Source organism: Stegastes partitus, unplaced genomic scaffold (assembly GCF_000690725.1).
Source record: "Stegastes partitus isolate 25-593 unplaced genomic scaffold, Stegastes_partitus-1.0.2 Scaffold1556, whole genome shotgun sequence".
Lineage (NCBI taxonomy): Eukaryota > Metazoa > Chordata > Actinopteri > Pomacentridae > Stegastes > Stegastes partitus.
Genome location: NW_007579287.1, coordinates 49,086 through 159,663, shown reverse-complemented (window position 1 = coordinate 159,663; position 110,578 = coordinate 49,086). Strand labels below are relative to the sequence as shown.

Sequence of the window (110,578 nt, the reverse complement as noted above, 5' to 3'; positions counted from 1 at the left end):
AAAAACACAGGAAGTTTGCCAAACATTATTGTAATCCCACAGTAAATCAAATTATGTTTGACCAGTTGTGTTAAAGGAATATGCGGCCCTGCAGAGTTTAAGCATACCATCAGGGGTCGACAGGGCCACACACACACACACACACACGTAATGCCGTTAATTTGCATTCTGTTGGTGGTGGCAGCAAAAATAAGCAGCGCAAAAAAAATATCTGCACGTTGGGATTGTGGTGTGGCAGACTGAGACAGGCAGCTTGAATGAAAGCTCAAGGTGTAAAGGTTCAGATGACAGCCTTTTAATGTGTCATGCTAAAATACAGCGAGTCCTTCAACAGTAGACACACAAGTCAAACAAACATGAAGCTTCCAGACTTCTTCCACCCAAACACAGCCGAAGCACTTGTGCATTTCTTTAAACAAGGCAAGAACGTCACAAAGAGGATCATTCTAAAAAAAAAACTACAATGCATGATGGGTGAACAAGATGCTGCAGATCTGATGCAAACATGTAATTCATGTGTGTGTGTGAATGTGCAGCATGTGAGAGAAATATCAGTCTGTTGTGTTTCAGGCGGCGCTCTCTCCAGTCACCGTGTCTGTTTTGTGTCCGCAGCACTGTGTGTTCGTTTCATAACCAAACGCTTTATTGGCGAATACGACCATAAAAAGGGTTGGTAAATATTTTTTTTCCCCCCCTCGCTGACATGGAAAAATAATTACACAATGCATTACTCCCCCTGCGTGGTTCACTGGCAGGATGAAATGATGAAGGTGTGTGTGTTTCTGCAGAGGTGACCTACAGATGCAGCCGGGTGGTCGACCAAGAAACTGTTGATCTGGAGATTCTGGACACAGCTTGTAAAGTAAATGTTGGCTTCTATTTATTGATTTATTTGATAATGACATTTGAAATACCCCCCGTGACCCCAGTGAGGATTAAGCGGTGTATAGATAATGGATGGATGGGGGGAAAAATGAAGCCGTGACACTGAAAATTACTTTTTCTGTTTTAAATATTTTATATAGAATAATTCACAACTGAAAATTAAGAATTAAAAAGGAATGTAAATTAATCTTTATTAAAGTTTTGCCACATGTCAGACATTTATTAATGTACTGATGACAAGTTTAAAACAGTCATCCCATCCCAAAAGGTTTGATATTTTGGAAAATTATAGCTTTTTATCAGCTGTGTTATGTCTGTGTGCTCACTGTGAAGCTACATAAAGCTAATTAAGCTAACAATTAGCCTAGAGTAGGGCCTTCAAGGTTCAAGAATATGCCTGTTTCTGCTTTTAAATATCACAAACAAACCACAAACAAACACAGAACTAAAATATTTATCAAATTTAGAGAATAATTGTGTTTTTTTATGTTAAAAAAAAAACTTTACACAGAGACAGACTAGTTGCTCCTCCTTAGCTTAGTCTTTAGCTAATTGCTAATGGCTGGCTTAACATTTAGTATAAAAACATAAGAGTGGCATAAATTATCTCATGTAAACTCTCAGGAAATGAAAAGATAAGCATATTTCCCCACTATTATTTTTCATGCCAATAAATATAACAATGTTTTGATGCAAAAACAGGTATTTCTTATTTGATTTATCTTCCTAAATTACATATTTAACAATTTAATTATGCATTCAAGGGATTAGGCATTAGTCAAACTGGTGTTGGGGTGTTTCAGTGAGATGTCTCCATTTAAAAATAAATAAAAATCTTAATAGAATTGTTCTTATTTTGCAGTCCAGTGAATCAAATTGGTGTTGGTTTATTCATTTAAGGAATGCCTGCAGGGCCTTTTACTTAATTTTTTATATTACTCTTTATATAATACATGTTTATTGTTGGGTCTTAACTGTAATATTTAAACTACTGAGGTAACTTCACAACTTTTATCTGCGTTTACAAATGAACTCCTCCTGCTCGCATGTTTGACTTTACGATACGATCTCTTCCAGGAGAGCTCTGTGGCTTCTCTGGAGTCTTCCATCCGCTGGGCCGATGGATTCCTGCTGCTCTACTCCATCACGCAGCGCCGCAGCTTCCTGGAGGTCCCACGACTCAAGACGCTCATCGACAAAACCAAACACAGTCTGAGTATGGAGATGCCTTTGTCATAAAACACCTCATTTCTATAAGTAGCTTTACACATCCTACACACAGGGGGCTTTAATGAAATTCATTTCACAGTGAAGTAGAGGCTGCAAAACATGATCCGTGACATTATTTAATCATTAAAGTCTTCACACAAAAAATCTAACGTTTGCATCACCGGTAGCTCCTGCTGACTGAACTCTCCAAACGACTGAACCAGCCACAGGAACAGTGTGTTCACTCTGTTTGCCTGTTCTGACTCTGTCATGACATCTGTCTATTGTCACTTTTATGCACATACATACGGATGGAGCGACATACATTCCTTGTTTGGTAGCTGCTCCTGTGCCCTGTAGGTAGGCTGAATAAACTGCATCGTGCTGCTGCTTTATCGTCGTCTCACTCTGTGTCAGTTGCTCCTGCAGTGCTGGTCGCCAATAAAGCAGATTTGGAAATCGGCAGGGAGGTGACAACAGAGGAAGGACAGAGGCTTGCGAAGGATTTAAGGTTTGTATTTAAAATTGTACTTTCTTGTTTATTTTTATTACTGCTTATTTATATTATGGGTATTTATGTTGCTGCCAAATATCTTCGTAAAGCTAAAGTCTTGTGAGGAATCAGAATCACTACAAATCAAACTTTATAATTACTGGATGAAAACGATATCAGCGTCCATTTGTCTCCTGCTCTGCCTTGTGTGCATGTTTTATAATTAACTGAAATATGTAATTTGTGTGTGTGTGTGTAGGTGTGGTTTTAGGGAGTTGTCTGTGGCCGAAGCAGTTTTAGCAGTGGAAGCAGCAGTTCTTCAGCTCATTAGGTTCGTTTCTTCTATTTTCTGTCTGACTGAAATCACTCATAGGAAAGTCAGTCCTGTGCTGCACCTATTTGTGGGCATGTTTTCAGTGTTTCTGCTGGAAATGCAACCGTTACGTGGACTTAAAACAGTGCTGGTGGTGAGGACGGTCCAGAGAGAGCTTGTAGAAAGAAAAAGCGTTCTATTTTCCTTTTGAGAAGTTTAATCTGCAAACCTAAAATCTCAAAATATGTTGATGCCAAACAAGTGAGGAATTTCCAGATGTCCTCTCAGAAGGATGTCACCACGCTTTCTCTTTCTCCCTCTGATCTCCTACCTGCGAATCCATTGCATGTGTTCTTTGGCTGACGGTTTGTTTCTTGTGTCTGACAGGCAGGTGTTGGATCAGCAGCGCCCTCTGCCTGACCGTCGCTCCTACATGCTGACAGTTCGCCACGCTCTGACCAGGAAACTGACCCGATCTAAGACCATGCAGTGGTGACACACAGCCCGCGCTTCACTGAAACATGAAGCTACGTCAACAGGAAGTGTGATGAGAAAGAAAACCTCCAAAGAGTTCTGTAAATGTTCAAGACGTGCCGTGTATATGTGGACCGGTTTCAGATCTTTTATGGAACACAGATGATTTCCTGCAGCTTTTGGCTTTCTGGATTCATGCTTGTTAAGGCCTTGGTTTCAAAATATAACACAGAGAACGTGTACGACATGACAGCTGTTTTTGCGAAGTAAATCCCTGCAGATAAAAAGTCAACTTTTGACTGCGAGTTTGCCTGCTGAACCGGTCGAGCGTACAAACTTGGGGAGTAAAGCGCGCTGCCAATTGAACTTTGCTGTTTTTATTGCGCATTCCAGCTCAGCCAGAAGTCATTTGGAAAAGAGGTTGAAGCAGGTACTAGAAGGAGTAAAAAAAGGGGGTCAAGCAGGTAAAGATAACGAGGAAATCGCATCAGCTCCTCTCGTCGCCTTTAAAAGCAGCAGACAGTTTAACGGGCCTGTGTGAGAGTCAGAGGAGAAGCTGGTGCTGTTTAGGTTGGGTTTGCCAAAAGTTTTATAGAAAGATAATACCATTGAAGCATTTTATTACAATCTGATGCATGTATTCATTAGCAGTTTGAAACCATGAATGCATTTATTTATTGTGCATTTGCAGGTGTGTGTTGTATGACCCATTTTCCAGTAGAGGGCAGCACAGTCCTTCTATCTGATCAGAGGTATACACTTCCACCACACATGAACTGCTCAACCTTTTTGTAGTATTTGGAGATCTTTCCACAGAATCTCGTGGAAAAACCTCCTCAGAAGAGACAAAAGCAGACTAGTAGCAGAGTAACGGAATGACAAAAATGACATTTAGGTCCAATGTTCTGGTGTTCACATACTGCCAGCTTCATTATCGCCACTCAGATTAATTTTTATCATTTGATATTTTCACAAACCGGAGTCGAGCGGTGAACCCAGTCACCAAAGTTCATCGGTCTGCGAGTAAAGCGGTTAAAGTCGTTGTTGGAGTGCGTAGATGATGTAAGAGCGTGTAAAGAATGAGGCTGGCTTTTATTTCAGTCTTGGCGTTACTCGACTGTGTCTCCGCGTTTCTCCCCGAGCATCTTGCTTTTTTCCTGAACTTGTGAACTTTATGATCAACGAGAGACATCTGTAAAAAGAAAGACAGTGACAGACAGAAAATAAACCAGGGAAGGAAAACTCTGGGCTTTTTTTTTGGCATCTTTATCATCTATAGACAGCAAAGAAGAAGAATATGAGCCGCTCTGTTGTCGCCACACTGAGTCTGATTCTAAATTCACACCTCTATCTCCAGCTGTTTGTGAAGCCATTATAGGAAATTGGATGTGTGCCTACTCTCCATCCCCTCCATCTCTGTCCACCCCCATGACCGTTTACCATATTATACATCAGCTACTCCACCCAGCTACCACCAACCAACCAACCACACAACCCCGTGGACTTATATATAAACACGGGCTGTAGATTTTCTTCATATCAAACCGCATTTTACTGCTTTTTGTAGCAGCAGCCGCTCTGTTATTCATCATTGTGTGATTACCTTTTTTTTGCGAGGTGGAGCAGAGTAAAGAAAAGCTATTGTTGTGCATTTGGTTGAGAAAAGTGAAATTGTTGTTTTAAAAATGGAGCGTAATGAGTCCTCTGGGCCTACAATTTGCTCTGTAAACTGACGCAAGTTCCTCTATTTCTGTTTCTGACAGGGTAGCTATTCGAGGCATGTTTGATAATGATACAGGCATTCATTCATAAGATAATGGGTCAAAACATATCCTCATACGCTGGTTTATTTTGGTTTTCTTCCCACCAGTTGGTTCACTAACATGCGGCGATTACTTCTCTCTTGTTTCAGCCCTCGACTACTGTTAAATATTTAAAGGCTGCTTTGACATAAAAGTCATTATTATCAAAGTATGAATTGATATGCGCTGACATGAGTGGATGCTACAGCGAATGAGCTCCAGCTTGTTAACGGGAAGAGCGATGATGTGAGGACTAATAGTGATTGTCTGGTAGTGACAGAGCGAAGCCATCACTGACTCACCCAGACACACACAAACCACATGAACTGCCTCGGAAAGCTTTGACGATCCTGCTCCCCTCTCGCCTGTGATGCCGACGAACCTGAGTGGATTAGGGAGGCAGACGGAGGGGAGGCTCGAAGAGGATGATGGCAACGGGGAGAGGGGATGACATCACAGCGGTCACCAAGGAGATGAAAGGTCAGGACCCTGTGTCAACTCTCCGGCTCAGAATAGAAGATGAGTCATGCCTGCATCACCGGCGCCGGCAGCCAATCGGACGCCGCCTGTCACAGCCTGCATCAACGGATGGAAAAGCCAATCGTGGAGCTGCGAGGACAAAGCTCATACGTTTGTGCAAATTAGGTTTATTTTAAATACATGTACAACGAAATAATTTGTCATTTGATTCATACAATGCTTGCGTCTTCAGCATCCTGCAGGAGGAGGTGAACGCTTACTTTCCATGAAGGCTGACAGCTGTTTACATGTTCTGATCAAAGCCAGTCGTAAACCGACCGTCTTCCCCCTGCTTTACTGACAGACGTTTGCTTACATCAGCAGGCCGCAGTTTAACAATGAAGTTGATTTAATGAACACGAACTAACCAAAAAAATTCAACTCACTCATCAAAAAGGGATTTAGCGGTGACTGCGTGATGTGGAGACAGTCAGAGGTATCATCATTACAGCTGGACTCATCAATATTTTTACAATAACAATCAGAATACTGTGTTTGTGTGTGTGGTGCTCATGGCAATTTACAGAAATGTTTCCGTCTATTGTGGCTCCTCATAGTTCTGCGGGCTGTTTTAGTGTCTTTAAGCTTGTTGTTTTGGTTTCTTCAACCTCACTTTTAGCAGCAGCAGACAGTTCGGTTTTGTGAAAAAGCTCTACATACATCCTACACTGGCAGCAGACAAAGTTAGCAACATGCGGACGGGCATAATGGAGTGTTTAACAGCTAAAAAGGATTCTCGCAGGGGGTGGTGGAGACCAAAACAGAGCATATTTGACTCACATTTGCAGACTGTCCAAGCAGCGCTGTCACTTTATGTGTGCTGAACTGACAACTGGTTGCATTTTTCTCTGAATAATAGGAATATTATGTCAAAAATGTAAATATTATGGTCAAAAAATGTGTTAACGCAGCTTTAAGATCTGGGTTTTAGTTGATTTAGCAACACAAGGGTTTGACATGATTAAAACAGAACAACATATAGCACTATGTTAGCATCAGGTTCCATAATAAAAATGCAAAGTAGCTTTTGTATTTTAAGCTAAATAGGTTTTTGTTTAAATTCAACACTGTGCTTCAGGTGCAATTAAAAAACTAATGCACCAGTCGTGATCAAAACCCCACACAGTGCCTTTAAATTCGAACGAGAACCTGCCAGGTTTAGGAGGAAGTGACTGTAGTAAATGAAAGGTCACCACAGTTACACAACACCAATGTGTGTATGAGAAAGAAAAAAAAAAAAAACAGAGACATCTTGTCCCCTGGGATGGGACACCTCCGTAAACCGATATGCGGTAGGAGATAGGGGAAAAAATAGAAAAGAAGCAGAGAAGGGAGAAATGATGGATAAGGAGAGGGCAGAGAAAAGAGAAAGAAAAAAAAAAAACAGGAAGGGAATAAGAAGTCAGGTGGAAAAATCCCGAAGAGTAAGAGGAGATCATTACATAACAAACTATTGTGAGAATTGGAACATTGCACATACACACAAAAAAACCCTGATGATAATCACTGTAGCCCATTATGACGAGGAGGAGTTGTCTCTCTTGACCTCCACCACACCCTCTGCAGCGGCCTTAATATGAACAATACGGTCAGGGGCAGACAGTTTGGACGCTGTCCTGAATGTGTGCTCATGAGAATCGAATCCAAATCAAGTCCTGGTGCTCGACTGAGTCATCAGGTTTGGGATGGAATAGCAAATCCTGAACTTGCAAACTTCTGCCTTAAATTCATCCATGTTATTTGCATTATATAAGAGAAGGGAAACCTGACAGCTGAATGGTGACTAGGGCACAAATCATATAATGCTGTTAGCAGTGAGTCCCCAGTTTGATTCCTGGTTGCCTGAATCGTCATTAGCCTCAATAAAGTTAATGCATTATCAGTGTTTTTTAGAATCTGAGCAGCACCAGTGTCTTTCTCACATGCAGAATTACCCTGTGCAACGTCTTATTTTCCACATTCAAGGGAATCTATAGAAGAATTTGTACAATATCAACAGTGCTTATGTATATTTCTGGTTAAAATTTGTACTGATTTCTGCAACATCCACTTTGCTGCTGTAGCGATGCAAATTCCCCCACTGTGGGATTAATTAAGGCTGATTTTTACTGCGTGTCGGTCCTGTGCTCTTTCCCCACATTTGGTCGAATTCATTTACTGAACAAAATTTGCAAAAAAAAAAAATTTGTAAGCAGCTTAACAACAAAATTAGCAGCTCTATAAGGCCTTTTAGAGACCTGTTTTGAGCCATATGCTAACGTTAGCACACGGTGACAGCTGCTGACACTTACCTGGTATAATGATTATCATATTTGCTAACATGCTAACATTTGCTAATTAGCACGAAAGACAAAGGGAATCCCATTTATTTTGCATAAATTAACATACTTTGTCATAAACCAAAAAAAAAAAAAAAAAAGCGAAAGATTTTAAAATTCAGTCCAATTACAATTCATCCAGAGAAGACATGAGCGTATGTGCCAAATTCTGTCACCACCACAAATTTCAACCTCATGTTAATGCTCGGGATCATCAGTGTCATAAACTTCATCCTCAGGGGACCACGAATGACTGCGGATAATGTTTTGGCGCGTAGTCGTTGCGATATTTCAGTCAGAATGGAATTCATGGACCTCAGAAACCTGTCGCTGGAGAGGCAAACAACTAAATAAACACATAAAACACTTGTCCTTTTTTTTTAACGTACTCGGCTCACTTAACTCTACCCACGTTATGTAACAGGTCAGAGATGCAACACACACACATGTGCACCTGCGATACTTGGAACACGATGAGCAGGGTTTCTGTCGCCTTGTTGTATTTCAATCTCTGTCTCTCTGAGGAGAAACAATCTGGGACAGAATGAGAGGGAGGAATGAGATGGGCGAGCCTGAGCAATCATGGAAGAGAAAGAAATATCTGTTTCATTCCCACTTTCCTGCGAGTGTGTGTGTGTGTGTGTGTGTGTGTCATGGCTGCAGGCAGTGTCTCGGGTTGTCAAAGTAGTCTCGATTGTGTTTCTTTTTGTGCGCATTCTTCAACGCAGATCACGACGTGTTTAAACCTAAAGGTGAGTGGATCATGGATGGCACTAAGTAATCTAAATGTGATCTCTGTTGACGCAGATGGTTTACAAAATCTAAAAAACTGTTGTAGTCGTGAGGGATCTTATGACGTCCATTGCCTGATTTTGACTCACAGCAAGATAAGCCCACTGGAACTAATAAGCTTAACAAGGGTTCAGTTTCATTTAAGTCCCAGAACGCCACACGAGTGAGCAACCAGACACAAACCCATGAAAAAGGTCTGACAAGCAAATGAACCGATCACGTGTGTTTTCACTTATTCTGACTGATTAAACCTCTGCTCAGGTTCAGGTTCTGCAGGGCCACAAGGTCATCAGCATCTTAGATACAACTGAACTTACAGGAGAGTGGTTTACAATTAAAGTGAAAGCAGATTTCTATAATCTAATGTCAAATAATTAGAAATATAAAACATAAAATTAAGTGTTTTCATCAGTATTTAACGTGACTCATGTAATTCAACACATGTGCAGCCAGCTGGGGGTCGAAGTCACACAAATAGGGAAATGGAGATTATCTGAGCCAGTCAGTGTGTCTTAAGTGATTGTAGTGTAAAGACAGCTGTATGTTGAAGGTCTAGTCACCGGTGAATCACTACACCATGAAGGAAAACAAAAAGAACACTTCAAGCAACTCCGTGAAAAGGGGATTGAAAGGCATAAGTCAGAGGATGAATGCAAGAAATTTTCCAAGTCGCTGAAGATCTTTAGAGTGCAGTTAAACCCGTCGTTACGAAAGGGAAGGGATATGGCACGTGTAAATCTGCCTGAGTGTCTTTATGCTACAAACACAGACACATTCAGTGCACTCAGATGATCTCCGTTTCACTAATAGTGTGACTTTTAGCACCAACTGGCTGCACCTGTGTTCAATTAGGTGAGTCACTTTAAAGTGGTTTGGATAATGCACACTCCATATATATGTGTGTATATATATATATATATATATGCAGTATGCATTATCCACAGCCACTTTCAAGAGGCTAAATACTTGTGCAGAGATAAAAAAAGAGAGAGTCCAGATCTGTCCAAACCTTTTACTATATTTCACACACAAAAAAAACAGGTAAAAGGTTGTTTCTGTATCATGTTTGCAGACTAAAAACGATTCCATTTAAAACAAACAAACAAACAAAAAAACAGGGAAAATCTTGTTGCAAGATTGCTTGAATAAATATTTTTTAAAATGTCTGTAATGTTCAAAAACTCTAAATAAAAAAGACCAAAAATAACCATAAATAAATATTTACATATTATCAAATATTTTCAGTTTTTAAATTCTAAATATATTTTTTTCTTTCAAATCACAACAAATATGTGTAAAATGACAACATTTTTGCCTGATTTAAGTACAGCAAAAAAATAAAATAAAATAAAATAAAATCTGTCATTTTATGGTCTAGTGTTAAAAGAACAAGTTACCATTTGTAAAACAGAGAATTTTAATGATGGTATTTACAATTTTATTTGTTTTTAAATGTTAACATGAAAATTAATATTTTTTGATGAATTTGTGAGACAATATCTTTGATTTAACAGAGTGGGGAAAATTTGCAAAATAACAGATTAAAAAATGATTAACAATTTTCCTATCCTTATTATACATAATATTTATATTGATGTGTGATTATTTTCAGTTTTGACCTGAACTTTTTTCTTTAATTTTACTAGATATTATCTATAATTTATCAAATTAGTAACATATATAAAATAATGCAAAACTTTTCAATATGACAGTTCATGGGGTATATTCTACGTGAAATTTTGAGGTGTGCTATTCAGATGATTTGTGTTGATTAGATGCTAAAACTTCCTGCTTGGGGGCGTGGCCGTCACTTGAAGCGGTGGGCGGGGCTCATGTTAATATTCATGAGCGCGTGGCTGAGGCAGCGCACTCGAGGTGAGCGCTGGTTGAATATATCATCGTCCTCGCTACAGGGAGCAGCAGGAGGATGTGAAATTTCTACATTTTCAAGTTTGACACTGAAGGAAAGCAGCAGCAGCAGCAGCAGCAGCAGGCGGCCGGACGGACTCAGCAGCGGCTTCACTCACAGGTGCTGCAGCCGTGTGACAACAAAACTGCCTCATTTTAATGAGTTGGTTTTAAGAGCTGCTGTCCATCCGTCCAGCCAGCTGTAGACAGACACCCACAGTCATGATGGAGTCTATCTTAGACAGTTTAACAGCAGAGAAACTCTATCCGTCCGGAGGATCCAACCTGTTGGACCTGGAGGAACTCAGCGACGGAGATTTCCTCACTAACGTGGTGAGTCCTGCCTCTGATCACAGCCCTCAGCTGCTCATCATTTCCACAATTTCTTTATTTCTGCTGGAGGTCCGCTTGAATCCATCGCACCTCCGCTGCCTGTTCCGCCCGGAGCCGGACCTCAGCAGGGCGGTGCAGTTATTAGATCCTGACAGACATCCGGGGCTCAAACCCAGCGTGCGTGTGTTTGATTGTGTAAACTAACAAGTGTTGGCGAGTTACTGGTTAACTTGTGTGTGTGTGTTCAGCTGGCAGGTGTTGGAATATTCAGCAGCAGCACACCTGACTGGTAACAAGGTGTGTGGTTGCATCAGAACTTCCAATTAGGTTCTCAAGTGTTTCTCTTAATTAGATCCTTAATTGAGCCACATTTCCTCATTAGTTCCCAGCAATGTCTTTAACTTGTATTAATGTGCTGCAGTTGCCTCCTCAGTCCTGCTGCAACATCATCTTTTTTTTAAAGAGAGGACAGTTTGATCTTCGCCACCACCTGTTTCCTCCACTGCTTCCTCCTCATCCTCTAACAGCACCTGAGAAATCTAGTCTTTAAGCTCCACACTTGAAGAACTGTGACTATAATGAGCAATCAGATGTGCAAAATTAAATTAGAACCAGTAAAGCAAACTACTTTCTGCACAGCTTTTGTGTTGCATGTAAACACAATCAGGTCTAATTGTGACATCCTTCCTCATGCCATTCCAAGTGTGCTGAAGGTGTGCCGTGCACCTCCGGCTACACAAAATGCCAAAAAGTGTGCTGCCATGCCTCACTGAGCCGTGCACCTTTAATCCATAACAACACTGCTGCACTCTAAGAGGTTAATATCACAACACCATTAACTGTGTCAGCTTATTTCTGTCCTGTGCCTCTTTTTTCCACTTTGTGTCATCCCCTCTTTTTTTTTTCTAAACGCCGCAGGTTTTTTAGGCAGACCTCTATTCTAGTCAGTGAGTCAGCCGAGCAGTCTGCTTGTGGTTTGAACCCCCCCGTTTCTGTTCTAAATAAAGTAGTCCACTCTGCTGTGAAGCCACTAGGCTGGGCTGTACCACTGAGGACATGGGAAACGATGGCTGATTAGCTGCTCTGCAGGATATCATGATTATACATACTTTAGTGCGCATTTCAGTCTCCTGTTGACAGCTTCTAAAACCTCTGCATGTCAGTAATGAATATAATTATAATCAGAGGAGCTGGGGAAGCTGTATGCTGGAGGTTACCTGTAAAGTCTTTATTTTGTGTCTTTAACTTTTTGTTGATCTCTGGTGTGAAGCTCTCAAAGAAGTAGCAGTGAACACTTTGCTCATAGATTACTTTGATTGAATGGCATGTCACCATCTGTCTTTAGTGCTATCAAGGCAAAGCTCCTGTTAGAGTGATTATTTTTACTCACATATTTTGGGTTTCTGTTTTTCCTGAATGGCTTTGTCCATATTACTGCATGTATGTTGCATGTTTAAACTAACTAGGTGGTAGGAGAAGCAGTTAGTCACTCAGTTTTTGTTCTTTTTAGCTCAATTTTGGTCTCCTCCAACTTAGCTCGAATGGTTCACGTTACATGTAGCTGATTTATAAAAATAATAATTATGATATTCTCGAATCAATATAAAATTCAGCGTCAAATCATTGTAAAAAAGACAGTTGTATCCACTCAAACAGCTTCTTTTTCCCTCTAAAATATGATGTTTAAACTACATTTTAGAACGTCTGAGACAGTTTAAAACAGGAGCACCCTCAGGACAACAAGAGCATTCAGCCCATTTCTTTTATTAAGGTGTGCTCCGTGGTGCAGAGATTCTCTGTGTCCCTGCTCTGCGTTGTGTTTACCTCCTCCACTGCCCTGTTGATAACCAGGGGGAATACATGTGGGCAGCAGAGAGCTGATGGAGATTCCTTAAGCAAGTAATGAAGTGATTAGCTGCAGTCGCTGGAAATGATCTCCTGTTAAGAGACGCTTCAGTGATTTATCATTTTCAGTTCAGATGATAATATAGTTAACAATCAGCACTGCAGAGTTTCCAAGCATCTATCTGGCCACTGACACACCTCCTCACCAGACAAACAAAAGCAGGATTAACTTAAACTAGAGCTGCACATACACTGTCATCATGGACTTCTTATTTGAGAGTGAATTACCGACGCTGGACCGAGAATCATTCACGGATTGTACCACCAGCTGGGAGCTCGTAACAGGTTCCTTAAATCTTGAGGGAAACGGGAGCAGAGCTGCCACCGCTGGTTCCCTCATAATGGAATAATGTGCCATTCATTCTGTTATTTTAATCATTTGATCTATAGCGCAGTGCTCGGCTGCTCGCGGTGATGTATGCTGAGGCGTAACCATGGCAACAACAAATGCACCCTTTTAACTTTTTAATAACTGTTGGCCGGAGATGCACAGGAGACGGCCAGTTTTAGAATATGGGGAGTATGGATGGAAAAATCATGAGCAGCAAATGCTCATATTTAGGAAGCTGCAACTGGAGAATATTTAACTTTTTTTGCTTGAAATTGACTTCATAGCTCATTTTATTATGAAAATAGTTTGACAAATAGATTAACTGACACATTCCTGCAGCTCTTATTCATTATAAATGCATGTTTTCAATCACACACATGCACGAAATGAGGTCAAACGAGGACAGTGCCGGATATTGGAGCTGCAAAGTTTTCATTCTATTCGACTGCATTCTAGTCAACAAGCATCTATGCACACTTTCCGTCCTATTTTCACCGTCTCATCCTTTTTTTTTTTTAATACTCCGCTCTCTCCATCCGCCCTCCATCAGATTCTACTTTATTCTATTCTACTCTCCATTCAGACCCTGTACTCCAGCTTTAAAGAGACACACCCATCTCATTTGCATGCCCGCCTCCGATTGGCTGCTCGGCTGCCAGAAGGAATGTGTGCAGGCATGCAGCACTGTGTGTGTGTGTGTGTGAGCAGGAAAAATACTTTTCTACTGTTTTATTGGGAACTATAGCTCACTTCTGTCTCGGCGCACACATACTAACCGCTGCTGCTCTCTCGCTCTGAAATGTAGTTCAACTGAGGCCAAATCCAGCCAAGCCACTGCAGCCGCTGAGCACCACATGAAGCCAAATACAGTAGAGAACATTGCCATTTTCTTATCTATGGCAGGCAGGATTACAGGATAATTACCTGATGTTTTCAGGTCTGTCACATTTGCAATTTATTTCAACACGACAAAAAAAATGTCAACCGGTCATGCTCCATTTTTTGCTGCCTTTCGGTGTTAAATTGTCCGCCAGTGCAGAGATTAATCTGTTTCTAAAGGTTACAGTCGTGTTAATATATAGAGGGTTTTCTCAACTAATCATTTTGTCCATAAATTGTGAAAAATGCCAAAATCCAAAGATGTTTAGCTTACAATCGTATCTGGCAAAGAAAAGCAACAAGCAAATGATAAATGATCTTTAAAGATGAATCACTAATGAAAATATTAGCAGATGAATTCTCTTCTCGAAGCTTCTACTCTGATGATTTCCCAGCTTTTACTGAAACCTCCTCAGAAGTCTCCCCTCAAACGATCGCTTTTAATTTGTTTTTTCATTTATGGTGGGAAAATGAAATCGCTGCATCGTAAATTTGTGCTAACTGAAAACAGTCGGTGAGATTAAGTTGAGTGCAAGTTAACAGACGGCTAAACATAAAACATGTGGCACGCTTGCTTGTGTAGTCTTTTAGCTGATATTGATCATTTACAGAAAAGCCTTTCAAACAAGGGTTAAGGCTTCAGTGGCGAATACGTCTCTTTGCACAGGCAGGATTTGTGTTTGGTGGGAAAAATAAATCTTGACTAGGGCTGCAACAGTTGTTCTCTGACTTAATTGTCACTGAATATTTGCTAGTTTCTTTTGTAAAGTAAATATCTTTAGGTTGTGAACAGAACAAGACATGAGGGGACGCCATCTTGGTCATTTTTGGACCTTTTATTGACCAAAAAACAAATCGATTAAGCAAGAAAATTGTCCACAGACTCATCAGAAATGAAAATAATCGCTCTGAACTTTCATAAATTTGTGCGTCAGATTCATATGCATTGAGGATACATTAAACTGAACCTAATTCTTGCAGAGTTTTGGATGTACACCTTCTTGTGCATTGCCATTAGGTATGTGTGTTTATGACATGGCAAAAAAGACAGCAGTGACTCAGCAGAATGTAATCACCAAGTTTGTCTAACATGACGCTGCATTTCCTGCAGTCTGGTGTAAAAATGCAGCAGCTTTGCCGCCTTAAAGTTCAAATTTTGCATGCAAGCATCCTCATGTAAGGATTTCATTCCTTTATTTAACTGTTCTTTTATCTCGTATTTGTTTATGACAACATAAAACCCGCCGTCAACGTTTTATTTGCCTGCAGTTTGCGACTGATAAATGATCGGCTGTTACAATCTTGAAGGCTGAATGTGAGACGACATGACTGCAGGAATATATTTTTTTCGCTTTATTTTCCTTTGGCCTTTACATGATGTTCTGGAGATTTTTACGATACTTTCCACTGCAAATGTTCATTCCGCAATGACATACGCTCCTTGGCCCGGGTCTCGGTAATCCACTTTGTCCCCGAGCTCTCCAAACTTCGCCGAACTTCACATGCGGACCAGTTGCTGGTTATTCTGCCTGTTTCACCTGAACCGGCGAGGCAGCCAAATGAAAGGAAAGGAGAGAGATGTGTTGAGACTCAGCACCGTTAATTACAGGCATCACCGAGTCACTCTCTGCATTTCTAATTACTCCTTGCATGTGTCTTTCCCAGCTCTCTTTGTGTGGTTTACATCTCAGCTCCGTCCCTCCTAATGACACACCAGCACCGAAATAAGCCATAAAACCTGTCAACTGCTTTTTAACACTCTTTCTCTCCCTATTGTGGTTCTTTTCCCAGCAGAGAGGGCAGTGTTTCAGGTAATGACAGGTCCAGACTTCAGTTCCTCTGTTCACACTGACTGCAGCTGTTCCAGCATCAGGCATCTGAAGCCACTCTGGGCTCATTAAGCTTCCTGTCCTAATACTGATAATCCCGGCTTCTGCTGCGTGCACGCCTCTTTGTTTAGCTCTGTGTTTTAAAGTCGTGCTATAAATCGACAGATAATTAAACAGCTACAAAGATGAGAAAACGCTGTGTTGCTGTTGCATTTGCTGCTGAATGTCAGTGTAGATGCAGATCAGCATCAGCTCTGGATTCAGGAAAACAGTCCAGTGAATGTCGACCTTTTGTCTGAACAATGGATCAGTGCAACACAATATTATGTTATCTGCATATATAATTAGGTGAAATTCTCCACCCCACCCCCTGACAAGTTAACCCTCTGCACCCCAAGCAGTTTCCAAGTCTTTTATTTGCTCCTGTCACATTTTTACATTCCTATTTTTCTCATTTTTTTATTAATTTTTGCTGCACTTCTATGCAAACAGCAATGGCTAGAAGTAGAATTAGTTTGATTATTCACTTTACAAAAGTGAACAAAGCTGCAATCGACATTTACAACATTTTTTTCCACAAGTCTTACTAATTCTAGAAAAAATAGTGCCTTTACGTTCTATAGATGAATAAATCTCCCTTCGTCTCTGTGTAAACACAGTCTGCAGTTCAGCTGAAAAGTCCCTGAATTTTTGTCGTGTTACTTTTGGCCACAGTTGAGTGAGTCTTGGCTTCTTGGTTGCACTGAGGCGCGCAGAATTTTTTGTTTTTACTAGAATCCGACTGGAGCAAAAGGTTTGTTTTAGACAAAATCTCAAATGAGACATGTAGAAGTAAAAGGTTTGGGTGAAATATCTCAATTTTAAGCTTGGGTTTGATTGTTTTTCCTGAAAACAAAATGAACAGAAGTCACACATGATTAGTTTGAGGGTCGTCAGAACGTTTAAATCCTGATAATTTCTCCAGTTTTTACAATATCCTGATAAACTCTTTTTTGTGATAACGTAATATTCTTTTATTGTGATAGTCTTAATAGGTTTGTATAACAATTAGTGATAATTTGACACTTCATATCTGAACTGATTTGCCAGCTGCATCAAATCTGAAGGTGATGTCGTATTTTATTTTTTAAAGACTTTTTGTGTGGAACAAAATCTGCTAGATGAGCTCAGGAGTGGTTAGAGTTCAGCTAATTTAAATTTTGCCCATTGCACACCAACACCAGTAGAAACAAGGCATCCAGATGGAGGATTATTCATGTTTGAGGCCACATTATTGCACAGGTTGCACATAATGTCATGACAGACAAATGGCTGCAGAAAAGGACTTTGCTGCTGCCGTGTTAATTATAAGATACCAGGAATGTCGTGATGATTGGCTGCAGTGTGACAGTGCACGGTTTGGTTTCCCACAACACAAACTGTATGAACGTTTATTAGTGTTAAAATGGGAGCCTTTTTCATCAGGGCCTCCTGTCTAATGTGACATTGACATCCAGGTTTTGCGCCACAGGGATTGTAGCACAGTCAGAGTGATCTCAATGAAGCCGTCTGCACATGTTGAGCCCTGAGAGGAGGCTTTTCTCACCAGGAAGAATACCTGAACATGTTGGATAAACATCAACGTGGATACTTCACCGCTGTGCCAGGTGATGGATAAGGAAAAGATTAGCCTCGACCAGGGCAGGAGGTGTGTCACAGGCTACAGGTGTGTTGGACTGAATATTGCAAAATTGGGTCACTGCTGAGGCCCAGTGCTGCAAATGAGACATTACAGGATCACTGCTGTAATAGAGTTAAGAGCCATAAACTACATATGGGCTGACACTTTTGGATGAATGAGAGCTAATTTTAGACCGTATATAATATACATTTGTGGACCTTTCTCTGCTTTTTCTCCCTCTCTCGCTGCATGGCTCCATCATTACGCCAATTAGGAAACTTTTCCCTGTTTACACACGAGCAGGCCGGTTTAGATGTGACCTATATTCCTCATCGGAGCCGTAATAAAGGGGCCGTGTCGAGGTTATTTAAACGGATATTGTTTTGACATTTAGTGCAGCGGGAGAACAAGGCCGCTCTGTCAGGATACCTGGACTGTTCCCGTGTCTGGCTGTTTATGAATGAGTGGGTATTCACTTGTGTGTGAAGGAGCAGGATCGCCGAGTGTGTGCACACATCCTTCTGGAGCAGCGGCTGTCAGTTTCTTTATCCTGTTGTGAGCCGTGAGGTAAGGAATCGACTGACTCATTTCCATTCCTATTCAGGGTAGAAGTGGAGCCAGTTAAGTCTCTGAACCTCAGAAGGTATGTTATCGTAAAATAAAAAAATTGCCTTAATTACACCGTTTATCAGAGCCAGGAGCAGTAAAAACAGAAAATTATCAGATTTTAACTTTCCAGTGATCCATGAGTTACCGTATGTGAGCTTAAAATTGTGAGATTTCATCCAAATTATTTAATTCTACATGTCTAATTTTAAAAAATATAGCGTTTGCACTGAGCAGATTCTGTAAAAATCAAAAAATTCATCTCTTCTTGGTGCAACAGAGAAGCCATGACTGACTCAGCTGCGATCAATAGTCACGCAACAAAAATTCACCGACCATCTGACTCAACTGCAGGCTGGATACAAGTTTCAAAGCAAATTGAAACTGTACGTAGTGAAATATCTTTAATATTCACCTTTTTTTCTCGTATTAGAACATCTCTAGACACTTAGACTTTATTTTGTACATGTTAATTGCAAGTTTTTTGAACTTTTGCAATGTAAATATTCAAATAAATCAACTTTTATGCCTTGTAATCCTGCAGAAAATACATTTTTTCAAGTCCTCTGTACTTCTAGTCATAGTTTTGCTGCTTTTGTAAAGGAACTTTATATTGCATTGAGTAAAAACAGGCTTTAAAGGTTGAATGTGTCCATATAGGTTAGAAATACAGATTAGTACAAGTCGCAGTTGCGTGCTGGACTATTTCCTGACAAGTACAAGCTGGCTCATTGCCATGGGCTACTGCAGCACCTACATTTAACAGAGAGGTCTTTAACGTCATTAGTTACACCTGCACTTTGTCCTGCTACGACTAATCGAAATGTCATGTGTGAAAAATGTCTGTTAAGCTTCCAAATCCCCAAAACCGTCCCCTTTTGTTATTTACAGAACTGGACACGGTTCCCAGTTGACTCTCAAAACATCACTTCATGTGTCCTGCTTCTGTGCTTTTTTTTTTTTTTTCTTCTGCTTGGCATCTGCTCTTATTCCCCCAGTGTGTGTGTGTGTGTGTGTATGTGTATGCGTGTGTGTGCTCGCTCCACATGTTTTCATTTGGCAGCTGCTGTGTGTCCCAGACTTTCACTCCAGACCCATTTGACCTCTCGAGCAAAGTCACAAATATAGACACACACACACACTTTGACTTAATGCATGTGCGAAGCTGTGAATGTTGCTGTTAAATTTGATTGTCTGGACTGTATTTAAAGGGTTAGGCGGAGATCTGGGAGGCAAAAAAAAAAAGAACAAAACAACCACCAGAATTAGAAAATATCCTTCTGCAGCTTTCCTTAGCTCCTACCATCAGAGGAGCACATTTCATTTGCACAAACGCGATGGTAAATAAGAGCATAAACATCAAATTGAATGAGCCGTAGCAATTAACAGAGGGCCAACGTGCTAGATATTACAGACAAATGGAGTTACCTGTCCAGGAGACGAACTGCAAGATCAGAATCTAGTGGTTAGCGGATGTAACTCCACTTCTACGAGTTTGCCAGTACTGACATGTGTTTCATTGTGTTTATTGTCAGACTCTCTTTTTGATAAGACCGACTTCCTGTTCTGGATAGCCGTCTAGTTGAGGCAGTTGTTGCTGTTGAGCTTTTTTTAAAAAAATAAATTCTTGAGCACACAGTTGAGTGTTTTTATACGAGACATGTGGACTAAAGTGTTTTGATGAAATACCATGATTTTAAGCTGAAATGTGGTCGACTGTCACGCAGCAGATGAGTAAAGGACTGTTAGAAAGTTCAAACTAGAAATATTCTCTCTGTTTTTACGGTTTCTGCCTCTGATAAGTGAATTTAACTGTAGGGATTTTTTTATTTTTAAAGACAAAAAGCTTTTAAACTCAGCTGTGGTTTTGAGGTTCAGAGGGTTAAGGTAAGGGTAGGTTGGTTCAGGCAGCGGCGATAAACCAACCCTCCACCACCTGAGGGGACACACAGCAGCATTTGGACAACAGCCAATGGGAACGCCCACTCTCTGCAAAGATGTGATTGGTTAAAGCTACCATCATGGGCTAGATTTTTAGGAGGTATGGAACTATTTACAAATACAACATGCTCAAAGGTTCTATTTTTTCTTTGCTCAGTGGTGCCAAAAAAGTGACTACTCCAGCAAGAACATTACAGAGTCGTGCACATTAAAAACAGCAATCTGGCTGATTTATTCTCTTTCGCTTCCAAGTATGCATACATTAAAGACGCCTAATGAGGCCAAGCAAGTCCAAATCATAAGCTGTATGTACATTCTTGGCTGTAACCTGAGAGTCTGAATTCAGGGGGAAAAAGTCCCATAAATATTCAACATGCTGGCTATGTGCAGGTAACTGGAGTGCTCAGAAAGTCTTTATGTGCACCTATCAGAGTATAAAACTTTTTTTTACAAATGGTATAAATATGGTGTTTTATGTAAGCTCTGTTGTTAGTAGATGGGTCTATCACAGCTGCCTGCTGCCACTTGCTCAAAGAGAGCAGAGGATCTGGGATGGAAATCCAAAGCAATGAGCTCAAACAGACAAGTGAGCTGCAGAGCTGGTTGAAAGCGAGCGAGGCCTTTCACTCTACACATTTGATCCATTGTTTGTATTAGAAAAATATTGAAGCTAGAGCTGTATTTATTATCCCAGTCATGTCTTTAGTGTTGCTACTGGACCGATTTTATCTTCTTTGACACTTCTGGCAGTTTTCACAGAGGAGGTTAAACTAATTTCCAGGAATAAACCGCGTAAATCATCGTTTTGTGATTGTTGCTAATTAAATCAAGTTATTTCTGTCACTGTGTCTGTCTGAGGAGCCTCCAAGCAGAGTGTATTAATGGGCTCCAACCAGTCCATGAGTGTGTGTCTGCTTTTGTTCTGGTTTCTGCATGTTTGCTGAAGACCAGGGTGACTCATATTGTGTGTGTATGTATTTATGTGTGTGTGTGTAAACCAGTGAAATCAGAGCACCATGCTGTCCTAGGTTTCCAGAACACGGCTCTCCGCTCAGTGACTCATTCATCCAGACTGAGGATTATCTATCAATGCTGTTTCCCATTGACTGACTCCTCAAGACATCAGCACGGTCTAATTTCTGACACTGAGAGATGGTCTGTCGTAGAACTGAAACTACAGGTCGAATATTTGTCATTTGAGTCATTTTCCAACAATTTTCTCGGTCCGGCTTTTGCAGGATTTGCTGCTTTTCTTTGTGTGAGACTCTTGTGAGTTGAATATTTTCAGATTTTGGTTGGATAAAGTAACACTTTTGAAGCTGTAATTGGCCTTTTTCTTACATTTTTCTAACAATATAACCCATTGTTTAATCAGGGAAATGATCAGCTGATTAATCCAAAATGAATATCGAGGCTATTTGCAGTCTGTCATCTCTCGAGTATGTTTTTCAAGGTTGGATCGATTAATACCAAGTCCTAAACTGTTGCACCGACACATTATTAGAACCACAGATCCTGTTAGCATCGTGTGGCGGATGCAAATACATTCATAAGCTGTAGCCTCCCGACATGCCAAGCTAATAAAACTACCAACAAGGCATGCCTGATCAAGCGCGCAGCCACGTCTTTCCAAAAACTTCTCCAAAACTTGAACTTTTCTTTGGCAGCCCCGTTGGGTGGTTTTCCCCTGAATTGTGCAAAGTTTGCTCGACGAGACGGCTAATAACCCTTTCTGTCTCCTTGTTTGTGCGTTCCAGCCTTTCTCAGGTGACCAGATGGACGACTTCAGCAGCGAATTGTTCAACAGTTTCTTCGACGACCACGTATTAGAAAGACCCCTGTTGGCAGACAGACCTTCACTTTTACACATCGACATGGACAGCAGCCCAGGTGAGAGCCTCTTTTTGTTAAGATACATGATCACAATAAGAGTACGCTTCCCACAGATGCTCACAAAATGAATATAAGTACCAATCCAGTGGGATACAGATTCACTCGGGTTGAATCAGAGGTTGTTCCTTCCACTAACATCCTGCTTTGAAATGATTTCAGGCCCAAGAGTTTCCCTTCTCGGCTCAGCGGCCAGTTGCTCCTCTCTTTAGCCAGCTTTTTTATCGAAAAGACTCGGTTTGAAACCCTGGAGACCAACTGTATCAACTTTTTATTTCTCGCTGACATCAACGCTGGCTTCTCCACAGAGGTCAAGTTTCACGATATGAGCGAAAGTTCCAAAAACCTTTTTTTTAAAACCAGAGGAAAACACACACACACACACTACTCTTTAGGCTCACTTCAGACAAATTAGCATCCCTGTCGTCATCGCGGTCACTAGGACAACGATTTGAGGAACGCACAACAAAAACAGCATGTTATTTTATCATTGTCATGTCTCAATAAGCGAGTGAGTCATTTTTACGTAAAAGCCTCGACGGCAGGGCAAGGTCAAATATGCACAGACAGAATTTAAATGTGCATATTTATAACCATGCCTGGAGCTCTGTGATGCATTTATCCAATAATCATAATCATGGCGGCTGCATGGATGAGAGTCTGAATATCCAGGGAAACATTTTGTGCATTATATTTGGAATAATAGTCGGAAATAATTAAAAAGAAAAAACTTTAAACCTAAAATAACCAATGCAAGTGCAACATCAAGACAGCCGACAGCAAAAGCAGACCAAAAAATGAAAAAGAAAAATTTATACGACAGCCTTCTGATACAAATAAATCTGATTTAAAGTGACGGCGAGAGTCTTAATTTTCATTCTGTGCTTGTTGGACATCATAAAATATGCAGCAAATTCTGCTCATAAATAATGAATATTGAGGAGAACATTTATGAGGAGGCCTCACTCTCCTGATTGTCATTGTTTAAGGCATTGGTGGCCAAATATCCCAAAATGTCTGTTCCTTTCTTTTTTGCTATGTTGGTTATATCATTATGATGTTGTCCAGCTGTGACACAAACATGGCTCTTTCTGTAAACCTCAGACACATGTTCCAATCACCAGTTATGTCAAAAAGTTGGTGTAGAAGACTCAGCTGTTTGAGGAAACTTGAATCTTCCCAATAAACATGAACATCGCTTAGATTAATCGCTGATATGAAATACCCGATAACATGGAAGTTGAGGGATGTTTGTGCACCTGCGTTGGCTGCTACGACAACAACCGCCTGAGCTAAATCTCCATTACCATAAACAGACCGGTTACATTTTTCCGTCCCTCTAATCTCGCAGATATCCAAGCGGAGCACAGCTACTCTCTGAGCGAAGACTCCGCCCCCCAGAGCCCTGCCCTGTCAATCAAAATGGACCAAGAGTCTGGTAGGTCACTTTGCTCTTCTTTGGAAGCCAACCAACGCTGTGCTGATGTTTAGTCTGGTTCCTGTCATGCTAGCTGCTGGTTATCTGGTTGGCTCAGTTTTAGCGTGCGGTCTGATTGGCTGCACCCACCGTGTGATATTTGTGATGATTGGCGTAATCAGTTGAGCTTTGCCTGCAGGAGCACGCCTCAGCTGCAGCGCACCATAAAGATAGTGTATGTTTCAGGCCGTCTTTCTCTCCCCCTCACTGACTCATCCTCCTCAATATCTCCTCCTTGTCATCCTCCCTGTCTGTCTCTGCCCATCTGTCTGTACCTGTCTCCCTCTCCGTCTGTCCGTCTGTCTGCGTGCTGTCTGTTCTCCGTTTGTCCCGGGGATCCTGCTGTTTGAGCAGCAGGATCCCAGTCTGAGCAGTTTTCCTCCAGCTAAGCCCTGCCCACCTAACACACACACACACAGACCCACACAACACTATGACAAGCATATGGTTTTAAGTCTGCAGCTTTAGCCGAAGCCAGCGGAAACTCTCTTTCTCTCTTCTGTCAGGTTATCTATCTCTCTCTCTCTCTCTCCTTCTCTGACTCCTGTTTTCTATCTTTCTGCTTCTCTGTCTCCCTTAATCCAATTAAACCCAATTTAATAATATAAATATCACATTACCTGCATAGAAAATACCAGATTTACAAAAAAAACTAGGTAGCTCACATCAGAAAAACAACTTTCTGGCTTGTGTGTGCCTTTTTTTTTTGTCAGGACAACACTGTGAGCTGGATATTTTTAAAAGTTTCCTCTTTGGAGGCAATAAAAAATGTCATAAATCAGTGTGAGGTCACTCCAAACCCGACTTGTATAGTTTGATTTCAATGTATGTCCCCTGATGCCAAAGCAAACTGGATATTTAAACACTAAAATGAGTTTTTAAAGCACTAAACATAATCTAATAAATCATCAGACAGCCTTTTTTTTTCAGGTGTTATTTCTATACTTTTTTTCTTGTCCCATGTTCTTCCGTAGTTGCATAACTGTCACATATGGTACACAAACACACATAAAATGTATTTGAATCTTTTCCAGCCTGTGTTATTTTGGACGTTTGCATTTTATAACCTGCATCTGCTCCATAAAGCCGAGCATAAACACGGATATTTACTTAAACTTTTACCCGTTTTCATCCATGCACACGTTGGCTCTGATGGAAATCTTTGCACAAACATGACATTTTATGGGCTACTTTTATTTCACTTTTGAGGTGGCTGAGTTATAGGAACTTTTTTGCGTAATATCACTCGACTGATTCAGGTTCTAGTAACGTTCCTTGACTACTTCTACCCTCCCACACAAACCAAGTGATGAGATAAAACTGTTGTGCTTGTTAGTCTTCTTTGCTGTACAAGTCTCCACTGGGGTTGAATGTTTTATTACTTCCTGAGATTATACAGCATCACTTCTTCCCCCCCCAGGAGACAGAAAATGAAATTGGATTTTAATTCCAAAACTGTAGCAATCATTAAATTGCATTTGCGACATGGTTCCATTGGAGGAAATGACCAGAACAGGGTGCAACAGCATGCAGCCGTTTCTGCTGTTGGTGGTTTAAGGAGTGTCATTCCTGAGTGTTAGTTATAAGATTAGGAGGATGTTCCGCCTGTTGAATGCAACTTTACGCTCTGATTTGGGGCTGAACTGCGTGTCTGATTGAGCCACTTGTTGAACAGTTGCTAGATGGTTTTTATTCTCTGATTTTTTTTTTGCAGGAGTACTTTATGGCGCTTCTTGAGGATTAGCTGCCATCTTGGCATCAGCAGTATTTTTATTTTGATAAGACAGCTGCATCTGAAATGTTATACGATATCTCTGTAATCATAACATTTTAGGATTTGATTTTAGAGTGCAGTTGTGTGGTTTAGTTTCTGCAATTCGGGGAACTTTCTTTCAGTACATATATATATATATATACAATGCACGTGAACAAAAAAAGCACAAAAAGTCCTGGAATCTCGTCGGCATTTTTCCGAAAACGGCAGCAGGATCTGGAAAGATTTGGCCCTAAATGCTCATATCTCTGTTCACGGTATTGAGCTCTAATCTGAGGCGAAGCTCAGCGCAGACTTCAGAAGAGCACTCTTGCCAAGGATCCTTGTGCCTGCTGCCTTTCGCAGACCTTCTCAGCATCCAGAGTGACAGGAGGAGCAGCTGCTCGTTTGTCATGATGACTCTGGTTAATTAGGCTCCGAGGGATGTTGGAAGTTCTTGACCTTTCAAATACCGCGTCTGTTCTGAATGAAAGAAGTCACTGATCTTGGTTGTTTGACAAGAACGCTGACAGCACCTTAAGGCCCTGTCGAGGGAGAAGATATGTACAAGATGCTGTGATCATGTAATAGTCACAGTTAAAGTTTGGCTCATGTGACACTGAGAGGATCTTGTAGCTCTGTTGGGGGCATTTTTGCTTCCAGGGTTTTGGGTCCATTTGTCCCTTTTTAGAGGGAAGAGTCACTGCAAATCATTTGTTCTGGGGGATGACCTTTATCATGGTCTCTTCCTGGATGACAGTCCCCCATATATAGGACACGAACAATCTGAATGGTTTGAAAGATATGCGATTCATATTCACCATATTTCAATCCAGTTGAATTTGGACCAACGTGTTAGACAGCACTCTCCGTCAAAACACCAAATGAGGGAATGTCTTTTAGAAAAATGGCGTTCATCTCTCCAATCCATCCATCCATTTATCCATCCATCCATTATCTATACACCGCTTAATCCTCACTCGGTTCGCGGGGGGCTGGAGTCTATCCCAGCTGACTCGGGGTGAAGACAGGTTCACCTGGACAGGTAACCAGTCTATCACAGGGCTACACTTAGAGACAGACAACCAAACACACTCACATTCATACCTACGGACTATTTAGAATCGCCAATAAACCTCAACATGTTTTTGGACTGTGAGGGAGGAAGCCGGAGAACCCGGAGAGAACCCACGCTGCACGGGTAGAACATGGAGACTCCACGCAGATAGATCCCGGGTGTCCTCACCGGGATGCGAACCGGTGACCGGCAATGGTGCTAACCACTGTGCCACCTTGCAGCCTGTTCATCCTTCCCTCCTTCTTCAATTTGTCTCTCCCACAGTGTCCTTGGTGTCAGTTTATAGCCTGATGAACTTGTTTTGGGACCCATTTTGCCAACAAGTGCCCATCAAGTACAATAAACACAGCAGGCACTGGATGGAAATTCAATATGTTTTCACAGACAACAAGAAATCCACTTGCTGGGACACCACCTGTCCTCTGGTTTTTTGCAAGTCATTTTATAGCAATTAAATGAAACATACCTTTAATTTGGATAAATCCACCACGTGAGCTTAATATATTAAAGAAAATGTAAGAGTACAGATGCAGACGACCTTGTGTACACTCACAAGTGTAACCTACAAAAATCTACCAAAACGTATCGCTTCCATAGCGCTGACAGGACGGCAGCTCGTAAAGATGACGCATGGGTGTACAGCTTGTCTATGGCCGTTTTAAATATGATGCTTTGTGTGTTTTATGGCGCTCACCACACATTCGCACACTGTATTATTGAAACTTGCGGGCAAGATTGAGCTCTTTTGCCTTTTCTCTCGCAGCCTGTGGTTGTTGTTGCTCTCGTTCGGTGAAAGAGGAGCCGTGTTGTTTTTTTTTTTATTTTACTGCAGCTCCTATTGCGCTGATCCATCTAATGTTTTAATACTACTGCTGCCCCACTGAGATCAAACGCAGCCGCCACCTCTCCTCCATTAACCCCCCGTGACGACTGCCCGCAGCCTTCGGTCATTAACACAGGATTTCTTACCTGGCCTTACAGCAGTTTACCCACACAGGAAGACTTTTTTATATATTTTTCTGTATTAACAACATCCAAAGAAAATCCATAAAGTCAGAGCAGAGAGGATCAGGTTTTACTTTTATTACCTTCATTCACAGCATCTTTTACATTTGCTTCACGCTGGAAAGAACTCCAGAAATACAGAAAGTCATAGTTTAATGATTATTATTTTATGTTGCTTCCTTTCCTTCAGCAATCTTACTGTGTTGTATAAAAATCTATCTACTATACGTCCAGTTTTTCCTTTTTTCTTGTTCAATAGCTAATTTTACTTGCAGTTATTTAGGACTTTAGGAGCCTTTCGGGTGCACCAGATTGATAGATTTTAAACTTGTGGACCAGTTCTTGCAATATGAAGGACAAACCTCAGCAAATACCCAATGAGGTAATTAGTCCAACTGCAGGACTATGCAGAAAATCATCTTTTATTCTTTTTACTTTTCCACAACAGTGTTCGTCTTATCTTTGATGAAAACACCAGAATACCCACACATGTACAGGACGGTTCCCCCATGCATCCCCTCACGGCTCAAAGCTTCTGGTATTCATTAAAAATGGTGGTAGAGGGCTTCCAATCACGCCCTGGCTTAACGAGGGCAGCGGGCTTAACGAGGACTCAGGCTAGCAACAGGTATGGCCTCATTAGGAGAAGCTTCTGAGTCTCTTTCTGATACAGAGGATGTAGGGAATAGGTAAATGGTTGACTGACCCCCCACCCTCCAAAACTGAATCTTTTCTGTCCTCATTGATTCTCCTAAAAGATTTCAGACTCCTGCTGCTAATCGGTGACATTTGAATGACATTTTAGAGGTAACGAGCTGTAATGAAAGTCTTGTTTAGGTCTGAGTGTTTGGAAAGATTTGCTCTAAATCGCACAAAAAACATACAAAACAGGCACTGATGAGGTGCTTGCTAGCCGTGGGGTCCTCACGGTGCCACTGGTCCAGCGAGGAAAATATTTAATAATGCTCATTAGCCCGTTCATATCAAACATGCGTATTCTGTTATTAGTCTCAGCTGTGTTCTCCAGGCTGTGGGATCACTGTATAATAAAAGTCCCCTAAGCAAATGTAACATGTTCCTGGGATGTACATCCAACAGTTTCCATGACTGCAGCTGAAGTGAAGTTAGGTTTGGAGACCAAAGCTCCCCTGTCGCAGCTCAAAAAGAAAAGTGAAGTGCAAAATATAGTTGATTTTAGCCCTATGTTAGCACAATGTGTCGTCGTTTTTGCAGCAGAGATAAAACGATTAATCTATTCGGCAAATGTTTGGCTGTTGCTTCACAAAAAATGCTAACCTCTCACCAGCCTCTAGTGTGAAGGTTTCTCAGATTTTGGACTCATGGTCAGATTAAACAAGGCACGTGAACCTGGCATCAATTTAATGTGTGTTTTCCAGCATTTTATAACCTTTCATAGACCAAATGATTGATTTAGGAATAAAAAATCAATGTGGGTGGGGGATTATGGCTCTTATTTGGGGGGAAATGTTTTGGTCTTCACACATCTGCGTAAAACTATGTTAACTGCAGCTGGATTGCGTGCTGCTACTTGGTTCTTACGCCCAAGACGAGTGTCTCCAAAGGGCGTCGATAAAGCCTAATCTAATCTCATCTAAGAAAATAATCATGCATTAAATCGGTGAGAGCAGTAATTGTTAGTTACAGCCTTGGACTACCGCTTACTCAACTCTGGGAGGAAATGCTGCGATAACACTGACGTTGCCACTGACTCACACCAGTTTACTGTATATTCATGGAGCACCTGATGATGTAGGAACTGAGCTGAAATACGCAGCATAAATAGTAAGGATGTGGTCACCCTCAGATCTTTTGTTGCACTTTAAAAGTCCACTTTAGTGTTAACCCACTGGGCTAATGTGTAGGTTACCACAGGGTTTTTTGATTGTATTTGGACTATTGGGCAAAAACGAATGACAACAAATAGATTTGGGATCAATGCAGCTATTAATAATAAATGTCTCAATTGGCTCCAGCACTCATCTCAATGATGGCGTTTATTTCTGCCGCTGGTCGTCCTCAGCCAGCAGAGAGAAGCCACAAGGGCTTTTTTTTTTTAGGATGGATTCTGTCTGCGCTGATCCCTGCTGTAGTGACGGACAGGATAACGAGACGAGCTACCAGCTCCCTGACAGGCACACACACCTCCACCCCCCTCTGCTTCCACCCAACACACACACACACACACACACACTCGCACACACACACAGCTTGTAAACTTCAGAGCGTTTTACCAGCCGAATGTTGCTAGGAGACCAGGAGGTGATTAACGTGACGTACACACACACACACACACACACAGCAGCAGCTCCTCTCTTTCACCGTGGGAGCATTTTCGGATGTGTGTGTGTGTGTGTGTGTGTGTGTGTTGTGACAAACATCAAAGCGTCTGGCCCGGCGCTCACGTCTTAATGCTGACTTGATGAAACGTTACTCACTCCACCGTCTCCACCAGCAGTTACCTTTTACTCGCCATCTAACTCTTTAAAAGTTATGTCATGGTTTCACTTTTAAAGGTACGAAACTTTTTATGTGTGACTTTTTGCCTAATGAGGTTCCTTTTGGAGCAGCTCGCCTCTAAAGGGCCTTAATTCAAAGCACATGCGGCGAACCACCAGCTCTGGTAGACACACTGGTTTGTCCGTCGTTATGAGCGCTGACCAAAGGTTGTGAATACCTGCATCACTTCCATTTGATATAATTATGAAGAATGTTCCCAACCGAGCGCTAAAAACCGTGAATCATACAATTCTCCTGTGCATCCTCAGTGTGTTCTGAACTCAAATCTAACCAGAGCCTTCCTCAGCAGAACACAACGTGTGCCTTTCTGTCTCTGCAGGCTGAGTAATACTTCCCATGGCGAGCAACCCAACCTCACATGCGAAATTAATGGAATACTCCTTTAAAGCGTCCTAATGAGGAACCTGATGGAAAGCTCTCTCAAGAAGGAGAAAAGGCCAGCTAGTCATTTTTTTGTTTTGGATTATGTAACGCTGTTAATTGCAGCAATAGTCTGCTTAGGAAAATCTGAAAACAACCGAATCTGGAACATGGACGCAAAACAGCTGCTTTTAAATCCAGCTAACTTGGTTGTGGCGTTTCGTAGACATGGTGCTCTCCTGCCAGTCGATTCTCCTCGGGGCCCTCTCGCAGGAGCAAAACAATATTTTATAATGTCAGGAGTGTTTTTAAGTTGTTGGGTTGCCGTGCTGTGTGGGAGAGACCAAAACAACAGCTCGTAGTTTCTTTACGTAGCAGAAACATGATTTAATCTGGTTCAGGGGGGCTGGTTTGAAGAAAAGGAAAATGTTATTCGAACTTTTACTTTTTCTCCCCTGTTGGCTGATGATCCTTCTCGTCATCTGACAATAAAGTGTTATTCATGTTGTTAAAAATCAGAACTTCAGGAGCCTTAATGATGCTCTCATCCCACTGTGAAAACATTCTTATAAGTTCAGCTCTTCAGTAGCACAATGTTGTTTATCTGGTCCACTTATGCAAAGCTTCAATTAGTGATTTAATAAGAAAACTGAATGAATCTAATGAAATTTGCAACCCTGACCCACTTCTATGGGGCTCATTCCATATCATCTCGACTCTCTACAGTCCCTGCTTGACTCTTTGCTTCAACAATAATCATCCGTCCTTGTCAGCTTTTGAGAGCTCAGTCCAGGCTGTTTCTGTCCCAGTAGGAGTCCAGCAGTACCAGTTGGTCGCTTTTCTGCAGCCCTAAAAATACTTCCTGCAGGCTCACAGTAGACTAAACAGTCAAGTACCTGCGAGATACTCTTAGAAATATACCCGCAATGTGTTTTGGTGACCCTCCTTGGAAATTGTACTCTCCCCTGCTTCGCTGGATCACTCGATTATGCGTATTTTCTGCAGTGTTTAAAGGCGGCGACTGTTTCTTTTCCCAGGAAGGATAATGAAGACGAGTTGCTGGTTCAGCCCATCTTTTATTTCAGGGTGCACACACACTCGCTGGAGACAAATTATGCACCACAGTTGCCAGAGCGACGTTGTCCAGCAGTCTGTAATAACCAGCCTTGTCAGGAAGCGCTCAAATATTTTGGGGAAGCTCTTTCAAAGTGTGATTTATAAGCTACCAGTTACTTCCCATTGGTAGACCTACAGCAAAGCCTGCCTGGAGAGGAATTTGGTTTTTAGCTGTTATAAAGGAGCTTTCAGGGCTGAAATTTGGGCTTGATTGTTGTCGTGAATGTAGCATTTTGTCATGTGATATTTGTTGTCTAAGTAGATTTTCAACCAAAAGTGTGTGATGCAGTTTTGTCAAATAAAAACTGGACAAACTGTTAAGTAGAAGGGAGGTCTACTCCTAAATCAGATAAAGTGATTCAGCAAAGACAAAAGTTTGGCTCAGAGCAAAAATATGTTTAATTTATTGTGTGTATTGTGTCTTTTGTTTTTCTAGAGTTCGAATGGAGCTTCAGTCAGGACCTGTCCGCCATCCTGGTGAAGCAGGAGGAGCCTGACGTGGGTCAGAGGTTAGATCCTCAGCCTCTGGAAGGCCCGCCTCTCATATTAAGCCCCGCCCCTCCGCACAGAGGATCGCCATGGAGACACACGGTAACCACCCGTCTGGTCTGCGTCTAAAAATGATCCGTAACAAACGATGTTGATGTTGACTGTTGTTTATGTGTTTGTTGTTTGTGCAGGAGCGCTGTCAAGATGATGTGAAGCCAGTCGCTGTAAAAGATGAACCCAGAGAGATTGGACAGTACCTCAGCCTGCCCAGCGGTACACAACACACCACACACACATGCACTAACATACTCACACATCGCAGCAGTATAACCGTTCACTTCAGGACAAACTAACATGCACCCAATGCTTTCAGAGATTTTGAATAATCCCTACAATGTTTTCAGCATTATCTGACCTTAAAGATGTTGAAACAAACTAATTAGTGCCCCTTTGTCTCTTAGAACAATGTGGAGAACTTAATTCTTATCAGGCTGAGCTTAGTTCCAGCCTTTCAAGTGTACCAACCTAACAGCTGGTTTGAAAGGCGTGTTATCTTGAATTCAAATCATCAAAATGACACCATTTATTGAGCAGACATTGTAAAAGCAGAAACAATCATTGGATTTGCAATTTTCATTCAATTCAGATAACTTTATTTATCCCAGAGGGGCAATTCAGAAGCTCACTGAGTATTTAGTATAAAGAAAAAACAAAACAATAAACCACATCATTAATATCACATTTTCTTATTACTCATCCGTGACGTGCTGTAAAACCTAGCCAAATATGAGCTTAAAATTGTGGTATTTTATAGATTATTTTAATGTCTCATTTACAAATTACCCAATAATAAACCAATTGCACCACAGTCTTTATAAATAAATCTGTGCTTCTCTGTGCAACCATTAAACCATTAGTTGCTCATGTGCGACCAACTTAAATTTAGGGTCTTTTTGACTAAACTGTAGGCTGTGTTTGCACAAAGCACAGAAATAAAATGAAAATGTAAGTACCAAGGTCACAATTTCTTCTTCATCAAAAAAAAAAAAACAATCAAAGAAATTAAACTTTCATTTTGTTAATGGTTTATGTCCTGTGTCTGCACAGAAGATATGTTTAGTTCTCTCTACATCTAGTCCTTGTGCCATAGAGGTGCAGAACTTCATACTTAAGTAAAAAAGAGCCCAGAATAAGTAAAGTTTGTGTTGCATCCGCTCTCAGATGTACGTCGCTTTGGATAAAAGCGTCTGCTAAGTGAAATTGTAGAAATGTGACCGACTCTGAGAGCCACTGAAGCCTCCCAGACCAAAGCGAGGGCAGCATAAACACCCATCTCTCTGGCTGCATGTCTCTGTTTCTGCCTTCACTCTACACCAGCGTAATCGCAGCAATACAAAGAGTTCAGGATCAATCAGTCAGTTTTAAACCGGCCTATTTTCTCTGCTTTTTCAGCGGCACAGCAGCCATCTCTTGCAGAAAAACGCTTTCAAACTAATAAGCAAACATTTTCTGTGGAGTTCTGTTGACGCTCAGCAGCTGAAATTGGAAGCACTCCTTCCTCCTCTTCTTTATGTTCAGACGATGCTCTCCAGCTCCCGCCCACCCCTCCCAGCAGTAACCACGGCGACAGCGACGGCTCCCTCCCGCCCTCCTCCCCCCACCTCCCCCTGCCGCCGTCGTCCCCGCAGCCACAACAGAGGCCAGGAGGTCGAGCCTCTTCCTCCTCCTCCTCCTCCTCTTCAGCCATCTCCTCCTCACCTCTCCTCACTGCACCACATGTGAGTTGAAGAACATCTGTCTTTGTGCTCCCCCCCTCTTGCAGTCTGTCTTTTTGCGAACACATGTGGCGGATTAAATTTATAGGTTAGTATACACCGATCTTCTGTCGGAAGCAATTTTCAGCTCTGTGAGCAATCAGAAATTCAGTAAACTGTGTCAAGAAATTGTTTGAAAGTAAGCTGCATGGGCTGAAGGTAATCTTCTAAAACGTTTTCCATGAAGAGAAATTCACATGTTTGCTCTTATTTCAACTCATTCTTCAAACTTTTGCTTAATACAATTATTATTATGATTTAGCTTGAAACCAAGAGGCGAGGGGAGACGATAAGAGTGAGTGAAAGACAAATATAACCTTCAGCCTTCCTGTTCCCGTCAGTAGGGGCTGTATTTTAATATGCACTTCCTTATCTTTATTACTCTTTAATTAAGAGTTTATCCTTTTATTCTGTTTACTTTATATAAGATCATTTACCTTATAAGCAAGCTTTTATACTTGAATCTTTTCTTTTTGTTCATGTTTGTGGTTAAATATCTGGACTTTTTTTTCACATTTTACTTATTTATTTATGTAAAATCACCTTTTTTGACATTCACTTCTATTTTTTTTATGTACACGGTCCATGTCGTGAACATTTATGCTCCAATTTTCCTAAACTTTATATAGAAAATGCAATATGTTCAAGCTTTAAAAGTGCCATATGAATAACACTCCTATTATAACTGTAATTAGAACAACACAGACACTTAGCAGCACTAATGTTTGAAAGCCTCGTTGTTCTTTAATTTCAAATAGAGTGATGGAAAATGTTACTAAAGATGAGAAATGAAGATCTGTAAAGACAATATCAATATATATTATTCTGGTAAACTGTGAAATGTGCTGTATGCAGCTTTGTTCACGTCTCTGCTTCGGTGAATTCAGATACTATTTAGTGGGAATTCAGCTCTATAAATCCTCCATCTTGGCTTTAATCAGTCCTATAATTTGCTGATAAAATGGGGCCTACTTAATGAAAGTCGGATGATTCAGAGTCTGACCATTGTCCGTCTGATTCAGCAGCTTTTTTCCCCCCCCGAACATTTGTGCTGAATGAAAGACTTTTGTGCCGAGGCTAAAATGGAAATGTTTAAACAGAATTGTTCGATGTCAGCGATTTTTCCAATTTAGTCATAATACAGCTGAACCGCTTTAAAATCACAGTCGACGTTATTGTTCTCGTACCTGTTCCTGTTTACTTACGCAGTCACCAATAAGTGAAGAAAGAATTTGCATACGCTGTAGACGCTGGAGGAAAACGGCGACCGACTGGGTCTGTCGAAGCATCCGATTTGAACCTGATAGATAAATGTGAGAATTATTATTCAGTGATGAAGTGTTTGTTTCATTGCACAGAAACTGCAGGGTTCAGGACCCCTCATGCTGACAGAAGAAGAGAAGAGGACCCTGGTTGCAGAGGGATACCCAGTACCGAACAAACTTCCCCTCACTAAAAGCGAAGAGAAGGCACTGAAGAGAGTCCGGCGGAAGATTAAAAACAAGGTACATCTCCTTATATCAGTGACAGAATTAACAACACAGCATCACACATTCGCTGACACTTTGTTTGTGTTTCAGATCTCAGCTCAGGAGAGTCGGAGAAAGAAAAAAGAATATGTGGAATGTCTGGAGAAGAAGTAAGGCTCGGAAAATATCTTTCCATTTCTTTTGTTTACCTTTTGTTATTTTGTGTGTTTTTTTCCCCCTCCTCATCATAGCCCCCTTAAATTATATTAGGAATCAGTCATTATGTTTAGAAGAAAGCATCCAGAGCTGTAAAAGGAGAAATGTTGCTCACATGCATCTAATTCTATGAGTCCAGCGGCTGGAAGTGCTTACACAGCCGCGCATATAGCAATATCTCCGAGATGAACTTCTCTGAGCTAACAATGTATTTATGAGCGTTGACTCCAGTCCAGCAGGCAGCGATGTTAGCGATTAAGGTTTTCCCTGCGAGGACTCCAACCATTGGCCGTTTTATGCACAGCTCTGTTAATGTGCATGAAAAAATAAAAAAAAATTAAAATTCAACTGACCAAAGAGAGAAAATATAGAGTTGTGTAATGCTGAAGCGAGTTTGGCAGTAGCAGTTCAGTCAGGAGCCAGTTATTTTTTCGTATTTAGAGGTTTTCCCAGTTGCTTCGGAGCTGAGTGCGGTAACAGACGAGGGTTAAACCGGAGGCAAGTCACCGGGAGGTCAGGTCTGATGAGCATTTACCACCTACAGAAGGGATTTCAGCAGCACTCGTCTCCTCTCTCCGCATTCTAATTCATTAAAAGAACAGCTAAAGTTAGCAGGAACTTCTTTTCTCTCATCTGTCCTCTGTTATTATGGCCGTTCGCTGCGATGGCAGGACTCCAATAACCTGCAGAACACATGGGCCAGATTCACTGACTCTCCTGACAGGGACAGTGGAGGAGAGGTGAAAATATGGGCTTGCTTATGCATTGCTTTTATCGTAACAAGTACTAATAACAAGTACCTACAAAGGTTTATACATCAAAAATCTCCTAAATCCCATTAGAGTGAGGTGAGAGCTGCGTCCAAGTGCGGAGGTAAAAAAAAACGCTAATCTTTCTCTTTATATCATCTTTGGTGTTTCTTCTACGGACGCAAGGACAGGATTATTGCATGATCCCCTCAAAAGAAAACAGCAGGACGACGCGCTGAAAGGAATGCGGATGAATGAGCCACATTCAGATGTAACATAGGAAGAGACGAGGAGGGTTTTTGAATAAAAGAGATTAGCAAGATGTTAAGTTTGATAATGGAAATCAATAGGATTAGCGAGAGATGACAGACGGAGGGAGGGAAAGAGTAATAGGATGAGGAGACGAAAGCAAAGGGAGCATCTCTCACCTTCCAGCCTTCATTATTACCCTATATACTTTATATAAAATCTTCTGTTGATCATCATTTTCAGCTGATCCCAGATCTACACTCAATCTTCAAGCTGTTATTCATCATTTTTTCTGACTTGATGAAAGCTAAACTAAGCTTTGACAAGTGTTTTCAAGATTAGAAAGGATTCGGATTTTTTAAAAATACTGCTTGGCCTGTATGTGTTTTTTCACAATACACAACTTTAATGAAGAGAAAGCGCTACAAGAGCACGGAATAAACTGGAAAAATAGGAGTGGACTGCTTGTTGCCATACCCTCCTCACTTCAGGTTGTGCTTTCGTAGTCCTCCGTCCGAGCCAATTTCTTACATCACAATTTTAAGTATGAGCGAGACAGATCCACACCAAAATCCAATAGGTTCTTCCTTTGGCAGTGCTCCACCTCTCCATCAAGTTTAATGAAATTTGGCTTCGTAGTTTCTGTCTCATTGATGCTCAGTGATTCTGGGACTTTTGGGGGCTCTTGGAGGTCAATTGTTCTTGATACCATAAAGAGTAATATTGCCTCTGATTAACAAAAATGTGCGTCTGTTTCAGGGTGGAGAGCTACACGTCAGAAAACAGCGACCTGTGGAGGAAAGTAGAAAACCTGGAGACCGCCAACAGGTGAGGTTCACAAAAACGTAGACGCAGCCTGAAGCGACTTGCTGCAAACGCTGATCACACAGACCCACCCTTTGTGTGATCATGTTTGGATTATCGGCACTGTTAGCAGCCGCAAGTTTGGAAAGAATGCAGCCTGATAAGCTAAAATGAATGGCTGCCTCCAGGAAAAATGAAGATTATTAGCAGCTAAATTATCCTAAAAGTTTTCTGCTGTGTGTGTTTCACAGCATGCGAGGAGCCTAAATTGGATTCATAAGCAAAGTATAGACTCACCAAGCTGCAGTTTTCTCCTCTTTTATTATAACAATATGAAACCAATGTGCTATTATCCTGGAGTGGGTGGTTAGATGGGTGGGTGGGTGTGGAGGGATGACGGGTGAGGGTGGTGGGGTGGGGGGGTCTGTCTCTGTCTGGCTGTGGCAGCCTCAGCCTGTCATTAAAGTGGCGAGTTAACAGTAGCTTTCATCGTGGAAGGCAGCCCCCTCCCTTCCCACCACACACACCGATGAATATGTTAAAACCACCACATGGAGGAACAATGAGTTGGCACAAACTGGGAAACATGAGTCAGCACGCTCGCTCTCATAAAGTTCAGAGTGTGTGCGGGTCTGAAAGAAAAAAATAAAATGAAGGAAAGAACTAAATTTAAGCCCGTAGTACCTAAAAATGCCTCAAATGCAGTTATTAGTGGTCATTTTGTTCTCCGTGCAGAGTGATTCATACAAAAAGTGGGTCAGTGCTGCTAGTTTATTAGCTGTATAAAAACAATCTCAACTGCTAGTCAGTGTTGTGTTAGATTTGTCTGTATCACATGTGTGTGTCGAGGACAGTTCAGAATACTTTCAGGACAAAGTAAAACTGCTCGCCGGGCTCCAGCCAAAGCAAACACCGCTCAGCTCCAAGCACAATTTCGTCTTCATTTCATCCATTAATTAAAACTTTTCCATTGTCCACTCACTCAGACGACCAAAAGCACAATTTGTAAGCGCCGTGTATTTTAGGCAGCAATAACTTCAGCTGTAAATCACTGTGGTTTTACATCAAAGACTCATGTGAGTGATGCTGGTCAGTATCATCCCATATGAGCTGATTACAGCTGGCAAGTTCTTGGCGACGCTCGGCAGCATGGCACAGATCTCAGTTACATGTTAGCGACTGATTGGTTGAGTTCAACCGCCAGTGTCTGACTAACGGCTTATTGTTTGGTTTATGTTCTTACTTATTAAATACTTTCTGAGGGCTGCTTCAAAGCGTGTTTGGCAGAAACTGGTTCTCTGTCTCCACTTAGTGGTCGGATCGCGTCCTTACAGCCGCTGACGGCGCATACCATCAGAACCCTGCTCTCCTGATCCCACTGATGTGCTGTTTTCTCGTGGTTTCTGCCGCCCGACTCGGCCGTAGCCTTTGCTTGCTTTGGCTGCCTGTCAATACAACAGTAAATCAGGTGGTTAAAGCTCACTTTGATGTACAATAAACCCGATAATGAGAACCGTGCTCTGGCGGGTCAGAGTCGATTTTAGGTGAAATAAACTATACGTCTGTACTTAGCGGTGGGTGGAGAGTGCAGCCATATGTGTGCAACGATATGGGCACAAACATTCACCGACGAGGTCAAATTCCTCAATGTCCTGTGGCTGCACACAAATCATCAGACTTCCAACAAAAGCTCTGAAAGCATCCTAAACAACTGTCTTAAAATATACCACTGTACGGCACAACCTGTTCTCTCAAAATAACGTTGAATTTTCCTCCCATGTTCACTCATACTTTTGACCTTCTTGTTAATGCCTCGCTGCGTTTCTCCCTCCAGGTCCCTCCTACAGCAGCTCCAGAAGCTTCAGTCGCTGATTTCAGGGAAAGTCGTCCCTCGATCTTGTAAAATGGCCTCAACTCAAACAGGAACATGCCTCATGGTAAAATATCACCAATGTAAAGCTCTTCCTGTGTATGAAAATTGTTGTTATTATCTTTATTTTAAAATGCACATATATTCTGTATGATCTTGCTTCAGCTCGACATTGAAGCTTTTTGATGTTGACGCTTTAAATTCTGTTAAATTGAGCGATTTCCAGTTGGTTAAAGGTTTAAATGTGCATTCGCCAGTTTTGGGGGCTTATCCAGCTCTCTCATGCCTCTCTCCAAGCTCTATGCATAAAGGAATATTACATGTTTCCATACCAATGCAGTGCCTCGTGAGCCTTACAAACAACAAGCTGAAAACTGGCCACCTTTCTGTCGTGATCATGTTTTAACCGGAGCCTTTCGTCCTCTCTCCTTGCAGATGGTGGCCCTGTGTTTTGTCCTGGTGTTGGGCTCCTTCTCCCCCTGCTTCTCTCCCCTCTCCTTGCTCTCTCACACCTCCGCCTCCTCCTCTCACGCCTCCCCATCCTCTCATCCGTCTCCGTCAGCGGACCTCTACGCCACCACACAGGGTAGGTCGAGAAATACGTGTTCTATGACCGCATGCAAAAAGTAGACATCGCATCAAATCCAGCTTGGGACATGAGTTTGGACTTGCATTCCACTTCCCTGCAAATTCACTTCCACCCCTGGGAAAGCCCTCCTAAAACCCAGACGCTGGGCTGTCTTCATGTTAAGTAGCACTCCCTTCTGCCAACAGCCGTCCTCTGAGCGGTGAGGGAAAAGGTTTGATGGACTGTAACCATGTAAAATTGACCATATTGCCCTGCAACTGTCTGGGGAGGAGGAAAAAAAAAAGCAAGATTAGAAGTTATTATAGTCTAAAGCTTTACTGGTGGCGCCTAGAGGCTGCAATGTTCATTACAACCTGCAGTGAAATACAAATAATACAATGTTGGACAGCTTCGAAATGCCCATTAGACGGTGATGTACATATTTTATGTTTTAAAGTAGAAATTTGGTATTTTTTTATATTGACAGCAAATTTTATCTTGACGAAATAGTTGGCTGTGAATAAACATCAAGAAATTTTACATCATGCTTGCTTTTCAGGGACCTTTAATATACTGAAACAAACAAACAAACAGGAAATTGTCGTATTAAAGAAGCTTGAAATGGCAAATGATTAAAAAATACACACACGCTCCGACTTTAACTCTATAGAAATCATCACAAGAAGTGTTTAGCTTCACAAAATTAAAAACAGAGATGGATCATCAATGTATAAAAAGAACAAAAAAAAGGAATTTAGTATTTTGGATATACAGTAAATTAACCATTTACATACATATATTAAAATATACTTTCATGCTGTAGGGTCTTAGCTCTAATATTTATGTTAGTTAGGTTCTGTGACTTTATAAAAGGTTCTTGGCTACGTCATCACATAAATGAGGTTATTCTCTATAAATATTGACACTGTAGGGTCTCAGCTAGTAAAGTAAAGCAAGTAAAGTAGTATTTTATATCATTTTTTGTAGGGTTTTAAGCCCTAATATGTAAATTACTCAAATAAAATCACACTACAAATAACACCACAGGGTCTGAAACTTTTCTTCTGGAAAGCTCTTTGGCACTGTTTCAAATGTGCTGCATAAATAATAGTGACTTAAAGTAAATCTATGAATTTACGCAAAACAAATGGCAAATCATTCCAGTCCATATTACACAAGAATTAAGAGTATGTGTGTGTTTGTGTGTTGCAGTCCGCTCCCGCAGCCTGCTCTTCTACAGTGAAGGCTCTCCACTGGAGGAGAGTGTAGTGCCATCAGACGGGGAGAGGCTACAGTCAGAAGGACACTCCCACATCCAGACGAGCCGGTACACAGCAGACGCCCACAGCAACCAGACAAGTGGGTCCAAGTTAGACCGGAGGTACTAGCAAACTCCGCTTATGCTGGTGTATTCACACGCTGCACGGCAACCCTTTAACTGGCTTTCTCTTTCTCTTCAGAGAAACAAAACCAGACGGAGTCTCGGAGGTTTTCTGACACAGCCTGACCCCCTCCTCACATGACTTCTCACCTCTGACCCCTAAAAAGCCCCCAAACGCTCCAGATTGGCTTCATATCACAGCAAACCTGCATCTACGTTACTCTTCCATCGTCATCCCCCTTTAATGAGACTCTGCAGTCGTCCCAACCTCCTCGCCTGGTGTCCTGCCTGTATGTAGTGCTTCTTCACTTCGCTCTTATACTTGAATATTGGTTTTAAATGGACCTTCTTGTTGGAATTTAAATCTTTCTGCACTAAACAGCTGGTATCATTTAAACCATCCAACTTATCTGTTTAGTTTAAAACAAACTTGTTGAATCTTTAGTTTGTAATTCATGAGACACTATTTGTCGCAATCATCGCCGCCTTAATTAAACCCTAATCCAAGAACCTCTAAACAATATTTACAGATCTGATGTATTTTATTAAAATAATTCCTCTGATCAAAACTCAGTCAGGCCATTTCTGGGCAGATAAGAGCTTCTTCAGCTGTGTTCCTGTGTACAAAATAGTCGTATCGTGTTGGGACAGGCGGAAAACATGATGAGCAGATGCTTTCTGCTTCCACAGGTGTCTTCACTTTCTCTCCACAGCGACTTGTTGAGAGAAAATAAGACTCATACATGTATATGGAAACTTGACAGACCTCCACTGTGGGATTCTAGTTGTACCATGTGGTGCTTGTATTTCACTTCCAGTGCACTTTGGATTCACTGCGTTGGATCAGTGCTTTAATTTTTAACCCATCACATACATTATATTAACAAAGGGCTGCAACTAACTCATCTTGGTCATCGAAATTGTTCCAGAAAAAACACCGCAAACAGCTTGTCCCAACAATTACTCAAAATCAAAAGATCTTAAATTATCAAAGATGATGAAGAGAAGTAGCAAATCCCTACATTTAAAGAGCTGGACCCAGAAAATATTTGGCATTTTTGCTTGATAATTGAGCAACTAGACATACTGGTGTGTTGAAAATGAACACGTGCCATTTTTAAAAGTGCCTTCAAGTTGCTTCACATGCCCACATATGGAACCACAGAGCTGGAAATGTCACTCTGTCTGTTTAAATCAGGGCTGGCCTCAGTCTTTTAAGACCTCCTGAGTGACATTTTGCTCATTTGTCATCAGAAATTGGGTGAATGTTCAGGATTTATCAGGGCGAGACCTTTTATTTCACATGCCTATTTATGTGTTCGGAGGAGCCAGCGATGCCTGACGAAGGTCTCTATTCAGGATCAAAGTGTTGCTCGGTTAAATTAAATTAGCTTTTTTTTTTTTTACAACAAGACATGTTATTTTTCAACTTTTTAAATCTGTCTCTGAAGTTAAAACTAGTTTTTCACTTACACTTCTGACCAAGATTCTGCTTTGTTTTTGTGGGGTGGATCATATTTTCATACCAAGGGCAAAAAAGGAGGTTGGGAAACATGACATAAAAGTATTTTTATGGAAATATATTGTATATGTAATATATTTGCAGCATCCAAAAAAAGAGCATATTTAATTTATGCAACAAAAAAAATTAATTCTGAACTTTTTTTTTAAAGTTAGTTTATCTTATTGTCTTTTTTTTTTTTTTTTTAAATAATGTTTCAAAAAACAAAAATACACCTTATAATATATTCTGAGCATCAAAAAAAGAGCATATTTATTTTATGCAAAAAAAAAAAAAGGATTTGTATGTTGTGTATCGGCATTTAGGATGATGTGCGGTTTTACGTGACGGTGTGTCGTTCACATGCTCATGTGTAAAGCTTTGACATGATCTGTTTGTGTCTTTTAACTGTAATACAGTGTTTATGTTTCACTGCTGTCGCATGAAAATCCTTGAGGGTCTTTATTTTGTCCTTCGGGATTTAAAAATGTCTTCACTTTGTGCAATTGAACCATAAAAAAAAACACATTTTTACCCTCAAGTTTACGTTTCTTGGCTCAAAAAACTAAATAAATGTACCATAAATAAAAAATGAAGTAAATGAACAGTGATACTAAATGTCCTCATGCGACAGCAGTGTGTGTTGTATTTATTCCTGTTTGTAGAAAGTGTGTATATATTGATGAAGCCAATCAGGGGACTAATACATTCCAGGAAGTAAAATACCACTAGTTCCACAATTTGATTGAACAAAAATCACATTTTTAAAATCTTTATTTCTTTACCACTATTCTGACAACGTAATAGAAACAGCAACGCTCCCAAAATAACTTCTTTACACTTCATGGTATTCGTTCAAGCTATAAAAACCGACATTTCACCGTCCTCAGTCCAACTTCTGGCTTATAAAAGACGCCAAAATCTTATGATCTCCAAAACTTTACAGTTGTCACAGGTCGTCTGCTTTTCTTACTTGTGTTTTTGTTTAATGTTTCATTTTTTTTTTCATTTTACACAAAAAAAAATCATGTGACTGCAGCCCGTTGCACAAACATCCTGTCATTCTCTTCACCCATAACAGTCTTAACGCACCAATGTACATAAATAATGACAACTTAATGTGCAGTTGTTGTAAATAAGGGCCTTGTTTTTGTATTGTGACATAGTCCAAGATTTTAACCTGTGGAATCTCATGGAAAAGGCACGGGGGAAGCAGTGGGGGGAGGAAAGTGGGGTGGGATTAAAAAAAATTAAAATTAAAAAAAAAAAGATGGGGAGGGTGACTTTTTCCACTTGTAAAGAAACCTGGATGACAGCAGCTGCACGCAGTTTAAATACAACACCAGGAAGGTGCTTGTTTATTCCAACCTCTCCATGAATATTTGGAAAAATTGAATGTCCTGAGAGAATAATCAAGCACTTTCCAGGGAGTTTGGTTATTTGAAATGGGTCTGGACATGTCGTTGTCTTGGTTTGTTGTATAGCGTCCTGCATGTTCCTCCATATACAACTATGTTATCTTAGTATAGTCAGTAGAGTAGAAACCAGCAAAATATTAAAAAACTGCATCAGCAACACGGTGTCCGTGCACTTTCTTGCTTTTAAAATTCATTGATTTGTGCTGGTCCCAGTCTTGAAAACATCCTTTGATAAAGTCTTAGCTGAAGTGTTTGAGTATGAGCTGTTTTCGGAGCTCCTCTGCCTGGCTGTCGCGGTCCTCTGGTCTCTGTTTGAGGCCGCTGGGCTGCTCGAGCGGCTCCGTCCTCTCCAGAGTCCAGGCGTCCAATCCGGACTGCAGCGAGGCGTTGTGGAGAACGCAGCAGGCCAGCAGGATGGCTGAGCTCCTCTCTGGAGAATACTGCACACGGGAGAGACGACACTGCTCAGCAACTACACAAACACTTTCTATTTAGCTACAAGACCTTGAAAATAAAAGTACATGCTTACTAGGTTCAATGTGATAAAGGATGTTGAGGTAATTGAGGCAACTGTCTTATGATTCCATAATTCATTCACATTTATAACTAATATCTTAAACATACTGAATGGAGCCACATATTTTTACTAATAGGATTATGCTGATATATAATCAGAATTGTTGATTAATGGCTGGGACAAACACAATTTTTAAGTAGAATACCTGCAAGTATCCTTTGGTGCCATCCAAACATCTAAATCGGGTCTGGATGGCTCTGAAGGTTCTGTCCACTATCTCATGAGTAGCCGTATGAGCCAGATTATATCGAAACTCCGCAGGGGATTCTGGGCAGTCGACCGGGGTCATCAGCCACTTCCTCACAGGGTAGCGACCGTCACCTAGGAAGCAGAAAACTTTTAACCTCTGCACCCCCAAACTAACATCTCCAACTCCAATAATGACACCAAATACACTCCTCACCCAGCAGCCAGCCCTCCTCTGTGTCCTGCAGCTGCTTGTACAGAGCGGATCTTTCCAGAACAACGGTGTCTTGGAGTCCGCCTGGCCAGTGTGTTTCTGCGCTGAGCAGCAATCCTCGGGCGTCACAAACGAGCTGGCAGGCCACGGAGTGAAAGCCCTTCTTATTCACGTATGACGAGTCTTCGCTGTTTGGAGCTTTGATGGCAACCTGGAGGTGAAGAGTAAAGAAGAAAGAGGAATCAGTTTCCTCTTGTGGAAACTGATAATCAACTGTCAATGCAATAGAATACAAATAACCTGAACACAGTCCAGCACCCCGAGAACTCCTGGAAATCCTGCCACCCTCTGGAATTCCTCGAAAGACTGCTCTCTGCTGGAGGGATCTCTGTTTGAAGAACATTATTACTGCTGTTATGTTTAAAGCTACTGAAGATGAGTTTAGGATTTTCACTCCTGACAGCTGTCTCTCTGTATAGCTACAGTGTCCATTTCAGCTGATAATATAAAAGTACCACTGATTTTGTAAGTTTTAAGACCTTACCTAGGTCTTAAAAAGTAATATGTGTTCAAAAAGCACCTAAGTGAACCCTAAACAAGCTGTTTTCCTCCATTGATTCTTCTTCAAGGCCTTTTGAGGTGAATATTTCCTGCAACAACTGCCACATTTTCACCTCATAAACCTGCAAAGTATCATGGTACCACACCTGTTGAACGTGATGAACTGGGGAGCTTTCTCCACCAGCGCTCTGGTCACATTGGACACACATCTCGACATCGACGCCTGACTGATCCCTATCGTATCCCCCATAGACGTCTGGAAGGAGCCAGATGTGTAGAAGCCCAGCGCGGCCAACACCTGGACCTCGGGACTGATGGCTCTGGACCGCTGGGTTCGTCTGCAGAGAGCCTGACACAGAGGGTATGCAGATATCAGAGAGACAAGTTAAACGGAAGTGGATTCGCCTATTCAAAGCTGAGGGTCAGGTCACACTCACCTCTCTGAGTAGTTCCACCAGATACAAGATAAAGTCTCTGGGGAAGCCAAACTGTGTGAGCAGGGTGTTGTCTGAGACTGAGTCCAGGTCGAAGCGGTCCAGAGTTTTGTGGCCTCGACCATGTAAGAGAAGATCACAGTCCAAGATGGCTATAGGGATGGCCATGCTGTGGGTCAGAAAATGTGAATTTAATTAATAAAAAATGACAAAGTATGATGAATTACACACTTAGATTCCTCTTTGCCTTCAACCTGTTATGATTTTTATATCCAAATATTTGTTACATCATTTTAAAATTCATGTTTTTAAAGATTTACACAGTCTTGTTTAGTATTCTCTTAATATAGCTCTTGCTAGTTGAAGAAATCTGTTTATGACATTCCAGCATACACACTGTTGAATAAGGAGTATCACATGGGGATATTGAGATGGTAAACTAACCTGACGTTCATGTTTGTGGAGCTAAAGCAGGCTTACTCCTTTCATTGCATGCTATGACATATAAAGCAATCCTTTTGTTTCAAAGCAACCACCACTAGAACTGCTATTACTGTATGCTTACTGTATCAAGTCAAGTCAACGTGCTAACTAGCTAGCTAGCTAGCTAGCTAGCTAGCTTGCTTTGGAGGTTTTTTTTAGTTTTACGTGTGTTTACTTGTAAAGAAAACTCTTCTAAGACTGGTAGCGGGACACCTGCAAATAGTACTGACTGTATAATTAAGTTCTTTTGCATAATTAAGAACAATACTCTCACCTTCAGGTAAGAAATGCTGCATTTGTCAACCAAAACAATTCCCAGAAAACGTACAGCGTTAATTTGCGGCACGAGTTCGCAGATTCGACACAGTGAGGGGCGTTGGGATTTTTGTGGATTCCGTTTTATCATTTAAAAAGAACAACAAAAAAGATCGTTTTGATGACAGAAAAATCGACATATTTTCTTCTTTATGCGTCAAAGTTTGTTTCTGGCTCAAAATTGAACTTTGTTTTTACACATTAAATTAACGAAAGTGCCGTTGTGAAGCTACTGCTATCTAAACACGTCGACATGGAGAAGATAAACAGAAAAGTAGCACAGCCGCTGTTGACGATGTGTACAGCTGATTTGGGCGTATAAATGTTTGTGGAACACAGCTTTGCGTGTCGTTTTTATTAAACTGATTCGCATTTCATTGAAGCTTCGTTGTAAAGGGAACAGCTAATGTAAGTCTTGCTGGTTTGTGACGAAGTTAAAGTGTTGCGTTATTTAGCTAGCTAGCTATCGTTAGCTTTGGGCTAAGGCCAGTTGTTCACTGAGGCACTAACCGTTGCCTCTGCCTCGCCTTTGCGAACCTGAAGTAATTATGTAAGAAAATGCATCAATGTGGCTTTTAAATATACAAGCACATCTAGTGTAGAATATAAAGTGGCTGTCAATTCCCTGCTGTTTAAAATGACCTCCAGATTTAATTCGGACAATTTCATATCAACGTGGAGGCCCTCTTCTCGCTAGCATGGTTGAGATACAGAAAATGTTCTCTAAAAACAACGATGCTAAACAGTGTTTTATTCTTATTGTATTACCCACCGTTTCCAGTTAGCAACTGTTCGATTCCGTAATAGCAAAACCTAATGTATGTGATCTAAATTTGTTATTTGGGTCAAATCTGAGCTTTGTTTGGGTGACTGGGTTTTGTTGCTGACGTGTTATTGTGTTAATAATAGCAACCATGGGCAGACATGCATGAAACGAATCTAATGCAGCTATTATAATTTGGAATTACATGTTTGCATGTAACATTATACTGCTGTTTGACTTTATGATTTTACAAATTCAAAGACAACTTATGACAAAATTGTAATAGATGCTCTGTTTGTTTTATATACGTACTGAAATTTCTGTTCGTTTATATTTTCTTTGGAATCATCATTTAGACTTTTCTAATGGCCTTTCTTGTGTGATTGCAGGGTCGTGACAACATGGACAGCGACCTGAGTCCGCAGGATAAAAAAGACTTAGACAAGTTCATTAAGTTCTTTGCCTTGAAGGTAAGAAGCTGCGATGATGGTTTGTTTCTGCAGCTGATAGAGCATCTGAATGTGGCCTGTGATGCTCCTGTAGCGTTGATTGACTCATAAAAACAAATCTGTCTCACTTGTCTGTTGTGGTATCTACAGGTTTTGTTTTAGTAGCATAGCTTTTCATTTATGGTGCTCAAAGCATTAAAAACTTTGCATGAACAATGTTACTGTCAGCCTGGATAGACGTGTGAGCATTTTAATAGAAACTATTTCTGTGAAAATTGTTCATTTTGATAGATTTATTGTGGACTGTGTGTATGTTTTCAGACTGTCCAGGTAATAGTCCAAGCTCGCCTTGGAGAGAAGATCTGCACTCGCTCGTCCTCATCACCTACTGGCTCTGATTGGGTAAAATAACTTTTATTAATTGTTTGCTATTAAAATTCACTGTAGATCATTATAGATTACCAGTCTGCTTCTGTAGATTTTAATTATTTTGACTGTTAAATATATCTTCTAGTTTAATTTGGCCATCAAAGACATCCCAGAGGTTACCCATGAAGCCAAGAAGGCACTGGCCGGCCAACTTCCAGGCATCGGCCGCTCCATGTGTGTGGAGATCTCCCTCAAGACGTCAGAGGTAAATACTCGCTGAAGCAGACAGCCTTAGACAGTAGACTGCAGTTCCTCTTTCTGTAAAATGACCTCTATCTCATAAAAAAAATCAAACCCCACAGTGGCTTTATGTTAAGCTCAGTCTGTCCGTCAGTTAGGTGTAGATGGGTTAATAAACAATGAGAGGGTTGTTAAACTTTGTTGGCAACTAAATATGCTGTGTGGGTTTGGAAACATAAACCTATGAAAGAGTTTTGCCTGTGCATGAAAGTCTCCATTGTTTTACAGGCTTTGAATCGTAAACAGATCATTTTGTAAATACACAGTTATCTCTGAGTTCACTTTAACGTCTCTATGCTGATGTTTCTGTCTCCTTCCTTTCTCAGGGTGACTCAATGGAGTTAGAGACTTGGTGCCTGGAGATGAATGAAAAGTGAGTGGACTTTTGGGCATTCTAGTGACCAAAAGGTTAAGGAATGTGCAAGAAAAATAACACATTGTCAAGACTGTGGGTGTGTCTTTGCCTCTGTAAGGCTCTAAAGAATTTACAAGATTAGCCTGGGGGACCACGAACCCGTTATCTGTGGTAAATGCATCAGTTGCATCAGTGCTATGCTGTGATGATTGCTTCATCTTGTGCAGCACTTGTGATCATTGCTTGTCTCTGCCAAAACTTGGCTGTGTGACACCCATACTGAGCATCGGCTTTGATAGCACGCAAACAATGGAGAAGCACAAAAATGAAATCACAGTTGGTAGTTTCAGGAAAACAGGAACCGATGCTGTCAGCAAATGTCAGCTGCTCGCTGGTGTAAATGGGCGACTTTGTCTCTATTTCAGTGACAATTTGATTTTATGCCATGTTTCTAAATTGTTAGCTGTTGTCAGAAAACTGCAGTTGTACTTCAATGTTTTGTTCTTTCTTGAGATGACGTGTCCATAAAAGTAATAAACTATCTATCTATCTATCTATCTATCTATCTATCTATCTATCTATCTATCTATCTATCTATCTAATTCTCTGTATTTTCTGTCTTCGCTCCAGGTGCGATAAGGACATCAAGGTGTCATATACAGTATATAATCGTCTGTCTGTCCTTCTGAAGTCTCTGCTGGCCATCACCAGAGTAACACCCGCCTATAAGCTGTCCAGAAAGCAGGGACACGATTATGTCATATTGTACAGGTGATCTGTCCTCTTAAACACTTGGTTTGATTGAATTACTGGCAAAATACATTTCCCCATCTCTCTGCATGAACACAGCTGCTGTTTTTCCTAGTACACCTCTAGTGTAGGCATCTGAACTTAAATGTTTCTCATTTCTGCTTCCCCTCTTTCTAGGATCTACTTTGGGGAAGTCCAGCTGAGCGGGTTAGGAGAAGGTAACTGTATCTGTGCCCCTTGACCGACATGTCCTAAATCACTGGTGCTGCCCCGTGTGACTTTGAACCTGAACAACAGAGACGTTGACATGCATCCAGTTAACACGTGGCTGTGTGCACCGGTTTCACTGTAAACATTGTGAAAAATATTTTAGAATTGGACTCAAAGGGGCTAAATATATGTATATATTGTGCAATTATTGTTACTATTGGTCTTTGGCATCTGATGCCTGCCACATAAAAAGTCTCTAAAGCAGACTTCAAGCAAATACACAAATAATTACTATATTTAAAGATTAGTTAATTTTTTAAACATTGCTTACACATAAATTAAAACATCATAGAATACTTTTTCTTGTTCCCTCACTGTTTATTGTAACATGAGACCAAAAACAGCATACTCAGAAAAAAATCACTGAAAATATCTCTTAATTCTTATGATAAATACATAATAAAATATGCTGACTGTATTACATTTGCTAATGTTCTTGTGTGTTGTTTGTTTCTCAGGTTTTCAGACAGTGCGTGTCGGTGTCGTTGGCACCCCTGTTGGCACAGTCACACTCTCATGTGCCTACCGCACCAACCTGGCATTCATGTCTAACAGGTAACCAACATACTGCGTCTAAACTGAAACAGCTGTTGTAGCATGTTGTAGTATTATTAAAGATTTCTGAGTGGAATGAAAATGTTTTCCATATTTGCAGATATTAACATTTCACTGCTTCAGGATTTGTTTTGACTCATCAAACTAGCAAAAGTCGTCAACTGCTCTAATGTCGCTCTCTACAGGCAGTTTGAAAGGTCGGCTCCAATCATGGGGATCATTGTGGATCACTTTGTGGATCCTCCCTGCAGCAGCCAGCGTCCAGCAAACATGGGGCAGCCCTGCAACTACAGGTAGCTTTTGAAAGCAGGCATTCATCTTAACAACAAAACATTATCTACCCACAACTGCAGTCAGGTTTAAACATTCTCCAAACACATGGTCCTGCAGTTAAGTTTTAGCCTTGGTTGACTTAATACTAAGATTTAACATCACTGGAGGTCCCAAAAACTTATGCTTCTCCATGTCTGAGAGTCTAATGTTGCTTCTCCTTTGGTTTTGACTTTTGTGCTTTCCTGCTTCCAATCAGGATGTAAAAACAAATTAATTCAATTCTAATGTCTGTGTGTGTGCAGAGCTCCAGATGAGGAGGATGGAGGAACATTTGCAGGAGTTCAGGACTCCCAGGAGGTCTGCACCACCTCCTTCTCCACCTCCCCTCCCTCTCAGGTAGGAAACTCCCTCCCGCTCTTTTTCACTGTCTCTTTCTTTAACCTGTGACTTCTTCTCTCCATTTTCACACCTGTTTTTCATTTCACTTTCTCTTTTTTCTCTTTGTCTGTTTTCCTTCCTGTTGTCTCTTTATTGTACGTTTATCTCTATGTGTGGGTGTGGGTGTGTGTTTGCATTGTCTCAGTGTGTGTGCACACTGAGTCCGTCTCCCTCTAAACTGTCCAAGCCCCTCCCCCTGGACAGTCTGCAGCTCCCATTGGCTCCTGGACTTGTCACTCACACTGTGAGTCTATACTGGCCATTGACAAAGTGTGACTGTGTGTGAGACAGTCTGAAACTGTTCCTTCAGACTTAACATTTGCTTTTTTAGTGTGTGATCATCACGTTTTTTTGTTTTTTTTTTCGTCACCTGTAGTTTTCTAGCTCTTGGTTCAGTGCAGAGCTTCATACTTCTGTAGCTTTCACTTGCCGCTGTTCACTAGATCCGTTTGATCACCCCCATCACAGTAGTAAACCCTGTTAATGTTTGACCCATCTCAACAACACAGCTCTGATGTTCTGCCAGCAGTGTGTGCCTGAACTGTCACACAGTGTATGATGAAACCTAAGCTCCAACACGGTTAGTGAATAACATTTCCTCTTGTGTGTCTGTCTCTCTTGCCCTTCAGCTGTATACTTCCAGGTTATCCTACCAGCCTCCAGCTCTAACAGGAGCTGCTGAGCTTTGTCACCCTGCTGGAAATCCAAACCAGGTGATGCACCAAACCAGTTAGTTCATTTTACTTGGAGACCCACAGCAGAACCTGCCTGATAAACTTCCCACTTAATGACAGATTATTTTCGTTTTTGATTGAACTGTTTCCTGAATTAGTTAATTATCTGGCTTCTCAAAAGACAGAAGATGAAAAAATGTGCCCGTCACAGTTTTTTAAAGGTTAAGTTGATGATATCTAACAACATTTACTCAAGTACTGTTCTGAAGTACAACTTTGAGGTACTTGTACTTCCCTCGTGTATTTCCATTTTATTCTTCTGTATACTTCCACTCCACTGCATTTAGGAGATAAGTTTTATACTTCTTTTACTACTGCTACTAATTCTTATAAACTTTTACTTAGGTAGGATTTCTCATGCATGACATTTACTTGCTTTGGAGTATTTTTCATTGCTGGTACTTTTACTAAAGTAAAAGACCTGAATACTTCTTTCACCTCTGGATGTTAGATTCCTTGTTTTGTCCACCAGCAGGTCAAAAATCATAGGATATTTAGTTTGTCATCACAAATGACAAAAAGCAGCAAACTCTTCAACTCTGGATAATTTATAATTTTTACTATTTGTTTATGCTCTTCTTGTTCAGGTATTGCATGCTGGGAAGGAAGGTGGGGTTGTATTGGTTCCTGCTCAGCCTCCTCATGGAGCTGACGCCCATATAACAGTAGAGCACGCCCCGAACACACCTAGCAGCAGGTAAATCTCTCCTTACATTACTTCTTTATTTATTTAACTGGCTCACTCAACATTTTCTAGTTTCTGCTTCGTGCTGTAGTTTTGCTGAATATTTTCTCAGAGCAAAGTCTTCCATTCTGAAAACTAAACTGATTGTCTCATGATCTCTCTTCCCAGCGGGGATGACGACGGCCTGTCGCAGAGCGCAGAAGGACGGAGGGATGAAGGGAGGAGGAGTGTTTCTCCCGCTGACCCAGTCGAGTCTCTCAGTGCATTCACAAGAAAGGTCGGAGCCTTTGTTAATAAACCCAGCACACAGGTAAGTAATATTTTGAGCTTGGTTTTTAGATTTTTGTCATTTTCTTTACCCAGCGTCACTGAATCCAGCTGTGTGTTTGTGTGTGTAGATAACAGCAGCCAGTCTGGATCTGCCATTTGCTGCATTTGCTCCTCGAGGCCTGGACTCAGAGGAGAACGATCCCATGGTATTTACAAAGCAGAATCCATGACAGATACAGTCCAGTCTTACATATAGCAGTAATATGATTTGACATAGTTTCTGCAGTGGAGATATTTTCTGTGTTTGTGTTCAGGTGCAGCCTCCAGACTCTCCTCCCTGCCCGTCACCCCTGCAGGCCAGTCTTCATTCTCAGGGCTCAGAGGGATCCGGACAGCAGGATGATTTCGTCATGGTTGACTTTGTACGTGAAAACTGTTTCATTTTCTATCAAGGCTCTTTATACAGCACTAAACAGCACATTGTATTTCAATACATAAAAATACTATGACATTTACTTTTAGTCTGAACTGCTTTTTTTTAAAATTAATTAATAAATAGCCTGACATTTTGTGAAATACACTTGCTTGTTTCTTCCTAAGACTTAGATGAGAAGATGGATACAACATGAGTACACTAAATATAATATTATATTAGCTTAGCATAGAAGAAGGGTGAAACAAGTAGCCTACCAGCAGCTTTAGAGCTCACTGCTGACAAAGTTCATCTGCATGAAACAGAAAGTAAAAAAGAAAATGTATGCCTCAAGGACTATAAAACAAACATATCTAACCGGTTACTTTGAGTTTTTGAGGAATACTTCTGCTAAACTAAATGGCTGACATATTTCCCAAAGTATACAAGTATTACTTTAAAGTTTAATTTTGTAGATAAAGACCCATTTCAAGAGTGAACCCACAGTCATTTCTTCACCCTGTTTTTCCTGCTGCAAACTGTCATTTGGATTTGTTGCCTAGCATGAGATTCTGTAAATGTTTGTGAAACTCAAGCAGTGTCTCTTTATCTCTATTCATAGCGTCCAGCTTTTTCTAAGGACGACTTGTTGCCAATGGATCTGGGCACCTTCTACAGAGAGTTTCAGAACCCTCCACAGCTGGCCAGCCTCTCACTTCACATCAGCTCCCAGTCGATGGCAGATGACCTAGTAAACACCTTTTTTTCTGGGTGCAGAATTTAAAGTAAAACTGTAAATGAGTGTTGGTAGTAATGCTGATTTGTGTTCTCCATCTTGCAGGACTCGCTGCCAGAAAAACTCCGCGTCTACGAGAAAAACATTGACGAGTTTGATGCTTTCGTGGACATGCTTCAGTAGATCGGAGGCGCAAACTCAAAGGATGAAAGTAGAGACGGACTACCTGTGAGGAAAAGATGCAATGGATGATAAAAAAAGAATGAAAGGAAGAAGCAGACTGGAGACCCTAGTTGTTTGTCCTGTGAGAAACACTCACACTGAATCACCGTGTTTTAATGTGAAGCTCCTCTTGTCTGACATTTTCCTCTCCTCTCTGTCGTGACCGGCTTGTACAGATCATCCTCTTCACTGTAAATACTGTATGACACTGGCACACACACACACACACATACGTCACTCTCTGGTCTGGTAGCGTTACAATGAAATCTTGACTCTCTGTGTGGCACAAATCTGCTCTCGTCATCAGTGTGTAATCAGAAATCACTGGGTTTTCTGTCACTTCAGACAGCCATGCAAATCCAAGGACAGACCGCCTGCAATCATGATTTTCTTTTTGTTAAACTGTAGCTTGACCCTTTCTCCATCCCTCGCCTCTGAAAGTTTCCTCCACATTATGGCCTTTCTAATCATATCAGAGCTGACAGCGAAAGTTCACCAGTGTTACTCTAGAAGTCAAAACTGAATGGGTCGTGTCACGGGCTTTGGGAAAAGTATGTTCCTCAAAACTGACATCTTGAAAAGCTGGTCTTGGCAAAGAAACTTGCACATATCGTCGCAGTGCCCTGTGTTGTAATTCAAAAAATATGTCCTGCTTACAGTGAAGAGCCGCTCATTCGTTGTCCCTAGCCGGGTGTTCCCAGCTGGTCTGGGGATTTAAACTGCCAATTTCAATGTTAAACTGACCCCAGAGAAATTTAAAGTGAATCAACTGCTTCCCCTACATGTACAGAAAACACATTTCCATGTGGAGGCAATTTGTTGTGGATCTGCGCTCAGTTGCCAGTTAATGAGGTCGCTAAAACTAATACAGCAGCCCTGTGTTATTTCTCAGGCTGTAATTTGTGGTACTGCTGAGGTGTAAAAGGAAAGAAAACCCTCAGCATAACAATACAATTTGCACCACCACAAATTGCAGCCTTTGAAGTGACCATGAAATTGAATCAGCAGTAGTTTAAGTTGCATTAGATTACGGTCGTTTTAGGTTTTAAATTAACTGGCAACTCGGTGTGCTCACTGTGCGTGCTTTTCTACATGCTTGTGTATATTTTGAGACTTTGTGAAAGTGGGATAAACATTTCCAGCCGCCTACAGAAGAGAAGGTAATGATCCATGACTGTCTGAGTTTGGTTGAAAGCTTTAATTTAAACTTTTCTGTTGGTGTAGATGTCCTAATAAAGCATGGCTGCTCTGTTCAAACAGCTGGTGTCTTTAGTCATCTGGTAGTTTACCTGGAGGCAGCCTTCACATGGCCAATAATGACATGATGATCCTCATTCAGCTCAGGTGAGTCTGTGACGTGTTGTTTATCTGTCGCAGGGGAGCACGTGCACTAATGAAGGAAACTCCAAGCTAAACATGCACGCTCATGTTGGCGTTGATTTTTATTTATTTATTTTAAGTTTAACTACCTTTCTGCAAATATTTCCATCTCAAGCTTTTGGTGAGTAACACTGAATGTAAATATACTTTTTTTGTTTTTCTTGCTCGTAAGAAAACCGAGGTAAATGTTTATTTCGACACAGGGAACACGCTTATTTAACGCTTTGTAGAAAGATAAATTTGCTCAAATATAAGTTTTAAAATTCAACGACGGACATGTTTACTTGTCACAGCAGAAAAAGCACAAGTGAGGCAAATTTTTATTAATGTCTGTTGTGACAAAGCGCCATGTAGCATCTTCCTAGCAGTTAGCTTCAAGGTGTTTAGCCTCAGGTTAAAGTAATGGGAACGCCTGTTAGCTTAAGGCTAACCGAGACTGTAAACAGGAAACTGCGAATGTGGCTCTGTCCAAATATTTTTAACAGACTAGCAGCATATTTAAAACACAATAATTAACATTGAATGTGGTAGTTTATTACAAACTAAATGGAGAAAAAAATAAAATAGCAAACGCGCACTGACTTCCTTGACTCTTGTCGCATACTGTTGCCTAGCAACCAGGTAGAAACTCCCAAAATCACTGCTCCTGATCAGAAAGAAAATTCCTGCATATAAATGTTGATTAATATCTTTAAAATATTCACATTCCTGCATTTGTATGGATCAATATCTAGGTCATCTGCAGTGCTAATAAATTATTTTTTCATTTACAGTATTATGTTTGAGGTTTGGAGTGAGGTCAGTTGTTTCCTCTTTATTCTCTTTTAGCTCTGGTCCATCACCAGTCACTGCATGAAATCCTAAAAACACCCATTTGTGTATCAGTTACATAATTAGATTTTGGCTTTTACCATTGCTTCCTGCAGCTCTGTCAAGTCCAAGTGTCAGTCTTCACCCAGCACTCTCCAGTCTCTGCAGCTGGAGCACAGCAGCTCACCTCGGACTTTGCTCCCACGCTGTTGAAGTACTCTATGCTACACAGTGGCAAGATGTAATCTTAGATTAATTAAATCAGAAACGTATTCTAAATAAGAGTAATGGTGCAGAAAGTCCCACCCTGCAAGCTGACAGAATAGGGACCTTTGGTTTGTTATGTATGCAGCCCCAGAGGTATGAATCCATGGCAGTGTTCCAAATAGCTTGTTTGTCTTTAAGTACATAGCTTTTCATGCAGTTTGCATGCAATTAGGGCAGACCAAGTTAAATATTGTGCTTAAAATACTTTAACCGGCGCAGTCTGTAGTGCAAAGTGAGCCATCATCTCTGTACTAGATATTTTCCTGGAGTACAAATATATTGGAACACATGCAAAGTTTCTTGAGACCATCACTGCCGTTTCATGGCATTGACTGCTTATCCTAAATGGGGTCTTTACCAGATACCACAGTGGCCTTGATCTTCTAAAACATCAAACCCATTTAGGTTTCCAAATCAATGAAAATGAAAAAAACAATTTCTCAGAATTCTCAAATGTAATTTTATTGTTGGTAATTTCTGGAATTCCATCACATACCTGCAGGACTGCAAAGGGTCAAAACCATAAAGTCGAGTGTAAGGTAGCACTCCTTTAACAAATAATCTACAATTTATGTTCCTCCGACTTGATACACACTTTGTGGCCGTGACCAACAACATGTTATTGCGCTTCTCTTCAGAGAGCCCCTTGTCATTAACACTGCTACCTAACAGGGCCGCGAACCGTTCAGCAAAACATTTCCTTTTCCCGTGAACAGCTGTCTGGAAGGCTATGGAGGAAAGCTGCTTAAATCAATGTTAACTCTCCCAGATAACGATGATGTACATTTCCTAACTATGTATATTTTCTAGAGTTAGCCACTTAACAAACATGCCGTTACTTTTGAAACATACCCTCTGAGCTGTGGCAGACAGAGGCCATTTCCCCCCAGGTAACACTGGGAACACTGAACGAGAAAAGAATAGAATAAAAATACAAAAGAAAAGAAAAAAAAAAAATTCACAGGAGACAGGCAGTGATCGCCCAGTGTGCATTTCCACCTCGTTCAATTGCTCAGTCCACTAGAATGTCCTGTCCCCACTTCCCCCACTGTGGCCCCTCTGAGCCTGACTGTCCAATGAGTTTGTGTTGGGCGACTTGGTGAATGAGTCCCTCTGGGCGCGGCGGCGGCGGCGGCGAGACAAGTCACACATCAGGGAATGGTTGGAAACGAAACGTCCAGATAGACATGTTAGCGGTGACAGGACAGGGATAACTGTTAGACGCTTTACTTATTCCCACTTCCTTGGATGCAGGGTGAAAGTCTTTGAGGTGGATGGCCAATGTCCTCCATTGTCATTAATATCCAACCTGCTCCCCCAGTCGGCTGAATGTAGGTGGAGTATTATAATAGTAGGGCTGGGGAGGGGAGGGGGGTAGTGATAGGGGTGAGGCCGGCGTCCGTACACACTACAGATCAGAGCAGGAGGAAGAAGAGGGAGTGTATGGAGGAGATCCAGGAGCTCAACTTTTCTTCATGGGCTTTTTAAAGAGCGGGGAGGTGACTGGGGGTTCAGGCTCAGGCAGTATTCAGTAGGTCCTGTATGGCTTTCTGCTGCGTCTCGTTCAGTGTCGATACACACTGCGTCCATAATCCTGCCGACACCTGGAAGACACAACAAAGAAGTCAACCTCTAAACACGTTCACCAACTAGTGACAAGTTTTGACAAGTAAATTCAAATGCAACTTTCTTTTTAAGTCTAGAAAGCCACAGAAAATACCTTCAGTCGAAGCTTCACAATGTTTTTTGGTAGCAAGTTAGATTGTTTTACAAATTGTATTAAAATAAACCCACAAAAACAGACACTTGGCTCTTTCTGTGCCAGGTTCTACACTGCGTAAACAATGACTGAAATGCCACTATAGAACACCTAGTGCTTTAAATCGTAAGTGAAAAGAAAGTAGTTTCCTCGTACGTCCTCAAACCCCGCTGTGACCCAAATCCAGATATAGTTCCTTACAGCGACAGAGTGATTGCTCACCTGGACTTGACGGATGACATTTGCGAGTCGTTTGCTGCACGCGTCTTCACTCTTGACCGATTCGTTTGCGACCCCGTCGGCTATGATGAGGAAAATTTTAGGAAGGTTGGCGTTGTCTGGCCCAAGAACAATGGGGTTGTTGCTGTGAAAAGAGGATGACAGTCAGCAGGGAGAACACTTAAACTGTAAGAAGTAATGGCAAAAAATAAGTTAACATAAAAAATCAAGTGGCAGCATCCTACCTCTCAATGAGGTCGCACAGGAAGTCAAACGTGTGCACGGCCTCCTCTTTGTCCTCGTTGAGCGGTAGCCAGCTGAGCCAGTGAGGGAGGATCTCATTTACGTTGACACACTCTGGCCGAAACCTCATAACCTTTCCAACAGCTGAGATGCAGTTCTCTGTAGCATTGACGTTCTCCTTTGAGCGAGAGTCTGCTGCTTGAATGACTCTGACCAGCAGGGGGAGGGCCTCTGCAACAAGGAAACGGACGTCATCAGGTTGTCAACTCAAAGCAAGACACTGCTGATCATTGGACACCAGAAGCAGTTCATACCTGTGCAGAAAGGGCGGTAGTTCTCTCCTCCATACTGAGCCATGACGCCAACACCGTAGGCGGCAGCCTGCCGAACCTCAGGGCTCGTGTCACACAGTGACTGCAACATTGGCCGAAGGAAATACTCTGCATATTTGAAGGAGGAAGGGCTACAGTGCTCCACCACGTCGTCAAAGATGCACAGACCCCACTGTCTGTCAGCCCATGGCCTGTTGGGACACTGTATAGAACAGACGACAGCTTAGTTACTGGTAAATTCACGAAACAGGTTAGTGATCGCTTAATATCTGTAAACAAAAATACTCACTATTAGCTGGACGATGAGCTGCAGCAGCTGTTCAAACCAAGGCAGCACCTTCTCTTTGTAGCTGCTGAAGACTGAGTGCAGGATGTCTGAGACTTTGGTCAGGATGTACACATCATTCTCATCCTGACAAAAACAAAAGGGGACAAAAGAAAAACCTCCATGAGGGCTGGGAGACTTTTGCATTATCATTTTCAGTAGTTTAGCGCATCTGTAAGGGTTTAAATGCAACAGCTGTAACCTATACAGAAGTGAAAGATATTAACCTCGTCTTGTAATGTTTCCTCGACTTGCTCGTCATAGTCCTCATCCTGTCTCTTGGCTGGGAAACAATGAAAAGTGAGTTAGGATATGAATGTACAAATATTTTCTCATCATCAGCTCTTGGAAAATCTTTTGAGGTTAAAACTGTTAGAGTCCTTTGTGCCGAGTTCATTTTATTTGCACAGGCGCTAAATGAAACCGTATTCAGTGGTCGTTTTAAAGCCTCACCCTGTCTGAGCTCCTGGTTCTTAAAATGCTCCTCCAGCTTTCCTTTCAGGATTCCTCCCAGCTCCTCAAAATGCTCATTGTTCAGACAGCCGTCTCCCATCAGCTCGATGCACTTAAACAGAAAAACACTTCAGTCAAGGCACAAATCCAACTCTATTCCTCAACAGCATTAGAAAAATTCAAATTTTTGGGGGGAGGGGGACAGAAAATGCGCAATCATAGCGAGAGTACAAGTCGACCTCAATCTACCGCCGTTATGGTCCGTCAACTCTGAATTCCTGGACTCTGGGGCAGGTAGCAGGAAAGCAAACACGAAATTCAATTACCTTGGCAAAAGAATGCATGATTTCTGACAGCACGTCGGAGTCTGGCTCGGTGCCGATGGCCTTGATGAGGGCGTCACACATGAAGTGCCACATCTGGGTGAGGTACTCCGGTCCTCGAACCCGGGCACACTCCAGCAGCAGGGGCATCGACTCGGCAGCAGCCACCCGCACACGTGAGGCAGTTAAGGAAATACTAAACCCCCATCTTAACCCCCCCCAACTCCTTCTTTCACATAAGTTAAACTTTGGCATCACAAGAGCCTTTTACAAAAATGACTTCTAAACATCTAAACACAGCAAAAATATTTAATCATTTTCAGTCAAATGGCGATGACATTCAGTTTAAATACCATCATCCTTCTGGCTGTTGGAAATAGTTGAGCTAGTCCATGATAAACAATTCTACATACTGATTACCATCTGCGATACTTGGTCGTTGCCAGTTTTGGCTGCCAATCATAGCGTACGTCAAAACTCACAACAAAAAGGATATCATCATGAAAGTAGAACTTGAGCAGAGGAACCATCAGCTTCACCACCTGCTCCGTGTATTCCACAAATCCCTCCTTTAGCTCTTTGGCATAACACACCTGGAAAGAAACGGGATATATAATGTGTCAGTAACAGGGCTAGTGGCAATCTCAGTTTAATTGTGGACAAATCATGCTTTCCATCGACAGACATTTTATCTGATCTTTTCTTAACAGTTTCTCTGGACTTTAAGATGCTTCTCGACTCACCAGCATCTGACAGGCAGTGGCTTTCTCCTCGAGGCCGGCTGTCTTAATGCCAAAACTCTGCTGATCTCCCAGGTTGACAAACTCCCAGCCGTCATCCTCTGATATGTTCTCCATGTCCTGAGCTGTAGAGGAGACGTGATCAATCCTGTATCTTTGATTTTGCATCAGTGCCTCCTCATTCTTTAGTATTAACAGGCACAATCCCAGCAACAGTTGGTTGCAATTAGTGCAATAATTTTGCCATTTTACATGCAAGTATTTTACAAAATTGTGATTGATAATATGTTGACACTGCTAATAGTCATAAAGAATCCAACCACTCAGCCATCATGTGCTTAAAAAAAGTCAATAAATATGACAGTGGTTTAACTAAAACTTAAATGACATCATTCAACAAAATCTGTGCTGTAAAGTCACAGTAAACATGAGCTAAATAAAGTATTAGGGTTCATTTTCTCCAAGGAGACAAATTACACCTTAAAGATCATGCACAAAATATCTCAAGACTGTCCGTGGCATATTGTTGAGAATCCCTCCTGTGTCACTTACTGTCGAGAAGGGCCACCTCAGGCTTGATGGAGGCAGTCTTCATCAGGGGGCCCATCACCACAGGCAGGTACTGCTGGAACTCTTTCCCCAGGATCTTACACATCCTGGCCCAGGCTGAGATCATGTACGAGATCTGAACCACAAACAAAGCATGACAGGTTGAAACCAGAACAGAAACCTAATGTCACGAACTGGATGGTTCTAGGCGAAGTGACGTTTTCCTACCTGAGGATCGTCGTCCTCCAGGTCATTGAAGTCTGTCTGGGTTTTGAGGAGCAACTGCATGACGGCAGAGGCGTCAGGCATGAACTGGAACAGGACAGAGGGAACATGTTAATGTCTGAAGCCTCAATGTGCAAGGAATGAAGATCTCGCATCATGTTCAAGACTTACCTTCTCCTTGCCGACAGCCAGACCGATGAGACTGATGCACTCGATGGTCTTTCCACGAAGCAGCCGGAGCTCCTTCTGCACAGCGTTTTCTACTATGTGTTTGAGCGAGGGCATGAACAGGTCGTAATATGGCACAAACTTCTCCTCAGCAGTGTCGGCTACGGAGGCGATGGACGTCACCACCTGCTCCAGGACCAGTTTTGTACCCTTCTGGATCAGCTGGGGAAAGAAAAAAAACACATTAACGACTCCTGACAGCCAACAACAAGAAGACATACTAAATGGAAATGCGTTAACATTTATTGTACCTCCTGCAGTTTGGCAACCATGATGACGTGAAGGTGCTGCACCAAGCTGTCCAGATAAGGGATGAGCAGTGATTTGGGGCAGTCCTCTGTGAAGTTGATGAGAGCGGCAGCAGCATGTGCCTGCACTCGAGGGTTACTCTGGTCCTCCATGGTCTGAAGCAGGGCTGAGATCACCTAGAGGGGAAAAAAAAAGAAAAAAAGAGGATGTACAATCAGACGTTTGTAATTCTATACATTGTTTCTCTTCTCTTGCATTAGACTGACCAGTTGTACCTATTAAACTGTAAACTATGTCTACTTGATGGTATTCTCTCACATCAGAATCTGATCAGCTGTAGAGTCAAGCGAAATCTGCTACTTGTCTGACATCAAAAAGTAAGAAAGTGATTAATTTCAGGTACCTTATCGTGGAACTTCTTTTGAAAGGTTGGGGCGAAGTCTGTGGCCATCTGTCCAATAGCATTGCAGGCAGCATAGCGTACTCTGGGGTGCTGGGAAGGGAAAAGGAAGTCAAACTACCATACAAGACAGTCCAAGCAGTAGTCCTGTAACGTCACAAGATGCTCTCCAATGTCACCATTAACCCAGCAGGGCAAAGTTATGTCACCTGAGCTCCTATACATTTATCATGTGCTGTATATTTCTGTAACAACTGTTCTGTATCTTACAGGGTCGGAGCAGAAGAGGAGCACGAAGCTGACGATCTCTTGGAGGATGGCCTCCATCTGCTGGTGGCAGCCCTCGCCGATGGCCGACAGCGCCATGAGCCCGGCGTGGCGGTACTTCCAGTCAGCTGGCAACAAACGACAGACGGTTCACGTGACTAAATGCGAGTGCTTCACAACTCCTGCAGTTATTTATGTTTTTGCATAAAATATAATAAAAGCTAGACTTAATATTCACAAGTTTACACATGTTGAAGATTTCAAAAATGGATCTTTAGACCCTCAGAAGGAGCTGATGTCACACGATTTAAATAGCTAAACACCCATCAGGAGGGATACTTACGGTTCTGCAGCATCTGCATGATATGTTGCTTGATCATGGGCAGAATGATCTTTCCTCCCAGACCACAGGCGATTCTGTCAAGAGCACTCTCTCCAGCCACAGCATTACTGGTGGGGCACAAAACACATGACTCAGAAACAAGCTTGTAAAATCATTTGAACACTTGGGAGGAAATTTCATCCTGCAGATCCCAGATTGTCCCACTGGTCAAATTTGGAGCAGACATTGTTTTTTTTGTCTTGATGGTTATGCACCAGGTCATACCTGTCAAAGTCATCGTCCTCCAGCTCATCAGCCATGGCCCACTCATCATCGTCCTCGAGGTCCACCATCATAGCCAGCATCTGGGGCACTGCAAACGCAACACAAATACTATTTCTAAACTAGTGTACTCAACCTCTCTGGGTGGCCTAAAACAAGTGGGACAACAGTTAGGTGATATTGAACAAATCCTCACCGCTTTGAGCTACAATAGCCGTGTGTTTCCTCAGCATGGCTGCTGCTGTCTCAGACAAGGTGACGATGACTTCCAATGCCAACTGCCTTTGCATATTTGTCAGGTTTGTGTCAGCACACAACTGAGGAGACAGGACAATTTTGTGGGTCAGTTGTTGCAAATAGATTTTACAATCGACAAACACACGTCATTAAGACTTCAGGCCTCATTTTGTGGTGAATATCGACGGTGGTAAAGTGATATTTGGAATCAGAACTTACCTTCAGACAGAGCTGCAGCGTCGCCTCCAGGTTGGGTCTCAGGTATTTGGGTGCTGTGTCTGCAATCTCCACTAAAGACTTGAGCACGGAGTCGTCTGCCTGGTAGCATGATTCATTCACAGCCTGATAAAACACACACAGGTTAGTGCTGCGAATAGCAAACTGCTAATCCTGAATCTATACTACTTCTGCAATGTGACCTCCCCTCCCACCTACATGAGTCAAAGACACAATATACTCACTGTTGCAAAAGGAGGCATGACTAAAGGATTCAGGAGGTCAAGTATTTCAACATGATCGACATGGATGCCTTACTATCTAGTAGTGAGAAACATGTTAACTTAAGTTGAATAATTACTGCATTGCGCAACAGCTATCACTTCTGTCAGCTGTTTGCTCTTTGACTGTGCACGATTTTAACAACTTCCTTATTTTTTCTTCAGTGCAAACACCGTCATCACTGAGCCTAACAAGGGATGAGAAGACCCAACATGCCTCTCAGTAAAGAAAACAAACTGTAAGTAGGCACGGCAGCTCGTACTTTTGAAGTTCCACCCTTCACTTTTGGACAGCTTCCTCATTTACTTTTACACTGGGTTTAATGTAGTCATGAACACAGCAAGGGGAGAATCCAGGCCCACACAAAAGAGCTCTGTTGGTCCAAGTAACTCAGCAGGTGGTATTCTTTACACAGATCCATTACTGTATGACCTGAACTGGCATTAGCTAATGTGTGCATATCAAACCACATGGGAAATCCAACATTAAACTTGAATTAATGGACCGTGAATGACTAGCATAACAGCTTTCTCTGACTGCTGAAAAGCCATTACAAAGGCATCATGCAAAAAAAAAAAAAAAAAAAGTGGGAATTCGATGTGCTAATGTACAAAAGGATTTAATGTTCAGAGCCAGCTCAGATAATTCAGACACTGAGGTGCTGGTATCTTACCTGCAGAATGCCAGGCAGCAGGTCTGCAAAGTGCTTCAGCAGAGCTGTGTTGCTTTCGTTGGACAGAACAAAGGATGCTGCAGCCCGAGCTGCCAGGGTACGAATCTGGGAAAAGTAAAGTAAAAAAAAAAAAGAAAATTGTTACTGCATTGTGGATTCAGATGATAGTGAAACTGAGAGAGAGAGAGAGAGAGAGAGAGAGAGAGGTGCATGACAGGGAGCAGAGGTCCCCACCCATATAAAAACCATCATAGTTATGAGTCATGTGCTGCTAACTATTAAGCTGCCAGGGCACTCCCAGTCATAGAGCTGTACCTGGGGGTTTTCCTGGTCCTGCATGCACTGAACAAGCATACGCTTGATAACCTCCATGTAGTGTTGCTGCTGGTTGCCGAAGATTCCTGGGAAGTTCCTAGAAGACAGACAAGACACACGTCAGGTCAGCCACCAGTACATCTACCTGATTATACGAGTAGTTTCACTTCATGGTGTAACTGGAGCTCACCAAAATATGTGCAGGGCAGCTTCTCGCAGACCAACATTGTCAGAGTTCACAGAGTCAAACAGAAACTTGAGCACCTCTGGCCACTGGTTGTTTCCATCATCATCTACAATAAAGAATCAAAGATTACTCATGTTAATCTGATGAGTAATAAACTACTTTGACAATCTAAACTGTCAGCACTAACGAAAAAAACAACAGTATCTAACCTAGTAACAAGTGATAATGTCCTCTCATAACTTATCACAGTCCTATGCATAAACCATGAGAACACAGGACATACAATAATGAAGAAATTAATAGTCTACTATCTTAAGAATTTTAAGATTTTGTAAATGAACCGAAGGCAATCATACCGATGAGGTTGCGGGAGAGCTCGGCTGCAATGTCGCAGACCTTCTTGCGGATGTTTGGCGAGGTTTCCTGTTGGATGCTGGTCAGCAGCTCTGTCTTGATGGCTGTCTGCATCTCTAGGGTCAGGCCTGGATAGATCTCCTCGAAGGACGATGACAGCAGCCGCCGCAGCAGCACTGCCGCCATCTGTTTGACCTGAGGGGACAAAGTGCTGGTTTCAACACGATGCCTCAACATCTATGGCTAGAACCACATTAGCCACTGGACACGAAACTGTTGGCTTTTAAAATCTAATCTATTTTGACAGTTTACAATCTACATAATACTCAACAACAAGTGTAATAGAACAAACAGAATGCTTGCTGCTGCCAAAACATGTATAGGAAGTTTGGTGAACTGGAATCTTAATGGTCACCCAAAAAAACTAAAACCACACAGACAAAACCTGCAGCATCTCAGAAAGGCAGAGTCACTCTCTCTGGACCAAGCACCTCTCTGCCTGCTCCCATTTCAAGACTCTAAAAATATCAGCCTTGAGGTAAAGAAAAGGAGAGGAAGCATGAGGGACCAAGCAGCTGGTGGATTCAGAGTAAACATAAGTGCCCAAATGCCAAAAGTATGACGGGCTGTGTTGAAGGCCTGCATGTGATGACAGGATGACATTCTTAAAATGCCGTCAAAGTTGCACCTTTTTAAAGTGAGCTGGTAATGCAGACTCATTGTTAATGGAAATGCAACCTTTGCGGGGATAATACCGTCTGATTGGTCTGGTAAACTTCTATATGGAGACATTTAAAAACAAACTGAAAAAATAGAGAAAATTTCAGCAAACGGTACATTAGAGCCCACTGAGGTTTTCCTGTGCTTCACATGAGGAAAAAAATAAGCATGTCATGCCACAATTATGTCAGCGTTGAGTGTACAAACCTCCTCTGCAGCAGATGCATCTCTGACGGCCTGCAGCAAGAATGTGATCTTGTTCTGGCCCGGGATGGTGTCATAGGTCTCCTGCAGACAAAACGAACGCACAGTGGAATCAAACGTTTTAGCCATTTGAAAAATGGACCCTTTACCAGTGAGACAGCTCCATGTTCCTTTTTATAGTCGTCACAGAGAAATGGCATTTTAAACATGCCTGCAATTCCACACTATGGCACATTACAGGCCGGAGCAGATGTTGTGGTTTGACAAATTGCAAGGACGACTGTTCAGCGATGCTCGTAATTTCATTAATCTTCGCCATTCAAAAGTCTATTTAATTTTTACTGGGGTGTTTAATGATTTGTCTGTAAAATAAGCCTTCAAAAGCCTGGACTGGAAATCAGTTTTCCCCCTAAGGCCAAAAAATGAATTGAGTCATAAAAGCGGGAGACTTTTGCATGTTTATGATAAAAATGATTTAGACTCTGAAGTGGGAGTCTGTGATTTGGGGTTTTGTTTTAATCCTACACTCCTTAATCAAGCTTTTTGATCCACTCTGCTGAGCTGAAATGTCTATTAGTGTGAAAAAATGTTTGAGGAAGTAGGGAGCAACCAAAATAATTGGTCAGTTTGGTGTCACTCACCAACTCCTTGTCTCGATATCTAGATTTTCGGATTAAAAATGTAGGAAAGCAAGACTAGAAGAAGAAATGATACCACTGAGTTCCTATTGCAGCATAAATATTTCCCCTTTTTTCCCCTTTAGTAGCCGTCTTTTCTTTTCCCACATCATGGGATTTGTTCCTCCCGAAGTGGGAAATTTAACTTGAACAAGGCTGGTTGTTCTAATATTTGTCTCGGTCTCTGCTGTTGTTCAACTGGTTCATTAAAGTCGAAAGAAAAAAAAAATGCAAACACAGGAGGCTCTATGGAGATGCAACCTTGGGTGTGTGCTCTAAGGAAAATATCAGACGATCATGTGGACACAGTTGTAAACAAACATCTGTTATCAGACAAAGGCAGTGAGAGAAACTGGAAACAAAGCTGGAGATCAGCTTCAAGAGAAACACAATTGCATGAAAGTCAGACATCAGTGGGTGTCGTCGGCGCGAACACATTCGCATAACAAAAAATAAGGGCAGGGAGGAGCATCACTGTGGCAACACTATGGTGGGTAGAAATCAGATAACACCCTAAACACTGACTTAAGAAACTTTAAGTTCAGGTTGTACACAACTTAGAGACACGCCTTCCTCTCGCCATGTCTTAAACAGGGTTAACTAGGGACACCTACAAAACGCTCAGCAGCTGTAGTCTGCAGCTGGGGTTAGGTCCTTTACAGATGGATCAATTCCCATTATGTGTGTAAGACAGAATGGGAGAGTTTCTATAAAGGATGAATTCCAATGAGCTTAGCATCGCGGCAGACAGTCTGTCTTTGATAAAGAGAAACGCTGACTGCTGGTGAGGGGGGGAGTGTGATAAGATTCAACTACCTCATCCAAAAGTCGGACGCTGAAGAGGGCAACTGTGGTAACAATGCTTTGCCGCGGCAGGAGACTAATCACGGTGGGGGTAAAAAAAAAAAAAAAAGTGAATAGGCCAGCTAGACGCAGCCCAAACAAATCCTCTGAGAGAAACTAATCCAGTGAGAGGGGATGACCAGAGACGAGCCTCTGTAGTGACGTGTCTGAAACTGAGTTAATCAGCTCCATGAGTAACATTTAAACCAAAGTGAGAAGAGAGCAGCGTGTTTAAAACTGTTGTATTATTCTGAGTTTCAGTTAAACCCAGGGAAGGCCATGGCACAAGTACCACCAACACAGCTCGCCCTTTGAATGAACTGGCTCGCTAACTCCATCTATAACGAATCCCGCTGCGGTTTTGCTGTCTATCGGCTCCCCAATAACGCAGCATGTTTGTCCACAATTAATTCCTGAATTCCCGCGTTTGATCTTTCAAAAAAAGCCACTATGTTTAGCGCTAGCCTGCTAGCTAACAAAACTAGCAACACTGTTGTAGCTACTTAGCTTCGTGCTACAGATGACTAGCTCCACTGTCAGCTGGGGGATTTTCAGATTGGTACCCGACAAACTGATCATTTCACTTTCACTTAGACAGCCCGAGCTTCACGCAGACACACACACGACCTCGCAGTGTCACGACAAGACTCGTATCTGTGAGATCTGTCTTATGTCCACATAACTACGCAACATGGTGGAGGTAGTCAGCGCTAGCCGACTAGTTCTCGGTGTCAGCTTCACATCGCACGTGGGCTACCGAGCCTGACGTGAGAGCTCACTGCGCGCGGCCAGGCAGGACAGCTAGGCGGCTAGCTCCGGCTAACCTGGCCGCTCCGCTTTCTACAGGCGCCCAACTTGTCAGCGGGCAAAACAGCCAAGTTTTCCGCTCTTACCTCCGCTTGTTTCCTGACGCTGTTGTCAGGGCTCATCAGGTTGCCCAGCAAGAGGTAGAACTGCTGCTGTTCCGCCATTGCAGTGAGATCCAAAAAGACCAGCCGGGTGGAGAAGCGGCGAAATGAACCCGGCAGACCCTGCTTCGGTCACACAATGCTGCCCGCGTCCCATTGGCTAGCTTTATCAACTCTACTCACAGGTCATTGGACCAGAGGCCTTGAGCGGACGCACGCCGTTGGCTGATGTGGACTCTCGGCTCCTATTGGATGGAATCGACACAGGAAAGGGACTGCATTGTTCCCATTAGCTAATAGTGAATTACTAAAGCGCGGGAGATTATTACATCAACGCTAAGAAAATGGAAACAACAAGCAGTGCATTGCAGGTGCTCATATGTGTTTATTGTGGTGAACGGTAACGAAGTATATTTACTCGAGTACTCTGCGTAATACAATTTTGAGGCCCTTGTACTTGAGTATTTCCATTCTGTGCCACTTTAGACTTTCACTTTACTTCATTTCAAAGGAAAGTGATGTATTTTCCACTACATTTGACAGCTTTAATGAGTAGAAACTTGGCATAAAAACATTATTATTAAATATGCCATTGCTACAGATTCAACTACACATATACTTAACAGTGTTTTCAAGTAATTTACTTCAGTACTTTAAGTACATTTTGCTGCTCATGTGTGTTTTGAATAAAGTATTTCAACTTGTAATGCAGTATTTTCACACCAGAGTATTGGTAATTTTGCATAAGTAAATACCAGCACTGTATAATGTGAAATGACCTGTAAAGTGTTCGGGTTGGGGCTGGGGCTTAGATTTCTTTATGTAGTGGTGTTGCTCTCAGGTAATAATATGAACATACTTGTTGAATTTATTCACTGCATTGTTATATATTGAGTACGTCCTATATTCCAACACAGGTGTCTGTTTGCTGTTTTAGCCCTTCAGACATGATCACACCATGTTTTGTTTTGGTGTGGAGGTGCACAACACATTTCACTGCACGTTATAGCATGTATGACTGTGTTTGTGACCAATAAAGGCCTTGAATCCCTAAATCCTATTTCTTTTCAGTTTTTGCATGCAGTGTTACATGGTAATGTCATGCCATGTGCATTTTTTAAGGGTAATTATTCAGATTGAAATCTGTACAAACTGTACAAATGTTGTCAGGAGAAGTTGTCAGGAGATTCAGTGTAGTTTTGAAGTCAATGACAGTAGTTATCTTATCACTGGGCTAAAAAAATAAAATAAAATCATCACAGATAATATCATCTGAAGGAGAAAATTACAGATAAAACTAACCTGTTTGACTGTACTGTGGTAAAAGGAAGACACACTCAAAACACCACAGTGTACCCCAAATTATACAGAAATAAAAGTCAAAGAATAAAAAACAACTGTGCAACACAGCACACAGTTTTGATTTTTTAAAAATACGTATATACATTTTACATCATTACAAGTATATGTTGAATTTACTTCTGATTTTTTTTACATTTATTTTTTAATTTAAGGGCTTTTCATTTTGTAGCTGTTAAATTTTAAAAGAAATGGGAGAGTGGATGCTAAAAAAAAAAACACCTAATGGAAGCTCTGATGATCCTAACTTTAATTGAACAAAAACAAAAGTTCAAACATGTGTCTTTAGAAATAATAGGATCTTGTCTATAATGCAAGCTAGTGTTCTTTATAGCTATATATATGTTTAATTTGATTTAAATAAAAAACGTGTGCTCATTACCTACAGTGGGATGTGCTGCACATCCCCCACTAGATGGCAGCAAAGCTTTGTTAAGTGATTTCTGTCATGCATTTTTCTCAATGAAACCATCTCACCTGTGCCAATGAAATCATACTGACATCAGATATAGATAAGCTCTTCGTAAAATAAACAGATTGTTCTGATTCAAAAGTCATTTTATTAGAACTTCTTCTGTTTCAGTGTGTCATTTGTCATCATAGCTTGTAACAAATATATTTTTTAAAGGATTGAACAGTATCTATGATCCGCATTAACGAAGATTATTGTCAAAATGTCACACACTGACACCAGCTACTGACTTTCGGAGCTTAATGGAGGAATAAACGCCAGAAACAGGGCCAAACCAAATAAACAGACTATTTTAAAAGAAAAACAAAAACTTTTGGTTATTATTCCGACCAATGTGAAAACTGAGACTTTTTTATTATGGCTGCTTTTATTCCATATAAATAAAACTCGTGCTCTAAAAGCCATTTCCACAGACTTTATAGCCCATGTGGTCCTGTGTGTCTTGACAGCACCCCTACTGGTGTGAGTTCCTCCTATAACTTGGAGCCGCTCTGTGGGCTGCAGCAGTCCGCAGCTGTGGACATCAGGCTGCTGCCAACCTGCTCCGGCTGTCCTCAACTTCACTCAACGGGGATCCAGGCATGGCTGAAGTGTGAAAGGTAAGCCCCTTTTTTAATTGTTTAGATGCATTAACTTTATTGCACGGACGAGTGAATGCAATCCATTACCCAATTCGTCGCTCTTTGTTCCATTGAGCCGCCGTGCTGGAAAAACTCACGCCGAACTCCATTCAAAAAATCAAGTTTTATTGTTGTCGCGCTTCCTGAAAAGCACATTTCAACTCGAAACGTTTAGGAAACTTGTAGTTAGGGTCCAACCTCCCATTCGGCGCTATGTTTGAACTCGAGTAAACATTTTTTATTTGACATCCAATGCTGGAACTAAGTACTGACACATTTTAAAAGTTTGTTCAAACAAAATGCTTCTCTTGTTAATGTTGGTCAACAATAGGTGACTTTATTTATTTAGTGTTGTCGGTTTGACAAATATCCGTTTTAACCTCCTTTGTGATCAGATGTCCAATGCAGTTGAGCTACAACACATTGCAACCAGGCCTGTCTCTAGTTTTTTGGGGGGCCTTGTGCAATATATTGTTTGGGCCCCTTCCCTATTTCTAATGCTCATGAATCTGCATTATACACATTAGCAAGATCAAATGCTACTCTTTACATACAAATCATAAAACACTAACCAACACAATACTCTTTCTGGTTTCATAAATATAAGCAATGAAAGCCAAAAATATCCAGAGTGACAACACCCTCGATCACAGCTATATGCTTATTGGTGTGAAAAGGAGAAAAGTGAGGCAGGAGCAGAGCCTGAAACTAACTCACAGAGCCATTATATGGAGAGCGTAGACAATCATTGGCCCCACCAAGAATCAAACCCTTAAAGTTAACAGTGTGACACTTTAACCAGCTGAGCAGCACAGCCATTACTGTGACTCTAACAGAACAGAGTGATCAGATGCCTTGCACGCAGCGTGACAGTCCAGGACTTTATTTATACTCAAGGGGGAAAAATACATGTTAGTGCAGCTTGGCCCCTTGGTGATCACAGGTGTATTATATGTTTTATAGCAAAAAAAAAAAAAGGCTCTTGTTGCAAGGAAGAAGGTGATGGATGCGAGTCGGCATGGCACGGCTGTACAGGAGTTAAGACTGCTGCTTCACATTTGGGCAGCAGAGTTTGCAGCTGCCTGTAGATGTGATATAGACTGAATGAGCTCGGTCCACTAACCTGCAACCCAGACAACAGTTGATTTTTTACATAAGCAGCTGCCAAATGACTGAAGACAACTTCAAAGCACATTCAGTACAACATTTCCTGCGTTGCATGATTTACTTGGTCCGTTGTGTAGCACCATCTTGGCTGAAAAGTACGCTTTTTAACACCTACAGTCTAAAAAGTAAGTGATTAAATGCGTTGTTGCAAGATTAAATAATCCAGTTTACCATTCCGGACAAAGTGGGAAACGATGTTTTGATGGATAATGTTGACGTTAAAATGTTTCAACTCAGTATTGTGCTTGATTTTAAACAACATTTTCTGTATTAGTTGATTCAAACTCAAGCTGAGGTAACCTAATGAAACAGACTTGATAAGCTTTGTTCACCTTGAGGTCAGGATTTCGAGTTGCGTCTTCTATCTTATCATGTCTGGGCAATTTCCATTAATGTAGTTCATTCGAAGTTGTGTTAACCCAAGAAGGCTGCGTTAGTTTTTTATATTGAGCCCAAACAAGTGCGACTAGAAACATGGTCAGTACATTTTTTGCTCCCTGTAACACATCTGTTTAGGTTTGACTCCCACCGCAGTATATGCAGCATCTGATACACAACATCATGACAACTCCAATGAGAATTTTAATATAATATTCAAGCTCCAGCCTGCAAAAGGTGAGAAAAACTCTTTTTAGCAGATGTCTCAATGACATCCCACCTTGTTATTGTCTCCATTACTGTTGTTGGAAGCTGCTTCCATCTTATCCATGTGACACAACCCGACACTATATTTTTTTTCCCAGACAAACAAATTAAAAGATCAGACCGTTATTTACGAAATATCCGACATTCATCACTTAACTGACAAACGAGAAGTTGTTTCCTCTGCTCGTAATTACCGCTGGTTTCATTTCGGAGGTAATTCATCACGACGTCATGTCTGCTTTTAGGTTTGTCAGTTATGTTATTATTCACACCACAGTGGAGTAAATGGAAGCCCAGCGGCTGAGGGGAAAAAGGCAAAAAGGTTGAAAATTAGCTGTGAAAATTAGTCACGGGGACATTAGCCGGGGACATATGATGTGAGAAATATCAAATGTGTTTCATGCTGTTTATCAGTCAGGATAGATAAGATAGATAGATGCAAGGTTGAAGAGATAGAATAGAATAAGGTGTGAAAAATGCTTGTATTTACAGTAAAATCTAGTTTTAGAGAAGAACAAAAAGGCACTAGGAAAAGAGAACAAGTATGAAGTTATATAGGAGGGCTGAGGGGAAGGAGTCCTGGTGGGCCGGGGTCAAAGACATTATTGTACAGTAGTTCCAGGTAGTGTTTTATTTTCCACCACCTTGTTAGCATCAGCTTAAAAATCTTAATGGAAACAGAGCAGCTAAGAGCCCTCGCTGCCTGCAACAGCACCTACTGCTGTGAATGTATAAGCCCCTAAATGGAAGTGGCATTAAATCATTAAACTGGACGCCTGAATGTGTTACCCACAGACCTCCACAGTTTCACATGAGGTCAGGGCCGAAGTGGAAAAGGAGGAAAAAAGAGCGAGTTATAGCGCCGAGGATGTGATGGACAGGCGGCTGGGCGTTTGGGTTTTCTCCACTCACACAGAGCAGAACTCAGAGAAGCCTCTGTGACTGTCTGTGTGAGCGTCCTTAACCTTTATTTATTCAGGGAAACTTGTTAAAACTTTTTTTTTTTTTCCCAGAAAGCACCACTGAAAACCACAGTTTTCCAATGAGAATGTGGCGTTTCACACACTAGTTGCAGAGAGGAAAACACTTATTAGCGACTTCAATAAACAATTTCTCAGCTCGTTTAGGGATTTCAACCAGCGAATCAGAGTTTTGGGTAAAAGTTTCAAATAGAAATCACTCCGATAGGTCGCCTGCTCCTAAAACCACAGTCCCTCATTTTTACATTTCTATTTCTACACAAGCAAATAAGCAAAATATGGAAAGCAAATACGACTTTTTGGAGCTGTCAGACTCAGAATACACTTGTTTCCCCCCCTGCTTTGACAGAGCAAGGCCACGCTTAGATACCACTGATTCACCATAAGTGTCACGGAGGTGCTTCTCTGACCTCTAATCTGCAGCTGCCCCCTGGTTCCACTGATGTGTGTGTGCGCGACTCCTGTGAGCGGGGTTTTTATTGCTCCAGTCGAAAGGTAAACCTCAGCGACTGCAGGGTTTTCAAAAAATCAACACAGCCAGTCTTTAAGAGGGAGCGAGCCGAAGGTTTGAAGTATTAAAAGTCAATATTTCTTTGTGACACGCGGACCTGTTTCACAGTGGAGCTCTGTGCTGCACAAGGCGGCCATTGAGGGCTATGACGACGTCGGGGGGGGAGAGTGGGCCGGGGGTGCTGGTTTTTGGGGTTTAAGAGTTGTTGGGTAACCACTGTAGGCCTCCTTCACAGCTGGACGTGGATTAATGGAAACCAAGGTGAATTTTTAAACCTTTTAATTAACAGGAATAGGGTCAAGAAAATATTAGCAGCACGTTTTCTTTAAAGATAATACTCTGCTATGGTACAAGTTTGATCTTTTTACAGCAAAAATGCCAAATTGCTTTGATTAATTAGTTGTGTAAATCTATGGTTTCAGCCTCGATTCTCAAATTTCAGAAAACTTGTGCAGGTGTTCATCAAGGTGGATGCTCGGGCACACGACTAATACAACAAAGCAGCAGTTTTACATCCTCTGTCCCATGTCTGTGTAAGTTTAACCTACTGAAACTGATCTCTCTAAATTTAGGACCAAAATATAAAACCGAGGTCCTGATAATGAGTGACTGGCACAGCAAATTAATTGCGTGTATATGTAAATGTCATCTTCAGAAGACAGGGTTGAACTTTTTACATTTGCAGGCCCAAGCAAAGTACTTTACTTAAAACTGCCATTATTTTAAATTAACTGTCTATTAAATGACTGAAAGTATAGAAAACGGTGCTAAAGGCCACGTGCAATTCACAAAAAAAATGTTAAAAAGTGCTCATAACAGCTATCTGAGTTTAACCAAATTCGCTCGGAAGTGGATGCACTAAAAATAAAAGCTGCTTTCAAAATAGCACTTAGAGGCAATCACAAGTGACTGAGAGCGCTCCAAAGCGGCGCCGATACATCGTCAGAGTCGCACAAGGTGATACAGAAGTTACTATCATATTCACTTGTTTAGTTTGACAGCTCGCTGGCCGTCTTTCAGCCCCCCTGAAGCCCACCGTCCTCTGTAATGGTGGAAGCCGGCTATTTTTCACTGGTCCTGGTTTAGCTTTCTTGCTCAGCTCTCTCCCCCCCTGCGTCTCACTGGGACTGTAATCTTTCAGCCTGGCCAGTGACGGGAGGGCTGTAAAAACAGAGCCGGAGGAGGTCATCCCGAAGTTTGCACAGGAGCGAGCCATTCATCCTCTCTGGGGGGTTTTGGTGCTCCGCTGCGGTGCGAGCGGAGCTGAGAGAGATGAATATCCCGCTCTGTGAAAGTTGGGGATGAGGCCGGGAAGCGGTATTTGTCTCTCATGCTCGGCTGGGCACACTGGAAGTTAAACGAGCCTGTCGTTTTTGGGTGCATTTGATTTATCGGTGCCATTAATTCCTGAATAGGAGGTCACCCCTTCGCCTTATCAGATTGGCAGCCACTTCTACAGCCATGCCTGACTGGTGTCTCTGTCAACAGCAGCACGGCCTGTCATATTTCCTGCTGGTTGACACAGACAGGAATGGGGTTGATTGAGTGCGTCCACACGAAGCTGGGAATTGTGCAAAAATGATGGGTGTCCATGCAACACTACTTTATCTTGGTCTTTTTAACCTGAATATCAACCGAGCTTCTAAAAGCGTCTGATCCTGGGAACACAAACTGTATTTACAATAAAATATTCCAAGGTTTACTTACAATTTTATGTGTAGAAAGCTAATTTGCCTTTTTGCGATTGTCCTGTTTTTAGCTATCATGTTGCTAATCCTGAGTTTTTATAGTGTAGTTGTAGAAGGACCATTTAGAGTCATGCATCTCTACAATCAGCAGCACCACTCACACACATTTTCAGCATGCCAGCAGTTGTGTTCGCCCCCTAAAGTAAATATCACACATGTATAACAAACCAAAACCCTTTCAGGAATGAGCGTAAGAATGTGTTCATGAAATAATACAGTGGGATTTGAATGAGTCTCGAAGGCCATAAAAAAAATCCAAGAATGTAAATGTGCCAGAGAGAAGCTTGTACAGGTTACATAGGTTGCAGTATTTTCACCAGGATTTTTACATTTAGATTCAAACAAAACCTCCTGCCTCTAGAATAATTTTAAAGATATCATCTACAGATCTTAGTGCTTGTAATGTTGTATTTATGCGGATATTTATGGTGTTTGATATTTCGTTCAAAGCTGGGTTGCGGCTGCTTTCAGAACCAGTCAGTTAAACTTACGGGTGAATGGTTTGACTTCTCCTGCTCTCCATCCCAGGTGTCTCCAGAGGCTTTCTTTGTTTAGGTTCACAAAATGTTTGTCTGAGCTAATGGAGTTTGCTGTTGACTGTGTTTCCTGGTTCATTTACACGCTGATGATGCTGCAGCTGTGCTCCACCAGCACCAGTTTTACCCTCTCATCTGACTTTATGTCAAATGACTGAGGCGCTGAAGAAGGTAACCAACATTCCTGAGCAACTTAATGCATTTTGATTGTTAGCACTAGGATTTGCTTTTACTATAAAAACAATGCACTTTATACTGGTAATCCATTTCTCAAGAGACAGTGCTTTGATTCAAACTAATTGTGAAAATATCTCCATATAAATATATTATTTTAATCTACTACTCACTGGATTAGTTTAACAATAAATCAATGAATTATGTGGTTTGTTCCTGCAGACTTTTGGCACCAAATTGCATGATAAATGACTCGAACCAGCCCTTTAAATCAGAAGCAAAAACCTATTTCTGGCTATGGAATATAAACTAACTATACAAACCTCCTACATTTGCAAGGAGGCTTCAGCAAAAGAGTGCTCGTTCTTGTTTTACTATTTAAAGAAAGTAAAAAATATCCAAAAATTCAGTATTTCTCACCAAAACACTTCTTTAATTTCTAGCAATTCTCGCCAAACATTTGTTTTTCCTCCACGTCTGCGAGCCAACAGCCTTCTTCTCCTTTCGCTTTCACGGTTGCGTTGCCGCACTACTTTGTGTGTTACAGCCACCACCTGTTGATCAGTGGAACAGCACGAAAGCTGCTGCAGGAATGTGTGTCATTGTGTTCTCATGTGCAGGAGGCAACCAGAATGATCTCATGAAATCCTTGCTCCTTACTATTAGTGTCAGCGAGGTGCCTTTAAGTAGTAGTTTAATTTGTGTGTTTATTCCCTGGGTTGGAGCAGCATGTATTTAATTCACATGGAGACTGTTTCTAAATGATCTGCAGGAGATTCAGTCCAACCAACATCACAACACGAGCTTAAAAATAGCAACAAAACCCAACAAATTCGAAGTCGATTACCTCCTTAATGTGACCTAATTTTGAGCAAAATCTAATAGTGGATCTCACAGGGCAGAACATCCCTGTCTATTGAGAGAGTTAACAGTTTGCTCTGCACAAACAGAAATGCTCCCTCCTGCCTCTCCTCCTCCCCGGTCTCACACACCCCTTTACCTCCCCCCACCTCCCTGCACACTCTCTGGTCAGCGTGCTACTGTGTGCCGATGTGTAACAAGTTCTCTCCCTCTTGTTTTTTTTTTTTTTTAATTCCCCCGTACCTCTTTCTTTCTTTCTCTCCCACCATGTGAAGCGTCGGGATCGGTGCCACTCGTCCGTCTGCCGAATCCGTTTGGTGGTGATGGTGAACTAGTAAGTTTATTTCCTCGTATCTTTGTGCGGCGTTGCATGCACGTATCCCATGCAGAGGTTGGCTGTGTCAGTGCAATTACTTATTCTTTTGTGTTGTCCTTTCTATCTTTGTGTCTGCCACTTTTTGTGTCCGTTTTTTCCCCCTCTGCCTCCCTGCCTCCCTGCCTCCCTGCCTTCCTGCCCGTTTTCCTCTGTGCAGCCTCATTTCTCCTCTAATCATTTATTATCTGACCCTTCACCTCTCCCTCCTCCCCGTTCACCTTTTATCCTCAGCGTATATCACTCTGCCTCTGTCATACATGTGGCGTGGAAAAAAACCATTTGTTAACACTGGAGGTGGTTTCAGGTGGTGCTGTGTGGTGCATTTTTCCCTTTGTTCTGTCTGAGGCATAAGTGCTGAAATTTGGCATGGGAATTGTGTAGCAGAAGGGAGACAGAGGGACTCCCAGCTCCGGATCAATAACCTCAGTCTGGGTTCTAAAATTATGCCTGAATGTAGTTTTTTTTTTAGCCTCACAATTTAATTGATGAACCTTTTGTCAAGCTGGAGCTACATGTTGAATTGGGTGAAAGTCCATTTTACCCCTTTTTTGTGTTCTTGGTATCCTGATGCTCACATTTAAAAAAAAAAAAACAGAAATAGCAAATCAAGCAATTTGTGTGTAAAAGCTGTAATTAGTCTCTTGACTCCAGAAATAATTGCTCCTCTTCTTTTTGCAACACTAATGGTTAATTTGCAAAATCTATTGTTGCCCCCCTTTTTTTTTGTTATTGTTTAAATGAAATCAGTAATTAAAATTCGTCATGACTGGAAAATAGCATGCCTTGGTCAGTGAATTTTCATGAGATCCTTTCGCCATGACAGCAGCATCAATTAGATGGAATGGATTGGTAATTGACATGCTCAGACTGTTAGTCACCCAAGAGATTTAAAGCCACAGAGAGATAACTCGGGTAAACTCAGCCGTGCACAATACAAGCAATACAGTAGTTCATATACAGTGCATCCATATTTGCCTAAAGATCTATTTTAGAGGAATTGTTTGGGGGAAGCTATTTAATACACTGAAATAATCACATTTTAATTGTGTAACTAACCACTGAGGGAGCCCCTCAATGGTAAACAGCATCATAAAAAACTTGTTTACAACCTAATTGAGCCCTTTTTTTAAAAACTGTGTCAGCTCCTTAATCATCAGCTCATCACACATGATTGAAGTCAATCAAACGAGAATGCTGACTGAATATTCAACAGCAAAATCCTGCGCCTACCGGCCTTCTCTGGAGCTCTCTACACTATCTCCTGGTCTTCCTCAGTGGGCGGAGTTTGCTCCGTCGTCATAGAGACGGCTCAGTTGTCATGACCTGAACAGGGTGAATCTGTCATTTTGGTGGCAGGTTGTTTGATACATCCCAGAACGCTCTTGTTGCCTGAATGCTGCTCTTTGTCTACAGACGTCTGCTCAATAGGATCAGTCGATAGAGATTAGAGAGTTGTGGATTCGGGATACATTTGGCAGCGGCACTTTGTGATGTGTAGGCTTTCCGAAGAATGCTGTCTCTCCGCTTACAGATTACGACATCGTGCAAAAATGGCTTTTCTCCAGCATGAAGATCACTACTGAATGCAAAAAAAAAAAAAAACACCCCCAACTTTACAAACTATCCCCTGTAGCCTCTGCATAATGTCTTCTTGCTTGATTGATTATCGCTTTTGCCCACGAGTTAAATAGAATTATAGTCTTTTAAAATGCTGGATCAATACACCCATTAGACTGGAGCTACTACTACTTATACATACTAAGCTGCACCATTGTGTTTTTTTTTTTTTTACCATTTGGGTGAAGTTGAAATTAACACCAAGCTGAAAATCACAGAGTTTTAACGTGTTGCCAAGTCAGCTGTGCGTACAGTCTTGCATTTCTGGCCACCTGAAGAGTCCACAATTAGCTTTTCTTCTAGTTTTGTTTGGGTCTCCAAAAAGTGTTGGCAGTTAAATGCTTTGTTATGTTGATCAGCTTGTCACTAATCTAATGTGTCATTTAGTGCTGAACAAGCTGAAAGATGCTAAAGATGCTCAAACCCCTGGTAGAGGTGTTAGATTCTGGCCCACAGGTGGATATAAGTGGCCATTTAATCCAGAATTGTTATAAAAATATGGATCAGTGCAACCATAACGCCTTCAATAGCAGCTTAATGAGCAAAACTACAAGCCAATCAGATAAATATTAAAAAGATTATGTGCCTTCTGATCCGCTGAAAGACGGCTAGTCATTCTTTTCGTTGTTTGTTTTTCCATCTTTTCCCTCCCTTTGCATTGATATTCATGTTGTGGGGGAATGGACCGGCACACCAGTAATTTTCAATCATCTCTACTAACAGAAAGATTTCCTTCAGGTGGATTTGTGCTACTGACAGAGAGAGATTGCAGCTGTATGCTTTCGCTTATATATCCCAGTTGTGTGTCATTTATCCCAGAAAGCAGAAGAAATGGAGTTCATGATAAGAGGACAGAGGGAGACAGAGGGGAGCGAGGGGAGATAGAAAGAGAGGGGATCAGTGCAGCTGTGTGCCTCTTTAGGATTCCTGCTCTCTACCTCCTCTCGCCGGGGCCAAACCGGCATCATTAGGTTTGGCAAATTACCCGAGCGGCCATTGTGGCGCAGCCATGGCACGTTAGTGTGTCTTTTTAACTGTGGCTAAACTCAGTCTATTCACTTGTAAAAGAGAGCAGCCATTGGCAGATAGTTGGCAGGTTGCACAGAGAGGCCATTCACCCCGGTAGGAAGGAGCTGAGAACACTGCCTCGGAAATGGTCCTCTCTGAATATTTTGATGGAGAGACTTTGGGTGCCCTCTCAGTGTCCATTTGCTCCAACTCGCAAATCTCCATGAACTGACTTCATTGGTAATTAATATTACTACTCTTTATAAGCGAGGGCTCGATTACTGTCAGGGAGCTGCAGTTAGAGAATTTTAGGGCTCTGCCTTGATAGCAGTTGCTGTTTTGTGGCGTTTTCTTATTAAAGGAGGAATTTGGAGTTTGGAATCCCAGGTTTTTTGGGTGTAGGGAGGTGGGAGTTGGGGGGATTCACTGTTTCTTTTCATGATAATTGGATGGAGTCCAAGTACTCGGGTGGAGAGAGTTTAGACAAGAGGCTGATATACAAGGGTCAGATGCTGGACTCCCTTCTTTTATTTTTGATGCCACGGAGGAACAAATTGCAGGGCTTCTGAATGAAGAAATAATTACTCGTATTTAATTTCTCCGTCATATATCGCCCGTGTGAAGAGGACGCCTGGATTTTAATGAAGCACACTTAACATGTTCACCCACTCGTTTCGCAGCCTGTGTAATCACGCTGGAAGTGCTGTGAATGCATTTTCAAGTTCCTCTATAGCGTGCCTTTTATAGTCAGGTCACAACATATATAATTACCTATAATAGCTGTTTCACAAGAAATAGGGGACAGAAGAAGAAATGGGAGCTTCACGGTGTCAGTGTGGCCGCCCAGTTGATGTATTCAAGCTTGGTAACCTGCTAGGAACGCCTCACTCTTCCCTCCATCAAATCAACTCATTCATATATAGGCAATGGTTTGAAGGTATCCAAGTGAGACACACCATGGGAGGGCCATCCCTTTTGGCTTCTGAAAAGACTGAAATGTTCTTCAGTATTTCTGAAGACAAAGACAAGAGTGCTTGAATAGAAAGTTCTTGCAATAAAAAAAACAGCGGCGAGGCTTTTTGAAAACACAGAAGTTTCATGTTTCTTAAATATTGTATGAACACTTTAAAACACTTAAAATACAGTGTTTTTTTTTTTTTTAAGGGTTTTTGTAGGAGCGATGGTTGTGACAATAATGGGTTGTTCCACTGTTTCAATCTGCCACAAGAGAAATCCACCTGAATTGTTCTGGCTTCAGCAGCCTGGAGCGGTTAAAACAATGTGATTCAGTGAGAAAGAAAAACACACTCGCTCTTGAGGAAGGAAAAAAAAAAAAATCTCACAAACTTGCAGGCAGAAAGAGCGAGCAGGCAGCAGCTGGCTTCATGTTGACTCCTTAAAGAATAACGGAAAGTTTGACAAAAAACTTGAGCGCTGTGTAAAGTTTGGACAACTGTGACCAAGTGCTGCAGGGGCACTAATACTCTGCCCAAACACTTGTTAATGTGTCACAACATTTCCACTGAGATGTTGAAGTGAAGGAGAAACTCTGCAGGCTGCAGCGTTTGGGACGGTGACATGATTAAGAGGGTAGAAGAGCAGAGAAACAATCAAAATTAAGTAGTTTTTTTTCCACTCTTTTTCAAATCTTTGGACTTTCTTGTGATTTCCTAGATAATTGTATGCCTTCAGCTCTCACAAAATATGTTAATAAAACACTATGAGATAGTAGTGGCCATCATCTGCACACATAAAACAACCCGTGACAATTAGAAATTTGTGAGAATCATGCCATGCTTTAATTATTTTTCTGCGCGATCACCTATCTCCTCAAGATGCTTACAGGTTCACATTTAAAGTCTATATTTTTGTCACAATTGTTTAATTATCTTCCCCAAAAAAAGCAGTTCCTCTTAGTTTTGTTCTAGTCAGAGGATCCAAATATTAGTTGTGGTATTAAATGTGTTAGCCCAGGGTGCAAATTTCAGGGGAGCTTCGTTCCTCCCAATAAGACACGAGCTCCGCCGAAAGCATCATGGTTGTTTTCTTTCTCTAAAATATTGTCAATTTCCTACTTTGGCCACGCATTTCTATTTTTTCGCATTTTCATCAGTATCGTGTGTTAAAGTTATTGATGTATGATTCATGCATGAGGGTGATTCATCACTCTTTTTTTTAATAAAGATACCAGCATGCATGCTGTTTCTGCCGTTACCGCTGAAGCATGGGGGCGAAATATCATAAACTTCACCCCCTTTAGCTCAAAAAACAGAGCAAAAGCTGAACTTTCTCTGTGCAAACTGCCATAAAATAAAACTGAAGAACAAATGTGATCCTTCATGGTGCTGAAAGCAAGCGTCTGCAGCTACTGTTTATGTGTTTTCTCTACTTATTATAGGAATAATGACAAATAAAAGCTAAATCAAATGCATTATAAATGTCATTTCAGACAGCAAAAGCTACAGAGTAGTTCACACACTGATTAAGCCCATTTAATAACTCCATATTGAACATGCATCAGGGGAATAGTTGAACCTTTTTACCATACAGGGTTGAATATTCTTTAGCTTAAAGAACTTCAGTAAATCCAGCAGCTGTAATAAATGTCAGGGTAAAGTGAAATGGCAGGTGAGGTGTCTATGTAAGGGCATGATGTAGGTTTTAGAGAAGAGGTGAGCCGTTCCTGTTGCAGAGTTCGTTTACATCTCAAGAGGTGATGGACAACAGACCCTTCTCCCAGGGCAACTTAGAGTTTTTGTTGTGGTCCTATTTTCATATACAAAGTTAGCTTGTGCACTACTCGTTCTGCCTCGCTCGCTTTTTTATCTTGATAATGCAATAAACGCCTCGATGCAGCCAACATCCGACAGATTGATGCACTCAATTCAGTCTTGTCTCAACAGGCTGCACCGTGATGTAGTGCAGCAGCGTGGTATGTGATTGTACAAACACTTCCAAAGCAGTTCTACGAATATTACAGCTTAGTTTCTCGCAAGAAGTCATCCGTTAGGTTTCTGCGCATGGTGTTTGCTGCTAAAACATCACTGCTGCTATAAACGCAAAAAGATCTGGCAGTTTGTTTAGACCAAAGCTTTACTTTAGCAACAGACTTTGAACAAGTCGGTCTTTGTTTCTGCAGGAATATGAAGTGATCAGCAGGTTTGCAAGCAGATTGTGCTGTGTGTCTGTGTTAGTACGACAGCACTAGTATTTTAGTCATGTAGAGTCTGTGTTTTCTCAATATGGCGTTTGAGCGATCGTTAACTGAGGAATTGGAGAAAAGCACCAGGCAAACAAAGAGGTGATAGATGCTCAAAGATACACCTGTCATACTCTGGTGTTTTTGAAACTTAAATGTTATGTGGCTCACAGCGAGAGTCTTGGGTGAAAATCTTGGCTGTGGTCCCCATGTGTGGAGGTCACATGTTCACCCCATGTTCCTATTTTTTTTTTTTCCCACAGTCCAAACACATACAGGTCACATGAATCAGAGACTCTGTATTTCTAATCTCTTCACAGGTTGTTAAGGCTTTATGGTGTTTTTCCAACACGGGCAGCTACATGAATGAATGAATGAATGAATAAACAGGCTCACGGCTCCGGGAAAACAGGACAAGGCTTGAATGTTTGTTGCTTTTACTTCCTACGTTTCACTCTGTGCTGGTTTCCAAATCCAAAATAGCTCAGGCCCAGTTTACACTTGGCAGCAAAACGTGTTGTGGCTCTTCCAAATGTACACAATATTAGGGCCGATCACTCACACGTGATGATTTTTCTGACATTTATAGGTTAAACAATTTGAAACATGACGAGTTTGTGCTGGCAAGTGACCTCTTATAGTCATATTAGTTCGTAATGACTGCAGTAGAGGAGAAAGTTCCATGCTGTGGCTGAAGAGCAGTAAAACCCTTTAAGAGGAAGTTGAGGGTGGATGGTTGGGCATACTGTATGTCTAAAGAGTTTTACTCGACAAAACTTAACCAGACATAGGTGGCAGATATGTAAAAGCCTGTTTTGTGATGTAGCCCTCAGACGATGCATAAGCAGTCTTTGTCTTTGCCAGAGTTTGTACATTTCCTTGTGCCCCTGAAGAATCCAACTGACGTCTGCTGTTGCGCCCCGTCATTGTACTGAATAGACAAATCCCCGAACATTAGGCCTCTCACTGGCCGGCCTTTGCACGGTGAGAGGAGCATGGCCCCGTAACAATAGCAAGGCCAGCGGTGGAGGCTCTGTTCCTGTCGCTTCATTAGGCAGCAATGTAAGACCCAGCAGGTTGAAAAACCACTGCCTCTGCACACATTCGGTCCTCCTGGTGAGCAGTAGACGGACAGTTATTTACTGCTTCCATTCTCCACAGCACACAGCAGCCACAGTGAAACTGGTTTAAGGGTTAAAGGAAAAGAGGGTTGGAATTAAAGAAGCTGCTGTGAAAGAATAACAAATCTGCTCGACTGTGGCACTTCTGAGGAACGTTTAAACCAGTTTGTCGCTCAGATCTCACAAACTTATAATCAAAAGTATGAACTAGTGCCACTTACAGTTTTCTCTACAGAACTCTGGTGACAGCACAACTGCTCTTCCTTAATTGTTTTCATTGCATAAGTATGTCATCGAAATTGCCAGTTCAGCTGTCTGTATATATAGACAGACAAACCCCCCATGACGTCAGCCATAGTTTTTTCTGCGCGGTAGTTTCGGAGCTCAGTGTGGTCCCTCTGGCTGGCATCATCTTGGCAGTGCCTGACTGTGCTTAATGTCAGCTAATCCAAAAACTGGCAACGAAACGGAGTATGAGTGGAGCTGAGGCGGGCCATGCAAATGTCTCTGGACTGTCCTATGATGGCACCCACCTGTTATGCATAACTTTAAGCCTCAAAACAATTGAAACTAGTGACTTGTATAACAATCAAACCCCTGTGCTGTTGGCATGAACAAAGAAATTAGCTACTGGGACCACAATGGTTTTTGTACCAGGCAGTGAAAATGTTTATTTATCCTTCAAAGTCGAGCATTTTAACATGAGGGTCTATGGGGATTGAATTACTTTTTATAGCACCCTCAAGTGGCCAGTTGAGGAACTGCATTTTATGGCAGTTCAGGGCTGGAGATTGCTGTTTGGGCTTAAATATAAAGTTGACATTTCAAAAGCCGATTTCATCTCTTTCTAACTGACTCATTCACAGCTTCAATGTCCATTCATGTTTAAAATGTGAATGATTGAAATTGTATTGTTGTTTACACTGCTTAAGTCTGCAAAACTCTAAATTGTGTACTCGAGTTCTACTTTCTGTTTTCCCAGATCTTCTCGCTAAGGTTTGAAAATATGAAAATGGCTTTAAAATTTGTCTACAGCTTTGTTTTGTGTGCTGATGCTGAGAGAAGGCAGGAATTTGGGAATGTTCAGCTGTAAAATGTGTAATTCTGAATCAGTAAAGTTGGCACAGTCCTCTTTTTCATCCATATGTTAGCAAGCACACAGAGGTGAGAAAAGAATGTCAGCTGTATTTTATTTCATTGACCCAAGTTATTTGGCATCACTGAGGGATTGCTGTCTCTGCTCTTCCCAGCTTGTTCCTAAACATCATGACCAAATGTGTATTCTGATCCTCTTCCTCCTGCTGGGAGAATTAGAGCAGGATTTAATCGGTGATTAATGACACAATACACGTACAAGGTTAGATTTCACTATGCTGAGAAAACAGCTTCCAGGTTGATTTTTTGTTCCTGTTATGGGTCAACTAAACCCCAAACAGCAGCTCCAATTTGCATCTTATTTCCCTGTAATCTGTGTAAACTACAAACAAGAGCTTTTGCAATGACCCTCGCGCCTAAAGCCATCATCAGATCATCATCTTAGTGCAGATTTGATGTATATAAATGGATTTTAAGGCTGACACAAAAACCCTTCATGTGGCTCACAGTTCAAAGTTCACACCCCCTGTTTGGCTGAGGGCCCGGGCTCGTCTTTGAATGGGCCTCCTCAGACAGAAAGAGCTCTGTTGATGGCACCCTCGGCTCGAGAGTCGGCATCACAAAGATCGGCGGCTCTGGCCTTTTGAGGTGAATTAGGCATGACTGAGTCCTGCTGACAGTGAGGGGCTGGACACCCAGAGCAGACAGACAGAGGCAGCGTAGGGACTGCGGGGCAAAACTAATTTAGATGGATGGACTCGGGGACAGAGACGAGGGAGGGTGTGCGACTGTAAGCTCGCATTTCTTCAACACATATCTTTAGTGTTAGGATTATAATCCTGTTGATCTTTCAATCAGTACTGTTTGTGCTCCGATTGACAAATATCTCCTCTGCTCCAACAGGTGATTCCCGAGGACCTGATAGAAGACTGGATGTGGTTGTAGCTATGGTTACGTCAGGGTGGGGGGCGTGGGCCCTCTCCCCCTGTGGCCTTGTGTTGGTCATCTGCTCATCTATTTGTCTGTCCCAGCAGCCTCCCATCAAACCTGCAGACTGCAGCAGAAAGGAACACCCTGTTGTCTCTTACCAAGGTGAGTGCATCAACACTCGTGTCTTTCATCCATCCGTCATCAACAGAGAAGGAGGGACACTGATAAATGCTAAAAACCTTTTATATTATAGTCATCACTGCACTGCAAACAGCTAAACAAAATCAGCCTTTAATCCTTGTGTAGAGAAGTGTGGACAGTAAAGATCCCTGAATGTTGTCGAGGCTCACATATTTTAAATCTTTATAATTACAAACACAAAGAGGTCATATAGTGAATGTTTATGAGGATGATATTTGGTGCAAAAGGCAAACAATAAAAAATCCTTGCCATTGAAAACTGAACTTATTTAAATCTGAGTTCCATTCAGATATTTTGTAGATTACAAATGAGTCTCCCCTCTAATGAGTGTGAAGACGGTTTGCTTGGATCATAAAAACTCTCTGATCCTTTTGTAAAGTTAATCCATATGAGCATTATTTGTGCAGCTGCACGACAAACTAAATTAAATTTCCTCTGCATTTTCAGACAAGGAAATATTGCGTTATGGACAGTTGAAGTCTTGCTGTTTTTATCTGGTTGAGCTTCTGTTCCGCTAACTTCTGCAATCTCTCAGTCAGCATTCAGAAAAAAAAAATGAGCCCTGTTGCTGGGCTTTGCTGTCCATATTCTAAGATAAATTAGTTATGTGCTGCAGCAACAGTGATTGATTTGTTTGCACACAAAAAGAAGCTCTCATAAAAATTCACGAGCACTGCAGTCAAGTACTTATATCACAGTTTTATCGAACTTCTTTAGTTGTGATCTCGGCTTTCTTCTGCTGATGTTACAGACATGAATGACCTGACTGTAGACGTATAAAGGGAATGATGATGTTTGTTAAATACCTGTACAAATACAGTTAAAGCCGAAGTCACCTTTGCTCCCGAATGGCTCAAAGACTTCAAGATAACTTTAAAACGAATGAAGTAAAACTTAAAAGGGTCATCTGGGAAGTTTGAGTCTGTTTGGGACCAGATGATTAATTACACATTTATATTAAAGACAGTTTGGGAAAAATGAGCCACTCAGTACTGAAGCATACTTTGTCTATGCTCGTCAAAACATCTCGGATCGTTTGCAGCGTGGTCATTTTTCATTCTCCTTTACTATGAAATCGACCAAACCACTATCTATATTAAAAACGAAGGGTTGTTTATTGATTTTTGTTTGCTTTTTTATCTGCATAGGGCCTTTTTTCTTGTAGAATTTGCCTCCCGACTGCTCATGTATGTCAGTACACATGTTGAAAGACACATTTATCAAAATAAAGAAATACAGAATGAACTGATTTTTAACATGTCGTCCTTTTCCAAACATAGCACATGACTTACTGTTGAGTTTGGTTACATTAAAAGGCAGGAATAGCAACATGTTATATATTATCTACATATAATCATGATGAACTGATGAGAAACAGCTCATCCTAAAGTTGTGCAGCCATTAATCGCGTAATATTTCCTTCTAGGTTTGGCTGTATCTAATGTAGTGCACCAGATGTTTGCAAAAATGCAAGTGCAAGCTGGTGACAAGCAATGAACAGAATATAAAAGACAAAGTGTTGCATGAAATATAAGATGAAGGAGACAACAGGCCCTCAGTGCACTTGTGATATTTGCACATTTCCTGTAGCGAAGTGTGTGACTGGACTCCTGGGCTGTTTGAAGCTTGTTATTGTGTTCTAGCGGCTGAAAAATTAATCTCTCTCTCCATCTGTTATTGTATTTTGACGGACTTTGTTTGCATAAATCAGGATCTCAATTTCTAATTCCTCGTCGTTAACTGATGAGGTCAAAGGCCGAGGAATCTGGAGCAAGGCTGCCGCCGCAAAGTCGTTTCGTTCCTTCCCAGCTGCAGGATTAACGTTTTGAATGCGAGCGCGTGCGCGGGCCGTGCTTTGCCACAGGTCATTATGTACACAGGCAAGTGCACAAAAGCAATTTGGATTCAATAGCTCTCTGAAAATCACAGTTGCTCAAGTGATGGTTTGTATTCATGCTGTATTGTTGCCCTTGTTCAGAGCTGTTCAGACTGAGACCAGACAAGAATGATGGTTCAGCTTTGTTTGTAATAAGCATCTTGACACAGTCGTTGCTCATAACATTTCTAAACGGTCGTGTCACGGTTTTCGTGAGATTAATTAAGAATCCGACGCATTGTGTTTTAATGTAAGATAATAGACGCCTCTCAGGTGACATTTATCTGCATTAATAGAGATTTTCTGTCGTCGAAGCTCGCAATGGGACACGCTGGAACTTATAAGTGTCAACGCTGTGGAACTATGCGTGACAGTTCTGCGGTACACTGGGATTTATATGAAATTAATAAATGTTTTGGTGTTGTGTCTGCAGCATAGCTCATTAAATGTTCTCCTTTAGCTGTCTAACAACTGTGAAAGGGCCTTTGATGGTATTATTTTGACTGGATGTCAGTTTAAATTCAGCTCAAAGTGTTCGCCTGGCAAACCGTGCTGTTATTGTTTTGGATAGATTTGTCCCACAAGCTGGCTATCAAGTGAGAGCAACAAGCATTCATTTTAGTGAGGCGGCAGCAGTAATTTGCTCTAAAAACGCTGTGGGAGGGATTAATTTGTTGCACTTTTTTTTCGTACGTGGCTTGTTCAAACTGCCAAAAGTAACTTTAGTTATTGTTCACTTTAGGTTCGCTGTCATTGTGTCTGCGTGAGTAGAGGCTTTTAATCAAGACCGCGTAGTAGAATCCATCACAATAATCAACGTAATTTATACGGCAGCATTTAAAAATGGTAAAAAATGAAATATTCAACAGTACTATTAAATCTATGCAAATAAAAGTACAGAGAATTACATCGAATAAAGCATGCAGCCACAAGCTAAGATAAATGAGTGAAATTAAGAACAATAGGCTGTTTTTGTCTCCTCTTATTCATTTTATAATTGCCTTTGCATATATAAAAATCTACTCCTAATAAAATTGTTGATGATTTTTAACCATCTACATTTATTCAAAGAAACTCCCTCAGTTCAGTTTCTAGTTTCAGATGTTTTCAGCTTGACACACCACCAAAGAATCAGATACCTGGTACAAAAAGAAAACGCTTCAAATTCTACATTATTATCCTCAAGATTCATGACTTTATGAGTAACAAACACATTTCTTGCTTATTAAATGCCCAGCATGTGAGATGCATGGTAATCTATTGGCAGAAATGGAATATTATACCTGAATTGTTGGTTTTCATGACATTAAAATGAGCCTTTTGATATCAATGTGGGCATCGGGCCCTCCTCCACAGTTGTGTTTCTACACTGGATAAACCAAACGCCGATGCCAGAAAGGACGTTTTGCATTTTTACTGGCCAACCTAGTTCCTCCTACACTCTTGGAAGGAGAGGGTGAGGCGAGGATAGACAACCAACCCACTGTCATCACATTCCTTTTTAAATATCGCCAAGCTGCGGTTGGTGCACTCAAAGTCCTCCAACTGCTTGCTCGAACGGATTTAACGGGTTTTCCATGTTTAATTTTGTAGGGTCAGTTAACTTGGTTAAAAATATTGCACGCTCCTAAACCCTAATATTTAAATTAGTCAGGGGAATTTATATAATAAATAATGTTATATGGTATTGCCAGCTTTGCCAATTTAATTTCTTAGGCATATTTGTAACATTAATCTTATTTTCTTTACTGGAAAACACTCGATTTGACCTCAAACTCTTAAAACTAGCGAGAAAAGCTCGGACAAAAACCCAACTGATCATCTTCAGCTTGTGCAGTGTGACACGTTGTTGGAGACTGAGAGACAAATTAATGAATTACACCTCAACACTCGCCAACAATTGTTGCTCAGACAGCAGAGTGGCTCCTCCGCTGATGGCAGCTTTGCGATTAAATTTCCAGAGTTCTGACGCTGAAAACTTCTCAACCCCGAACCCCAAGTCGCTGCTGATGGGCGGGCCGGTGCACTGCAGCATGTGTGTGAATGGGAGCGTCCATGTATGGTGGAAGTTTGAGCAATATGCGCTTTATCAACACTTAGATTTTGGCCATACTTCCCTGGGTCATGGGGGTGAGCCAAGTTCTCTTCTCTCCCACAATTTAGAAACTAAGTCTAGACTTTAGCTTCATGTTGAAGCCTTGAACCGAGCCTCCATTCTGGTGTCAGGTGCCAGAGGTTAAAGGGAGGTCGTGAAGCTGTCAGACAGGGATCAGGCGGTCAGCTGAGTAATTGGGGAGAAATGTGACACATCAGTTAAAACACCGAGGGCTTAGCTTGGACAGCGAGCCAGGTACCATTTGGTAGAGAATGATTCCCAGACAAACGCTGCATAACACGTCTCCCTCATGTTCCTTCTTCTTCCAACTACCTCTGCACTCTTCTTCCATATCCTTCCTTCTTATTTTGCCTTTTTTTCCCCCCCTCATCTGGTTCTTTCTCCATGCAGCGCTGAGGTCTTGGGTGTCTGAGTTCTCCCATCCAGGGGTGAAAGATTTCTCGCAGCTCGCCATGGACCTGAGCAGAAACCAGCTCGTTGTAGGAGCAAGGTGACAAATAACTGCATGTGGAGCAGAAAACGCTTAGAATTCAGCAGCACTAAACTAGTGTTTAAAGGGAAAGTATATAATCTGCTTAACTAGGGGCTCACATTTGCTTGCAGTGGACGACTATTGTCTGCAGTCCGTTGTTTTACCTCTAACATAAAACATCTCTTTTCCAGAAACTTCCTCTTTAGACTGAGTTTGAGCAACGCCTCCCTCATACAGGTAAGGTGTCTTCTGATGGTAAAGATGAGATAAAAACTATTTTACATCTTTCATTCAGATCTTTTTTAGATTCTCAGTTATCCAGGTCACAGTAATGACTTCTCTTTTTGCATCTTGAAGGCATCTCACCTCTCTTTAAAGAGCTTTCTTCACTTTTAAGTCTTTAAGAACCAAAAAGAGAGTGCTTTTGCCCAGAGTACATGGTACCACTCTCGTTTTTGGACACAGTTCGTCAGAAGGATCCACAAAAACCAACCGGGTCAAATTCATGTAACTTGCTGTAAATGTGGAGCCTAAACAAAGTGAGAACATTTAAATCTGACTTTCTTTAAAACTGAGAGATGAAGGTCTCTGGGTGGACTTCTACTTGTAGCAGCTGATTTAATACTAACAGTAAGCTGGTGTGTTAAGAAATTTGAGCATCAAAACATTAATTTCCTGCATTTTGGTGGATTTTTATGAACATTAAATTAGGAATTTGAGCCTTTTCTGCATCGGTTTATAGTCGAAAGTCTTTAGTTGTGTCAAATCAAGCTCAAGATTGTGGCACCGTTAGCTACAGATCTGAAATCTAAACCGGTTTCTTCATTTTAAGTATTGGAAGCGAATGTATTTTAGTAACGAGCTCAGTCATGATGCTGCCTGGTTGTAAATTATGGATCAAATTGTGCTTTTCTGATCATCTTAAAGTGTGTAAATGAAAGGACTGTAGAGAAACGGATGGCAATGGGGAAACAACTTCACTGGTTATGTCCCAAAGTCACAAAATTCATCTACCTGCACCTGTAAAGCTGTTTAACTAATAATTTATATCTGAAATCAACCATGTTTACACGTCCATATTAAGTTTTTTATATGCTAGAAGACATATGATCAGCAAAATGAGCAGTCAACACTGTGGCTGATGTGCCAGTAACTGTGTCAATAACACAGATTCAGACTTCTTGGGTTTCATCAGGAACAAACCTTAAGAACCAATCCTTGATGGTTTCTGTGCCATTCTTCTTCTTCTTCTTCAGAATTCATTTCCATTTCCAACACGTTTGGCTAAATTACTCTAATTTTGCAACTCTCTGCTGTGTAGCATGGAGTAGTTTTACAATCACAGTTGTAAATTCGAGGGATGGTTGACGATGGAGGTGGGGGATTCATAAAAAAAAAAGCACAATCTAGAGGAAGCAACAGTGCAGAGTTACATCTAAGTCATTTTAAGGCAGGGATGGATTCTTTTTATGGAAAAAAAAACTTCTTAATGTGTCATATTGATTCACAGACAAAGGTTTTTAGGGGTTTAATGACCAGAGAGTAAGCCGAAGTGATGTGTTTGCCTGTTCCATGTGTGTTTTTAATATACACATGAAGCTAAGTATAATTATGTAAATTCCATCCATGATATAACATTTTAAAATTCCTCCTTTATTCCCTCAGGCAACAGAATGGGCACCTGATGAAGACACGAGACGTTCATGTCAGAGCAAAGGCAAATCTGAGGTGGATGCTTTATCATATTATACAAAATTAGGGTGAAATATAACTTGTGTTGTATATCACAAATGTTTTGTGTTTTTTTTTTTATAACTAGCAAAACAGCTGTTGACATTTTCATGGTATCTCATGAACTGACTTCTGGTGTCTTTTAGGACGAATGTCAAAACTACATCCGAGTTTTGCTGATAAGTGGGAGGACCCTGTTCACGTGCGGCACCAACGCTTTCACCCCCGTCTGCATTACCAGGCAGGTTGGTACAACAGCTCATCCTGACATGTGACAATCCACGTTATCGGTTCAATCAGGTTTGAGCGATTATAACTGACTGAAACAACTGAAAAGTCTCGTTAGATATATTTACATTTCAGTCATCACAGCATGTCAAGCAAATAAAAAGGGCTGCCGCTAATGATTAATTTCATGATCAATTTATTTTCCAATTATTTTAAAAAATCTAATACGCTTTTGGTCAAATGAACAAGTCACCAGATAGCGTTGATTAACAGACTTATCGTTTCTGTACTAAAATGGAGGACGTTTTTGGCAAATATGATAATAATAAATAGTTTTGGTGGTTTTGTGCATTTGGAAAATGGTGTTTGCTCAAGATTGCATCACTCAGTTTGGATGCATTAATTAAAAGTTTTGAAATAAGGTGAGTAAGAGGTCAAAAGCAACCCACAAACTAAGAGAAAAGACATCATTTTGCAACCTTTTCGTTGTTTCTGTCAGGTTTCTAACACCAGTCAGGTGTTGGACACGGTGAACGGCGTCGCCCGCTGTCCCTACGACCCGCGCCACAACTCCACGGCTATGGTGACGGAAAAGGGCGAGCTGTATGCTGCCACGGTGATTGATTTCTCCGGACGTGACCCAGTCATCTACAGGAGCCTGGGGAACATGCCGCCCCTGCGCACCGCCCAGTACAACTCCAAATGGCTCAACGGTGATTTGTCCTTTTCACTGACCTTGTATCGACCCGTATCTCTGACCTGTTTCTCTGCTTATGGATGTGATATTTTATCTTCTCTCTTCTCCTTCAGAGCCTCATTTTGTGTCCGTTTACGAGATCGGTCGATTCGCCTACTTCTTCCTGAGAGAAACCGCGGTTGAGAACGACTGCGGGAAGATGGTGTTCTCTCGGGTGGCTCGGGTCTGTAAGAACGACATGGGCGGACGTTTTCTCCTGGAAGACACCTGGACCACCTTCATGAAGGCCCGCCTCAACTGCTCACGCTCAGGAGAGATCCCCTTTTACTACAACGAGCTGCAGAGCACCTTCTACCTACCGGAGCAAGACCTGATTTACGGCATCTTTACCACCAATGTGTGAGTGACTGTTAAAGAAGAATTTCACTGGTTTTTAAATGTCAAAGTCGAGCTCGTCATCGTCCCTCGGTCTCCCACGCTTTTGGATATTCATATTAGGTTTCTGTTGTGGCTAATTTACCAAGACAGTGCAGCTCTGACACTTTTTAATCAAAGTGTTTGTGACTAAAACTGTCATTATGAAAAGTGGTGTTGTTGGCTTCAGGTGACTTGCATTCCTGCCCAATATTTCAAAATGCCTTCACAGCTCAGCAGCATTGTTCTTTTAGGCTGAAGACTGCAAAGAAAAGCCTCCACATGGGGGTTCAGTTCATGCAGGTGTTTTAACTGACCCGCCTAGTAGCTGTTATTTTACTAATATAAGTTTGACGTTTAGGGAAATGTGCTTTCCTCGACAGTATATTGGATAATAGTCGGCTGAACAGCTTACCTGGCTCTCCTACAAAGCTCAGTGATTCTCTGTTGAGAAAATCTAAACTTCTTCATTTCTTTCTTTCACATCAAATACCTGAAATCTGACCATAGCAACATCCTCCCCTCCTGCAGGAACAGCATATCAGCTTCTGCAGTCTGTGCCTTCAATCTGAGCTCCATCACCCAGGCCTTCAATGGACCCTTCCGCTACCAGGAGAACCCTCGCACCGCTTGGCTCTCCACCCCAAACCCCATACCCAATTTTCAGGTATCTCACACATTGAAAAATAAAAAATGTTCCAAAGTGGACCCACGCAGCTGTTTTTCTTCGGTGTTAATAGGTGTGAGAATGCTAAACAGACAGCTTTGCCCCTCCACAATTTCCCAGCCTTTTCCCTCTAAAGGCTTGTATAGGACTTTTAAAAAGCTTGACATCTATTTTATCCCTCTGTGACAAGCAGCGATATATAAATACAGCACAGCACACACAGATTTCTACCCCAGCTGCATCAAATATGCCTCCCACAATGAGCGCTTGGCAAGTTTCCCAACACGTATACAAAACGCTTTCCAATTCGAGCTGCAGGGACATTGTCGTGACATTTCAGATTATATAATCTCTGTATTTTCATATGCAGTAGTGCTTTTGTGCTTGATTTCATATTTATATTTATTCTTTTGCAACTCATATTGGTCTCAGTCATGGCAGAAATTTTGACTTCAAGCAGAAAACCAGACTGTTTTTGAAGTTTCTATAAGTTATGCTCCCAGATTGAAGACATATTCATCAGTAATATTATATGTTAGATTGTTCTGAAGATGAAAAGAAACCTGTAAACTCTGCTCAACTTTGCCTTCTTCTTGGCTACTCAGTGTGGCACTTTGGAGGAGGGCGGGCCTGGAGGAAACCTGACAGAGCGCAGCCTCCAGGACGCCCAGCGACTCTTCCTCATGAACGATGTGGTCCAGCCGGTCACCATCAACCCCCTGCTCACCCAGGACAACCTGCGATTCTCCAAGCTGGTGGTGGACATCGTGCAGGGCCGAGACACTCTCTATCACGTCATGTACATCGGCACCGGTGAGCAAAATCGTACTGAGTTTGGATTCGCTACTTCTAAATACTGATACTTCCCTTCCTAATTTATCACCAACTATGCTATACACCTGATTTTTTTCACCCCAGAGCTTTTCTATTGTTCTTTTTGTGTAACCAGAATACGGCACCATCCTGAAGGCTCTCTCCACCACAAATAAAAGCCTTCACGGCTGCTACCTGGAAGAGCTCAGGATCCTTCCTGAGGGGAAGCTGGGACCAATCAAGAGTCTGCAAATCCTCCACAATGACAGATCATTGTTCGTGGGGCTTGATGACAGACTGGTGAAAATCCCATTAGAGCGCTGCTCCAGCTATCCAACCGAACGGTATGATCCAGTTAGTCTTATATAATTGATATTTTAAAAAATACAAAATTAGGAACTTGGATTATTAGTATTAAGCCAATAAAAGCTGTAGTCTTTCATTCAGTAAAAGAGGAAAGGCACTTTAAATCTGTGTGCCTGCTCAGATTGTGGGCTCTCTGGTGCCGGTGGTGATTGTGCAAGTTCACTAACTCAACTTAAAAATACTTAAACTGATTTATGAACTCAGTGCCATTAAAGAGACAAACCCGTGTGGGTGTCCAAGTCTGAAAAGCCGCAACAAACGCTGACAAAGATGATTATGTTAAGAGCCCAGTCCTTCTCCCTTGTAAAGAGACCACTTTTGAACTGTCAGTCTGTATTTTAGCACGGCTCAGACTGGGAGCAGACGTTGCATAAGCAGGCTGTTAATGAATTTGTTGACAATGAATGCACGACTAAAATAGGTTGACAACCTTGCAAAGTCTTGTATGACGTACAGTACATAAAGTATTATCCCCTCTAGCAGCTACTTGAAACACAACAGACGATACAGTAAAAACACAGCACTTCTTAGAGTTTGTGGACAATCCTGCTGACGGCAGACTTCTAAACAAACCAAACTGTGTCACAGAGAGACTTGATAATTCTGCAACTGCCACAAACTGTTTGTCTGAACTCATGTTAGTTATTGCATGGAGGCTCGGGACCCTTACTGTGGCTGGGATCACAAACAGAAGCGCTGCACCACCATCGAGGAGAGCTCCAACATGAACCAGTGGACCCAAAACATCACAGAATGCCCAGTAAGGCACACAGATTATCTGGTGTATTGATCTTTACTGTAGAATATTTTGGCTTTTGATAGAAATTTAATGAGAAGTTCTTTGTTTGTTAATAAGTACTGATTGTAGATTTTAACCTACTATTGGTGCATGTAGACAAATGTGACAAATTCATGCGTGTTTGATCCTCTCAAATCCTCTCTGGAGGTGAGGAACCTGACGCAGGATGGTGGTTTTGGTCCGTGGGCACCGTGGCAACCTTGCAACCACGATGACGGCGAGGGCTCCATCAGCAGCTGTGTGTGCCGGTCCCGCTCATGCAACGGACCGGTAGCCAGATGTGGAGGGGTGGCATGCAAAGGCCCGACCATCCAGGTGGCAAACTGTTCCAGGTACAGTTCCTTTTATGCAGACGTTAACTATCCCGATTCTAATGCTTGAAAATCAACCACACCAGACTGAATAATTGCTTTGGCCGAGCATGTATTGTGGAAACAACAAGAAGTAATCAACTTTGCTCGGAGATCAATTAGCCTAAGCTGCTGATATTCAATATTTCATAAGAATGAAACACTGGGCTAATAAATCTTAAAATGTTTTATCAATACAACTGTTATATTATTACAAAAGACCTCATTAAAGGAGAGAATGACTGATTAAAAAGTCACAACATGATTGCATTTGAAGGGTTTGTCTCTACACAATGAGACCTAAAGATTACATTATCGACGAATAAACAGTGGAGAAGTTGGAGAGACACCGAGGAAAGTTCTATTGTTCATTCAGACATCAGACTCCAATCATCAGACTCATATTATAGATTTGTTGCTAGCTATTCAAGCTAGCTGCTACCATTCAAGGTGATGCATACAAATCTATGATCTGCATCTCAACATTTGTTCCTCAGAAACGGCGGCTGGACGCCCTGGTCTTCATGGGGTCAGTGCAGCAGCAGTTGCGGCATCGGGTTCGAAGTGAGGCAGCGGTCCTGCAACAACCCCGCGCCTCGGCATGGCGGTCGGATCTGCGTCGGCCAGGGTCGAGAAGAGAGGTGAGGGGGGAGCGAGTTTGCACCAGGAGGTAGAAATGTTACTGGACTTTAAGTATTACTCAGTTTGAGAGAGGTATGACAGTTCTGTGTCTTTCCAGGCTGTGCAATGAGAAAAAGCCATGTCCCCTGCCGGTGTCGTGGACAGCGTGGGGCCCGTGGGCTCACTGCAGTGCTGAATGTGGAGGCGGGGTCCACTCCAGGACCAGAACCTGTGAGAATGGAAACAGCTGTCCCGGATGTGCGACGGTACTGCAGTGCTTGTAGTGTTTGTAAGCCTAATAAAGGCAGACACTTTATACACAATATAGTAGCAAAACAAACAAAAAAAGGCTAATCCAGATTATTTATTTAAAACGGCAAATGTGGTCTAGGCTACGTGTCTATTTTCATTAACTAGTTCACTGCTGTCAGCACAAAATTCAAACTATACAGCTACAGTATATGCCTAAATGTTAACTATCTTTTTGAGCTTAATAAGTGTAAATGTGATTAATTAAAACAGTAACATTTCTTAATTTTTCTCTGCAGAGAAGAAATTATTAACAGGTTTTATTTGGAATAATAATGACGTAAGTCTTCACCTGCTAGAGGACAAATGATTGGATTACAGAAATGAAAGATTAATCCCTTTAGGAGCATGAAACTGCTCATTGAATTGTAAGGAAATGATTCAGCTTGCATATTTGCTCTGAAGTTCTTATTGTACTCGTTGTCTCCCAACTGGTGTAATGCGCATAGAAGTTTGTGCTGAACCCTCAAGTGTTGGCCTCCCTCTTTTGAAAACTTCTGGTCCAATGAGTCAGAAGTTCTGCTGCAGGGAGCTTTAGTGTCTGCAGTGAAGGGAATCTCTGAAATGGAAAGGGTTCGGCTCTTCATTGCAACCAGAAACAGTCCCATTAAATGCAGTAATTAGTTGCAAAATAAGCCCCTCCAGAGAAACTGTAATATTTGTGTTGTTTGGCCGGATGTATTCAGGCAGCAGTCTGCAAGCTGTTCATAATGAATTTGGGAGATAGAGCACACAGCAGCAGCTTCAGCCTGTGACATGATGAGTTTTCGTCAGCAGCGATGATGATGATGATAAATCTCCTCCGTCCTGTTTCCCAGGAGTACAAGGCCTGTAATCTTGAAGCTTGCCCCGAGGTCCGCCGCAACACCCCCTGGACCGCCTGGATGCCAGTGAACGTCAGTCAAGACGGGTCTCGGCAGGAGCAGAGGTTCAGGTACACCTGCCGGGCGCTGCTGCATGACCCCCAGCAGCTCCAGCTGGGCAAGAAGAAGGTGGAGACCCGCTTCTGCCCCAACGACGGGTCGGGAGCCTGCCAGACCGACTGTGAGTAACTGGAAGCCAATAATGGAAACCTCCACTTAACCACTCTTACGCTTGTCAGTCTGCGGCGCTGCCAGCAGAATCACAATTGTAGCCACATTTTCTCTGTTTGTCAGTTGCCAGCAGGTGTCCTTGATTGTAACCGTGGAAACGCAGGTGGTGTGGTGATTACCTGCTGGAATGCAGGTGTATCGAGATACCACTTTAACCACAGGGGAGGATGTTTGTAGGCTTGAAAGTGTCATTTTTGTGGCGTTGCTTAACTTGGCAACTCTGTAGAGCGTGTACTGCATAAAACTGAGCAGAACTGTATCAGTGTGGGCTTTAAACAGTGATGTTGGTGGCGTAGCTCCCAGTCTGCCACAATAAACACAGCTGGGTCTGTGGACATCACTCAACGGATTGATTAAACATCATTGAACTGCTGTGGGGAAGCAGATGTCCACTTCCTCCATCCCTCAGAGACATTCAGGCTCTCATCATGGACTCTGGATTGTGTCACTGAAAAATGGAAATGGGATTCTGAATTTGAAATCTTGACAGTTTGGAGATGGAAAAAAAAAAGTAAAGCTGACAGGGTGAAAATGTAATTTTTTATTGTTCAGCTTAAGTTGTGTGACTGCTCTCAGGTTCTCATCTACATAAAAGAAAATCTGAATTAGATGTTTCTGCTGGCCTCATTTAAAAGCCTCAGGAAGTGCTCCTGATTCATATGTAAATACTTTGTGATTGTGGGTGTCTATGTGTGTGCGCGAGTGTTCAAGGAAATCTGGTTCGTTTCTCAACATGTCCCACATTGCACCTCACTAATTAATGTTTCATAACAGGCTGCCTGCTGAGTTTGGTAATAAAAAGATACAATTCTGTAGCTTGTATTTGAACTCAAAGAGCATTTGGAGTTTCTAAGAATTCCACTCACTCAGCAGGTTGCGTCAGATGTTGGGATCGTTACACTTTAATACTTCAGCTGAAATGGTTTCACTTCTCTTGTGTATTCCTCATCATGTAAAGGCGTCTTAAAAATTCATTGCAATGTTAGCTTTTGGAGTCCAACAAATGCTAAGATAAGTTGTGTTTTCCATCTATTTCCAGCTCTGGTTGAAGACTTAGTGAAGACAAGTGGCCGAACTCAGTCCCAGCCCCAAGGCGCCCGCTGGGGATCCTGGGAAACGTGGTCCAGCTGCTCCCAGCAGTGTTCCAGAGGCTTCCGAACCCGGAAGCGTAGCTGCTCGACGGCAGAGGGCAGGACCAACCCCAGCGCCTGTGTGGGATCACCGGTGGAATATCAAGACTGCAACATCCAACCCTGCCCAGGTAGCTGGGAGCTTCTGACTGTCACGGAGATGCAAGCACAGAATGCATGAACGAAGCTTACTATGTGTGTGTGCATTGCAGTGAGCGGAGCCTGGTCGTGCTGGTCTTCCTGGTCCCAGTGCTCATCCAGCTGTGGGGGCGGGCATTACCAGCGGACTCGGACGTGCAGCAGCCCACCACCCGCCAACGGAGGAGACATCTGCATCGGCCTGCACACTGAAGAGGCTCTTTGTAACACACACACCTGTGAAGGTATGAAAACATACATAAGGCTGCTTTTTATATATAAAACAAACATGTGGCTGAGCTGGTTCACCATCTGTTTTATGTGGATGTTATTATCTGCAGACTTCATATTCAAATATGCTGGTGACTCTCAGTTTCATGTAATACTAAAATATACAATGCAAAGTGGCATCTCACTGCATGCGAGCCTGTTTTAGACAGGGAAATGTGTAATCAGGACTGTCTGATGTGGATGAAAGTCAATATATTAAAATATTAAAAGTGTAGTCATCGTTTCAAACCCAATGTTATCAAAATGCCAAAATGTGTGTCCTGTATTTCTAAACGCCATCTTTCCTGATGTTCTCTTTTTCATCTTTTTAACATTTCATCGGATGAATCCTGCTGAATTATCATCACCAATAGGCCTTTAGCAGACGTTTGTGAAATGGCGTGTTCATTTGCATATTTGCACCTCTTTGTAAACCCTGGCCCTTTATCTTTTTAAAAAACAATATCTCATTAAAATCGTTTTTAATGATTTTGAAAACAGGTTATCTTTGTTTCTATTCATTGCATGTGTTAAGCACTTTGTAATTCTGTTGGAAAGTGCTCTGCAGAGTTTTTGTCATTTATCATAATTGGTCCTCTATGTAGATTCACTCTGTCTCTCTTGATTAAATAATGGCGCTTGCATGGACACTGATGGGAAATCTCCCACGCACAGCAAGTAACGAATCAATATTGGCTCTGAGAATTCAAATAATGTGGTGGTTGCAGCCTAACCCAGCATTCACTGGCTGGAAGTCAGAAAATTAGCACAAAAAAAAATCGCTAACAAAATGACCTTAAATTGATTGAGCTGAACAAAAAACGGAGGCAACTTTTGGACACCGTTTTTCCTTTTGGTCTTTTAAAATAAGTGCAGAGACATGGCAGGCGAATTTGGTGTAATCAACTCCTCATCTATTTTACACTTTTGTTCAGCGAACAAATAGCTCCAGCAGGCACACAAGGAGGCCGAGCTGCTGACTGATGATCACCATTACACTGTGGCCAACATTTTGTAACCTGCTATGCAGTTTCTTGAGTCACTCAGGAGATGAAAAGATTTTGTCGATGGCACTTAGTTTCACAGTGTCTCATAATAGCAGAAAGTATTTGCTGCCTTATAGCAGCAGCTAACATGGAAAATTAACTACTTTTGATTTTGAAAGTTTAAAGAGCAACCCACTGTAGCCTTCTCCTAATAAGCAGAAGATTTGGATTTGGTCTGGATGCACAAACCAATTAAAATGAATACTTTTTTTTTTTTTTTTTTTAATTTAACCTCTTAAAACCTGCGTTCACATTTTGGGTTATATTACCAGGGTAGTTTTTTTTTTCTTTTAATTTTTATTATTTTATTTTGTTATTGTTATTGTTATTTTTGTTATTTATTTGTGATTTTTTTTCTTTTTAAAATATTTTTAATATATTTTTTCACTGTATTTTTATTTTATTTATATATTTTTTTCCTCTTTGCTATTTGATCAGATCAAAGGTTAGGAAGTAAATGCTGATGCTGCATCTATTCACAGACATAAAAAAAAAAATCTGTGGAAATTTTTATTTTCTTTATTTTACCTGTTTGTTTTGTTTTTATCCTTTCAAATCTTTAATGTAGGACTTTGAGATTTTGTTGGATGAAAAGTGCATTAAAATAAAATTTATTATTGTTGTTATTATTATTATAAAAAGAAACACCCAGGAACAGATTTAAAATCCAAAAAAGACTGAATACAGATCAGTGTTATCAACCTTTTCCACTCTTGTTTACTCAAGCTTTTCCAATTCCTCCATCAGCAGGTTGGGGTGAATGGACGGACTGGGGGGATTGTGACGAGGAGGGTCTGCAGCATCGCACCCGTCGCTGTGGCGACGACGCGGAGACCGACGCCAGCCTCTGCCAGGGCAACATCACCCAGTCCAGGCCATGTCAGCCTCATGAGGTGCCAGGTGAGCACAAGTTTCCTCCATGTAGTTTGTAATTACAGTTGCCGATACGAGCCGGAAAAATCCAGTTAGATTCACACAAAGGTTTAATCAGACGCAATAAAACGCTGACTCGCTCGCTCTGCATCTGTAGAAATTAAAGAGATGATTTAATGGAGATGTCAGCAGCGTGCCTACCTCGAGAACACGGAAGCCTCCGAGAGAAATTAACCGGTCTTGTCATTTTTGTTGTTTGATCTTCCGGAGCTGTGGTGATTTTTCTTCCCTACATTGATGTGTTTTTCTTTCTTGTCCCTCTCTTTCTCTCTTCCTCTTTCATTTCTGTCTCCAGTCATTTTACCCGGACAGGAGGACCAGAGCTGCGGAAGTGAGTGAAAACAAGTGATGTCTTTTCATTTGCTCTCCCCAAATAATTATACTCTGTTCCCAGCTCACACACGCATCTTTTGTATTCTTCAGCTCCCAACAGTTCTCATATCACCTCCAAACCAAATCTCCTCCATTTAATTAGTCTCCAAACACACCTTGTTATTGTCGCAAGCTTCCAAAGTTATCATCTGCGTTCTTCTCCTGATGCGCACTAAAATGATGTCACTCGTATCTAGAGGTCGAAGCCTTTTCCCACGGCGCTACCTGACAGTTAAACTGTCAGAACGGGGCTCGTCGTGACCATCCACTATGACTGTCCACACTCGGGGTCTCCACAGCTGTAAATAGTCATTAAACACATCAGTGCGCTCATTAATGCTGCCGTTAATGGGGTAGATTTGGGCAGCCCAGACGTGTGTCATGCTCACCCAATCAAGAGTTTAGAAAAATACCTTTTTAGCCAATGGAATAATAGCACAGGCAGATCCCAGTCGCCTTTCTAACTCCTGATTGGATGAGCAGACGAGTGAAAACAAGCATATATGGATTGGTGTTCTAAATGTTTGTCCAACTAGTTGATCGTGTTTATTTATTTTAGGAATCATACAACAGAGCTAGAAGTACAGTCGTGACTCGATAATCCGACAATAGATGTAAAACCTTCTTTTATGTCGGATTGTCAAGATGGAGGTCGAGATACGAGGAGGGCTTGATGCTTGAACGGCCACTTCCACCCTGGGGAAGTGCTCCAACGGTGTGGAAGTGGCTGGAATGCTGATGCCAGTTTAGTTAGCGGTCACAGTTCTGTTTCCGCCATCGGTGGCAGTGGGGGAATGGCAGATACACTCCACCGTTGCCATCCATGTTTACTTCCACAAACACTCGCTCGCTGTGTGTGACATCGTCATGTCCTCTTCTGCGCATGCGGGACACTTTTGGGTCGTATGAAGTTCACACAGCAGATCATACACAAGTCGCATTTAACTGGAAACGTGAACAAACTCGCAAAAAAAAACGGATTTCACAAAAATATCCGAATTGAGCATTAAGTCCTGCAGTCTGAACGTAGCCAATCTGTGGGATTGTTCAGTCAGATAATACGCTGTTATCCTGATTTGTGACATATAATGTCATGTCGGAGTCGGAATCCAAGACTGTCGATATGTTAAGGCTGTTTTTCATGGGTTCCGTTCATTTTTCCTGTCGTATAGCACGGTTTTGGATCGTTAAGAGTCGGATTATCGAGTCACAACTGTGCAGTTTACAATCCCCTTTTTCCAACTTCTGGTCTCCGTTACATCCAGGTTAAACACTCTATATTTCAAACAGCCCACTAGAACGAGCATTCATGCTCTCCAGAGGATCTTTTCATGGACCTTCATTCAGGTCAACATGACATCTCTATATATATATAACATATAACTACATGGCAGGATTGCTGTGAAACTCATTGTGAATATTTATGGTCCCTAGAGGTTAAACCTTATTGCTTTGGTGATCCCATGCTCCTTTCCTCTTGCCTTATAACAAATCTTGCCCTTGCACATAACACATTGCATAAGGTTACCGGCTGATTGTCAATGCATTTTGCAGAGCACATTCAGGCTCCCCAGAGACAAAACCTTCTGTTCTAAATTGCCTTTTCATTATTACTTCATTATTCAGCCTGACAGCCTGCTCGTGTTTGCTGTTTTCTGCTTCAGTGTGTCCAATCAGTAACTCTGATGTTTCAGTCATATCAGCTGGATTAACAGTGGAGGTGTTGCTACTGTAGTTTTGATTTACAAAGGCCTGCATAATGTGTTAACCCTGTGAATCCTGAGCAGTTTATGGACATGTTTGGCTCCTGTCACATTTCTTTCTTCACTGGAATATAAAGTCTTGCACCTCCTATAGAATCACTACAGCTTGAAGTAGAAAGAAATGATTTTTTGGTCATAAAATGTAGAAAAAAATAAAGTGGAATTCATTTGATCATTCATTCTTCAAAAGAAAAAAATGGAATCAGCATTGTTCCACAAGTTTTACCAGTACTTTTATAAACTTATAGAAAATCTACCACTTAAATCTTTTATTTTATTTTTTTTTAATAATTGTCTGCTATCTTCTATGTGTGAACCTTGCCTGCAGTTCAGCCCAAGTTAGTTAATTTTTGCCAGATTGTTTTAGTTTTTCACACAAGCAGGTTAAGAAAAATGGTTTAGATTTAACAAAACGTTACATGATGCCTGTAGAACAACGGGATTTTGATGAAATCTCAGAATTTTAGGTTGATTTTGATTTTCCTGAGGGATGATTAGTTCAGGGTTAAAGTAAAAAATGTGATAATTGTTTTTATATTTATAGGTTCTGGCTCTGACAAAGGACAGTGTCATATTTAAAAACCCAACATGCTAGTCAAACCCAACAGCAGGTTTTAATGATCAGAGGATTAATGCCATTTAACCCAGGTTTAGCTGTACTGTTAGATGTTTCATGTACTCTTCTAGTGGCCTGTAGGAGCCTCTAAAACCTGATACCAAATCTGCCTCATCACACCTCAAGCTTCCACTTCACCTGCGTCCTCAGCATTATGAACCATCCTTCATCTCCTCACTGCAAATGTTTATCTAGTTATCACCCAAACGCTGGTTTTCAAAGTCCCCGTGTCTCTCTTCGTCTCTTCCCACCCCTCTGCTTTTAGCCTTCACCTTGTTCCAGCTGGTAGCAGTGGGCTCAGCCAGTTTCTTCGCCGCGGCCCTCCTGTCCGCACTGGGCTGGACGTACTGCCACCACCTGAACCGACCGTCAGCCGAGTCCGCGGTCATCCACCCCAGCACGCCCAACCACCTCACCTACAACAAGCAGGGCAACGCCACGCCAAAGAATGAGAAGTACATCCCCATGGAGTTCAAGGTGGGCTACTTCATCTAGAATGATAGCTGTTTTTTTTCTTTGTCAGTTAATCTGTAATAACCTTTCTCTAAACATTTCTCTAGACGCTAAACAAGAACAATCTCCACGTTAACGACGAGACGTGCAACCACTTCCCCTCCCCGCTGCCCTCCAGCCACATGTTCACCACCACCTACTACCCTCCCAGCCTGAGCAAGTACGACTTCCACTCCGACTCGCCCTGCAGGACCTACATGCACAGCTGAGAAGAGGCCCGACGACAAAACAACCCTCGTCATCCTCCCTGACACCTCCATGAAGCGTTACAAAAAAATGGAACAAGGTTTAAATCTCATTTCCCCATCAAATTTTAGGAACTGTTCATGAGATCTTAGAGAGTCAATGCACCCAATTACACTTATAGTTTGATTGTATTTGGCTATCTGAACAAAAACTAAAAATCAGTAAAAGGCAGCTGCAACATCCTTTTTGAGAACCAGAGTTTTCTTTACTCTGCAGAATCCACCGATGTCACTGTAAGCAGGAGCTCTTTTTTGTGTGTGGTGCAACTCGTAGTATCATTATCGGCTCTTGATTGCAATCTGTGCAGTTTCTCATTATTGATTGCTGCAGCATGCAAAGGACTTAGAGCACGGCCCGCTGCACCGGCGCGTCAAATTTCTGCCAAAACTTGCACCCATCTGTGCACCGCGTCCTCTGGTCTTTGCAGCTCGCGCCGAGAAGAAAGCGGCCTAATTCTTCACGTCCGCTGAGCTCAGACTGCACAGTGTCTGGTTGTGTAACATTCTGCGGAATAAGGACATTAATTTACAGCGACTTCTAATTCCGAACGAGGAAAGTGCATATTTATAGACATTAGCGCTGATGTGATGCCGTCTTGCGTGTAATTTTAATCTGTTGCAGCCCCCGCGACTCTCTCAGGATTAATTGGGTATAGCCAATAGACGGATGTAATTCTCCAACAGAATCTGGCGTTTTCTCCCGTTCTTCAAAGTGCAGTTTTGTTTGAGGCAGAAGAAGAAGAAGTGTTGGTTCACAGGTCGCGCTGAGGATCTCTGTAGTTGGACTGACTGCGGATTTTTGGACGCAATGACACGACTCATGAGCAGTCTTTACCTCCACCAGGTTGTTCTCTGCATCTATGACTCCCCTTCCTCTTATGTCACTCACCCTGAGGGGCTTCGTTTGTGAGAGAGCAGGACCCACAGGGTTTGAGGCTGCAGACACTGTATGTCTCTGGATCCACTGGACTTCGAACTTGATGCATTTTGGGCCAGTAAGTTCAGAACGCTGTAGACTCCAGGCAGCTTCGGCCCTTCATACGTTCCAGCTGCCGAAGGCTGATCTCTATGACTAAAACCAGACAGTGACAAACTTCCCCACACTGAATGGACATGAACAGACTTGCAGATTTCTGGCATTTTTGCTTTAATTTTCACGCCTAGAAAGAAAGTCCACCGACACTGAAGAGGACCATTTTTCCGACACACCTCACTCTGTACTGTACGTTGTTGAAGACGCACGTTTGCCGGCTTTTCCGTCGGCGGGTTCTATGAGTTATTTTAGGGTTGTTCACAGATGTTTGTATCTCTTTCTGCTGATCGAACTGTGTAAACACACGGGGCATTCACGCATATTTTCCGAATGTTAAGGTCGTCGTTCAAAAATCACCAAATATACACAGCTATACCTGAATACATTCAAACAGAAGGTGATGAATCCATGAGTCAGAAATGGATGTTTGGAGTGAATCCACTCGAGCCGCAACGATTAATTGATTTGTTGTCAACTATTAAATTAATTGGCAGCTATTTTGATAATAAGTTAACCTCTTTAAGTTATTTTTTAAGGTAAAAAAATAAAAAAAAGTCTCAGATTCCAGTGTCTTAAATTTCAATATTTTCTAATATTTGCTCCTCCAGTAACAACAAATTGAATATCTTTGGGCTGTGAGTGAAATAGATTTGAACTGATTCACATTTTTCACCATTTTCACCAACTACTCGATTAATCTGGAACATAATCAACAGATTAATGGACAAGGAATCCACACTTTCAGCTGCAGATTAAACGTTAACACTGACAAAACAACAATATCTGTAAATGCGATGGATTAACTTGCTCCAGCAGGTTTCTGATCTCTACTTTTTGTCTTCGTAGTGTTCTGAAATGGAATGAAAAGCAGGAAAAACTGCTGTAGCTATGATTTCTGAACTGCAAAACATGAAGTGAAAGCGGAAAACAGTGTTAAGGCAACTCCACTTACTTCTCACGGTCCAAAAACATGCAGGTTAGTCGAACCAGTTGCTCTAAATTATACGTGAATGTTGTCCGTCTGTATGTGTCGTCTCCTGGATCACATCATCAGGATAACATTACAGGTGCTTGTATATATGTGTTTTTCACATCTCCGTCGCCACAAACTGTAGGTTACATGCTAATTTTGTAATATTTCGAACAATTTTCTAATAAAACTCCTGAGGGGGAATTGTGATTCGGTTCAAATAATAGGTGCAGTGTTTTCGTTCGGGTTCAATTTAAAGCCAGTGAATCCATTTTCCTTTTGAGCCTTTATACAGCATGTCGACTATGTTTTTGCACTTTCAGCTGACATTCTTTACACTGTCTAAAAATGGGACTGTATTATTTTTCTACAAACACACAAAAAAAACACAATTACATTAAAAAAAAAAAAGAAAAAAACCATCCTAATATTTACCAGCTTCTTACATTCCAGGATGGTATTGTTCATATTTAAGCCTCTGCAACGTGTAAATTGCGTATCTTGTGTTTCTAAACTGTAAATACCAAGAAATGACTTCAGGTGTTTCTCACCGTTTTTCTGTGTTATGTAGCATGAAACAAACAGCCCCGATCGCACAACTATGTGTGTTTCTACAGTAAGTCTGGGTGCTTGCGTACAAGCAACTGCATGCACGGACGTTCTTTCATGAATTTACAGCCCACGTGTGTGTAAACTGTACAGATATGTTTGTGTGTGTATTCGGCAAAGAAATTGGAACTCAAAAGTCGTGTTTTGTTGTACGTGAAGGCCTCTTTGTTGTGAGACACATCAGTATATCTTCATAGTCTGTCCCTGAATGGATTTCTTTTCTCCCCCCCTGAAAGAAACAAAAACACTTCTGCTTAATACGATTGATGTGAATCTGACTTAACACTGCCTTTTGGACACTGTGAACTTTTGGTACTCTATATTTTTGTATAATGTACACTGTAAAAGAAAAAAAAAAAGAAAGAAATCAAGATGAATAAATCAATTTTGGTGCCATTATTTGTGGTTACCCATCATCGAAGCTGAAACATGTTGTATGTTGGGGCTCAGTGGTTATCACCGTTGCCTCGCAGCAAGAAGATCGC

The 110,578-nt window shown here is 41.7% G+C and overlaps 6 protein-coding genes across 8 annotated transcripts; 4 read left to right on the top strand and 2 right to left on the bottom strand.

Moving 5' to 3' along the window:
- Positions 1–570: 570 nt before the first annotated feature.
- LOC103371271 (ras-related and estrogen-regulated growth inhibitor) lies at positions 571–3,666 on the top strand (the record flags this gene model as incomplete). The annotated part of the gene is made up of 6 exons (XM_008300532.1): positions 571–669; positions 789–862; positions 1,963–2,101; positions 2,512–2,605; positions 2,847–2,918; positions 3,288–3,666. Coding segments are annotated over 6 exons (587 nt in total), but the record flags the coding sequence as incomplete, so codon positions are not given.
- Positions 3,667–10,727: 7,061 nt separating this feature from the next.
- creb3l1 (cAMP responsive element binding protein 3-like 1) lies at positions 10,728–44,099 on the top strand. 2 transcript variants are annotated; one of them, XM_008300529.1, is made up of 13 exons: positions 10,728–11,046; positions 21,955–22,087; positions 23,439–23,525; positions 31,851–32,005; positions 32,095–32,176; positions 33,482–33,681; positions 35,076–35,222; positions 35,298–35,356; positions 37,160–37,228; positions 39,039–39,141; positions 39,510–39,660; positions 40,855–41,001; positions 41,103–44,099. In XM_008300529.1, exons 1-13 carry the CDS (start codon positions 10,936–10,938, stop codon positions 41,147–41,149), a joined length of 1,491 nt encoding a protein of 496 aa, XP_008298751.1. In that variant the 5' UTR covers positions 10,728–10,935; the 3' UTR covers positions 41,150–44,099. The 2 variants fall into 2 exon arrangements, with proteins under 2 accessions (XP_008298751.1, XP_008298750.1); XM_008300528.1 differs by having other exon boundaries at positions 40,855–41,023.
- harbi1 (harbinger transposase derived 1) lies at positions 43,281–46,740 on the bottom strand. The gene is made up of 7 exons (XM_008300530.1): positions 46,672–46,740; positions 45,918–46,083; positions 45,627–45,829; positions 45,220–45,307; positions 44,923–45,130; positions 44,665–44,840; positions 43,281–44,382 (listed from the first exon to the last, which is right to left on the bottom strand). The coding sequence occupies exons 2-7, from the start codon at positions 46,080–46,082 to the stop codon at positions 44,182–44,184; spliced, it is 1,041 nt and encodes a 346-aa protein (XP_008298752.1). The 5' UTR covers position 46,083; positions 46,672–46,740; the 3' UTR covers positions 43,281–44,181.
- Positions 46,741–46,955: 215 nt separating this feature from the next.
- Positions 46,956–55,552, top strand: atg13 (ATG13 autophagy related 13 homolog (S. cerevisiae)). 2 transcript variants are annotated; one of them, XM_008300524.1, is made up of 18 exons: positions 46,956–47,120; positions 47,865–47,945; positions 48,246–48,326; positions 48,439–48,558; positions 48,920–48,966; positions 49,579–49,719; positions 49,876–49,916; positions 50,427–50,523; positions 50,709–50,816; positions 51,099–51,192; positions 51,380–51,478; positions 51,864–51,947; positions 52,556–52,665; positions 52,822–52,963; positions 53,052–53,129; positions 53,238–53,345; positions 53,958–54,086; positions 54,177–55,552. In XM_008300524.1, exons 2-18 carry the CDS (start codon positions 47,877–47,879, stop codon positions 54,252–54,254), a joined length of 1,626 nt encoding a protein of 541 aa, XP_008298746.1. In that variant the 5' UTR covers positions 46,956–47,120; positions 47,865–47,876; the 3' UTR covers positions 54,255–55,552. The 2 variants fall into 2 exon arrangements, with proteins under 2 accessions (XP_008298746.1, XP_008298747.1); XM_008300525.1 differs by lacking the exon at positions 51,380–51,478.
- Positions 55,553–57,190: 1,638 nt separating this feature from the next.
- Positions 57,191–69,411, bottom strand: kpnb3 (karyopherin (importin) beta 3). The gene is made up of 26 exons (XM_008300526.1): positions 69,268–69,411; positions 66,858–66,938; positions 65,933–66,125; positions 65,580–65,682; positions 65,390–65,486; positions 65,075–65,179; positions 64,123–64,245; positions 63,863–63,983; positions 63,670–63,757; positions 63,406–63,512; positions 63,066–63,190; positions 62,799–62,888; positions 62,398–62,571; positions 62,090–62,308; positions 61,922–62,005; positions 61,697–61,829; positions 61,148–61,269; positions 60,901–60,997; positions 60,408–60,580; positions 60,082–60,193; positions 59,856–59,911; positions 59,593–59,715; positions 59,286–59,505; positions 58,974–59,202; positions 58,732–58,873; positions 57,191–58,354 (listed from the first exon to the last, which is right to left on the bottom strand). The coding sequence occupies exons 1-26, from the start codon at positions 69,343–69,345 to the stop codon at positions 58,268–58,270; spliced, it is 3,282 nt and encodes a 1,093-aa protein (XP_008298748.1). The 5' UTR covers positions 69,346–69,411; the 3' UTR covers positions 57,191–58,267.
- Positions 69,412–87,718: 18,307 nt separating this feature from the next.
- LOC103371265 (semaphorin-5B-like) lies at positions 87,719–107,541 on the top strand. Its single transcript, XM_008300523.1, has 21 exons — positions 87,719–87,863; positions 92,285–92,384; positions 92,558–92,603; positions 94,032–94,094; positions 94,244–94,342; positions 94,825–95,038; positions 95,136–95,421; positions 95,968–96,103; positions 96,709–96,916; positions 97,053–97,260; positions 97,925–98,042; positions 98,229–98,413; positions 98,929–99,072; positions 99,171–99,318; positions 100,180–100,405; positions 101,495–101,716; positions 101,798–101,968; positions 103,790–103,939; positions 104,268–104,303; positions 106,989–107,200; positions 107,284–107,541. The coding sequence occupies exons 1-21, from the start codon at positions 87,719–87,721 to the stop codon at positions 107,443–107,445; spliced, it is 3,279 nt and encodes a 1,092-aa protein (XP_008298745.1). The 3' UTR covers positions 107,446–107,541.
- The last annotated feature ends 3,037 nt before the right edge of the window (positions 107,542–110,578 follow it).

Coding starts and splice junctions, on each gene's coding strand:
- LOC103371265 (XM_008300523.1), top strand. CDS start 87,719: ATGGTTACGTCAGGGTGGGGGGCGTGGGCCCTCTCCCCCTGTGGCCTT. Junction 94,343..94,824: donor CCGTCTGCATTACCAGGCAG/GTTGGTACAACA, acceptor TGTTTCTGTCAG/GTTTCTAACACCAGTCAGGT. Junction 101,969..103,789: donor TAACACACACACCTGTGAAG/GTATGAAAACAT, acceptor CTCCATCAGCAG/GTTGGGGTGAATGGACGGAC.
- kpnb3 (XM_008300526.1), bottom strand. CDS start 69,345: ATGGCGGAACAGCAGCAGTTCTACCTCTTGCTGGGCAACCTGATGAGC. Junction 61,270..61,696: donor TGAGGTGGCCCTTCTCGACA/GTAAGTGACACA, acceptor TCTCCTCTACAG/CTCAGGACATGGAGAACATA. Junction 60,581..60,900: donor CAAGTTCTACTTTCATGATG/ATATCCTTTTTG, acceptor TAACTGCCTCAC/GTGTGCGGGTGGCTGCTGCC.
- creb3l1 (XM_008300528.1), top strand. CDS start 10,936: ATGATGGAGTCTATCTTAGACAGTTTAACAGCAGAGAAACTCTATCCG. Junction 22,088..23,438: donor CGACATGGACAGCAGCCCAG/GTGAGAGCCTCT, acceptor CTAATCTCGCAG/ATATCCAAGCGGAGCACAGC. Junction 39,661..40,854: donor CCTCTACGCCACCACACAGG/GTAGGTCGAGAA, acceptor TGTGTGTTGCAG/TCCGCTCCCGCAGCCTGCTC.
- harbi1 (XM_008300530.1), bottom strand. CDS start 46,082: ATGGCCATCCCTATAGCCATCTTGGACTGTGATCTTCTCTTACATGGT. Junction 45,308..45,626: donor CAGTTCATCACGTTCAACAG/GTGTGGTACCAT, acceptor TTCTTCAAACAG/AGATCCCTCCAGCAGAGAGC. Junction 44,383..44,664: donor GCACCAAAGGATACTTGCAG/GTATTCTACTTA, acceptor TCCCGTGTGCAG/TATTCTCCAGAGAGGAGCTC.
- atg13 (XM_008300524.1), top strand. CDS start 47,877: ATGGACAGCGACCTGAGTCCGCAGGATAAAAAAGACTTAGACAAGTTC. Junction 51,193..51,379: donor CCACCTCCCCTCCCTCTCAG/GTAGGAAACTCC, acceptor GCATTGTCTCAG/TGTGTGTGCACACTGAGTCC. Junction 52,964..53,051: donor TTAATAAACCCAGCACACAG/GTAAGTAATATT, acceptor TTGTGTGTGTAG/ATAACAGCAGCCAGTCTGGA.